This window comes from Emys orbicularis, chromosome 1 (genome assembly GCF_028017835.1).
Source record: "Emys orbicularis isolate rEmyOrb1 chromosome 1, rEmyOrb1.hap1, whole genome shotgun sequence".
Lineage (NCBI taxonomy): Eukaryota > Metazoa > Chordata > Testudines > Emydidae > Emys > Emys orbicularis.
The window spans coordinates 341,939,322-342,048,545 of NC_088683.1; the positions used below are offsets into that span (position 1 = coordinate 341,939,322).

The following is a 109,224-nucleotide window of genomic DNA, read 5'->3' on the forward strand; positions in this document are numbered from 1 at the left end:
TAACAAACATATAGCGGTCTGATGGTCTGTTCACCCACATTTTTAATCCTGCCTCTCAAGCGACAGCTCAGACACACTTCTGAAATCTATTTCTTTTGGCCGGGTGCGTGACCCCATGAAAACCAGTGCTTTTTAAGCCTTGGTTTGACTGTACTGCATCCTCAGGAAAAGCCAACAAAGAAAACCTCCCCAACCAACACTATCAGCTTTCAAACCAGCTGGCCAAATTTTGTATGGTCTTGAGTTGATCCCCAGCTGTCCTGACAGCCTCACAAACCTTGCAATATTGCTCATCCCAGAACGAAGTCATATGAACATCATATTTGTCCCTCCAGGCGAAGTACCGCCCGTAGAGGGGTTTGTTTTGGTCGAGGAATTTCAGGTAGATGGCTAACTTCCTAGGGCTGGGGAAGTCGTCGATGTGGATGAAGGAGTCGGGCGGGATAAAAAGCTCGTAGTTGGACCTGGGAGGGCCCAGCACGATGGGCACAGCGCTGGATTTGAAGGCATTCCGCCACAGCTTCTCGGTGATGTAGTCGGTGTGCTGGGAGTTTTCAAAGGCCAGGTAGAACTTGTACTGGGAGACGGTCCTGACCATGCTGCCCTCCTCCAGCGCCAGGCCTTGTGCCCCATACACGTCGATGGGGACGTACTTCCTCAGCTGGTGGTAGTAGCGCACCCTGGCATGCGCCTCGTTCCAGTTGCTGATGACCCAGGCCACCAGCTTGGTCTTGCGGGGCAGGCTGAAGCGCGGGGACCCCCGCCTGGCACGAAGGTACCCGTAGGGCACGAAGATGTCCGAGTCCACCCGGTAGGACATGGTCCAGTTGAAGATGCCAGCCAGGTCCCTGAGCCCGGGCGAGTGCGAGGGGGACTCGAAGTTCATCCACACCCACCGCTGGGTCGGGGGGCGCTGCGGGGGCCCGGCGGGCAGCTGGCCCAGGCCGTGGAGGACGAAGTCCCGGTGGTGGAAGATCACAGCCTGCGCCTCCTGGTAGCGGCTGCGGTCGGCGCTGGGCCGGCAGCCGCTGATGTTGAAGCGCCGCTGGCAGTCGGCCATGTGGCGGCGATGGCCGAAGGGCTCCCACCACAGCAGCACCGTCACCTCCGGCGGGGGCCGCGTCCGACTCCGGCCGGGCCCCGCGTCCAGCGGGGGCAGCTCCTGCAGGCAGGTGTACAGGACCAGCACGGTGCAGCTCAGCCCGGCCGCCAGCAGTAGCAGCCGCCGCCGCCGCCCGCGGCGCAGTCCCCGGCCCGGGGGCCCAGCGGGGCCCGGCTCCATCGGGGGCAGCCGCCCGCGCTGCCTCTGCTCTGCCTCTGCTCTGGCCGGCGCAGCTGCTGCTGGGGAGCCGGGGATCGAAGCGACGGAGCGAGCATCCTGCAGCCGCCGCAATTCCTCCAGCCCCCAGGTGCGGAATCCGGGGGAGGCTCCGAGCCACGCCCCGCCAGCCACGTTGTCCCCTCTCGTGCCGGCCCGGCGCTATCAGCCCCGCCTAGCCGGGCCCCGGCCCTTGAATAGCCGAGCAGCCCCGGCCAACAGCCCCGTGCCAGCGCATCAGCCACTCCCCAGGGTCCCGCCCCCCCCCCGCGGGACCCACCCCCCACCTGGGCACAAACCCCTCTCCAGGGACCTTCACCCCTTTCCAGAGTAGCACACCCCTTAGGGACACACCCCTCCCTGTGTAGCTACCGCTCCCTGCAGTGCACGTCTCTCTTCTTGCCTCTTCCCTCCTCCCTCGCCTACCCCCCTCCCCGCGCCGGGTTATTTCTCATCCCTTAGCCCCTCCTTGCCTGTAAAGATACCACATCTCTTCCCTTACTTCCGTCCCTCCTCCTTCCCTTGTATGGTTCCCCTAGCAGCCCCACCATCCCTCCCCAAGGTATGTTCCACTCCTAGCTGCTCATCCTTTCTGGGTTGATTTATCTGCAGCAGCATCTTACTGATGTGGCATACCATGGCTGAAGGCAGCATAAAGACAATGAACGTCCTTGTTCACTCTGAATCCTGCAGAGAATAAGGAAACCCACTTCTTCCCTTCCACTGGCTGCATCAGGGGTTGCACTTCAGGAAGGAGACACACCGCCTACCCCACCCCACCCCGTCCACCTCCAAGCATAGGCGTGAGGAGACCGCACAGGGAACAGAATATGAGGACACAGACTGTGAGGACTGTGGGCAGACACAGGGCAGGATGTGGAATGCAGAGGCCACAATAAGCACAGTGAGGAAAGGGCCCAGCGAACACTCAGCGTGAGGGTTGGAGGACTCTTGCTTCTTCATACACTTTCACTTGTTCCTTATACTTCTGACTAGGCTCTCTCCTTCCAAGGGATTTGGAACAGCCTCCATTCTCCAAATACTTTCCCTCCATCTTCTCCTTCAGATCACTCCTTCAAACACACTTTGTTCCCAGAGCCACAGGCCTTGGCCCATCCAAATCCCCTTCTCACATTGCCTCTATGTCTCCTTGTGTTTGAATCAGGTTGTGTATTTTCTGGGTTTGTCTGTAAACCCCGTGGGGCAGGCAGGGACTTCCCCGTTTTAACAAAGTGCTGTGTACAGCTTTGGTGCTTTGTAAACCTGAGAGCTATTTTATGGAAAGGTGAAGTTTCCAAATCTGATACTCTATTTTCATATCCAGTAGATATGTAGGGCCAAGTTCATCTCTCATGTAAATCTACCCACAATCCACGGTGACCCATAATTTAGATGAGAAGCTAGATTTTATTATAAATAATAATAGTAAATAATTTGATAATAGTAGCCTCTAGATGCCAGCCAGATCAGGGCTCCATATGTGCTAGGCACGGTGCAAATATAGAAAATGACAGTTCCTGCCGCAAAGAGCTTAGGAGGATTTATGTCAGGATTATGTTGATCCAGAAAAAGGAAGAAGAGCTTATGTGTGGAGGTGTTCAAAGATTAGTTGGCATCCTAGAGAACCTTCCAATTCCCTGTTCACAGCATTTACAAAAATCTAAGCAACAGTAGCCCTGATATTCACTGTATATTTATAATAGTCTATCTGTGCTGGGTCCTTATTTGCAAAGATTTACACATTCCATATCATATATTCCTAATGTAAAAACAACACATATCTCACCAGACAAATACAAGATCATGTTTATTTTGCTAAATTTGTCACTACTGTGGAAGTGGCTGGGGGTTATTATTTTTGAAGTCTGATGCTTTAGATAGTTATTTCCTTCAGTTGTTGGTATCCAGGTTTTGCTAGTAACTGGAACATGTTAAAAGCAAATGTAGGTCCCAATCCTGCAGTGAGTTTTGCATTCAATCAATGAGGCTTTGGGCAGGCTCACTGGAGGATCAGCACAATAGTTATAAATACTCAGCACAGTTCTCTTATCCAAAGTAAATAACACTTTACCCCTATTCTAATGCAATTGCCCTTCAGCCAGGTGGTTAATGGCAGCAAAAAGGGATGGGTTCAATATATCTAGGGCCCCACTTGAGAAACTGGCTTGAGCCCCCACCCAGAAATCTGGGAAAACCAGACTCCCTCCTTGGGTTACCCACTGGCAAGTACTCCAAAACTGTGTACAAACAGGAAAATCTTTATTATGGGAAAAGGAACATAGTCATAAACTTGGGAAAACCCAGAGTATGTATGTGAATAAAGAGTAAAATATCTCATCCCTGGCCTTCCAGTAACTTTGCCTATATTCTAACTCCTTTCCCATCAACCGGTGAGAATGTTGGTGGTGATCCCTTGACCGCACCACCTCACCCATCCACCAAACCCTGCTCACAGTTTGGATCACATAGGTAACCAGCACCATGAACGGTACGTAGAAGTCAGTGCAGAGCACTGAGCACATGTATTATGTGTTCACTTTGGCTTAACTGGCTTAAAGAGAGGATGACCATCTTCTGCTCTAACAGAAGAGTCCAATTGATATAAAAGGGGCACTTTATTGCTACCGATTCTTTAGTTGAGCCATTTTTGCTTGATAATGAAAACCTGGCCCCATTGAAGTGAGAAAATGCCATTGACGTCAATGGGGCTAGGATGTTGTCCATTATATTTATCATAATGGCTATGATCATAATTCTTATGGCTTTCAGTAGTATAATTTCTAGCAGTGATGTCAGATGCTATGGAAAGTTCAGCTACATAATTTTTTGTTCATGTGGGTGGCTCCACTTGGCACGTCAAGTTTTTATTTTTGTAGCTTGCAGAGGTGGTTCTATGTTAAGCATATTATGATTTGATTATACAAAGCCCAATCCTACACATAGTGAACTCAATCAGTATTTTGTCATTGCTTTAGAATGTATAAAGTACTTTGGGACCCCTCAAAGTGTAAGTTGCTATATGATAAATATTAAGAAATATGAAAATAAATATAATGTAAATTCCAACTCTTGTCTGTGTTCCATGGATATAGGATATTGTTTCTGTCGGAGAATAACAGAGTTCTCACTTTTTGTTTGGGTACAGCAAGTCAGATACTTTATTTTCTCAAGCAATTGCATAGAGGGAGAGAGCTAAACAGGTCTCTCAACAGGTAAACAATTACAGCAAGCATTTATACCTTTTGTTACAGACAATAATGAGCAACAGCTGCATTTTGTTTATACGTAGGTCATTCTGATATCTTGTTTTGCTCACTAATGTAGACTCTTAGTCTACATTCCATATTATCTACACATTATCTACACAAGGTCGCAACAACTTCTCACACAGTTCTTTCCCACTCGCCTCACACATTCCTCGCTTCTACAAATCTCGCGTTATTAGGGTTACAGTTAGCCTGACTCTTGCTAACGAACTGTCATACATTGCATCCCCTTCCTGTCAGTTCTTTCTCTTTTTCCGCATTTCTGTCACTGATTTTGCAAAGCTTCCCCTTTTCATAGCCTTATCTGTTTTAAAGGTAAAACAAATGGTTTGTTTTCTCTTTGGGGATTAGTAGTAACATTTGGCTAATTACTTTTGATTTTTTGCAGTCTCACATTGAGTCTTCAGTAACAAATCTGAAATCTCACCTAAAAAGCCAAATAAACAAGTAGGAAAAACAGCTGCAATACACTTTGAGCCTGATTCTGTCCTTACATTGATGTAAAGCAAGTGCAATGCTATCCAAATGTGTGGAGTTATTCTGGTTTAAACAAGGTCAAAATCAGGCCTCTTGTATTCACATACACCAGTGAAAGCTCTATTATCTTATATGCAGGAGCAAGCTATTATAAATATCTACATCAAGTTGTTATGGTAGCTAAAGATTTGAAAATATAACATGGATATCACATTATTATTTGTCTTCCTATTATGGCAAATAAAAATAAGACCAATCTGAAGTAGAAGACGGGATCTTAAATTGTGTTTTAGTATTATTGCAGTGTAGTAAGAGCACTTCCACAGTAATGTCCTGCTGTTACAAAGACTTACACGTGCTTAGCTTTACATATTGCACATAGTCCATTAGAAATTATATTTCTAATAACAAAATTAGTACAGATGGGGATACGTGTAGCATTAGCTTGGATCTGGCACATATCGAGATAACAGGGAATTAAATCACGGGAAAAGTAGCTAAAAATGCTGTATGAAATGGAAGAATTGACACAGAAATACCCTTGAGTAAATGGGAATTCAAAAGCTTAGTACAGAAAAAATTAAAAGAGGAATGTCAAGAAAATTAATAAAAAAAGAGGGAAAAGATTTTTTGAATTGAGGATAAAGATATATTTCAGGGCCTGGATAGGAAAAATGAAGTGCTTTTTTTTAGAATACTAACTGGCCATTGTGGCTTAAACAAAAACCTTTTGAAATAAATAGACACAAAGATGGACTATGTGTGCACTCACTGTAAGGTGGAAGAAACAGTTGATCACCTTTTATGGGTATGTAAAGGCTTTGATGAATGGGGTAGTATTAGAAAGTGGTTGTTGCATTCCCTGAAGGACACAGGGTAGACTGAGAAAATATAAACTGCTAAGTATTTAGGAATTATAGCTGATGGTGGCTATTGACTATTCAGCCAAATCTGCTTCCCCATTAAAAAAAGAAAAAGGAAGAAAAGTTGTCTGCGCAACTGATTGCTCCTGCTCCAGCATCAGATCCTGCTCCTTCTCCAGCACCAGACCCTGCTCGTGCCTGCTGTACCAACCCCTGTTCCTTAGTTCCTGCTCCACTCTTGACTTGCTTCTGGATCCTGCGTCACCCTCTCTTTGCTCCCAGTTCCTACCGTGCTCCTGCCCCGTGCTTATCCTTGCCTAGCCTCCCATTCCCGCCCTTATGCCTCACTTCAGACCATAGGTTACCAGTCTTGGATCTGACCCCCAGCTTGGACTTCTGACTCCAACTCTGGCTTGACCTTTGGCTCTGGCATTTGGTATCTGACCCCAGCTCTGACTCTCAGCTTCGATTCCTGACTCTGGCTCAACCCCTGGCCCTGACCTGGATGTGTGATTCACGCACTAAACTGCCTATGTCTCAGACCCTAACAACCGCTACCTCTTCCACAAACACCAGAAATTTGAGAGACAGCATAATAATCTCTTTTAAGCACAGTTAATAATTATCATAATAATTAATAATAGTACATTGCAATTTTAAAGTGCCTTGCCTTTGACAGTCTAACAGCATGTTGTAAATGTAGACTAGTTAAGCCTGGGAGGTAGGCATTATAATTCCCACTTTACAGGTGGGGAAACTGAAGCTCAAGAAAATTGAGTGACTTGCCATAGAAAGAATCAATCTCATTGCCAGGGTTATAAGTCAGGAGTTTTTGTCTCTCACTCCTGTGCTCACACCACTTTTTTTTTTAATTCTTCACTTCCTTTATAAAGAAGGAGTACAAAATTTGGACAAATTTCTGCATGTGAGCTCCCCTATACCGGATCCTCTCCTGGAATAAGGGATTTTATTCCAGCAGTGTCACTTGGGCCTGCTTCCCTGCTGCTTGAGTAGGAGGAATGAGGTTATTTTACCTCTGTATCTGGCACTGGTGCCACTGCTGCTGGAACACTGTGTCCATTTCTGGTGCCCACAATTCAAGCAGGCTGTTGATAAATTAGAGAGGGTTCAGAGAAGAGCCACAAGGATGACTAAAGGATTAGAAAACATACCTTATAGTAACAGACTCAACAAGCTCAATCTATTTAGCTTAACCAAGAGAAGGTTAAGGGGTGACTTTATTACAGTCTATAAGTACCTCCATGAGGAACAAATATTTGATAATGGGCTTTTCAATCTAGCAGACAAAGCTATAACACGATCCAATGGCTGGAAGCTGAAACTAGACAAATTCTGACTTGAAATAAGGTGCACATTTTTAACAGTGAGGGTAATTACCCACTGGAACAATTTACCAAGGGCTATGGTGGATTCTCTATCACTGGCAACTTTTAAATCAAGATTGGATGTTTTTGTGAAAGCTATGCTGTAGTTCCAACAGGCACTAATTCAAGGATGTCGTATGGCCTGAGTAACACAGGAGATCAGACTCAGACTCTAAGAGCTGTAACCAGCTCCCTGCACTGCCCCTCCCCCCGCACCTGAGCGGAGCTCAGACAGGGTGAGGAATCTGCCTCTCAGGGTATGTCTACACTGCAATTAAAAACCCGCCTCTGGCCGGTGCCAGTTGACTTGGGCTTATAGGACTCCAACTAAAGGGCTGTTTAATTGCAGTGAAGAGCTTGAATTCGGGCTCCAGCTGGGGCTTGAGGACCCTGCGAGTGCGGGCGGGTGTGCAGAGCGCGGGCTGCAGCCCAAGTCGAATGTCTACAGTGCAATTAACAGCCCCGTAGCCCAAGCTCCGCAAGCCTGAGTCAGCTGGCACAGGCCAGCCCTGGGTTTCTAATTGCAGTGTAGACATACCCTTAATTTCTCTGGGTGGGGAGACTGGAAACTGCAACGCTTTCCTTAGCCATGGTTCTTCTACACAAACATAGGGTCTTATCTGGCAGTCCTGCTCTCTCTTTACTTGGGCAAAACTCCCATCGATGTCAATGGCAAATATGCCCTAATAAGAACTGAGTAATATTGTAAAGCAAAACATGTTTGCTTGTTTTGTATTCCAAATGTTTGCAGTTTCTAACAGCAGCAAATGTTTTTGCCCAAGAGCTGCCCAGCTGGCCTCTTCACCCTCTCTGACTCACTGTCTTCTTTAGCACTTGACGTTTATTTAGGTCTGAATTCTTTCTAAATTCATCAACTGTCTCAAAACTCCAGTTTAAAAAGGCACCGGAAGATGGTGATGTATTTCTAGTCCCAAACTATTGAGCCAGATACTGTAGTGCAATGGGAGACCTTACAGAGTTTGTTTTAAAAACAGAATTGATTATTTTCACAGAATGGCAGGATATCATTTTCCTGCATATAAATATTTCTGGGTCAGATTTTCAAATCCTTTCTCCACAAATAGTATTCAAGGGAGTGTTTGCAGAGTATGGCATTACTCAGTGTGAAAAAGTGGGTCAAATCCAGCACAAAATGAATTATATGCTATTTTCTGGTGTAATGTTTAAACACATATGTAATTTGATTACATACAGTGTATTATTTGGACAATGTAATCTATTTGGTTGAAGGATTAAACAATTCTGAAAAGTAACTGTGGATAAAAGATTAAATCCATGGTCTTTATATGCAGCAAAGGGGGTGTCAATGTGCACCAGTATTCTAGTAGGCAATAGCCCCATGTGCAGGACCGGCTCTAGGCACCAGCAAACCAAGCACGTGCTTGGGGCAGCACAATTCCAGGGGCGGCATTCTGGGAGGCTTTTTTTTTTTCTTTTTGGCAGTTGCACTCTCGGAGGGTTTTAGTTGTTGCTTGGAGCAAAAAACCTAGAGCCGGCCCTGCCCATGTGCATCTGAGTAGCATAGGCACCAACTTTCCCCCCCACCCTGGCCCCGCCCTGATTTCACCCTTTCCCCGCCCCTGCCCCGCCCCAATTCCAATCCCTTCCCCAAAGTCCCTACCCCAACTCTGTCCCCTCCCTGTCCCTATTGGACCCCTTCCCCAAATCCCTGTCCCGGCCCCGCCGCTTCCCCGAGTGCGTCGCCTTCCCCCTCCCTCCCAGCGCTTGCCGCGTGAAACAGCTGTTTCGCGGCGCAAGCGCTGGGAGCTAGGGGGAGAAAGTGGGCACAAGGCGCACTCAGGGGAGGAGGCGGAGGCAGAGCGGAGGCGGAGGTGAGCTGGGCCGGGGAGCTGCCGGTGGGTGCTCCAGCCCCGAAGCACCCACGGAGTCAGCGACTATGCTGAGTAGGGTAGAATTAATCTATGCAGAGGGCTGTGTAAAGTTAATATTGCCAGGTCAGAGTGCAGAAATGCACAGATGTGTTGACCCCACCCTGAACTGCAAACCCTGTCCCAGAATGCCTCTGTGCTTTCTGTTGCAGAAGATGTCCTCAATGGCCACTCCATGTGTTAAGGTCAGAGCCAAAACTGGAGCAAAAACCTTTCATCTCAAGATTCCAAACTGCTCTCAGGTTTTGTGACACACACATAGAGGCACCAGACAGCCACAGTATGACTCTGTGGATGTCTGTTCTTTTATGATACAGTATCCCATCTTGAATCTTTGTTTAGAAGCAGTTCTCGGAACACTTGGCTATGAGACTTCAGTTTATAAATCCAGAGACAAAGAATAATTCTGCACAACCAAGATTTCTCCCCTACTCTAAGGTCCCATATGTGATGAAGCTATTAACTAAGGAAAAATTTTTTAAAGACTAAGACCTGCGATTCTGCAACTGGCTCCACTCAGATGGATCCTTGCATTGGCACAACTGAAGTCAGTGAGTTTCCGTACAAGTGCAAGGATCCACCCTTACAGAACTGCAGGATGGGTAGCTGCAAGTATTATATTAAACTTACTCATAGACTACCCCAACTGCTAAAACCAGACTATGCATAACTCTACTTCTACTCATGATAAGATGCAGGAGGAAATACTTGGAGGAAAAACAAAAAGACAATGACTTTTATGCCTTTAGTTATATAATTCAACACTCTTAATCAGCAACAACAATTTCATAGGGAGGTGTTTCCCTTATTATTTTGTCTTTGATTTCTTGATATGTTGATTTTGGATCTCTTTTGTGTTAGTAGTTAAAATATATTGCATGACTTTGAAAGACAAAAGTCAATATACGAGCATTTGTAAATCTTATCAACACTTACAAAAAATAAGAAGGGTTCTTTGGGTTTTTTAATGCTAGGAATGTTTAGTTTGGAAATGGAGGGAGAGATACAGGAGAGCTATATAACAGAGAAGGCCAGTTGGACAATCCTTTTAACCCTGTCCCAGAATAAAAGATCAAATCAACAGCTGATAAAATTAAAAGACAAACACAATCAATGCAGATAAAGGGAAATATTTTTGTGTGCAAGTACTTTGAACTCACAGTTATGGAATATTATTGAAGCAAACTGTTTAATAAGATTCAAATGAATGATTAGACACATGAATAAGAATAGTGCCTGTGTGTATATTAGCCTAGATAACAGTTCAAGAGAAATCAATCCTCAAGCTTCTAGGGAAAAAATGTTCAGTGGATAGGATCAAGAAGAAATGTGCTCCATGGTTGTACAGTTGTGCAGGTGCAGTATGAGGCTTTTCATCCTCCTCTGAAACTCCTGGTACAAACTACTTTCACAGCTAGGACACCAGACTAGATGGACAAAACTAGACAGAGGGTGAAAGGAAATTGCTGTGTTCCTTGTAGTCAATTTTACACCATCTTCATTGCAGCAAGGTGAGACTTAGGCTTCATAGGGTATGTCTACACTGCGATAAAAGACCCGCGGCATGGCTGACTTGGGCTTGAATGGCTCAGTCTGCAGGGCTGTAAAACTGCAGTGTAGACATTCAGGCTCAGGCTGGAGCCTGGGAGCGGGGAGAGTCTCAGAGCCTGGGCTCCACCATGAGCCCAAATGCCTACACTGTAGTTTTATAGCCCCACAACCTGAGTCAGCTGACCTGGGCTCTGAGACTCAGTGCCACAGGTTTTTTATTGCAGTGTAGGCAATCATAATGCCTAAAGTGACTCCCAGGTCAGGTAGACAGATGTGCTAGCCGTGCTTGAGCTAGCATGCTAAAAATAGCAGTGTGGATGTTGTGGCATGGGTGACTGCATGGGCTAGCTTCCTGAATGCAAGCCTGGCAGCTCCCCTGGGTCCATACTCAGGTGGCGAACTCATGCCACCACCCATGCTGCAATGTCCACACTGCTATTTTTAGGATGCTAGCTCAAGCAGAGCTAGTGTGTGTCTCTCTGTCTGGGCTAGGAAGCTTTCTCCCAGCTTCAGTGTAAATGCACCCTTAGACTTAGGGTGACCATATTTCCCAAAGGGAAAACGGGACACCGCATGGGACTAGCCTGAGGGCCTCCTTCCTCTCCCCGCACCCCCCCGGCATAGGGCTGGCCCAAGCCACTCGCCTGAGCCCTGCCCCCCTTCCCCACATGGGACTGGCCTGATCTGCTTACCTGAGCCCTGTCTGCCCCTCGCCTGAGCCCTGCCTCCCCCCCTGCATGGGGCTGGCATCGCTGCTCGCCCTCCTCTGCACTCCACTGTGACAAAATGGGCATTTGTCCCATTTGTGCTTTCCAACGTGGTCAGTTTGGAAGAGCAAACGGGACAAATGCCCACTTCTGCCAGAAAAGTCGGGACGGCCGCGACAGGGCTTAAAAAAGGGCCTGTCCCGGCCAAAACGATGTATGGTCACCCTACTTAGGCTTCACAGTGCCTAAGTCACTTTTGAAAATGGAATATGATTGAGGCCCTGTGAAGCCTAATCTCATTACAAGTAACTAAAAGTGACTCCTACATGCTTCAATCATTTTTGAAAATGGAACTTGGGCTCCTAAGTTACTTAGGGTACATTACACTGCAATAAAAGACCCGCGGCATGGCTGCAGCTGGCCTGGGCCAGCTGACTGGGGTTCGGGCTGCAGGATTATAAAATTACATTGTCGATGTTTGGGCTTGAGCTGGCGCCTGGGTTCTGGCTATGTGTACACTGCGACAAAAGACCTGCAGCATGGCCACGGCTGCTCTGGGTCAGCTGACTCAGGCTCCCAGGGCTCAGCTGTGGGGCTATAAAATTGCAGTGTAGACGTTCTGTCTCAGGTTGGAGCCTGAGCTTTGAGCCCCCACGAGGGGAAAGGGTGTCAGAATCTGGGCTCCAGCCCGAGCCCAAATGTCTACACTACAATTTTGTAGCCCCACAGCCCAAGCCTAAGTCAGCTCCCTGGGCTCTGAGACTCAGTGCCAAAGGTTTCTTATTACAAAGTAGACGTATCCTTTCACTGCAATGTCAACCCAGAGTTAGTGAGCCTCGAGTATTGTGGACCCTGGGTTTCCAAGCCCAAGACTTGAGCATCCACACTACATCTTGACCCTAGGTTTAGAATTTCTAGATTCGGGCCCCAAACCTGGGTCTCCAGCATCCACACTGCAATATGCAGATCTGAGTCAAACTGCCATATCTCTGGCTTCCTAGAGCCCTCCCCAGCTGTGTCCGCACTAGCCCCTGGCTCATGGTGCAGTGTGGGGAAACTTGACTGTCCATTCTGCATGTTACAGGAAGTTGTTCCAGCCCACCAAGTTTCCAACACATCCTGCCAAGCTGTCTTTCTGGTCTGCACGCTCCCGGTAACCAGAACCAGCAACATGGAGGAGTCATAATTTGAAGACAGCTTTCAGAGTGGTAGCCGTGTTAGTCTGTATCAGCAAAAACAACAAGGAATCCTTGTGGCACCTTAGAGACTAACAAATTTATTAGGGCATAAGCTTTCGTGGGCTAGAACCCACTTCATCAGATGCATGGAGTGGAAAATACAGTAGCAGGTGTAAATACACAAAAAGATGGGAGTTGCCTTACCAAGTGGGAGGTCAGTCTAATGAGACAATTCAATTAACAGTAGGATACCAAGGGAGGAAGAATCACTTTTGTAGTGGTAATGAGAGTGGCCCATTTCAAACAGTTGACAAGAAGGTCTGAGTAACAGTAGGGGGAAATTAGGTTTTGTAATGACCCAGCCACTCCCAGCCTTTACTCAGGCCTAATTTGATGGTGTCCAGTTTGCAAATTAATTCCAGTTCTGCAGTTTCACATTGGAGTCTGTTTTTGAAGTTTTTTTGTTGAAGAATTGCCACTTTTAGGTCTGTTATTGAGTGACCAGGGAGATTGAAGTGTTCTCCTACTGGTTTTTGAATGTTATAATTCTTGATGTCAGATTTGTGTCCATTTATTCTTTTGCATAGAGACTGTCTGGTTTGGCCAATGTACATGGCAGAGGGGCTTTGCTGGCACATGATGGCATATATCACATTGGTAGATGTGCAGGTGAACGAGCCCCTGATGGTGTGGCTGATGTGGTTAGCTCCTATGATGGTGTCCCTTGAATAGATATGTGGACAGAGTTGGCACCGGGGTTTATTGCAGGGTTTGGTTCCTGGGTTGGTGTTTTCATTATGTGGTGTGTAGTTGCTGGTGAGTATTTGCTTCACATTGGGGGGCTGTTTGTAAGCGAGGACTGGCCTGTCTCCCAAGGTCTGTGAGAGTGAGGGATCGTCCTTCAGGATAGGTTGTAGATCCTTGATGATGCGCTGGAGAGGTTTTAGTTGGGGGCTGTAGGTGATGGCTAGTGGCGTTCTGTTACTTTCTTTGTTGAGCCTATCTTGTAGTAGGTGACTTCTGGGTATCCTTCTGGCCCTGTCAATCTGTTTCTTCAGTTCACCAGGTGGCTATTGTAGTTTTAAGAACACTTGATAGAGATCCTGTAGGTGTTTGTCTCTGTCTGAGGGATTGGAGCAAATTTGGTTGTATCTTAGAGCTTGGCTGTAGACAATGGATCGTGTGATGTGGTCTGGATGAAAGCTGGAGGCATGTAGGTAAGTAAAACGGTCAGCAAGTTTCCGGTATAGGGTGGTGTTTATGTGACCATCGCTTATTAGCACCGTAGTGTCTAGGAAGTGGACCTCTTGTGTGGACTGGTCCAGGTTGAGGTTGATGGTGGGGTGGAAATTGTTGAAACCCTGGTGGAATTCCTCAAGGGCCTCCTTCCCATGGGTTCAGATGATGATGTCATCAATGTAGCGCAAGTAGAGTAGGGGCATTAGGGGACAAGCGCTGAGGAAGTGTTGTTCTAAGTCAGCCATAAAAAAGTTGGCATACTGTGGGGCCATGCGGGTACCATTAGCAGTCCTGCTGACTTGAAGATATAAATTGTCCCCAAATCTGAAATGGTTGTGGGTGAGGACAAAGTCACAAAGTTCAGCCACCAGGCCTGAAAACAGGCCTAGCATCCATGAGATGCTGGTGGACATTCCGGCAGTGATTTCTGCCCTACCAAATGTGCCTGAGAGAGGAGGAGGTGGAATAGGACAATACAGACATGAAAGAATGGAACTGGCCGATGCTGCTTGTGACAGACAATGGCAAATTAGAATTTACATTTTTGTTTGTTTATTTGTTTAAAAATTGCAGAGCTCCTTAGCCTTTTTGGGGTGGGAAGAGACAGGGTGTACTACATGAGCCTCTTCTGTACTTTCGGGCATTCCACATTCTTGAGGACATCACAATCCTAGAGGTTCCAGAATGGTAAAGGGAGATTTTATTCCAAGCTGCCAGTGGCGAAGCCAGATGTGTATGCCACAGAGGTTTTCAAATTTATGGTGACAGAGCAACCCATCTGCGAGTGGAGTGGGCTGGTGACTTACAGAGGAGGGCCTAAGAAATATGCTCTGCCCTGAAATTCGACTACCTATCTGGAGTTCCTACTATGGGAAAAGTTTGTGGTTATCAGCACCTGGGATTGGGTCAAAATTTATGGGGGAATCAACAGGATACTGCATTAGCATCCACATGGGTGACTGCCTTCCTACAGGCTCCATTCAGTACCTGATGTAGGCTGGTCTGAATGAATATACCCAGGGACTCCATGCAAACACACACGATAATATGGACTCTCAAAGAACTATTGTTGTTTGCAGTGTTGTTGTAGCCATATTGGGGTTTTAGAGTAGCTCGAAAGCTTGCGTCTTTCACCAACAGAAGTTGGTCCAATCAAAGATATTATCTCACCCACCTTGTCTCTCTCATCTCAAAGAACTACATAGCCATCCTCCTTACTGCCCTGGCACACTTCTGGACTGCATACAACCCCCCCCCCCATACTCTGGACATTGATTTTGTCACCTGTGGACTAAATTTAACTATTGCTTCCCCTGCCCTCCCCCTGTTCTATTTACAACAGTTTGTTCTGTTGTGGCATGCCCGAATTGTACAGCCTGGCATATTAAAGGGGAAGGCAAAAAAGTTCTTACTTTAAACACCTCCAGCCCATCTCTGTAAGAATGTGTACATTTCTAGTAAAAATTTCATTTTAAATGTTTGTTTCACTATTGTTTGTGCTTCCCAGTCTTCATTTTGAGCTCCACATGGTGGTGGTGGTGAAGGTAACGCCAAGATGCTGGAGTGTAATCCACCATTAGTGGATGCATGCTGCTGCCTATGGCTTGCAATAAATTTTGCAATGGGTCATAAACCAGAAATCCCTCTCATCCCTATACAGTATTAATAACAACAAACATGGGATCAGAAACTTACCAGGCTCGGGGCTACTTCTGCCTCTTGTGTTTCTGATGCTGGTTCTGCAGTGGACAGCTCCTCCACGGACAGGTGGGAGGACCAAAAACCTGCTCTGAATAGGGACCCAGAATGTGCTGCAGCTGATCTGGTGGCAGAGCCTCCTTGGGACCAGTGTGAGTACAAGAGTCACTTCGGCAGCCTCATCTGATGCTTGCTGCCTCCCCTCCAGTCCTATATTGGATTCAGGAGTGAGAAGGTCACTGTCCCAGCTGACCAGGCTTTTGTGAAGCGAGGCTGGCTCTGCGCTCGGCACAGTACCCAGCACCCAGTAAAACTCCTCGTAAAAGTTCCCAGAGGTGCAGTTCTCATCTCTGTCTTTCCTGTAGTTGGTCTTGAGCCACTTAATCTGCTCCCTGCACTGGTCATTGGTCCAGTGAATCCCAAATGCTGCCAGCTTCTTTGCTATTAACTGGTATGCGTGGTCATTCCTTTGCTAAAGTCAAAGCGCTTACTTACCTCACACCAGAGATTAACCAAAGTCTGGCTGTGTTCCCATGACCAGTTAGCAACATGCTTGGTGAAGGATTTCTTCGTGTCAGTGGCCATTACAAACGCAGGGGAAGGTTTATTCTGTGTGCAGCTCAGCAGTCAAAACAAAATGGAAGGGTTAAATGCTGAACAGCTGTACTTGAACCATGGGGTTGCTTCAGTTTCCGGGGAGTCGATTGGCCAGTCTTGGGATAGAAAGGACACTATCCCATTGGATTGTGGGATAGCATTGGTGGACTCTCAGGACCTAAGACAGGGGGCCCAGGCTGAGTTGTGTTCACACTGCAAAATGATGGAGTTTGGGCCTGTGCCTCCGTGGGACTCTGTCTCAAACCCTCCACCCCTCAGTGTCCTGGGCCCAAGTTAGACACATCAATGGCTATTAGCCAGGATAGGCAGGGATACTGTCCCTAGCCTCTGTTTGCCAGAAGCTGGGAATGGGCGACAGGGGATGGATTGTGACAGATTTATGTTACCAATCTGCCTGGGGCGTCAGCTGATCAGGCTGAGGCCACAGGATCTTTAGGGGAGGAGATGAAGAGCACACCAAGTGTCTGAAGTTTAAAGCTTTATTAATAAAATAATAAAATAACAGCAGAGAGTGCTGGGGATCCCCCACGTCACTCAGAAGAAGGAAAAAGCAAAGCATTAGTGCCCCAAGCTCTAGCCCACTTTCATACTCACACCCACACTACCCAAGGCTGGCCAAGCCTGGGTGTAACATAAGAAGAAGAGCGGGGAAGGGTAGACGGGAGTTCTTGTCCCGTGAGTGGGTCGTCCAGGGTCCGCTGTGATCTCCAATTTGCTTTTGCTCTCGGGATGTTTTTTAAGTCCTGGGTTCTTTTGGGGGTGTTTTCGTTCAGGGCCCGCTGTGCCTGGTGCTCTTTGTACCAGTCCAGACCGACTCGCTGTGGCCTCCTTGCCTTTCCCAAAACACATCGGCTTCAGAGACTTTGTTTTCCCCCCTGTTGGCCTTCACCGTCTCATTCGCTCTCACTGTTCTCACTGCAATCTCTGCAGCCCTGCTCAACTTAGTTCTCCTCTTCTCACGGCTGGGCAGCTGCAGATTTCTCGTCGAGCCCATGACCTTGGACCGGGGTCAGCGTCTTATCTTCAGATGGAGCTAGCTGAAGTGTCGAGTTAACCCGTTCTCTGCTCTCTTCCTCCCTCCCCCTTTGGCCTTTCGCAACCTGCAAAGGAATCTTCCACTTTACACTCACACACCTTTGACCCTCCCCCGAAATGCCTTGCAATGCTTGCAACAGCGTTAGCAACATACAATTCTAATTTGCCTCCCCATGGGACCCCCTAAGGGAGGGAGTCCTTGGGCCTGTGACAGGATCACCTGTTCCGTTCATTCCCTCTGGGGCACCTGGCATTGGCCACTGTCGGAGGACAGGATACTGGGCTAGATGGACCTTTGGTCTGACCCAGTATGGCCGCTCTTATGTTCTTATGTTAGATAGATTGAGCGTAGATGGAAGGGGGGTTTGGGGTTGAGCCTGAATCTGAGCCTGGGCTTACATTGCAGTGTAGCTACACCCTTTTATGCTTTTGAAAATGTTACCCTAGGTAAATAACCATGCTCTAGGTCAGTGGTTCTCAAACTTTAGCAACCCGAGGATCCCCATTTTGATTTAAAAAAAATTGGGGACCCCTAAGCCCCCCACTCAGCTCTGGGTCCCGCCCCCACTCCACCCCTTCCCCCAAGGCCCCACCACACCTCTTTCCGCCCCCCGTTCACTCCATCCCCCGTCCCTCCATCGCTTGCTCTCCCCCACTCTCACTTTCACCATACTGGGGCAGGGGGTTGGGATGCAGGAGGGGGTGCAGGATATGGGAGGGAGTTTGGGTGCAGGAGGGGCTGTAGGGTGTGGGCTCTGGGAGACAGCTTGGGTGCGGGGTATGGCTGTTAGGGTAAAAAGGAAGACCGTTCATATGGAATTTAGCACTGGTTACTGCAAAACTGAAGACAATAACAACTCTGCTCTACAAAAAGAGGCAAATTCTCATGTCTGGTTCATTATGTTAATTGATGGTTAACAAGAGCAAGAGCATGGCAGCTGCACGAGCCCAGCACCTCTCAGGACCAGGCCACTTGAAAGGTGTGGACTAGCTATCTGCACAGAGTATGAGGAGCCAGGAACTCCTGAGCTCCAGCTCCCTCATCAACCTCGGGGAAGTCACTTAACCCCTACATGCCTCAGTTTCCCCCCCTGTAAAATGAAAATAATACTTGCTTACTTCACAAGTGTGTTGTGAGAATACTTGTGAAGTTCTCTGAAGATGAAAACTCTGGGATAAGGGCTAAAAGTTATTCAACCTGGAGTAAAGCGTGACCACAAGTAGTTGGGAATATGCTGTAACTGTTTCTATCAATAACTAATGGATTTCTCATTAACCATTTCTTTGTCTCTCACTGTAATAATGCCTAAAGGCTGCAGTTAATTGATTTATTATTTCTGGGTTCCCTGGTGCCCTTTTCTATTCTCTTCAACACCTGGTGCCCATTTCTAGTCTCTTTAACACATGAGGATAGATACTGATTCACAATCTTTTAATTTTGGGTCTACAAGATGCTGCCATCAATAAATGAGCCCAGACAAAGGAGGTTAAAACAATTGCCAACTGTTTTATAATCTTGCTGTAGGGATTGGTATCACTTTACAGTAAAATTGCCAAAAAGAGGGCCAAAAATACCATCATTAACTACACTTTACCTTCACTGTTCACATGTGGTAAATGCGTCTTGTATTGTGGAGTTCCTAACTGATGTGCTGTCCAAGATACATGCAGGTTTCCTTTTAGCTCAGACATGGATGTTACAGTAATATCAGGTGACTAAGAAATACAACGTTAAGTAACAATTCAGCAGAGCAGTGAGCCCATCACTTTCCCCAACACTTTAGATGGACAGGCCTACATTTTCAGAAGTGACTAGTGATTTGGAGCGGCCATTTGGAGACACCAAAAAGGGCTCAGATTTTGACAAGGCAGGTGCTCAGCATTTTGTGAAAACCAGACCCCTCTAAGGTGTCTCAAGTTGGGCACCCAAAACCTAGTTGCTTTTGAAAATTCAGGCCACAAGACAAATGCCAAGGAAAGACAATAAAATATAGCAGCAGAAATAAATACAGGAAATTCACTAAAGTCCACATTGTAGGCATCTTTTCTTGATTCTCCCTCTCTTCCAACCTCCTCTTCTCTCTTCTTTTATTCATTTTATTGCTTTTCCCTCATTTCTATTTAATTTTCTTATTTGAATCTTTCCTTCTCCTGAAAAGCAGCATCTCCCTCCCTCTCCTTCTTTGCCTCTCTCCTATTTGCCCCCTGTTCTGTTATCTACCTTGCTTGTTCCCCCTAGGTTGCCTCTGTCCCTCCTCTTCTGCTCTTTCCTACTTTGGCCTCCCTTGTCTCTCTGTTCCTTCTTGCCTCTTCCCTATATTGCATGGTCTCTGGATGGTCCTTCTCTCTCTCCTTCCCCTTGCCCCACTCTTTCCCGTGAATTTTCCATCTCTCTACCACCAGGATATTTGCCTCTTCCCTCACACCTCTGGTTTCCATTCTTTTGCCCCTTCCCTCTTTTTCCTGGGGATCCCCTTATTCCTCCATTAAACTGTACAGGCTCCTTGCCTATGCAGTACCCCTTATTTTTCTCCCTTGCCCCATTACCCTAGTCTGTGTCCAGTTCCTCTCTTCTCTACCCTCGGATCTCACCAGCTTCTCTTTCCCCCCACTCTAGCATTCCTCCAGTCCCTCTCAGGTGAGTAAAGCGTCAGGTGAGAGGGACTGTACAGCTGATGCTGTCATTGCTGTATGTATGTGTGAAGAGGGATGTGTTGGTGAGCATGGGAGCTGAAGCCAGATCACATAGTATTGGGATAACTATGTCAGCTATGGGTGTGATATTTTACTGAAATAGCTATACCAGTATAACTATAGTGTGGACACAGTTATACCAGTATAAAGGTGTCTTATATCACTATTGCTTATTCCCCAGGCCCCTTCCCATATGGGAAAAAGCTCTACTGGGATAAGCATGTTATATGGCTATAACTGCATCCACACTAGGGGAAATGTGCTACTTTAACTATACTGCTACAATTTTTCTATGTAAACAAGGCCTTAGTACAAGATTATTTGCCCAATATGTTAATTTGAGGTAAAAAAACATCAATAAACCTGAGTGGCTGATCTGTACCTGCCAATGCCTGCAAATAGACAGGTTTGGCAATCAAGCCTTTACACATTCAACACCTTCTAGCTGGAGCGCTCTGTCATTAGAGCTGATCAGGTGCCAATACAGATGGCTTTATTATTTTATTGTACAAAATATAATACATGGGCTATATTGTGGTACTTTGAGTTTGCTGGAACAAAATAATCGTAGGCTTGGTAACACATGGAGGTGCCTGCCCTGACCCACGTCTTCCAGAAAGAGAGATGTTGCTTTTCATTGGGGCTATCCTAAGGGAAAAAATATATGGAAACAGAAATTAGTACAGATTTTACTTGGCAGGGGATATTTTTAAACAGCCTTTGCCTCAGAATTCTAGCACATTTTATATTTGTAAGGAAGCAGGACGAGACAAAGAGAGCACAGTGTGTTGAAATCCACTGTGGAGCACTGCACACAGCACAACATGCGACCTTTGAGGGAAGGAGAGTAACAGTGGAGGTTGGGGAGGAAATAAATTGTACATACTGTGTATATCTGTGTGTAAGCCAACAATTTATGGGCCCCCCAAAAATGAGTTATTGGGGGATCGCTAATAGGTTTATCACAGAATCACATGCCCAGGCAGGAGGAGAGAGCTGCTACAGAAGAGCTGAAGCAAGTCCTGCCTGGAGTGCCCACTCCCCAGCCTGGTGAAGAGGAGCCCCACTTAACCACACAGTATGCAGAGAGTATGAACTCTGCATGCTCCCCCTGGCCCTAACAGCACTGTCCTGACAGACCTTATAAACTCTGTATGCCCCTGAGCTTGGCAGCTTTCTCCCCACTACAGAGTCTACAAATTCCTCAGGAAGAGAGCTGCTGGGCATAGTGAGAGTGCTATGCTGATAGCTGGGAGAGGACAGGCCCATTGGACTGAAGAGGCCCCTTGGGGATTGTAAGGGAAAAGAGAAACCTCACCAAGCTGCCCACTACCCTCCCAACATACAAAGAGGGAAATGACTGAGACCTCATCCCAACCTCGTATCTCCCCAACGGGAGATGTGCAGAGGAAGGGGGTTACTGCAGTCCAAGACCTGAAGAAAAATCTGAATCCCATGAAGACAGGAGAGCAAGTGTGACTCAGGATCCACATAGAGCTATTGAGATCCACCCACCAACATGAATAAAAAGTAAGTATTCTGCATCTTCAAGCAAGGTCCTTAGCACATGAGCTTAAGGTGGCTCAACAAAGCAGCACTCAGCAGCTTTCCTATGTAAGGTCTGCAACCTAGTGCCCTGCTACTTGCTGAAGGAAAAGAAGGGGTTGGTTGAAATGTTAAAAAATATTATAAAACAGTGTCATCCTAATGTTGTAAAATGAGGTGTTACAGTTGAAATCTACTGATTACTGTCTCTTACTTCTTATTCCTCCGTGCCTGGAATAGTACTTGGGCTGTGAAAGTAAACTGTTTCTGTTCTGTGATGCTGGCTTCAAGCCTCCCACGGAGAAATTTCTTCTCACACTCCATATTCCTTCCAGAGCCACTGTTAATAATTTATTAGAATAATACCATTAAAACTGATCATTCTAGCTTGGGTTGTTTTACTTTTCACCTAGGCTGCTGTAAAAGAATTAATATAAACCACTTTTAAAATAAATATCTTTGGTCAACGTTATGAACAGAAACAACATAATATACTACAGACGAACACTACACAAAAGATATAGCACACAATTAACTTAATATACTTTATTTTTCTAACATTTTGGATCAACAGTTATTGAATTTAAGGTTTTCATTAACTCCTTTCCCAAACAACACCAAGAGAAGCTCTACAAACTCATCCTCCAAGAACCCACACCAGGGACCTTCTACCAGCCACAGCACTCTTACTAAGGAATATAGGGACTCATAGAAACCATCCTCAAACCACTCACCACACAAAGACCCAGCTTCCCCCAGGACATAATGAACTTCCTCCACAAACGCTGCAACATTAACAACTTCTGTCAATACACCATCCTTGCCACCATAGTTGTCACTTCCCTTTATGTCAACATCCCTCACAAGGTCAACATAGCTATTTGCCTCAAATATTTACAAGACAAGGGACGACTCTGGGCTATCCACCCCAAGCACATCACTAAACTCATCATTGTCATCCATAACAATTTTACATTCAACAACAAACACTTTGTCCAAACCCTGGGAACAGCCAGGGGTACGAGGACAGCTCCCCAATATGCCAACCTCTTCATGGGCCACCTTGAAGAAGAATTTCTGGACAAATGCACTACAAACCAATGATACACCTGAGATACACTGAGGATATTTTCATCCTCTGAAGAGATAACTTAAACTCCCTCATAGATTTCCACCACAACTTCAACAGCCATCACCAGTCCACTAAACTCTCTCTAGAACACTCCCTACCAGCATCAACTTCCTAGACACCACGATCAGCTTCTACAATGGAACCCTACAGATAACTATATACAAGAAACCCACAGATCACCACATCTACCTTCATAGATCCACAAAAAGAACAGGAGTACTTGTGGCACCTTACAGTAACCACCCCAAACACACCAAGAAGTCTGTTATCTACAGCCAGGCACTCAGATACCACAGAATATGTTCTGAGGAGAAAGTCTGGGATATTCTCCTTAAAACACTCAAAACTACCTTCACCAACCATGGACACTCCACCAGAGAAGTAGATTGCATCAGGGAATGGGCCTCCCAAATACCCCAAGAGAATCTGCTCAATACAAAAATAAAATCCCTTCTGACCGCATACCATTAGTTGTCACCTACCACCCCACACTGGAATCCACATGGGGTATAATAAGGCTAAGATTTTGTCATGGGTATTTTTAATAAAAGTCACAGACAGTATGCAGGCAATAAACAATAAATCACGGAAGCCCGAGCCCCCCAACCTGGCGCCGACAGCCTGAGCCCTGCTGTGCAGGGCTGAAGTTACGGAGGTCATGCAAAATCATGGAATCTGTGACCTCCATGACCAACTCATAGTCTTAGTGTATCATCAAACAACTACCAACCCATACTTGATGGGGATCCCATTGTGAAAGACAAACCAACTCAAAGTGGCACCAGACCCTGCCAGAACAACAGATGCAAAACCTGCAGACATATCTCCACTGCTACAATGATCAGCACCCCATACAAAACACCTTTCAAGATCCATGGTCCTACACATGCCTATCACATGTCGTGTCAGGGATGCTAGAAAAAATTGTATAGTGGGGGTGCTGAGAGCCATTGAACCAAACTGTAAATGATGGAAACCACTTCAAGCCAAGGGGTGCAGCAGCACCCCAAGTTCCAGCACCTATGTGTGGCATACCTCATCCAGTGTACTAAATGCCAAAATAGCAACTATGTGGGTGAAACCAGACAATCATTGTGCTCTGGAATGAACTTACACAGGAAAATGTTAAAAGACAACAACAAACCTTTTGTTAAAACACAAAAACGTCCAGTGGGTGAACTCTATATCTGACCTATCAACCCTCATCCTCAAAAGTAACCTGCACAGCACTTTCAAAAGACGAAGCTGGGAGCTCAAATTCATTACTCAACTAGACACCAAAAATTATGGATTGAACAGAGATGCTGGATTTATGGCTTATTACAATAATCTGTAACCCACTAACCCCTATCCTATGACTGCAGAGGTGTTAATGGGCCACTCTAGCTTGAATGGTCCCTTATACTATGGGCTAACTACCTATGCTAAACACTCTATTCCACCTGGCATTTTGCTGTGACTCTGGGAGTTCCTTTTCCAGACCTGAAGAAGAGTTCGGTGCGGCTTGATAGCTTGTCTCTCAGGACAAGTATACACTTAAAATGCTACAACAGTGCATCTGCACTGAATGCAGCTGCGCCACTGTAGCACTTTAATGAAGATGCTCTACACAGACAGGAGAGAGCTCTCCCGTCAGCATAGTTAATCCACCACCCTGAGAGGCGGTAGCTATGTCAGCAGGAGAAGCTCTCCCACCGACATAGTGCTGTCTACACCGAGGGTTAAATCAGTATAACTACGTCGCTCAGGGGAGTGGATTTTTCATACCCCTGAGCGATACAGTTATACCGATATTGGTCTGAAGTGCAGACCAGACCTCACCAACAGAAGTTGGTTCAATATAAGATATTACCTCACCCACCTTGTCTCCCTATTAAGGGTACCTTTCAATTCCAAGTGTGCTGATGATTTATGTTACAATAGAAACAGCCTTTCTATATCTTCTCCCATCTAAAGATAAAGTCTTTTTATCAAAGATGATTGCCCATCCAGCCCCCTGAAAAATCAAGAGCTTCTGCAGGAAATATCAGGATGAGAGTGTGCAGACAGGAACAAGGTTTTTAGACTGACATTAACTCAGGTACAAGCATATTTTAAAATAACAGAAAATTCAACTCTCCTTAAGATTGGAGAGATTTTTTAAAAGAAATAACTCATGTAGAAAGAGTTTTATTAATAGGAATTCAGACTGATTTTACCCTAGTACTGTGACGATATTAAAGAGCATGTTGTAATGATTAAAGAAAAAGCCTTTTGTGATACTATGTGTGAGGAGCAAGACACTATTACAATTAACTGTATAAGCCTATTAAAAGCTAAGGACCCAGTCCCATGTTATACTGTGCATTCATAGTTGAGAACTCTCAGTACTTTCCTGGATCAGATCCTCTAATGGTCTTGTGAGGATTTAAATGCATTTTACTAGCCCCTGCCTGTTGCGGAATCAGACAGATACCTCATTAATGTGTTTGTTCAAACAACCATTTACATAAGGGAAGCGAATGTGTCATATACACTTTATATATGGATTCCATTACAGAATGGATGGATGGACCTGGTAGATATGCTGTAAAAGCAGACTTCCTGGATGAACTAAGTATGTATGATAGATTCATCAAATAATTTTAAAACTAACATTTAAAACAAACAAAAATAACATTGGTTTTAATGTTTGTGCAAATGTTTGATTAAAATGTACTGTAGGTACAATCTTGCACCTGCAGGGAGATGGGCTGAATGACCTAGATGGCCTTTTCCGTCTCTAACATCAATGATTTTATGCTACCTAACATTTCACAGCTAGACAGCAATATTGCTAGATGACAGTGTGATTCTCACAGTCAGATGGAAAACATTCAAAATCTCACTAATGTATAAAAGGCAGGTTAAATGAGGCGTTGAAAAGGATTAAATAAAAATGTGGAAGAACAATAAAGAGGTTTATATTTATTATGTGGTGACTCAAAGTCCTGTAGGTGCAGATTCATTTACCTTCTAGAAACTGCTCTTGCATTCATTGTGAGTTTGGCCAAATCTGCAATTGCCCATTGGGCAGGAAAAAAACAGCCTGAGAGAACAGATTGCAAAAAGGAACTGTTTTAAGCTTCATTTACCAATAATCCTTCACATCAGCTACCAGTCAGATCTGCTGGGTTTAGCTGTAGGAATACATAGTCATGAAACAACTGTAATATAAAGGTTAAACAATAATTAAACAAGCAACAAAAAAATATGCTGAGATGCCTTTCAGTGTTGTCAATGGAGATTTCGAAAGCAATTTAATAATTAAAAGCCAGTTAGTGACATCAGCTAACAAAATGTTCCAAGAATGTTTCAGTGATTTCTGCCAAACACCCTCCTTCCTTATTCCCAATCTGGTATATTAGTATGGATCTTCTTAAACTGCAATGCAATGCGATCCTCTCATGCCTGGAGGGCAAAAACTTGCCTTCCTAGCCCACTCGAAACTCACTCTGACTTCAATAGGAACATTGGGTATGTATGCAAGATGTGCAAGATTCGGATCTTGAGTCTGCAAATTAGTGGTCTCACCCTCTTTGTCCACAGACCATTGTAATGTTGCATAATAATAAGGACTTGGTAGGAGTCAGGAACTCTTGCCCCAAAGCCTCCATTCAGGGTGGAGGAAGTATGGTTGTTCTTCACAGAAAGGGAATTTTGGGTATATTGGGAACACACAAGATTAATGTTTAGCAATCAAACTGTATGGTAGAAGAGTTGAAAACATAGCCTCCCATGTCTTCACTGGAAAAAAGGTTGTGTTTTTATGCTGCGATAGCCATGAATGTAAAATCCTAGTGGTTTTTAATTCAATATAGCTAGTTCCCAAGGGACTTGAGTAGCTATATTAGTATAGCTATAGGTAAAACTACCTATGTCATGTCTCATAGTTTTCTCAGTGTAAAAAACACACCTTTTTTGCAGTGAAGATAAAACCTGAGTTACAGTGAATCTAGAAGAGTGGGAAGATGGAAAATACTTCTTAGACTTACCTCTGAATTTAGCTTTTGGTCACATACAAGCTTGGCAGAATTAGATTTTTTTTTAAATAATTTTGATGGATAATATCAATATTTGTTTTTAACCATGTTTTTATTTTTACTGATTTGAATGTTTACAGTTGCAGGAAATCCTGGGCCCCAAATTTCCTGGTGCCCTACGCAGCTGCGTAGTTTGCATATGGGTAAGGATGGCCCTGACTGTACACTTTGTATTCTGTGTTATAATTGAAAACAATATTATTTGAAAATGAAGAAAAACATCCAAATATATTTATAATAAATTTAAATTGGTATTCGATTATTGTTTAACAGTGTGATTAAAACTGCAATTAATTGTAACTATTTTTTAATCTTGTGATTAATTGCAATTTTTTTTTAATCGTTTGACAGCCCTACTTTATAGGTGTTAAAAGACAAATTGTCAACATCGTATATCAAAATATTCAAAGTACATATTCTTAAATCAAACTCTAATAAGTTCTTTAACACCATTATCTTACTTTGCCTATAGGTAAATTTTGCTTATTATTAATGGAAATATTTTTCATCAGTTTCTGTATGTACAGTGCAATCAACATTTACGGATAAAAATCTAATCCTACAAAACCAAGTCATATATCAAAAGGAAAAGTACAGTATAACAGTAGCATAAGTGAAACCTATCCAGAAAATGACTATTACAGAAGCACCCTCTTTATGTGATATACAATCATTCGACAGGATGCTACAGAAGAAACAGTAGCCTTGTTTGTGCAGGACAATTTTAGTTTCAAATGATGGGATTTGGGAAACTCTGTTAATAGATTCAGGCAGACACAAATCAAGACTGGAGAGATCTTAAAGAATAAAATAGCCACAAGGATATGTTTTTGAACATGTGACTTAAAAACAGACGGATCATATGTTCTTAAAATGATTTTAACTAGGTATAGACTGGAGCATATTAATTGAAGAAAATGATACTCAAGGTATGTTTTGAGACCTGGTATAGGATTTATTTAAACTCACTCTGGGTCTTATCCAGAAAGTACCCTTGGGACCATGCAAGCCCTAAAAAGTTGCTGCAGATCCTGGTTCTGTAGCAGTCTGATTTGCTCAATGGAAAGACTGAAATGTCCTGGAAACCGATACATTAAAAATAACATTTATATCCCAAGTGGCAAGTTGCAGAGCTGACTGGGAAGCAGAGATCTCTTTGCCTCTTGTAGTCTAGGTGTCATATTTTAAAACACTCTTCTGCCCCTTGCGATTACACGTCAAATGGGAATTCAAGAGTAGCATAAACCTCTTGAATGACCACAAGCAAATCAGACAAGTTCCTAAATCCATGGTCTCAGTGGCTGCAATTTAATTTAATAAAATATGGAGTTAGAAATATGCTGAACTCAGTGTTTAAGAAATAAAGGTAAAGAGCTATTTTCTCGTAACAGGTATATTTGCGATAAGAAAATTTGATAAATATCAGATTACTGAACCACATGGTCTTTTCCAGGTTCTACATTGCTATAATGTCAAGCTGATGAATTGCTTGGACTTCTATGTGCTCTGTATGTTCCCCAAGTTTTAGAATGATGAAACAAATAACGGGCCATAAGGATTTCTCCAAGTTCTGTACATTCCCATAAGGATGATAATCAACATCATGGTTTTGCTTTAATGAACTGACCCGGTTTTCAGCATACTCTCTCATCAGCATTTTAAGTTTCATTTCCCAAACAAACACTTCTCATGTTCTGACTATAGAGATTACCTGCAGCTGGATGTTTAATTTGGCATCCATCTCTCCGAAAATAAAGCTCTTCTTCAAGTACTTCCTTAACTCTCTTAGGTGGCTCAACATATACAAATTTCTTCCCTGTTTGCAAAACATATTGCAAAAAATTGGTTACTTTAAAGCCCCAAACTGTTAATGTACATCTTGTTTGATCCTGCTCTATTGGTGTTTTTAATACCCCCTCCCACTTCTCATCATTTAGAGATATCCAGTGGTATGCAGTCAGGCCTAGATATTCCAAGCTTGGGTGGTACTGTGGCTCCCAATATTATGGCCATAGGGGAACTGTTTGCAAACCTTTGCAGGGTTCAGAAAGTGCAAGACTGTGCTTGGATTCACTGAACCACCGTGACATGGCACTACAACTTTTGAGACTATGGTACAGTATATCTACACTGCAAACAGCAGCCTGTGGCAGTGAGCCTTGGAGTCCGGGATCTACACACTCAGGCTCGTGGGGCTCATGCTACAATGCTAAAAACAGCTGTGTAGACATTGCAGCTTGTGCTAGAGCCCCTACCCGGTTGCTCCCCAGGGCCTCCGTGAGCTGCAATTATTTTTAGCACTCGACGATCCAGTCTGTAGACCTGGGCTCTGAGACTTGCTGTCACGGGCTGCCATTTGCAGCGTACATGTACCATGACCCCATGATGTTGTTCCAGCACATGAAGAACCCAGGGGAATGGCAGTGCAGGAGGATGGAGCCCACTGAGATACCCAGCATAAATGGACAGGTCACACCCCTACCCAAGGAAAAGACAGTGTCCTCGGCAGGGTGGGGATGTCTGAGACTCCCTGGGGAAAGCTACTGTTCACTACAGGGTGGGGATGGGGTAGGAAAAGACCCATAGGAGGAAGGGTGAAGGGGCAGCAGAGACTACACAGGAATAGTGTGGTGACCTTCAGGGAGATGTGGGGAGACTCCCCCAAGGAAAGGCACTGCAGGAAAGGATGAGCTGGGAAGGGGGGAGACCACTAGGACAGTGGTCTTCAATCTTTTTTCATGTGCAGACCCCTAAAAAATTTCAAATGGAGGTGCGGACCCCTTTGAAAATCTATTGTCTGTATATATAGTTGAACAGATTCAGTCACTTTTCAGTCTAAGTCTTTCATGGAATCCTTAAACATAGTCTGTGTACCATCAGGGGTTCATGGATCAAAGGTTGAGAACTACTACACCAGGGAAAGGATAGTGATTCCTGGAGAGTGATGGGGTGTTTCAAACACCGTGTTTGGGACCCATGGGGAGGCAGTGTCACCCACAATGAGGACTGGAGATGGGGTGAGACACCCCCCCCCCACAGGAGAGGGCTGGGGTGACACCACCAGAGCCAAGGCTGTGCCAACTACTGGGGAATGGATGGGGAGATGGGACCCCACGGCAGAGCAGTCCCACTTGAAGGGGGATGGATGGTGAGATGGGATTCCGGGGCAGGACAGTGCCCCTGCAGGGGGATGGACGGCAGCCGCATGGGACACCCCAGGGCTGGGGGTGGATGGGAGCTGGGACCCCAGGGCAGGGCAGTGCCCCTGCAGGGGGATAGATGGGAGCTGGGACCCCAGGGCAGGGGTGGATGGGAGCTGGGACCCCAGGGCAGGGCAGGGCAGGGCCCCTTTGCAGGGGGGACGGACGGGGGCCGGGACGCCCCAGGGCTGGGTGGCGGGGCCATGGGACTCCAAGGTCGGGGGGTGGCGGGGCGACCCCATCACTCACAGGGCTGGCCGCAGTGGCCGCTCCCCGCCGGCTCCGCACAGACGCGGTTTCCCGCTTCCCCGGCCGCCGGCTCCTGCTGCTGCTCCCCGGCCGCCTCCCTCATGCCGCCGCCTCTGCCGGCCGCGCCCAACCCGGCTGCGGGACGCGTCGGCCGGTTGCCATAGGAGCTCGGGGCGGGGGAGGGAGGAGCGGCAGCCCCGGGGACAGCAGCGCGGCAGGGCCTGGGGGCGCGGCTCGGGCGCCGCTGGGCCCCTGGGCAGAGGCGCGGGGAGACGGGCCGAGCAGCCCGCAGGGCGCCGCCCGGGTGACTGGGGGAGCGGATGGGGAGGCGAAGGTTCCTGGCCCTGCGCGGGCGGGCGGGCGCCGCTCTCCCCTCGCGGTCTGTTACGGCGTAACCAGCCTGGCTCCCCCGGGGTCTCTCTAAGCGAGGCTGCTACAAGCCAGAGTCACCTCCCCGACCCGGCCCCTGCCCGAGGTAGGTGGGGAAGGGAGGCCAAGAGCGTGGCTCAAGTTCAGCCAGTGGTAAACCAAGCAACGTAACATGAGTCCTGACGCCTGCTCCCCTGCTTCGCCCGCCCCATGGCCACCTGAAGTAGTGACAGGGGCAGCAGGAGCTATGGAAAACACCAGTTCCAGCCTCTTCCTTTGGCTGTTTAGACCAGTGGTTCTCAAACTTTTGTACTGGTGACCCTTTTCACATAGCAAGCCTCTGAGTGCGACACCCCCCCCCCTTATAAATTAAAAACACTTTTAGATATATCTAACACCATTATAAATGCTGGAGGCAAAGCGGGGTTTGGGGTAGAGGCTGACAGCTGGCAACCCGCCATGTAATAACCTCGTGACCCCCTGAGGGGTCGCGACCTCCAGTTTGAGAACCCCTGTTTTAGACTGTACATTCTTCGGGGCAGGGATTGGGTCTTCCCCTGCCTTTGGAAAGTCCCTAGCACATTTGAGGCACTATTGCAATCTAAAGAAATAATAATTTGGGTAAAATAAATTAATTAAACGCATGCCTCCTCCTGGCTACAGCACAGGAACAAATCTACATGGACACACCCCCAGAGCCCCGACCAGGGGTATTCTATCTGCTACCCCAGATCCATAAACCTGGAAACCCTGTACGCCCCATCATATCAGGCATTGGCACTCTTACAGCAGGATTATCTGGCTATTTGGACTCTCTCCTCAGACCCTACGCTACCAGCACTCCCAGCTATCTTCAAGACACCACCGACTTCCTGAGGAAACTACAATGCATTGGTGATCTTCCTGAAAACACCATCCTGGCCACCATGGATGTAGAAGCACTTTACACCAATATTCCACATGAGGATGGACTACAAGCTGTCAGGAACAGTATCCCTGATGAGGCCACAGCATGGCTGGTGGCTGAGCTTTGTGACTTTGTCCTCACCCACAACCATTTCAGATTTGGGGACAACTTATACCTTCAAGTCAGTGGCACTGCTATGGGTACCCACATGGCCCCACAGTATGCCAACATTTTTATGGTTGAATTAGAACAACGCTTCCTCAGCTCTCGTCCCCTAGCGCCCCTCCTCTACTTGCGCTACATTGATGACATCTTCATCATATGGACCCACGGAAAGGAGGCCCTTGAAGAATTCCACCTGGATTTCAACAATTTCCACCCCACCATCAACCTCAGCCTGGACCAGTCCACACAAGAGATCCACTTCCTGGACACTACAGTGCAAATAAGTGATGGTCACATAAACACCACCCTATACCGGAAACCTACTGACCACTATACTTACCTACATGCCTCCAGCTTCCATCCAGGACACATCACATGATCCATTGTCTATAGCCAAGCCCTAAGATACAACCGAATTTGTTCCAATCCCTCAGACAGAGACAAACACCTACAAGATCTTTATCAAGTATTCTTAAAGCTACAATACCCACCTGGGGAAGTGAGGAAACAGATTGACAGAGCGAGACGGGTACCCAGAAATCACCTACTACAGGACAGGCCCAACAAGGAAAATAACAGAACACCACTGGCCATCACGTACAGCCCCCAACTAAAACCTCTCCAGCGCATTATCAACAATCTACAACCCATCCTGGAAAACGATTCCTCACTCTCACAGACCTTGGGAGGCAGGCCAGTCCTCGCTTACAGACAACCCACCAACCTGAAGCAAATACTCACCAGCAACTACACACCACACCACAGAAACACCAACCCAGGAACCAATCTCTGTAGCAAACCTCATTGCCTACTCTGTCCCCATATCTACTCTAGCGACACCATCAGAGGACCCAACCACATCAGCCACACCATCAAGGGCTCATTCACCTGCATGTCTACTAATGTTATATATGCCATCATGTGCTAGCAGTGCCCCTCTGCCATGTACATTGGCCAAACCGGATAGTCCCTACGTAAAAGAATAAATGGACACAAATCGGACATCAGGAATGGTAACATACAAAAGCCAGTAGGTGAACACTTCAACCTCCCTGGACATTCTATAACAGATTTAAAAGTAACTATTCTTGAACAAAAAAACTTCAGAAACAGACTTCAAAGAGAAACAGCAGAACTAAAATTCATTTGCAAATTTAACACCATTAATTTGGGCTTGAATAGGGACTGGGAGTGGCTGGCTCATTACAAAAGCAGCTTTGCCTCTCCTGGAATTGACACCTCCTCATCTATTATTGGGAGTGGACTACATCCACCCTGATCAAATTGGCCCTGTCAACACTGGTTCTCCACCTGTGAGGTCCTCCCTTCTCTTCATATGTCATTATATAATGCCTGCATCTGTAACTTTCACTCCATGCATCTGAAGAAGTGAGGTATTTTACCCACGAAAGCTTATGCCCAAATAAATCTGTTAGTCTTTAAGGTGCCACCGGACTCCTTGTTGTTTTTGTGGATACAGACTAACACGGCTGCCCCCGATACTCCTCCTTTCCTGTCCCACTTTTTAGGTCTTCCACACATTTTATAGGCCAGGTAAAGGTAGTTGGGTAAACTGCCTTTTTTACCAGATTGCACTGTTTGTCCTATTGCTGGGATTGGTTCTAGCTCAAGGCTAGGAACATCCAGTTTCTGTGGCTTATGGCAAACTATGTAATAATTCTTTGCAGCCTTATAAACCGGCTGTGGGTGGCCACTATAATTAAAAGTGGGTGTGGGTTTTTATCTGTTACTGTATCTGAAAGGTTTGTGCAAGTCAGTATATTGGACATGGAGTATGCACATTGCACTAATTAACCTTTTCTTTGCCACATCTCTACATGGTGCTAGTGTTATGGGGGGAGGGATAGCTCAGTGGTTTAAGTACTGGCCTGCTAAACCTAGGGTTGTGAGTTCAATCCTTGAGGGGGCCACTTAGGGATCTGGGGCAAAATCAGTACTTGGTCCTGCTAGTGAAGGCAGGGGGCTGGACTCAATGACCTTTCAAAGTCCCTTCCAGTTCTAGGAGATAGGATATCTCCATTTATTTATTTAAAAGAGAGGACCTACAGAAAATATATCACAGTAACAAAACAAAAAAATGCTATGTAGGTTGGCTGTTGTAGATTTATAGTGTAGGAAGAATGTCTGATTTCAATAATAATAAAGTTTGCAAACTGTATAAGATTAAACATCTTGAAATGTATTCCATTCATAAAAATAAAGCACAGAGCTTTGCCTCTTCTTGTTTAGCGGATGTTTTATTTTTTCTAGATTTGAGGGGGAAAAATGTTGGTATTTATTGTAGTACATAGAGAATGCCACTAGATGGAGGTAGGATTGCAAAGATTGATGATCTGATGCTGGTCCGGTAGAAAATTGTGAGTTTTGCTAGTCACATCAATTGGAGCAGCCTCAAGGAGACCCAGGGTATGTCTACACTACGAGAGTAGTTCGATTTTACTTAAATCGAATATGTGGAATCGATATTACAAAGTCGAAAGTGTGTGTCCAGACTTCGAATTTTGAAGAAGCTGAAATTAAAGCTTGTTTTATGAATACAGTACCTAGTTGTATGGATGCAGAGAACTGGGGCCAGAGTTTGTAATCAGTAAGGAGTCATATATAAGGAATGATGATTTTGAAAACCTGGGCTTCTCTACACTTATCATTTTTAGTTGTGTTTTAACATGTTAACCTGTGCTAACACATTTGTAAATTCTAGTGTAAATCCTAGCCTAGGCTTTGAGTTAAGCTTGATTAGCAGTATATGTCTTTGTCCTGGAACAAATGTTCGTTCAGCATCTAGCATTTACAATCATATTAATAAAAGTATTAAAACACCACTAAAAATGAAAATATAGACAACACCCATGTTACTATCATGTTTGCATCTCTGTTACTCTGTGTGATACTGGTGTAGTTTGGACTCAAGGGTTTCATTCACTTTCTGCAGACATGCTACAAATAGAATTTCCGAACAATGTGATGATTAAAAACCAGGATTGTACTTTGAAATTTCACTTTTCAATTGCAGTTCTGTACATTATAATAGAAGTGCTTAGTAATACTACTTTTGTAATACTTTTCATCTCAAACTAATTTACAAAGGAAGGCAAGTCTCCAAAGTACAGAGAGGTGAAGCGTCTACACCAGGGATCGGCAACCTTTGGCACGCGGCCTGCCAGGGTAAGTACCCTGGCGGGCCAGGCCGGTTTGTTTACCTGCCGCGTCCGCAGGTTCAGCCAATCGCGGCTTCCACTGGTCGCGGTTCGCTGCTCCAGGCCAATGGGGGCAGTGGGAAGCGGCGGCCAGAACATCCCTTGGCCTGCGCCGCTTCCCGCCACCCCCATTCCACCTAACGAAGAGAGGGAAAAGCATCTTCGCAAGCAGGCTGGCTAACCTAGTGAGAAGGGTTTTAAACTAGGTTCACAGGGGGAAGGAGACCAAAGTCCTGAGGTAAGTGGGGAAGTGGGATACCGGAAGAAAGTACAAGCAGGAGAGCGCAAGAGGGGAGGACTCCTGCCTCATGCTGAGAAAGCAGACGATCAGCGAGTTATCTTAAGTGCCTATACACAAATGCAAGAAGCCTGGGAAACAAGCAGGGAGAACTGGAAGTCCTGGCACAGTCAAGGAATTATGATGTGATTGGAATAACAGAGACTTGGTGGGATAACTCACATGACTGGAGTACTGTCATGGATGGATATAAACTGTTCAGGAAGGACAGGCAGGGCAGAAAAGGTCGGGGAGTTGCATTGTATGTAAGAGAGCAGTATGACTGTTCAGAGCTCCCGTATGAAACTGCAGAAAAACCTGAGAGTCTCTGGATTAAGTTTAGAAGTGTGAGCAACAAGGGTGATGTCGTGGTGGGAGTCTGCTATAGACCACCAGACCAGGGGGATGAGGTGGACGAGGCTTTCTTCTGGCAACTAACAGAAGTTACTAGATCACAGGCCCTGGTTCTCATGGGAGACTTCAATCACCCTGATATCTGCTGGAAGAGCAATACAGCGGTGCACAGACAATCCAGGAAGTTTTTGGAAAGTGTAGGGGACAATTTCCTGGTGCAAGTGCTCGAGGACCCAACTAGGGGCAGAGCTCTTCTTGACCTGCTGCTCACAAACAGGGAAGAATTAGTAGGGGAAGCAAAAGTGGAAGGGAACGTGGGAGGCAGTGACCATGAGATGGTCGAGTTCAGGATCCTGACACAAGGAAGAAAGTCGAGCAGCAGAATACGGACCCTGGACTTCAGAAAAGCAGACTTTGACTCCCCCAGGGAACTGATGGGCAGGATCCCCTGGGAGAATAACATGAGGGGGAAAGGAGTCCAGGAGAGTTGGCTGTATTTTAAAGAATCCTTATTGAGGTTGCAAGAACAAAACATCCCAATGTGTAGAAAATAGTAAATATGGCAGGCGACCAACTTGGCTTAACAGTGAAATCCTTGCTAATCTTAAACACAAAAAAGAAGCTTACAAGAAGTGGAAGATTGGACAAATGACCAGGGAGGAGTATAAAAATATTGCTCAGGCATGTGGGAGTGAAATCAGGAAGGCCAAATCACACTTGGGGTATGTCTACACTACGAGAGTAGTTCGATTTTACTTAAATCGAATCTGTGGAATCGATATTACAAAGTCGAACGTGTGTATCCACACTAAGGACAGTAATTCGACTTTGTGAGTCCACACTAATGGGGCAAGCGTCGACATTGGAAGCGGTGCACTGTGGGTAGCTATCCCACAGTTCCCGCAGTCCCCGCTGCCCATTGGAATTCTGGGTCGAGCCCACAATGCCTTCTGGGGAAAAAAATGTGTCGAGGGTGGTTTTGGGTAACTGTCGTCATCCAACCGTCACTCCCGCCATCCCTCCCTGAAAGCGCCGGCGGGCAATCAGTTCGCGCACTTTTCTGGTCAGTGACAGCGCGGACGCCACAGCACTGCGAGCATGGAGCCCGCTGCGACCATCGCTGCAGTTATGGCCGTTGTCAACACCTCGCACCTTATCATCCACCTTTCCCAGAGGCAGATGCTGAGAAATCGGGCGAGGAGGCTACGGCAGCGCGGTGAGGAGCTGAAGTCTGAGAGTGGCACAGACCTGTCACAAAGCACGGGACCCCGCACCAAGGACATCATGGTGGCAATGGGTCATGTTGATGCTGTGGAACGGCGATTCTGGGCCCGGGAAACAAGCACGGACTGGTGGGACCGCATAGTGCTGCAGGTCTGGGATGAATCACAGTGGCTACGAAACTTTCGGATGCGGAAGGGGACTTTCCTGGAACTTTGTGAGTTGCTGTCCCCTGCCCTGAAGCGCAAGGACACCCGGATGCGAGCAGCCTTGAGTGTCCAGAAGCGAGTGGCCATAGCCCTCTGGAAGCTTGCAACGCCAGACAGCTACCGGTCAGTCGCGAACCACTTTGGCGTGGGCAAATCTACCGTGGGGGTTGTTGTTATGCAAGTAGCCAACGCAATCGTTGAGGTACTGCTGTCAAAGGTAGTGACCCTGGGAAACGTGCAGGTCATCATAGATGGCTTCGCCGCGATGGGATTCCCAAACTGCGGTGGGGCTATAGATGGAACTCACATCCCTATCCTGGGACCGGACCACCAGGCCAGCCAGTACATTAACCGAAAGGGCTACTTTTCAATGGTGCTGCAAGCACTGGTGGACCATAGGGGACGTTTTACAAACCTCAACGTCGGATGGCCGGGCAAGGTTCATGACGCTCGTGTTTGCAGGAACTCTGGTCTGTTTAGACGGCTGCAGGAAGGTATTTACTTCCCGGACCACAAAATAACTGTTGGGGATGTGGAGATACCTATACTTGCATCTGAAGTACTTGCATCTGAAGAAGTGAGGTTCTTACCCACGAAAGCTTATGCTCCCAATACTTCTGTTAGTCTTAAAGGTGTCACAGGACCCTCTGTTGCTTTTTACAGATTCAGACTAACACGGCTACCCCTCTGATACGAGATACCTATAGTGATCCTCGGGGACCCAGCCTACCCGCTAATGCCCTGGCTCATGAAGCCCTATACAGGCGCCCTGGACAGTGAAAAAGAACTCTTCAACTACCGTCTGAGCAAGTGCAGAATGGTGGTGGAGTGTGCTTTTGGACGTCTCAAGGGGAGATGGAGAAGCTTACTGACTCGCTCTGATCTCAGCGAAACCAATATCCCCATTGTTATTGCAGCTTGCTGTGTGCTCCACAATCTCTGTGAGAGCAAGGGGGAGACCTTTATGGCGGGGTGGGAGGTTGAGGCAAATAGCCTGGCTGCTGATTACGCCCAGCCAGACAGCCGTGCTATTAGAAGAGCCCAGCGGGACGTGCTGTGCATCCGGGAGGCTTTGAAAGCTAGGTTCCACAGTGAGCAGGGTAACCTGTGACTATTAAGTTTGTTTACAGAGAAGCTGAACCTGCCCCCGTTTCTTTACCCAGTGAATGTTCACTATCCTCTCCAGTTACATACCCCGTTCACCCCCTTCCAACACACGTTTAAAAATAAAATCACTGGAAATTTGTTAATGAACACAGTTGTCTTTATTACTGTTTTCGCGGTAAAGTGTTGAAACTGGGACGCAGACTGTGGTGGGGAGCGGGTGTAGTGTAGTGATGCAAAGGACGCTTCTAAACTCGAGGAATGACAGGCTCCGCACTGGTGGACTGGTTGTTTCAACGGAGCCTGCCACCCCTCCTGTTCGGGACTCTGTGTGTGGGGGCTATGTGACTTTGTGGCAGGGGGAGGACGGTTACAGATCCCCTGCTGCGGGGCTCTGTGATCCAGGATAAGGACCGCTGCATAAGATCTCTAACCGCCCTCCCCCGCCACAAAGTCACATAGCCCCCCACACCCACAGAACATGAAAACCACCTCCCAGACTGACCAGGGTGCCTAGTGACTGCAATGTGTGTGTGACCTGCTGCTGAACCTGCCCCCGTGTCTGTACCCTGGTAAAGGTGACTGTCCTGTCCAATTACCAACCCGCTTCCCCCCCTTCAAACAGACTCTCCTCAAAAAGAACATGATGGAAACAGTAATTAACAGGAACATATTTTTTATTAGCAACTACACAGTTAGGGGATGAAACTGGGACGGGGGCTTGGGTGAGGCGGGAAGGAAAGGACTTATCAAATTTTGGGGAATCACAGCCTTCTGCTCCTTGAGCAGTCTGCAGTGGTGGAGTGAGAGTTTTCACGGACTCTGCCGCCCCTCCTTCTTGGTACTTTTGGTGAGGGGGGTATGGGACTTTGTGGCGGGGGAGGGCGGTTAGAGATAGACTGCAGCGGGGCTCTGTCCTCCTGCCTCCGGTCCTGCAGAACATCCACAAGGCGCCGGAGCGTGTCCGTTTGCTCCCTCATTAGTCCAAGCAGCATTTGAGTCGCCTGCTGGTCTTCCTGCCGCCACCTCTCCTCCCGTTCAATGTGTGCTCGATGGATTTGGGACATATTCTCCCTCCACTGGGTCTGATGGGCTGCCTCGGCTCGGGAGCAGCCCATAAGTTCTGAGAACATGTCGTCCCGTGTCCTTTTCTTTCTACGCCTAATCTGCGCCAGCCTCTGGGAGTGTGATGCCAGGGTAGGTCGGGAGACAGTCGCAGCTGTGGGATGGGAAAAAGGGAGTGAATTCCTCAGAAAGATAAATTTTGTTGTGAACAAAGAACATAGTCTTTCTCTGTGAACAAGACCATGCACAGCACCTATCACATGCGCACTCAGGACAAGGTCGAATTATCGGCCTTCGCATTCAGTGCCTGGGGTCTTGCAGTGCAGATCAGAGAAGCGGGGCAGGACAGCGGAATTTGGGTAGCAGGCTGACATGGTAAGCCGTAGACTTGTGGCTGCTTAAAACTTTAATAATAGCACTGGCCTCCTTTCACGGTCAAAGCAATGCTCCTAGCGTTGGCCAGTTCCTGCTGCCAGCAATCCGGCAAGCATGAACTCTGCCCCTGTCCCACCCCCTCGCGGCTGTCCCAGGGAAAGATCCCTGTATGCTGCCCCTCTCCCGCCTCCACCGCGTGGCTGTAAACCGCCGGTTACAGTTCTGTAAAGGAACAGGCAAGCAGTCCCAATACTAACATTCCCCTACCTAATTCAAAGCAGGTCACCATGAGCGACATCACTCTGATGAGGATTTCAGAGACCGAGAAAGAATGGATGCTTCGGGAAAGCCTGCAAAGACCAGGGCCGTATGCCGCCCTGCTCTGCAAGGCAATGATCCCGGAGTACTTGATGATCTCCTGGCGCGGAAATGTTTCCTACTACGGAGGACACAATAAGGCCGCTCTCCCAAGGAACCTCATGCAAAGGCTTTCCAATTACCTCCAGGAGAGCTTCATGGAGATGTCCCATGAGGATTTCAGCTCTATCCCCGGACATATAGACCGAATTTTACTGTAGCTGCACTGGCAAGGACTAAACAGTAGAGCGCCTAGGGCAAACCAATCATGATAAACCGGACATTGTTAGATTTTTTTGCAGTAGTTGCACTGCCAAGGACTGAAACGTTAAGCGCCTAGGGCAAACAAATCATGAAAAACCCACTGTTAATATGAATGTTCTGTTCAAAATAAATGTTTACATGTTTAAAACACTTACCGACTGATCCTTCCCCTGATTTTGGGTCAGGGTTAACGCCTGGGGACGGTTGGTAGGGGATCTCTGTGAGGGTGATGAAGAGATCCTGGCTGTCTGGGAAATCAGCGTTGTAAGCGCTGTCGACTGCCTCGTCCTCCTCATCTCCTTCCTCATCTTCCCCGTCCGCTAACATCTCCGAGGAAGCGGCCGTCGACAATATCTCATCGTCAGAGTCCACGGTCAGTGGTGGGGTAGTGGTGGCGGCCGCACCTAGGATGGAATGCAGTGCCTCGTAGAAACGGCATGTCTGGGGCTGGGATCCGGAGCGTCCGTTTGCCTCTTTGGTCTTCTGGTACCCTTGTCTCAGCTCCTTGATTTTCACGCGGCACTGCGTTGCATCCTGGCTGTATCTTCTCTCTGACATGGCTTTTGAGATCTTCTCGTAGATCTTTGCATTCCGTCTTTTCGATCGCAGCTCGGAAAGCACGGACTCATCGCCCCACACAGCAATCAGATCCAAGACTTCCCGATCAGTCCATGCTGGGGCCCTCTTTCTATTCTGAGATTGCATGGCCATCTCTGCTGGAGAGCTCTGCATCATTGCCAGTGCTGCTGAGCTCGCCACGATGTCCAAACAGGAAATGAGATTCAAACTGCCCAGACAGGAAAAGGAATTCAAATTTTCCCGGGGCTTTTCCTGTGTGGCTGGTCAGAGCATCCGAGCTCGGACTGCTGTCCAGAGCGTCAACAGAGTGGTGCACTGTGGGATAGCTCCCGGAGCTATTACCGTCAATTTCCATCCACACCTAGCCTAATTCGACATGGCCATGTCGAATTTAGCGCTACTCCCCTCGTTGGGGAGGAGTACAGAAGTCGAATTTAAGAGACCTCTATGTTGAACTAAATAGCTTCGTTGTGTGGACGGGTGCAGGGTTAATTCGATTTAACGCTGCTAAATTCGACATAACCTCCTAGTGTAGACCAGGCCTTGGAGTTGCAGCTAGCAAGAGATGTTAAGAGTAAGAAGGGTTTCTTCAGGTATGTTAGCAACAAGAAGGTGGTCAAGGAAAGTGTGGGCCCCTTACTGAATGAGGGAGGCAACCTAGTGACAGAGGATGTGGAAAAAGCAGCTAATGTACTCAATGCTTTTTTTGCCTCTGTCTTCACGAACAAGGTCAGCTCACAGACTGCTGCACTGGGCAGCACAACATGGGGAGGAGGTGACCAGCTCTCTGTGGAGAAAGAAGTGGTTCAGGACTATTTAGAAAAGCTGGACAGGCACAAGACCATGGGGCTGGATACGCTGCATCCAAGGGTGCTAAAGGAGTTGACAGATGTGATTGCAGAGCCATTGGCCATTATCTTTGAAAACTTATGGCAATCGGGGGAGGTCCCGGATGACTGGAAAAAGGCTAATGTAGTGCCCATCTTTTAAAAAGGGAAGGAAGAGGATCCAGTGAACTACAGGCCAGTCAGCCTCACCTCAGTCCCTGGAAAAATCATGGAGCAGGTCCTCAAGGAATCAATTCTGAAGCACTTAGAGGAGAGGAAAGTGATCAGGAACAGTCAGCATGGATTCACCAAGGGTAAGTCAGGCCTGACTAACTTAATTGCCTTCTATGATGAGATAACTGCCTCTGTGGATGAGGGGAAAGCAGTGGATGTGTTATTCCTTGACTTTAGCAAAGCTTTTGATATGGTCTCCCACAGTATTCTTGCCAGCAAGTTAAAGAAGTATGGGCTGGATGAATGGACTTTAAGGTGGATAGAAAGCTGGCTAAATCATCGGGCTCAACGGGTAGTGATCAATGGTTCCATGTCTAGTTGGCAGCTGGTATCAAGCAGAGTGCCCCAAGGGTCGGTCCTGGGGCTGGTTTTGTTCAATATCTTCATTAAGGATCTGGAGGCCTGCACCCTCAGCATGTTTGCAGATGACACTAAACTGGGAGGAGTGGTAGATATGCTGGAGGGTAGGGATAGGATACAGAGGGACCTAGACAAATTAGAGGATTGGCAGGGCTGGCTCTACTGTTTTTGCCGCCCCAAGCAGCACGCCAAATTGCCGCTGCGGACAACTGAACATAGAAGCTGCCGCCGAATTGCTGCCACCACGGAAACAAGCATGCCGCCCTAAAGGCACACGGACTGCTCCCGCCGTCCGCGGCAGCAATTCGGCACGCTGCTTGGGGCAGCAAAAACACACGGACTGCCGCCCCTTGCAGATAGCCGCCCCAAGTACCTGCTTGGAATGCTGGTGCCTGGAGCCGGCCCTGAGGATTGGGCCAAAAGAAATCTGATGAGGTTCAACAAGGACAAGTGCAGAGTCCTGCACTTAGGACGGAAGAATCCTATGCATTGCTACAGATTAGGGACCGAATGGCTAGGCAGCAGTTCTGCAGAAAAGGACCTAGGGGTTACAGTGGATGAGAAGCTGGATATGAGTTGACAGTGTGCCCTTGTTGCCAAGAAGGCTAACGGCATTTTGGGCTGTATAAGTAGGGGCATTGCCAGCAGATCGAGGGATGTGATCGTTCCCTTCTATTTGACATTGGTGAGGCCTCATCTGGAGTACTGTGTCCAGTTTTGGGTCCCACACTACTACAAGAAGGATGTGGAAAAATTGGAAAGAGTCCAGCGGAGGGCAACAAAAATGATTAGGGGGCTGGAGCACATGACTTATGAGGAGAGGCTGAGGGAACTGGTATTGTTTAGTCTGCAGAAGAGAAGAATGAGGAGGGATTTGATAGCTGCTTTCAACCGCGGGGTTTCAAAGGGGGTTCGAAAGAGGATGGATCTAGACTGTTCTCAGTGGTAGCAGATGACAGAGCAAGGAGTAATGGTCTCAAGTTGCAGTGGGGGAGGTTTAGGTTGGATATTAGGAAAAACTTTTTCACTAGGAGGGTGGTGAAGCACTGGAATGGGTTACCTAGGGAGGTGATGGAATGTCCTTCCTTAGAGGTTTTTAAGGTCAGGCTTGACAAAGCCCTGGCTGGGATGATTTAGTTGGGGATTGGTCCTGCTTTGAGCAGGTGGTTGGACTAGATGACCTCCTGAGGTCCCTTCTAAGCTTGAAATTCTATGATTCCTTGAAAAGTCATAAATTTACACAGATAGCAATGATTTTTGCTTCAAACATAATGTACTTTTTTAACACCTGCTATTGATAAATCAAAGTGGTACACACCCTTCTTTCCACACTCCAGGAAAAATAACTCAGGTTTGAAAAAGTACACTATTGTAGCTAGTTAATAATCCAGATATGTTCATTTTTCAAAGTAAATAGCAACATTGACAAGTTCTATAGGTGCATCTATCCCAATGTAAGCACTGGGGACAGGAGGTGCAACTCTACTTCAATCATAAAACTTTGGCTTGCTTTCAGAAGGGCTGAATCTATTGTTGAAAGAGGGCAGGCCTACTAAGACAGGGAGCTGTTCAAACAGCAGACTAAAATTTCCTGCTGAGCAAAACAAGGATGAGTACTCTATATAGTGCCAAGACTACAGCACACACTAATGCCATCCGGTAGCAAGAGTCACATAGTCAACAAGGCAGTGATCTTAGCTATGTACTGTAGATATGCAGTTGGTCTAGGTTAGAAGTGACCAAAGTGCAGCACATGAAACAAATGTGGTGCAGGAGTCCTGTGACAAGCATTCCACCACTAAGATAAAAAGAGAACTTTGCACACAGGGCCTGAACATCTACGCCACAATTAAACAGTATTACCAGATTTGCCCATTACTTTGGGGTATGCTCATTTATTACAGTTACTTGTCTGGGGTGGGGGAAGGGTTTTGTAATTCTGTCAATATACTGCTTGTGTCACTTGTGTTTTCATACGGAGCTCTACTTCTCCCTTCTGCAAGTTCTCTCCCAATGGAGCTATCCTGCAGGACCTAGGTTCCCCAGCCCCAGAATCAGATCAACACACACACACATATTAACAGAATGCGTCTGAGTGGACCGGGTTAATCCGCACTCCCAAATTGACCCCTTATATGTCCCTGTATTCAGGAAGCTGGGTCGAGCAGAACTTCCAAGCTGTCACCCTTATATGCCCTTGGACTCAGCAGGCTGGGTCGAACAGCACTTCCACTCTGCCACCCTCATATGCCATGGGCACCACACCGGAAAAGAGTTCGCCTGAGCAGGCTGGGTCGAGCAGCACTTTCAAGCTGCCATCCTCCTATGCCACAGGTTCAGCACGTCCCTATCCTCACTTTCACATTACAATTGTTCTGGTAGTAACCTACTGATGAGAAAAGCCCACCGGATTTTTGGGCGCTACAGGGATCTTTAGCTTAGGTAAGAGAAGCGTTGCTGCAGAGCAAATGGGGAAGCCAAAAACACAAAAAGAGAGGGGGGGGGGAGGGAGGGAAGCAACCAGCTTAACCATAAAAGTTATTTATTTCCAGGTAATAACCATACAAGGAGACCCAAACAAACAAAACAGTTCAAATTTAAGCTAGATTTAATATTTATTACAAAAGTCAGGTTTAGAAAACTATCTGATCACACAAGTTAGGGTTAGAAAGTTATACCTAGAGTAGAAAAAAAAAAAACAGAGAGAGAGAGAGAGTTAGGTTCTCACCACTCCGTCGGGGTTCCCAGGTGTGGTGGTAGCTAAGGGTCTGGAGTGCTGGAGACAGGCAGAGCCCCCAGCACGATCAGTCAGGAGAAGATGAAGTCCCAGTGGAACTGATGCAGAGTCTGGATCCAGGCATCAGAACACTTACTTGAGTGTGGATAGGGTGTTTTTGTTGGGAAACAACAATGGTTCAAGGGAGAACACTATATTTGTTTATGGGTAAACTGAGGGCTCAAAGGAATATACCAAAGTTATTTTGTTCAGGCTAGACAACAGGAACTGATCATTCTTGGCTATGGGCGGTATTCCTTCGAGAGAGCTCACAATGCAATTAGGCAGCTTCAGTATTTTGGATACCAATAAAGGATTTATTACTAGAATTGGTCAGATAACTACTGAGCTGGGTGTCTGCAGGTGTGGATTCATTAACCTCTGGAGCAGAAATCCCCCATGATGCAGTGCTTCCCTGCTTTTCTGGTCCCAGAGTTCAGTGTGGTTCTTGCCTTGCAATCTCTGTTCTCCATCCTGTATGCTAATGGAGATGCCTCCCTGTCCCATCTTCGATGCAAATGAGGGTAGGGGAGTTGCCTTAATCCTGTCACCTTTGTCAGGAGGGGTTTAGGTGCGTCTCCCACTGCCTTTTCATTGCTTTTTGTAAGTCTTCTGATCGGTTTTGGCTCAAGCAGAGGTGGGGGGGGGCGGAAATGGGTCCTTCATGAGTCAGACAGGCTGGATACTGTGCCCTGGTTCCCCAAGAGCACAGAGCTGACAGGTAACAACAGTCCCTTAGCCCATGCACCATGACCCTGAGTCAGCTGGCATGGGCCAGCTGCAGGTTTTTAATTGCAGTATAGACATAACTTCAGTGACTACATTTTCAGAATAAAACTTCCCTATGTGCCTATGTTTCTGCCTCTGGGCATGTGCAGTACTGCTTCACTGTCAGCATCCAGATGCTTATCTTCTGCCTAAACTCCAGAGCAATTCATGAAGCAGGACATGCCTGGGGGGGAACCTGATCCAGTAAGTGTGCTCTGCTTCAATACAGATAGAGGAGGAGGAGGTGGTGGTATTCTTCCACTTTGTAACGTTTAGCCTAGTGGTTAGAGCACTCCTTCAGCTGAGAGAGACCCAGATTCAGTTCCTCTCCTCTGCCTGACTGGGGGAGAAGATTTGAACACTCTCTAAGGAGAGTGCTTTAACCACTGAGATACAGAATGTTGTGAGGTGGGGCTCCCTTAATCTTTCTTGTTGAAGCTCTTCTGGTGTGTATAAATATTTAAAGAATCATTGGTCCAGAGAGAGAGAAAGAGAAAGACTCTGTAGCCTGGTGGTTAGAAGACCCAGGGTCCAGTCCCCCTCCTCAAATGACCCTCCTGCATCCTAGGTGCATGCTCTAATCACTGAACTAACCTCCTGCGCTGGCCATTTTGTGTAGAGTGAGACAGGCACCTTACTCATTCTCACAATAAATGAGTTAGGCACCTAAGCCACCTGATTGCAGGAGACAGGTTCCTAGCTGTGGGCCTTGTGTCCCTGCAGCCAAAAGTTATGTGCCTATTTCTGTAAGGAGGTGGGGCTTAGGACACACCCCTCTCATCAGTGTCTCCCATTGGCTAGCTTACCTGGCTCACCAGCCAGTACGCTGACTTTTTGTGGATCACATGCTGGGGAGCCTGTCTCGTCCCATTCATTATTTAGGCACCTAGCTTAGTCTTTGTGGGTCACAGTGTTGTTCCTGTGATTTTTCTAGGCACCGAAAAGGCAAAGCTGAGCATTGCAATTCCCTCTGTGGATCTGGACCTGAGCTGCTTGGAGAGGAAGGTGTTGGCAAAAGGAGAAAATGCTGGAGTCAAGGACTACCCAGTGTTGCCAATGCTTGTGATTTCATTACGAGTCTCATCATGTTTGGTGTATGTCTTAAAGCTCTAGCTCCTGGGCATACATGAGAATCTACTTTAAACTAAAAGCTGAAAGTAAGTTTCTAGCGCTCACGGTTGCAGAGAAAAGCTTTGCCAACGTCACTCAAGTGCACCCCACAAGGTTCAAAAGCCAGAAGATAAACAGTGAGAACTCAAGATGCATTATTTTTAAAATCGCATGATTTTTAATCCAATCCCATGTTTTTTGTGCCTGCCTCGTGATATTTGAGTGCTCCAGGTTGACAATACTGGCCACTCATCAGTTAAAAAGGGGATCAAATACAGAACTGAACTAAGGGAACCGTCCAAAAGTTAGAGAATTTCTGAGAAAAAACACAAAATGAAATGTATGAGACTAGAATGGTGTCCTGACTCCTGTGTTAGAATGAACTGTACAAGACTTCAGCATGGATCAGACATACTACTAAAGTCTCTTCTGCCCTGTAAAATGTTCCAATCAAGTCAGACACAACAGTGTTTTATCTTGACATGTATCAGAGGGGTAGCCGTGTTAGTCTGAATCTGTAAAAAGCAACAGAGGGTCCTGTGGCACCTTTAAGACTAACAGAAGTATTGGGAGCATAAGCTTTCGTGGGTAAGAACCTCACTTCTTCAGATGCAAGTAATGGAAATCTCCAGAGGCAGGTATAAATCAGTATGGAGATAACGAGGTTAGTTCAATCAGGGAGGGTGAGGTGCTCTGCTAGCAGTTGAGGTGTGAACACCAAGGGAGGAGAAACTGCTTCTGTAGTTGGATAGCCATTCACAGTCTTTGTTTAATCCTGATCTGATGGTGTCAAATTTGCAAATGAACTGGAGCTCAGCAGTTTCTCTTTGGAGTCTGGTCCTGAAGTTTTTTTGCTGTAAGATGGCTACCTTAACATCTGCTATTGTGTGGCCAGGGAGGTTGAAGTGTTCTCCTACAGGTTTTTGTATATTGCCATTCCTGATATCCGACTTGTGTCCATTTATCCTCTTGTGTAGTGACTGTCCAGTTTGACCAATGTACATAGCAGAGGGGCATTGCTGGCACATGATGGCATATAGAACATTGGTGGACGTGCAGGTGAAAGAGCCGGTGATGTTGTAGCTGATCTGGTTAGGTCCTGTGATAGTGCTGCTGGTGTAGATATGTGGGCAGAGTTGGCATCGAGGTTTGTTGCATGGGTTGATTCCTGAGTTAGAGTTGTTATGGTGCGGTGCGTGGTTGCTGGTGAAAATATGCTTAAGGTTGGCGGGTTGTCTGTGGGCGAGGACTGGCCTGCCTCCCAAGGTCTGTGAAAGTGAGGGATCATTGTCCATGATCTGTGAAAGTGAGGGATCTTGACATGCTTCAACTTGTAGACAAGTGTGTATTTGGATGCATCTAAACATTATTCCTTAACTAATTTTGACGGAGAGTGTAAACAGGACCCTTAATGATAGTCATCTCCATACGAAAGTACCAGTAAAACTAAACTGGAACTGCTTTTGACACTATCGGAATAATGCTCTTGGTCTATGAACAGACAATTTCATTGATTATTAGGCCTTCAACAAAGATCCACAACACAAACAATATTTAGTGTTAAGTATTTTATTTTAAAATAAGGAAACTATATATTTTTCGTGTCCCTTGTATAAGTTAGTTACATTCAGTCAGCGTTTTCGTGCACTTTTAAAGAAGTTAAAACAAGTGTCTCAAAAGTTTAAAACAAACAGTAACTACCAATTTGTGCATAACCTGCTAGCTTACTTAACAGTTAATGTTCCAGCTTTCTCCTTGACTTGATATTAGTGTTTTGGACTTTAATTACAGTAGATCCTTGCTAATTTGCACTGATTAAGTGGAGACCCACTGCAAATTACTAAATTTACCAAAGCTTTATCCTGCAGAACACCTCAAGTCCCATTCTATATAAGTGATAATATGTCAAAGTCTGAGTAAGTATATGGTCATTTATTTTGCAAAAAATAATGAAATCTTAATCATGAGATCTCCCTCTACAATATCACCCATTAAATCTTTTCTGAGAAGTGGGGAGAAACCACTCATTTTGGGTGCAAGTATAAAGAATGCCGTGTCACAAAGAGGAAGTAAGTGAAATTCACATTCAGAAGTTTAAATAATGAGAATTTTTAAGAATCTGGCACAGAATTTGTGCAACTTTCTACAATTTCAAAAAGGTAGTGATATATGTCAGTTCTTCTAGCAATATCAAATGCAGTTTCATCCAAGTTATTTTTTAGGTTTGGTTTCACGTAACGATTCATCAGCAGAAGTTCAAGTGTTTCTTTACTCCCTCTGTTTCCTGCAGCAAGATGCAATGGTGTCAGCAATCCATTTGTTTGAGCGTTGATATCTGCACCATGCTGAAGTAAAAACGAAGCCACCGTTGTATTGTTCCACTTACATGCACTATGTAGAGGCGTCCAGCCATCCACTGTCAGTGCATGGACATCTGCACCGTGGGCAATCAATTCACGCACAACATCTATATGTCCACTGTAGGCAGCTCGATGGAGGGGAGTGTACTGATCTTCGTCTTGGACGTTAACGGGAGCTAGCTTTTGAGAAAGGAGCCTGTGTACTGTGCTAAGCTATGTAAGAAAGATAGACAGCTTAATGTAACCCTCACCCAATGAGATGCACTGCTTTTATTTCTACAATCTAGAGACAGCCTGGTATGCAGTCAAAGCAAGTTTATAATAGTGGACTCAGGAAGAAGCTTGTACACATCAAACAATTGTAAAATGATACCAATTATTTTACTGCTGCTATTTCTTTTGGAGAACAGACATGAACACACTGGTACATGAATGCACACACACACATGCACGCACACACAAACTGTACTTTTAGACAGCAGTTTATGTAACAAGTGTAATTAAATAAGGTCAATTTATAGTCTGTTGATTTTAGTGCATATAGGATAAAGTACTATTTAACGGGAATGTTTTTGTCAAGAGTAACTAGCTTGCCCTTCAGTCAAAACACAATTCAATTAATCTCCTGTATATACAGCATAGTTTTGAAGAAGAAAAAAAGACCATGTTTGAGGTAAGAATTTTTTGGTTTGTTTTATCTTATGGATAAACAGGAATTGTCCCACTGGATCAGACCAGTAGTCTACTTAGTACAGCATCCTGTTTCTGGCCCCAGTTCAGGCAAGCACGTGCTTAAAGATACTTGCATCAGTCCCACTGACTTCAAGCAACCCCATCTCCAATTATGGAATAACTTGCCCCAAGTTATTACTAACTCCCTTCATGTAGTGCTTATTTTATGCCCTAAAGCACGAGATGTTATATTCCTTATTTTAAAAAGTTGTCTTCTACAGCAGAACTGTTGATGGTCTTATCTATATAGCTGGATTCAAATTCAAATCTTTCATTGAATCCTACTCAACTCTTGGCCACAATCATAACCTGTAGAACTCTGCCACACGATAACTATATGCACAAAGTTACTTCTGGTAGTATTTAACCAACTTTACAGTTGGTAGAATACTATTTGTTAATGCACACATACCACATACAATGACAAAATCCCTCAAAAAATTATTCTCCAATTTATTGGAAGTAGTTAACCAGCTTCAGCTGACACACTGCGAACATATCGTTTGCAAGAGATGGACCTCATTTCGGCATTCAAAATTAGTGTACTTTGTTTTAATATGACATGCATTAAAGCAATACAATAGGATTAAGAGTGTACCTGTTGGGCTCATAATTTGTATTAAAATATCCAGAATACTCTTTCAGTTCACAGTATTTTCAGATCAGTGTTAGTATTTGAGCTCTTGGTACAAATCAAGGCCTTGATCCTGCAAGCTGAGCTGCATGGAGAGACACCTGAACTTATCTGGAGCCTTGCTGACTTGAAAGGGAGGCCACCCCTGTGGATCTGCTTGCAGGACCTGGCCCCAAATGTTCTAGGTCCAATTAGCTGGGCTCCCAGTATGCTTTGCAAAAATATAACAATTACGGCTAGATTTTTGTTTTTTAAGCATAATCTGGGTAGATACCAATTTAAGGTGATACAGTCAAAAATATATATATAGTGGATGAACTCCTTCTTACCCGATTTTTTTCAGCTGCCCAAAGCAGCAGTTTTTCTGGATTGTTTTTCATTTTTTTTTCTTGCATTTGGTACCACTCCTCACTTTTTTCCTCCTCTTCATCTTCCTCATCAGACTCTCCTGACCAAAGACTCTGAGTTCCTATAGGAATTAGATGTCTGTGTGTTTCCAACAATTCAAGTTGGTTAAAGTTCTCAGAAAATTCCAGTAATTCTTCTCTATCATCTTTTCTATCGTCAATATTTTTCTCATCTGATTTTCTGCTTTCATTCATTTTTAGTTAGCATCTGTAAATGTCAACTGTACAGAGTTAAATATTTTTTCTTCTGGTGCTGTCTTGCTTCTTTTCTGAGTCATTCAGCATTACCTCCTGCCAAACACACATACATAAATAATTAACAAAAGCTAAAACAAGGGTTGTGCCAATACCAGCAACACAATGAACCAATTTTCAAGAACCAATTTTAAGAATGCCAGTTTATGTACATTTTACCAAACTGGCTATGTAAACAGGAACTGTGTTAGCTGCAGTTAACGTATTTCCTATCAAAACCCCCCAGAAATAGAGTGCTTGTACACAGTAATTATAACATCTGCAAAAGTATATGGCGCAGTACTCAATGTGCATTTTGCATAATGTGAGTGGAATACCCTGCAGCAGCCAAATGGTTAACAGTGTTTAGAAATTTTATGTCTATTTTCAACATTAGTTTTTGCTTCTGTTTTACTTTTGAGTTGTAACAATAATGACTTATCTATACATTTCATCCAAAAGCCTGGGATAGCTTCAGGGTGCAGATAAGGTGAGAAAGAAGGAGAACACTGGGCATTTCCTCTGTAAAGCACCACAGCTAGGAGAGAAACCCATGACGGGCAGAAAGGTAGCCCTGTGCTCAGCAGGACAGGATTCTTCTCTGTCAGTGATACTGTGGGAACTGTCTGAGCATGCAATCCTCAAAAGCATGCACTCAATTTAATGCATCAGCTCCCCTGCCCCCACCCAAGAATGAGTTTATCCATCTTTAAAATTCAAAGAGAAGGGATGGAAGCCAAGGTCAGCCTCCTGCCCACTGTTGCCAGCTTCCTTTTGTCCCTTTCCTCTACCTATTCCCCGAGTCACCTGTCCCTTCTGGCTCCTGCTGCCAGGATGCAGCTGGTGCACAGCAGACGGGCTAGTTAGCATTGTACTTAGCAGGGTAGCTGGTCTGATACCACTTCCCCAAACAACGTACTCTCGTTCCACATCCCACTTTGTTCCGATGATGCAAAACATGTCTCAGGTGACTGGTAACCTGAGCTGGACTCTAGCCAGGTCACTGTGGCATTCACAGTGCCATGAGATTTGTAATGACCTAGAGTAGCCAAGAGCTCAGGATTACATGCCACCCCACAGCCAACACCTCCAGCCCCCCCCCCCCCCGCACTCTCCTGGGGCAGCAGGTGCAATACTGATGCCAGGGAACGAGTGCCACTTCTGGCAGCACTGAGCGCTCCTGCTAAGGGAAGGCCCCCGGCCAGGCACTGGCACCGATCCACTCGGGCGCTGCTGAGCTTCCGAGCTGTAATTGGGTCCCGCCCTGAGCTGCTACGGGGGCAAAAATACCTGCCCAGCCTCATGCCCACCACGGATTTCAGGGGCGGGGCCGGCTGGCGACGGTGGCACGGGACTCAGTACCACCGCCCCCTCCACATGAAAGCACACAGACGGAGCCCAGTATAACACTTCCGGTCCGCAGCTCCTCCCGGAAGTGGCCGTGACGCTGCCTGTGAGCGGGAGCTGGTGGGCAGTTATCGCGAGAGGACACTACTCAATCTATCCCCGCCCCTTCAGCGCTATGGAAACTGAAAGCGCGGCGAGGCTCGGCTGCTGACGCGGTAGGGCTGCCGGGTGAGGACCGCGCGGCGAAGCGGGGCTGAGCCGGGGCAGCGGTGCCGGGGCTCAGGGGAGACGGGCCGGGCCCGGCCCCGGCCCCAGTGCAGCCCCCCGAACCGCTCTGCGCCGCGGGTGGGTGGTTGTTCCCTCCGCGCCCGTGCAAGGCTCCGGGGCCCGGGGGGGAAGCCGCGCGGCGCGGTGTTTAGCTGCAAGCTTTGGCCTGCCGGGCAGGTGTGAGCGCCGCCCACTTGAGTCACGTGCCCGGATTGAACTGGGACCCGCCAGAGCTCAAGAGCCCCGTTGCTGGGGCTGTACCAGCCGATCCCGGGGGTCGGCACATGGGGGCTGTAACGCACGCCAGCGGGTTACACAAGCACCCGGATCCCCAGCGTCCAATGCTCCCTCTTGAGGGGGGTGGAATGGTTGCTCCCTCATTTACTGGCATCTCTGGTCCATTGGCGTCTCTCTGCCACTCCGATCAAGATACAGCATCGCACGCGTCCTTCCTCGCTGTGGGCTGTGCGTCTGTCCGCTCCAATGCGTGTTTGCCCGCAGGCCGCCTGCCAGCATGGCCCCCTCGTGCGGGGAAGTTTGGCTGCCTGCTGATTAAGGGAGTCCTGTCTCATTGCTGTTCAGGTGCCGCGTCGTTACTTGAATTGCAAAGGATAGCTCTTCCAAAGCCCTGTTTCTGGGACAGCTTCTGTGCTATATACTTTGAAATGCCACTTTGGTGTGCAAGGGGCAGAAATAGAGATTCCTTTTCATAGAATATCAGGGTTGGAAGGGACCTCAGGAGGTCATCTAGTCCAACCGCCTGCTCAAAGCAGGACCAATCCCCACACAGATTTTTGCCCCAGATCCCTAAATGTCCCCCTCAAGGATTGAACTCACAACCCTGGGTTTAGCAGGCCAATGCTCAAACCACTGAGCTATTCCTTTTACCCCATATACTTGATTACTTTGTGCAGCAGTGAAATGAAATGGATAAACAATTTTTTAATTTTATATATAGAGATATACCTATCTCATAGAACTGGAAGGGACCCCAAAAGGTCATCAAGTCCATGAGATTCTAGCAGGACTATTTTGCCCCAAATCCCTAGGTGGCCCCCTCAAGGACTGAACTCACTAACCCTGGGTTTAGCAGGCCAATGCTCAAACCACTGAGCTATCACTCCCCCCAAAAACAAAAAAGTGTCATTTTCTTAAATACATCTGACTTTTTGTATTTTTAAAAAAGGAGCAGTACAACTATCAGTGCAAAACTGGGTAGGTGGCATGAACTCAGTTTATTATGCGCTTAATTGTAATCCATTTGTATTCGTGTCTTTTAGACACTATTCTGTGTATTCAAAGCTAGAACTGAATTTTCCACCTTGTACTGACCCATCAAGCTCTGTCCAGAACTGCTCAGTGAGGAGTCCTAGCCACCTGGAGCCATTGTGAGCGCAGAGATGAGTCGCATCAACTCAGGGTAAGCTCCTGTTTTTTTCAGACCCATAACCTCCCTATGCAAACATTGCACATGTTTCTGTTCCATCTGAAAGGAAACAGTCAACTGGCAAGCTATTCAGTTTTTTAAAAAATGAATTCAATATAGTTTCAAGTACTTGATCTGCCCGTTTCTCTCAGCCAATATTTGTGGTTTTATGAAGAAAATATTTTTTTTCTTTAGGATTAGAAGATCCTTCAAAGGGATCCACGTTGGTGCAGCCCTGCACCTGCATGGATCCATTTGCAGGATCTAGCCCATAACCTCTTTTATTTACCGTAATTTTAGGTGGTGTTTGAAACAGAAGTAGGTTAAACATTTTGAGACAGACTTGATTTTTAAGATGATGGTGTGCTGTTAACTCTACAAAATACAATGTTTTCTGTGCCAGACTGTTTGTGCATTTGGTGATTTTTGGCAAAACAGTTTATTGTATGATAGACTGTTGAAATATCTGAATTCATAGTACAGTTTTCTATTTTTATTTTTTTTAATTCGATTTAGGGATGATGAAGATACCTTCAAAATCTTGGTTGCCACTGACATTCACCTTGGGTACTTGGAGAAGGATCCTGTGCGTGGAAATGATACTTTTGTAACTTTTGATGAAATTTTGAGACATGCTCAACAAAAAGAAGTAAGCAGCCTTTTGGAAAATAAAGTTATGAGACTGGACTTTGGATGCATTCCAGAAAGTATTAGGAAGGTTGGCCCCAATCCTGTATCTGGATCTTGTGGAGCCCTTTGAAGATTGAAAGATTGCGGCCTTTGTTCTGAAGTAATTATAAGAAGGTTGCTCAATCTAAAGAGGGGTTTGAGCAAGAGTAGAAATGTAGCTGATGTTCAGTTCTTAGCAGCTAATATGGTACCTTAAATGTAATAATGGAAGTACTGGACAGTTTTCTTTTCAGGGACTCTGGTAGGACTGAACTGTTTATTTTGGAAATTGAGTACATGATATTGGAATGAGCTCCATGAAGACAGACCCACATTGGTTTCAGCGGAGGTTGTTTGCAGGGGAGCTCATTGCAGGATTAAAAGTCAATGGAATTTAGGCTCTGGTGCCTCGTAAAATGGGAGTTAGGCTTACCCTCTATTCTTATGAGTGTAATAATCCCCAGATATATCCAAATGTATATTTGTAATCCTGACGGAGCTGTTTTGTTGAGTGTCCATTCATGTAACATGTATTCAGAAATTCAGATTGGTTGGGCATCCTTATCAAAATAATGCAAAGTGAATTAATAATGATTTCCTAGGGCTAGAGACAATAAATTTCCAGCTTCTCCCCTGTGAAATACTTAAACATTAAAAAAACTGGGGTGGAACACCTGTAAAATATTGTTGGCACCTTCCTTGTCATTGATTTTAAGAATTCTGTAGTGCTGCTTTGCAAAGTGTTGTATGCTTTTGTTGTTGTGGTGGTTTAGGGTTTTGTAAATTCAGATTGTCTTTTAATTTTTCTGAATATTGTTAGATAATTTAACTATAAGCCTTTTTTGGTTTTATTTGTTTTACAATCTATAAATATGATATTAATTTAGAAGACCTGGTAAGAAATTTCATACACTTCAACATAAAATCAGTGTTTTACAAGAGCATGTAGGGAATTGCTTTTAAGATAATACAGAATGCCACTTGACTATAACAAAGCTCTTGATCTGTGCAGGTGGATTTTATTTTATTAGGTGGAGATCTTTTTCATGAAAATAAACCATCCAGAAAAACATTACACAACTGCATTGAATTATTAAGAAAATACTGCATGGGTGATCATCCTGTACAATTTGAAATTTTGAGTGACCAGTCAGTCAATTTTGGTTTTAGCAAGTAAGTATATTTTACTGTGATGAAATAACTACAGTATGTTGTGCAATTTGCTGGTTAGGTACAGTAAGCTGCCACTGCAGTAGATTTAAGAGTCTGATCCTGTAAGCGGCTTATGGGCAGACCTCTGCAAGTCAGTGGATTTCTGTGAACTTTCAGTAGTCCACTGTGTGGAGCAGGTTGCAGGATCCTCGGTCCATTTTCTGAGAAAATATTCTTATGAACTTTGTCACCATCTTTGGATGACTTTTCTAGGTGTATTGCATATCATATACATTCTGATATACGTAAGCCCAGTATTGGAAATATGATGTCCGTATACTCATTTGAATAGTCATTGAATACAATAGCACTGGTTGTATGAACTAAAATTATTTGTAGGATTAGGCCCCCATAATCCTATCTAGGCTTTTGAGCTTTTAGAACTGAAAGATTTTAACATAAATTAAACTGCTCAAACTTTTGAAAACAAAATTCAGCTTTGGACAGAGACAAGGCATGAATGTTGAAAAGGATATATTTTTTTTTTTTTTTAATGGAGAATGTATGAGACAATTTTTCAACCTTAAATATAACAAAGTGTGTACCAGGTGAACACAGTGATGCAGTACAATGCAAACTCCCATCTGTATCCAAAGTCTTGTTTATCCAAAATTATGTAATGCCTTTCCTCCCCCACACTCTTGCCTGCTGTCTGTCTGTCTTAGCTATGTCTATGGCCTCCATCTGAAGAATTTGAGCACCTCACAGTTATTGTATTTATCCTCACAACACTCTTGTGAGGTAAAGCAGTGCTATTATCCCCATTTCACAGGTAGGAAACTGGCACAGAGGCCCAAATCCTCAAAGGCATTTAGGCTCCACGATTTCAATGGAAGTTAAGGACCTGAATACCTTTTGAGGATCTGGGCCTAAGTGACTTGTCAACATCACCCAGGAAGTCTGTGGTGGAGCAGGAACCTGAACTCAGGTCTCCTAAGTCCCAAACTGGTGCCTTTAACCACTGCCCTTCCTCTTTAGTCCCATTTAATTTAGATAAAGTGAAACCTCATTTAATAATCACCTGCTTCAGAGTGCTGCTGAATGTTTTTTTTATTAATGTTCATAAAATGCTTTAATATGCAATTGAAGTTTCTGTATAAGTTGTTGTTTTGATCAGAAAAATTGTATCATGAATGTTGTGTTTGCAAAGAGCTTGTAAACAAATGTAAACTTTTTTCCTATTCAGATTTCCATGGGTGAACTACCAGGATGGGAATCTCAACATTTCTATTCCAGTTTTTAGTATTCATGGCAATCATGATGATCCCACAGGGGTAATTATTATAGTGATGACAAAAATTATACCATCGCACAAATACAAGTATTTTTTTTCCTTTGGGAACAGGTTACTAATATCACTCATCCCATTTCACTTTTAAATTTCCTTTTTAATTAACTGGGTGCATTTTCTTTTGTTTTGCTCATGTCAGACTCAAACTGACATGTTAGGCTCTACATTCAATTATTAGGAGGGATGGGAAGAGAGGATATGGGACCATATGATCTGCCTATCTAATACCTTATTTTAGGGATTTCTAGAGCTAGAGATGGGATAAAGACTTGTCGCCCCCCAAAATACAAGAGAAATTGAAAGGGTTTTCAGAATATTAGGTGTAGAAAAGTTCAACATTTTTTTTTTTTTTATGTAAGAAAATGTCTTTTAATATCTTGAGTTTTAATTTCAGTCCTTTTCCATGCATTTAGATTATTTGTTAGCTGTATTTTTTAAATTGATTTACAGCTTTAGTTACTTCTTCTGGTCTGTATGAAGGAAGCCATCATAATGTTGGTCAAATATTTTTAATTGTTGCTTAAAATTAAAAAAAAAACAGCCAAGTTATTAAAGTTTTAAAAAGCGCATAAGGCTCATGTTTTCAAACTACTGTTCATAAAGGTTTTCATTATGCATTTGACATGTGGATCTGTAATATAGGATTATTACTATTATTCACAACCTACAAAAAAAATGAGCTATTTAATAACAGCAAAAATGTAACTTGGTAGTTCATACTGAGCAATCAATTTAGCTAAGCCAGATCTCATTCAGACTTCCTTTTTACACTACTTAATAAACTATTACTATTTGTCTTGCATTGCTGAACAAATTTAGAAGTTGAATTTAAGTACAAATCCATTATCTTTCTGTTCCTTAATATTTTCAATAGGCAGATGCATTGTGTGCATTGGATATTTTAAGCAGTGCAGGATTGCTGAATCATTTTGGACGCTCATCATCTGTAGAGAAGATAGACATTAGTCCCATTTTACTCCACAAGGGAAGCACAAAAATTGCTCTATATGGATTAGGTAAGCTTCCTTTCTGTTCAGCTAGATATTTCAGAAGCATGTCTAGACCCTTCTTTATATCACAGAGCTCTATTTCCTTCCTTACTGAGGTTTATATTCTAACTTCATATAGAAGTAGTGAGCCAGGTAAAGAATCTTAGAATCAATATTTCTGGGGAAAGGTGTTAGACATAGCTCAAAAGCATGTGTGCACATACTGCATCTCTTATCCTGAGATGAACTTGCAAAAGTAGTATGTGACCTCCTGACCATGAGGTTCTATTTTTTTGAAATTCTCTCTTAACAGGCTTTATCATTGGCTTGTAGTTTGTTCACAGTACAGTATGTTTACTCACTGAGTGGAGCAGCCATGATCACTTTCTTACCCTACATTCTTTTCACAGGCTGCTTGTAAAGAGGCAAATTTGATTTTTAGTTTGTCGTGGTTTATAAAACCCTTAATAGTGCATATTCCATCTATACTTTTATGACTTCCTGTGAGTCCTGTTGAGGTTTGTATCTGTGCTCTTGACAGCAGCTATCTTTTAGGGATTCCACTATTGTCAGGAGTCAGCAAGTTTGATATGGTGTATGTAGGATATACTTGTTTATTAGAATGGAATCTCTTGTTGTTGAATGAAACCCATTCCTCCCCATTTTTACCCCGACAACTCAACATTTTTGGGTTTTTTTTAATAGTACTTGTTGTGCTTATCTGAAATAGTGTTTTTGGCACAGACGCCTTTCTTGTCCTGTCCACCTAAGTTGCTGCATAAATAGCATCTGTCTCCATCAATTCCTCACCACTTTTGAGAAACACCTGAAAGTTTTTCTCTTTCAGAGGTGTTTTATGATAGATTTCAGCCTCAATATGTAGGACCCTTTTTCCTTCCTCTCATGTAGTGCTCTCTCTTTATTTCCTGGGTTTTTGTTTAGATGGTAGTTTTCTTCACATGTAATACAATTATTTTTAAAACACTATGATATCATTGTGTAGTATCCATAACATGTTGGTATAAGACTCTTTTTAAAAAAAATTTGCACATCCTGCCACTTGTACCTCTTGTTTAATATTATAAGAGTTGATTTTTTTTCCAAGTTATGATAGTGGAAAATGGAAATTTGATTATAAGTGTTGCTGGCAAAATAAGGTCCTAATTATAAGCAGAATTCACTGCAGATCAGGGTCTTTATATAGAGAGGTATTTAATAAGTGTGGTGCTGCTTGAAATCTAGTGAAGCTAATGCTTTATATCACACACAACATATAAAGGTGTTAACAAAAAAAATTAACTTTTAAGTAGATGTGTTTGCCAACAGTATTATTGATTAGCAATAATCTTTTTCTTATGTGCAAGTTAAAAGAAAAAAACCCAGCAACTTTTCTTCCTTGGTGAAGAAGTACTTGAGTTCCTTGTAGAAATGATTATTACTTTTAAGGATTTTATTGAAGTGCCTTACTTGGTTTTTGTGGAGGAGATTTAGATGCAAAAATTTTAATTATTTTGTTCTTTCCCCCCCAAAATTACATGTATATGTCTTACAAAACTTTTGAAAATGTGCAATGCCTACTCCTGGGGGAATTCTGCGCCACTGTGCAATGCAGAATTTAATGTTTTTTGTGCAGAATTTCCTTTCCCCCCCACAGAAATAGGCTGCAGTGCTGCTGGGTGCCACTAGGGGCCACTGGACCCAGCGGAGCCCAGCTTGCGCATAGAAGACACGGCCAGGGGGAGGGAGCTAGAGGGTTCCTGGCAGCTGCAGTTCCCAGCAGTGAGGGAAGAAGACGGCGGCGCACAGTAAACTCCACACAAGCCAGCATCAGGCTGTTTCTCCCTCTGGATCCCTGGGTTTCTGAGGAGTAGGGGGGTGGGTGTCAGGGCGAGGGGGCCCCACAGCTGGGCTCTGATAGGAAGGGGTGTGGGTGTCTGGCCCCCGGCTGGGCTCTGCAGGGGGTGGGGAGGGGCCAGAGAAACAGGAACTGGGTTGTCATAGGGGTTTCTTTCAATTCTGTTACTCTTGGGAGAATTTTTGTGTGTGTCTGTATTGTTACAGACATACTTGCTGACAAGTATTTTGAAATAAATTACCAAAATAACTGAAACTGACATGATTACATAGTGTTATTTTGACAAATAAAACTTGCAGAATTTTAAAATATTGTGTGCAGAGTTTTTAATTTTTTTTTGCTGCAGAATTGCCCCAGGAGTAAATTCCAAGCAGCCCTCAAGTACTGTATGTGGATTTATTGTTTCCATGATGTAAGGCATAATCTTTAAAATACACACATCAAATGAAAAACATAAAAGCTTTATTTTGGTAAATTATTTTAGGGCTTGATTCTGCTAGGTGCTGAGTGCCTCCAGCACCTATTCAAGTCAATTGGAACTGAGGTTACTCACTCCTGGCTACATTTGGCATTGAGAGCACTGCACCTTTCAGGATCAAACCCATGAAGAAAATAGGTTGGTTTAATAGATGGCCATTGTTTGCAAACAGAGCAGTTTTTTGAGTCTACTTCACTGCTTCCCCGCATGTAGTCAATTTTTGTTTAGCCTTTTCACATACAACCAAAAGGGAGAGAAGTGTGTGTGTGTGTATATATATATATATATATATATATATATATAAAAAGAGGGCTGTCACGCAATGAAACAGATTAGTCGTGTGATGAAACAATAATAGAATACCATTTATTTAAATATTTTTGGATGTTTTCTACATTTTCAAATATATTGATTTAAATTACATCACAGTATGCAAAGTGTACAGTGCTCACTTTATATTTATTTTTTATTACAAATATTTGCACACTGTAAAAAACAAAAGAAATAGTATTTTTCAATTCACCTGATACAAGTACTGTAGTGCAATCTCTTTATAATGAAAGTTGAACTTACAAATGTAGAATTATGTACAAAAAATAACTGCATTCAAAAACAAAACAATGTAAAACTTTAGAACCTACAAGTCTACTCAGTCTTCAGTCAATCACTCAGACAAATAAGTTTGGTTACAATTTGCAGGAGATAATGCTGCCCACGTCTTGTTTACAATGTCACCTGAAAGTGAGAACAGGCATTCACATGGCACTGTTGTAGCTGGCATCGCAAGATATTTATGTGCCAGATGCGCTAAACATATGTCCCTTCATGCTTCAGCCACCATTACAGAGGACATGCGTCCATGTTGATGACAGGTTCTGCTCGATAACCATCCAAAGCAGAGTGGACCAATGCATGTTCATTTTCATCATCTGAGTCAGCTACCACCAGCAGAAGGTTGACTTTTCTATTTTGGTGGTTCGGGTTCTGTAGTTTTCGCATCAGAGTGTTGCTCTTTTTAGACATGTGAAGGCATTCTCCACACCTCGTCCCTCTCAGATTTTGGAAGGCACTTGAGATTCTTAAATCTTGGGTCGAGTGCTGTATCTATCTTTAGAAATGTCACATTGGTACGTTTTGTCAAAGCTGCTGTGAAATGTTTGTTTTAAGAATACTGTGCTGGGTCATCATCCGAGACTGCTATAACATGAAATATGTGGCAGAATGCGGGTAAACCAGAGCAGGGGACATACAGTTCTCCTCCAAGGAGTTCAGTTACTAATTTAATTAACATTTTTTTAACAAGTGTCATCAGCATGGAAGCATGTCCTCTGGAATGGTGGCTGAAGCATGAAGAGGCATATGAATGTTTAGCATATCTGGCACGTAAATACCTTGCAATGCCGTCTACAAAAGTGCCATGCAAATGCCTGTTCTCACTTTCTGGTGACATAAATAAGAGGGCAGCATTAGCTCCTGTAAACGTAAGCAAACTTGTTTGTCTTAGCAATTGTCTGAACAAGAAGTAGGACTGAGTGGACTTGTAGGCTCTGAAGTTTTACATTTTGTTTTTGAGTGCAGTTATGTAACCAAAAAAAAAAAAATCTACATTTGTAAATTGCACTTTCACGACAAAGAGATTGCACTACAGTACTCGTATGAGGTGAATTGAAAAAACTATTTCTTTTGTTTTTACAGTGCCAATATTTGTAATCAAAAATAATATACACTTTGATTTCAATTACAACACAGCATACAATATACATGAAAATGTAGAAAAACATCCAAAATATTTAATAAATTTCAATTGGTAGTCTATTGTTTAACAGTATGATTAATCGCGATTAATTTTTTAAATCAAGTTACCGGTAATCACATGAGTTAACTGTGTGATTAATCAACAGCCCTAAAATATAAATATATATAAAAAAAATAAACTTGATTGTAAAACCTGATAATTGGCAGGGGGACTCAAGGGCAGGAGTAATACCTGCTGGAATTAATTTCAACTTTTTTTTTAAAGGACTAGATTTCAGGTTGATGAGTTTCCATTTTAGAGACAGAGTATGTTAAATATTAAAATTACCTTGATCAAATCCGTGTTAGTGCCTCAAGGTTCTTTAACAATCAAAAGATAAGGTGTAGTCTTGCCACACAACTTCACTTTCCATGTTTTTGCTGATAAAACATAATTTATTGTACAGTAACATTGATTAACATTTTGCCATGGACATTCCAGGATCTATACCAGATGAGAGGCTATATCGAATGTTTGTCAATAAGCAGGTAACCATGCTGAGACCAAAGGAAGATGAGGATAATTGGTTTAATTTGTTTGTAATTCATCAGAACAGGTAACAGTATTGACTGGATTGTGATTTTTCTTTTTTTTTTTTTTTCCTATGTAGATGTACGGTTTTGTGCAACTTTCTCGCTCAGGGGTGTGAGAAAACACCCCGCTGAGCACAGCAAGTTTCAGCGCTGTAAAGCACCAGTGTAGACCGTGCACCAGCGCTGGGAGCTGCGCCCCTCGTGGAGGTGGTTTTTTTTAGAGTGCTGGGAGAGCTCTCTCTCTCCCAGCGCTCTGCCATGACCACACAAGCCATGTTAAAGCGCTGCCACTGTAGACTAGCCCTAAGACTGATGGATATTAGGTGCATCAAGAAAGTGGAATATGTCAATTCTTTCTGTAACAACCCTGTCCAGCTGATCTGATTACAGAAAAGACATGGAAAGAAGGGTGGAGTAAAGGAGTTCACACTTGGCGGAAAGGGTGACCTCTGAATAAAGAGGTTGAAAACAGCACAGCTTCAGCAATTGGGTTTCCGGAGAGGGTGCAGTTTGTCACAAAACAACTGTGAATTGTCTACTCTGTACTAGTTCAGTGTGTGTGAGGAGAAATATGAGTCTATAAATTTGCATGTTATAACTGGAATAACAAGTCAGCCACTGATTGATTGTAGTACAGATCGGCACAAAAACTATAAGCAAGTTGGGTTTGCAAGTCCCACGTTTTCCTTTGCACTTTCCAACATTTTAAAAATCTACCTTGTCAAGAGTATTGTACATGCTTGTACTGTTTCGCATATGTTATTTTCCCAGAAGTGTTAGCAGGCAAAGAGTGAAAATCACAATATTGTCATCAGTTTTGCTCTGCATCTGTTCAGGAAAGAGTTTGTGAAGGTGTCACAGATACTTCCAGGAAAAAGATGGGGAGGCAAAAGTCTGGGAATGTTGTAGACAGAGCACCATCAGATAGTGCTCATTACTGACCTCATCAAGCTGGCTGAAGGAGCAGCAATAACTGGGTAGAAGGGGTCAGTTGTGGGTCCCCATTTTAGAGGGAAAAAAAGTAAAGGGGAGTGGGAAGTGAGGATTAAATATTTAGGATTAACCCTAAAAAGAGAGAAGTGGAGGAATTTTTTTCTTTAAACAGAGGCTGTAACAAAAAGGCTTGAGAGATGGGAAAGAGGTTCATGTGGAGGAAAAGTGAGCATGCAAGCCAAGTGAAAGGAGAAAGGAATTGCGGGGTGGGGAAGAGCCCACATCAAAGCCAGGGGGGGAGGGAGAAAATAGAAGTAAATAAGCTTAATGTTAGAACAGAAATGGTATTTGAGTTTTTTAGCTACCTTCTTACTTGTGAGGAAAAATAACCTCTATTAAAAACCAAGCGAAATAGTATTTCTCTTAACTCAGCATTTGAATAATAACTCATATCTGTGCAAGTAATAAAAAGCAGGAATATTTATTGTCCATGTGCATGTGAAATATATGCATTGCCAAATATTGTAAAAATCCAAACCAAATTTAACTGTAATATTGGTTATTATTTAAATTAGTGCTTTACAACTGTTCTCTCTCCCTACCCTCCACTCCCCCAAAACAGCCAAAATTGTACTTTGTTCTAATTCTCTTCCTTTTCTTTGAAACAGGAGTAAACATGGAGCCACCAATTACATTCCAGAGCAGTTTTTAGATGACTTTATTGACCTTGTTATTTGGGGTCACGAACATGAATGTAAAATAGCTCCAACCCGAAATGAACAGCAACTTTTCTATGTATCTCAGCCTGGAAGTTCAGTGGTTACTTCTCTGTCGCCAGGGGAAGCTATAAAAAAGTATGTGTTTTCTTGAGTTTTGTTCTAATATTTTTCTCGCATGCTGTGTTGAGCAGGACATCTCCTACACCAGGGATGCGGACCTTGGGATGGGGCCAGAAATGAGGAGTTCAGGGTGCGTGAGGGGGCTCCAGGCTGGGGCAGGGGGCTGGGGTGCGGGAGAGGGATCAGGGGTTGGGGCACGGGAGGGGGGCAGGGGTGCAGGCTCTGGGCCGTGCTTACCTGAAGCAGCTCCTGGAAGCAGTGGCATGTCCCCGCTCCGGCTCCTATGCGGAGGTGAGGCCAGGCTGTTCTGTGCGCTGCCCCGTCCGCAGGTGCCGCCCCTGCAGCTCCCATTAGCCACAGTTCCCGGCCAATGGGAGCTGCGGGGGTGGTGCTTAGGGTGGAGGCAGCGCACGCAGCCCCCTGGCTGCTCCTAAGCTTAGGAGCCGGAAGGGGGAGATGCTGCTGCTTCTGGGAGCCTCGTTGCGCACGTGAGGAGCAGCCTCTGACCCCGCTCCCGGGCTGGAGCGTCAGAGCAGGGCAAGCCACAGACCCCGCTCCCCAGCAGGAGCTCAAGGGCTGGATGTGGCCCGTGGGCCGTAGTTTGCCCATCCCTGTCCTACACAGAAGATAAATTTATTGAAATATGAGGGAATGGATTGGGATATAGTGTAGTTCTGTCTCACAATTTATTACATAGTGTAATCAGCCAAAGGGTTAAAATCAGTATTTTATGATAACTTAGCCTTGGCTTCTTTAAGCTAAATTCAGCCTTGTAAGTAGGTACAACTCTGTTCACTTAGGTGGCGTTAGCCTGGAAAAATGAAGGGGCTCCTTGCATCCTGTCTACTTCCACACATGCACACGCTCTCATATAATGACTAGGTGCAGAATGAAGGAGAGTTTTGATCTGAATTCTGTGACTTATCTGTCCTCATTTCCAAAATTATTTATCTAATTCCAGGCACATTGGTTTGCTGCACATTAAAGGCAAAAAAATGAATATGGAGAAGATTCCTCTTGAAACAGTACGAAGTTTCTACATAGAGGACATTGTTCTTGCTGATCATACAGACATTTTTAACCCAGACAATCCAAAAGTAACACAAGCAGTACAAGCATTCTGTATAGAAAAGGTAACTGCCTTGTACTTGAACTGTAGGAAGAGAATGTGATCTTGTGGTTAGCATAGGACTGGAAATTGAAACACCTTCATTTTCTCCCCATGTATGCCGCCGACATGCTGATGCCTGGGGAAAGTCTCTTCATTACTCTGTCTCTCAATACTGGCCACCCCCTCCCTTCCTTAGAATCGCCTGTCAAGTGAAGGATCACCGTTGTATCTAATACAGAAGTATTCACATATTATAGAACTTCATAATATTTAATATGACACTGAACTACCTAATGAAAACCTGAGAAGGCTTGTTAGCTACTAGCAGGAAACTTAATTCTAATACCGCAGTCTTTTTTTGTTGAGATCGAGTCTTTGTGTTTCACACACTTTTGGCCAAATTCTGCCATCTCTTATGCATATGTGCATAAGCTCTTTATTACTTAGACACTTTTTTCCCCCAACGCATTTAGTTTTAGACAATGGCTGGAAAGGTCCAAGTAGCTACAACCAGAGAAAGTAATAGGTGCTGAAGAGTCACTTTTATATCTACCCCTTTACTGCTTGTGCTTCTCAGGTTGAAACACTGCTGGATAATGCGGAAAGAGAGCGTCTGGGAAATCCACGCCAGCCAGAAAAACCTCTCATAAGATTACGAGTAAGACTTAGTTGCTTTATTCTAAAACTCTTGTTGACTTGATTGCTTTATGCTACATGTTCTTTACAAGTTTTATATTTAATAATTTATCTGCTCATACACAATTTAAATTTTGTTGTTTTGTTTTAAATCCCACCCTCACTGTACATGTACCATGAGCCTTTGTGGCATGACCAGTACTTTCCAGCAGGCGATTGTATGGGATTCCCTTCAGTGCCTGCCACTGCTCCTCCTTTATTGGTTGGTGGGATAGAACGTGTTATCAGATATTAAAGAATGTGATGTTATTCTTTACAGAGGCATACATGCCACCTTTGCAGCACTCCCAGACATAGGAGTCAGAGACTGGATTGGTAATTAAGTGTATGGTGTTAACATTAGCATTAGCACCTGACTGGCTCATTGTTCAGACTTTTATTTAAAAAATAATAAAAGAGAGCGAGAAAGAAACTGATGCATCTTAGACTATTTGAAGCGCTTGGTTTCCTTGCCTCTATCCCAAATTTCATCTTTTGACATTCTCATTTTAGGTTGATTACAGTGGAGGTTTTGAACCGTTCAGTATTCACCGTTTCAGTCAGAAGTTCATGGAAAGGACAGCTAACCCAAAGGACATTATACACTTTTTCAGACATCGTGAACAAAAAGAGAAAAATGGTAAAAACAAAATTTGTCAGTTAAAAGTAACGTGGGAATTTTATTTAACCAATATTTTTAGGGGTTCGCTACCTGTGTAAAATATGTAATTAACAGAGACAGTATTATTATTGGCTTTACCATTAGCACCTAGAACCTTAGTCAAGGACCAAGACCCTAACAATAGAAATCTGCAAGGACCCCTCCAAATCCATACAATTTTTGCAGGAGTATGTGTTCTTTTTGTTGTTGTTTTAAATCTTGGTGTTCAGACAGCACCCTCTCTCAACAGTTTACAGACTGTGACTTCATGGCCTCAGAGTACCTTTCTGAACTGTGTGTTTAATGCTGTGCATAAAACTGCATCACAGTTGGGTTCTCAAAAAGTGGACAAATGAAGAGGTCGAGTAGCAGTTCTTATATGATTTAAAAGCATCCATGGGGCTATGAAAACTTTGGAGAGTTGGGTTTTTCAGTGATTTCTTTCCTTGAGACATGTCAGCACATTTACCCATTTGACAAGGAGTTTGTCCTGACTTCAGAACATCTGAGCACCATTGGGGGTCGGAAATAGCCTTATTATCCACATACAAACTTCCCTTACCCTTTATAAGTCAGTGCTCACATGGAGGATATCAGAACTTTTTCTCTCTTCCCTTCCTGGCTGCATCCATTTACTTAGTACATTCATGCTTAGGACATATTCATCTAAAAGTTGTAGGAAAAATTTGCTGAGGTATATTTGACTTCTCTGAAAACCCAATAGCTAAATCTTTGCCTAAAATCCCAATCTGAAATGGTGCCATGTTTTTCTTTTTGGATTTAGTAAGAATCAGAATGCTTGATGCGGAATAGTGTGATCTATTTACCTTGATCCGTTACCAGATTATCCTATTCCAGGTGCCTTCTATCAGAGTGTTCCTGCTATTAAAATAACAGGCACTTGTCATGGTGAAAATCCTACTATGCCCAGAATTTTTAATAACTGATTAATAGTTGTTGACAATTTTGTCCTAATAATGAATCCCTAATAGTCACTAATGAAGATGTGGTTTGCATAAGAACATGCTGTGTTGATCTAATGGACTTCTAATGTAGTACATTAGTGCTTTATAAGTAATTTAATTCCATTGACAGGTGTGTATACAGCGGCACTTGAATTAAGTTGAAAACATTATGCTTCACGATTAGTAAACACACTTAAAAAGCTCTTAACTAAATTTGAATTAGGTTGCTGTTCTTCTGGGTGGGATTGTTTGATTTAATTGAGCACAGAATTTATTTAGAAATCTTTACCTTATTAGTCCTTTGAAACTACAAAATAGCTACTATAAGCTTGATCACTTTGGACTTTTCACTTGTCTGCTTAATAAGCAGCTCTGCTTTGAAAAGTGAACGTAAAAATGGCATTATGGGATTCTGTGTTTGTGTCTCAGTGGCTTCTTTGCTTAATGCCTTTTAACACAAGGTTGGTGACTAGTAGAATTAAGACAATTCATGACTCAGTACAGAATGAGGCTCTTGACTTTGCATGTATAACAGATCTGATTGGAAGACACTACAGGTTCACTGTTGTCTCCAGATGGATATATGGTTCAGCAGAAGGTGAAGGGATACAGCTGGAGTTTTTACATCTGACCTCAAATGTAGATTTCCCATTACAAGGCTAGATCTGATGAGTGTATTCACACTGTGTGGGAGTGCCAGAATGGGGATAGGATTGGACCAGTGTTGTAGTGTTTTCCAATGGAAAAGACCTGTTTGGGCTTATCAGATTACTCAGCTATAGTGGTGCTGAAGTAAGTGAGGTTGGTTTAGTCCATGGTGTCTGTAGATGTTGATTCTTCTAGATCAGCTCAGAATTTTAGATTATAACTTCTGTGTGATGTTGATATAGCTGACTATATTTTTGCACAGAGCCTAGTACAATGAGATTCTCGACGGGGGTAATTTTTGGGCATTACTGCAGTAATAAGATCTTGGTTGGTTCCACTAGTAAAACTGAGCACACTCTCTGGATCTTGTGTTTGGCTTGGAATTGGAAGTTAGACAGATGGATATTCCGGATTTGTTGAGTGACCATTGTCCTTTTGGTTTGAAGTTAGTATGAACCTATCCTTCAGGGACCTGTTTTTGAAGGTCTTCCCTAAGTCTGATGGAACAAGTGAACTTCCAGGGCAGCTTTGATAGAGAATATTGATTAGCCAACTGATTGCTCTATCAGTGCTTTGGTGGGACTTGATAATGTTTATTGTTCCACTATTGATCAGGTGGCTCCGAATGCCCCCTTGGAGAAGGAAGGCAACACAGGTCACCATGGTTTACAGGTGGTGTCTTGTGTAGAATATTCATATTGCTTTGTGGATGAAATTGCTGTCTGGTGAAGGCCAGCAGAGAGATACTGGCTCTACTGTTGGTGGAATTTGCCAGTACTGTGTTTTTCTATGCAGGAGTTGTGTACCCTCTGCTCAAGAAACCAAGTCTTGACTTGGGGCATGGATGAATGCTAGCCGGCTGCCACTTGATCTGGGTAAGACAGAGATAATATACATGACTTGTGGGAAGTAGTCTAAAGAGTTTGCAAAGAATAATTTGGCACCTTTCACTGAAGGATTGTAACTACCATTTGCAATACAGGTGCATATTTAAATATATTACTAGGTCCTGGACTTCTGGATCCTCAGGGAGTGATTGTGGCCAAGGTTACTTTTTCCTTCTATGTCTGGCAGGAAGTGTGTGACCTTTTCTCTTTGATATGGACCTTGCCAATTATCCTTTCATCGAATCATAGAAGATTAGGATTGGAAGAGACCTCAGGAGGTCATCTAGTCCAATCCCCTGCTCAAAGCAGTACCAGCACCAACTAAATCATCCCAGCCAGGGCTTTGTCAAGCCGGGCCTTAAAAACCTTTAAGGATGGAGATTCCACCACCTCCCTAGGTAACCCATTCCAGTGCTTCACCACCCTCCTAGTGAAATAGTGTTTCCTAATATCCAACCTAGACCTCCCCCACTGCAACTTGAGACCATTACTCCTTGTTCTGTCATCTGCCACCACTGAGAACAGCCGAGCTCCATCCTCTTTGGAACCTCTCTTCAGGTAGTTAAAGGCTGCTATCAAATCCCCCCTCACTCTTCTCTTCTGCAGACTAAACAAGCCCAGTTCCCTCAGCCTCTCCTCGTAAGTCATGTTCTCCCCTCCCCCCCCTGATCATTTTCGTTGCCCTCCACTGGACTCTCTCCAATTTGTCCATATCCTTTCTGCAGTGGACACAATACTCCAGATGTGGCCTCACTAGTGCCGAATAGAGGGGAATAATCACTTCCCTCCATCTGCTGGCAATGCTCCTACTAATGCAGCCCAATATGCGTTAGCCTTCTTGGCAACAAGACTCATTTCCAGCTTCTCATCCACTGTAATCCCGGGGTCCTTTTCTGCAGAACTGTTGCTTAGCCAGTCAGTCTCCAGCCTGTAGCAATGCATGGGATTCTTCCGTCCTAAGTGCAGGACTCTGCACTTGTCCTTGTTGAACCTCATCAGATTTCTTTTGGCCCAATCCTCCAATTTGTCTAGGTCGCTATGGACCCTATCCCTACCCTCCAGTGTATCTACCTCTTCCCCCAGCTTAGTGTCATCTGCGAACTTGCTGAGGGTGCAATCCATCTCATCATCCAGATCATTAAGAAAGATGTTGAACAAAACCGGCCCCAGGACGAACCCCTGAGGCACTCCGCTTAATACCAGCTGCCAACTAGACATCAAGTTGTTGATCACTACCCGTTGAGCCCAACAATCTAGCCAGCTTTCTATCTACCTTATAGTCCATTAATCCAATTCATACTTCTTTAACTTGCTGGCAAGAATACTGTGGGAGACCGTATCAAAAGCTTTGCTAAAGTCAAGCTATATCACGTCCACTGCCTTCCCCATATCCACAGAGCCAGTTATCTCATCACAGAAGGCAATCAGGTTGGTCAGGCATGACTTGCCCTTCGTGAATCCATGTTGACTATTCCTGATCACCTTCCTGTCTGCCAAGTGCTTCAAAATGGTTTCCTTGAGGGCCTGCTTCATGATTTTTCCAGGGACTGAGGTGAGGCTGACCGGTCTGTAGTTCCCTGGGTTCTCCTTCTTCCCTTTTATAAATATGGACACTATATTTGTCTTTTTCCAATTGTCCAGGACCTCCCCCGATCGCCATGAGGTTTCAAAGATAATGGCCAGTGACTCTGCAATCACATCAGCCAATTCCCTCAGCACCCTTGGATGCATTAGATCTGGACCCAGGGACTTGTGCATGTTCAGCTTTTCTAAATAGTCCTTAACCCAGGGGTGGGCAAACTTTTTGGCCCAAGGGCCACATCTGGGTATGGAAATTCTATGGTGGGCCATGAATGCTCACGGTTCCTTGCCAGTGGGAGCTGCGGGGGTGGTGCTTGGGGCAGGGGCATCGTGCAGAGCCCTCTGGCTGCTGCTCTGCATAGGAGCCGGAGGGGGGACATGCCGCTGCTTCTGGGAGCCGTGCAGAGCCCCAGCACATGCGGAGCAGGGCAAGCCCCAGACCCTGCTCCCTGTCAGGAGCTCAAGGGACGGATTAAAATATCTGAAGGGCCGGATGCGGCCCCCAGGCCGTAGTTTGCCCACCCCTACCTTAACCTGTTTTTTCACCACTGAGGGCTGCTCACCTCCTCCCCATACTGTGCTGCCCAGTGCAGCAGTGTGGGAGCTGACCTTGTTTGTGAAGACCGAGGCAAAAAAAGAATTGAGTACTTCAGCTTTTTCCACATCATCTGTCACTAGGTTGCCTCCCCATTCATTAAGGGTCCCACACGTTCCTGACCTTTTTCTTGTTGCTAACATACTGTAAAAACCCTTTTTGTTACCCTTCACATCCCTTGCTAGCTGCAACTCCTGTTGTGTTTTGGCCTTCCTGATTACACCCCTCCGTGCTTGAGCAATATTTTTATACTCCTCCCTAGTCATCTGTCCAAGTTTCCACTTCTTGTAAATTTCCTTTTTGTGTTTAAGCTCGATGAAGATTTCATTGTTATGCCAAGCTGGTCGCCTGCCATGTTTGCTATTCTTTCTGCACATCGGGATGGTTTGTTCCTGCGCCCTCAATAAGTCTTCTTTAAAATACAGCCAGCTTTCCTTGATTCCTTTCCCCCTCATATTTGCCTCCCAGGGGATCCTGCCCATCAGATCCCTAACGGAGTCAAAGTCTGCTTTTCTGAAGTCCAGGGTCCATATTTCTTTCATATTTTCATCGGATTATTGTAATGTGTTCTAATCTTCAGAAACTCAAGCTAATGAAGAATGTGGTGACCCATTTATTATGCAGAGCTTCACAATGGGATCATGTTACACCAGTGCTCTGGTATCTGACTGGCTATCAGTAAGTTTCTAAGTGCAGTACAAAGCATTGTTTTTAACCTGTAGGGCCTTAACTGCAAGCTTAGGACCTGCCTGCTTGAGACACCATCTCTCTCTCCATGTCCTCCTGCTGCATTTGAAATTGGCAAAGACATTTGAGCGTTAGCTCCTTCAGTGTAAGAGAGGGTGCTGCTGACATGGCGTTCTCCATGAAGGGCCTTTGATTTTGAAATTTGCTCTCCTTTTGATCTGTCAGAGCCCAGTTTATGTTGCTCAGTCCCTGTCTTCTTCCAGGCATTTAGGAGGCATTATTATGCCTTTTACAGATGGAATTCTATTTGGGCATATTTGTATATTTATTATTGGAGTAGAATGAGTAGTCAGGGTATTTATTGTGGAAAATTTAAGTTATAGAAGAACTCCTAGACTGGTGGCCAGTGCTGTTGCAAGAGTCTTATTTTCAACAATTTTCAATTTTTATTACCTTTTGTATTATAATAAATCAGGGTTATGTTAGTAGCTTTAAACACCTAAATTGATGTGTGAAGACAAATCTATTAAAATAAGAACCCATTTATCTCTTTTCTAGAAGATGAGATTAATTTTGGAAAGCTCATTAGAAGACCTGCTTCGGAGGGGACAACCCTGAGAGTGGAAGACCTTGTGAAGCAATATTTCCAGACAGCAGAGAAGGTAACTTTATTGTTGTGTCTTTAAGTCCTTGGTGCATTTATGAAATCACACGTTTGATTGCTATGGTGATAGAGTTTTTTCCCTATGGAGGTTTGACAGGGCTCTGTCCTTGGTGCCCCTTCTTGTCTCTCTCTACATCTTATCTTTGGGTAATCTCACCTGCAAACACAAATTCAGTTACCCTCTCTGTACTGACAACTCTCTTGTCTCTTTCTGTCCAAACTGAAATGTCTGCATCTCTCTGGCATCTCCTCCTCATGGATGTCTGGCCATCAGCTCAAGCTCAACGTGGCTTAAACTGAGCTCCTAAACTCTCCCTCCCGCCCCTCAACTTCCTTTCTTGATCACTGTGGACAGTGCCAGCATCCTGCGTGTCACTCAGGCCCATAACCTGGGTGTCCTGTTTGACTCGGCTCTCACTCTCTACGTGCTCACATACAGGCTTAGCATCTCTAAGATATAAGCTTTCTAATCCATCCACACAGCTAAAATTCTTGTCCAGGCTCTCATCATCAATATCTTTCTCTTTGGTCTTGACAAATGCAGTCTTGTCTCCCTCATTCAGAATGATGCTACTGAGATCATTTTCCAAGCCTGTTGCTTTGACCATGTCGCCCCTCTTTTTGCATCCCTCCACTGGCTCCCCCCTTCTCTGTTGCATCAAGCATAAGCTGCTTGTCTTTTTTTCAAGGCCCTTCATGGTCTATCCCCATCCTGCCTATCATCTCTTATTGGCTACTGAGATGTTAATTCTCTCGCTTCAGATCAGCCCGTGGCGCCAACCTCCATCTCCCACTTCGTGCTTTCTCTCACGCTGCCTCACGCTTGGGAGGAGCTCCCAATAAATATCCACAAAACTAACGACTTATCCTCCTTCAAAAACCTCCTCAAAATTCTCCTTTCCCAGGATGCCAACAAAAAACTTGACAACGGTTAGTCCCTGTGCTGAGCCTATCATGCTGACCAGTATTGGCTCATTGTTTCTTTGTATTCTGTCTATATCCATTTCTTGTCTTATACTTAGATTGTAAGCTCTTTGGGGCAGGGACTGTCTTTTTTTGTTAGTTGGTTTGTAGGTCCCTAATATATTCATATTTTCTCTCTCTCTCTCTCTCTCCCCCCTGCCTGCCTGCCTCTCTCTCTCTCTCTCTCTCTTTGTCACCTAAGCCACTTGAAATGAGTATAAATAGTAGGGCTGTCGCGTGATTTAACAAAATTAATTGCGTGATTAAACAATAATAGAATACCATCTATTTAAATATTTTTGGATGTTTTCTACATTTTCAAATATATTGATTTCAATTACAACACAGAATACAAAGTCTACACTGCTCACTTTATATTTAGTTTTGTTTACAAGTATTTGCACTGTAAAAAAAACAAAAGAAATAATATTTTTCAATTCACCTAATACAAGTACTGCAGTGCAATCTCTTTATCTTGAAAGTTGCACTTACAAATGTAGAATTGTGTAAAACAAAACAAAAAAACCTGCATTCAAAAATAAAACTGTGTAAAATTTTAGACCCTACAAGTCCACTCAGTCCTACTTCTTGTTCAGCCAATCGCTCAAACAAGTTTGTTTACATTTGCAGGAGATAATGCTGCCTGCTTCTTGTTTACAATGTCACCTGAAAGTGAGAATAGGCATTCGCATGGCACTGTTGTAGCCGGCATCGCAAGATATTTACGTGCCAGATGCGCTAAAGATTCATATGTCCCTTCATGCTTCAGCCACCATTCCAGGGGACATGCGTCCATGCTGATGATGGGTTCAGCTCGATAACAATCCAAAGCAGTGCGGATCGACGCTTGTTCATTTTCTTTATCTGAGTCAGATGCCACAAGCAGATGGTTGATTTTCTTTTTTGTTGGTTCTGTAGTTTCCGCATCAGAGTGTTGCTCTTTTAAGACTTCCAAAAGCATGCTCCACACCTCATAGCTCTCATATTTTGGATGGCACTTCAGATTCTTAAACCTTGGGGTGAGTGCTGTAGCTATCTTTAGAAATCTCACATTGGTACCTTCTCTGCGTTTTGTGAAATCTGCAGTGAAAGTGTTCAAAAAATGAACAACATGTGCTGGGTCATGTTCCGAGACTGCTATAACATGAAATATATGGCAGAATGTGGGTAAAACAGAGCAGGGGACATACAGTTCTCCCCCAAGGAGTTCAGTCACAAATTTAATTAACACATTATTTTTTTTAACAAGTGTCATCAGCATGGAAGCATGTCCTCTGGAATGGTGGCCGAAGGGGCATATGAATATTTTAGCATATCTGGCACATAAATACCTTGCAATGCTGTCTACAAAAGTGCCATGCAAATGCCTGTTCTCACTTTCTGGTGACGTAAATAAGAAGAGGGCAGCATTATCTCCTGTAAATGTAAACAAACTTGTTTGACTTAGCAATTGTCTGAACAAGAAGTAGGACTGAGTGGACTTGTAGGCTCTGAAGTTTTACATTGTTTTGTTTTTGAGTGCAGTTATGTAACAAAAAAAATCTACATTTGTAAGTTGCACTTTCACGACAAAGAGATTGCACTATAGTGAGGTGAATTGAAAAAATTCTATTTCTTTTATCTTTTTTACAGTGCAAATATTTGTAATCAAAAATAATATACACTTTGATTTCCGTTACAACACAGAATACAATATATATGAAAATGTAGAAAAAAATCCAAAATATTTAATAAATTTCAATTGGTATTCTGTTGTTTAACAGTGTGATTAAAACCGCGATTAATCGCAATTAATTTTTTTAATTGCAATTAATTTTTTTGAGTTAATCGCGTGTGTTAACTGCGATGAATCGACAGCCCTAATAATATCCATTTCGTATTGAACATTTTTTGAACTAACTAAATGTTGATAATGTACTCTAAATTAAGCACAATCAAGCTAATCACTACCAGATTTTGAGGAAAAATAACATGGTTAATAAAGCAGCTTTTATTCCCCTCACTCAGGTCTAAACTATAAGTTGCATTAGGTCATAAACTCTTACTAAGATGCTAATGCTTTACATTTTCTTTTTCCAGATGACATTCATGTGTATAAAACTTAGGAAAATAGTTCCACTGACGTGAATAAGAGTAAGAGTTGGCAGGATTAGGCCCATATGTCCTGATTCTATGAAATGCTGAGGAGTTTGAAGGACTTGGGTCTTTAGAGACTCCCAGTGGTGTTAATTCAAGTAGCCACAGGGTACTCTCTCAGAACTTTATGAGATGAAAGGGAAAGAAAAAAGATGCAGTTTTCTGCATTTATCACAGTGTTGGAAGTTTTTTAATGTCCTGTTATAACAGCTTGCTATTGCATTAGTTTTCTTTAATTACAGTAATAGCTTTTCCATTTTGTGACAGAATTCCTGTTAATACGTTTATATAAGAATTTACTGACTGTCAAAAATACTTCCTTAAAAAAAAGACAGTTTTAAGTGTAATGCTGATGCATTTGCTTCATGGGGAATAAAGCTAACAGTTAATTTTAATAGCTATATAGGATTTTTTTTTTCAAGTGTATTTAATTTAATTTTTCTCAGTAGAAAAGGCTCCGCTGCTTCTGACATAATTCTTTTTATAAAATAGCACCTTAAGGGACAGCTGGAAGATTTGAAAATAAATTAAGCATACATAATGTTCCTGAGTAAGAGTGTTAGTGCTGCATTATCACAGACTAAAGAGAGCATGCTACTCAAATGTCAGTATCCTTGCTTGGTTGAATAACAGCTTCCGGTTAATGGAAACATATTGCCAGGAACCAATCCGTACCATTAATATTAATGGGATTCGGATATTAACCACAGGTATGCCACTTAGTAGCAACGTTTTTAGAGGAGAGGTCCATCCTATAATGAACTTTCAGGCTTTGAGCATGTGCAGCTAAACGCTTCTGCTGTGTGCCATGGCTTCCAAAGACATGGACCTATCTCTCATCAGTAAAGTTTGTGTGCTGGAGGCCCTACCCAAGCCCTGTGCTAAGCAAGTAAGAGTGGCTGAAAGGGTTTGATGTCTCCAAAGTCCATTGATTCTTGCATTCAGAACAGCCATAACATTTTACAGGGGAACAACACATACCGAGGCTGCAAGTGTCAATGCGATGGAAAGGAGGCAGATGTTGGTGAAGCCCTGGTTTCAGCACAAGCTTGGACAAGATGCTCGACTCTCCAGGCTGATGCTGAAGCAGAAAGTGAGTCAACTGGCGGCAGAGAAGGAGTTCAACCCTTCAGACGGCTCAGTTGGTGGAAAGCCCAGCACAGCATGGTTTAAGTGTAAGGAGCATGGCGGGAAACAAGATGATTACCTTCTGGCAGCTACTGAATGGTGGACAGACACCTTACCCAGCATTCTCGAGCAGTTTCAGACACATGGCATCTTTAATGCTGACGAGTCTGGTCTCTTTTACCAGGGCATTCCCGACAGAGGCCTTGGCCTTCTGAAAGAAGGGTTTGCAGGAGGGGAAATAAGCTGTAGATCATATCATATTGCTGTGTTATTCAAACATGGATGGGACAGAGAAACGGCCTCTAATGGTGATCAGAAAGAGCAAGTGCCCCCATGGTTTCTCTAAGGACTGCTCAGAGCTGCCTGTGATCTACAGGAACTCAGCCAATGCATGGATGGATGACAAGTTTGCTCTTTGAAGAGTGGCTTAAGAACGGAACAGGGAGCTGTGGCTACAAGATCGACACACGTGCCTCTTAAATTTATGGAGATATCCTATTTCCTAGAACTGGAAGGGACCTTGAAAGGTCATCGAGTCCAGCCCCCTGCCTTCACTAGCAGGACCAAGTACTGATTTTGCCCCAGATCCCTAAGTGGCCCCCTCAAGGATTGAACTCACAACCCTGGGTTTAGCCAGCCAATGCTCAAACCACTGAGCTATCCCTCCCCCCCGATTGACATTGCCCAGCTCATTGAGCTAATGTAGAGCTATTGCACTTTGTGTTAAAATTCTTGCTCCAATGCAGCCTCAGTCATGCAGCCAATGGACTGTGCACGTCATTGCTTCTCTAATGTTGACCCAAATCTACGAGGGCTGGATGTTGTCAAACTGATGAATGCACTTCATCTTGCTAAGGAGTCCTGGGCTGCTGTTCTCCCATCGCCTGTTCTAAAGTGCTTCAGAAAGGTTGTTTGCAATAACAACAGAAAATGATGGCTTGTGTACATCGATGTGCTGGTCAGTGTTTCTCTTCCTGAAAATTCTAACAGCAGAGGAGTTTGAGGCCATTGTTGAGTTTGACAGTTGTTTAGAGATGGAAGGTGAGCTTTCTGGTGCTGAACTTCTGGAAGCTGTAGTGGTTGTAAAGTGTCAACAGGCCGATAAGGCACAAGAGAATAGTGAATCATATGATGAATCTGAAGATGCAATGGATGTTTTTCACAGGCTATGCCAGAGTTGTGGCTTTGAGAACCGTTATGAGGCTGCATGCAACATGGAGAAGGATTTACGGGTGGAGATAGCAAACTAGGATGGGACAACTTTTGTTCTTAAAACCTTTTTTGGTAAAAATCTTGTGCTACTTTAATTTGTGACACAGAGCACTCACTGTAGGAACAGTACTGTTCAGCATACAGAGACATTATAATAAGTGTTTCATACGTTTTTGTTGTTTTTTTAAAAAAATGCTTTTTCTTTATCATTGTGACACTTAGCAAGTGGAGGTTTCGTAAGTTTTCTGTATGTGGTGTTGGTACACTATACAGAGTTCTCCTTTACTGAGTATCAATGTTTGGTTTTCTTTTTTTAGTACTGAAAGATAATAAATGGTTTCACAGTTACTGTTCTGTACAATGTATTACTGTTCCTTGCTTGTTTTTCTGTGTATACCTCCTGAAAACAGTGTCTTCCGCATATTGGCAACTTCTGGATAATAGCAACTTTTTTCTGGGAGCCAAGAGGTTGCTGTGAAGTGAAATCTACTGTACCTATAATATACAAAATAAATCAGTTTCTTTCTGATTTCCCAGCACCTAGTCCAATGTTTCAGTGGTTAAATTTTTTCTTTTCATGTTATACGGACACAAGAGTGCTGCTAAAATATTATTTTGGTAACAGACACTACTTCACACATTCGAGGTACAAAAACAAATGTAAATTCAGTTTACTTCATTTTAGTCCTGAAAGAAATCCAGTAAGATTAGCATTATCACTTCCTCCATTTAAATGATTCACTTGTGAGATGTATTTTACTCTTTTCTTCCATCACTAATCAGGGCCGGCTCCAGCTTTTTTGCCGCCCCAAGCGGCGAAGAAAAAAAAAAAAAAAAAAAAGATAAAGTCGTGATCGGCGGCAATTCGGCGGCCGGCCCTTCCCTCCGAGAGGGATCGAGGGACTCGCCGGCAAATTGCTGCCGAAGACCCGGACGTGCTGCCCCTTTCCATTGGCTGCCCCAAGCACCTGCTTCCTGCGCTGGTGCCTGGAGCCGTCCCTGTCACTAATCATCATGCTTTTTAGCTTAATTGATCCTTCATTTGTTTTACATAACACATGAATCCTTTAATGCTAAAGGTTCTTGACTAGAAAGAATCACCTGTTAGCTTTTCCTGATGTTATCCAATTCTTTGACTAATCGCTTAAAATATTTTTGTGTATTTCTCTTTTCTGAAGAATAATATGACTGTAATACTCTGTTTGGGATAAATATTGCTCTTTGAGGGAAGTTTTTTGTTTTTGTTTTTTTTAACCTTCTCCCCCCTCCCTCCCTTTCTGTCTCCTAAAGAAAGTACAGCTTTCACTCTTGACTGAAAGAGGAATGGGTGAAGCAGTGCAGGAATTTGTTGACAAAGAAGAGAAAGATGCTATAGAAGAGTTGGTGAAATTTCAATTAGAAAAAACTCAAAGGTTTCTTAAGGAACGTCACACCGATGCAGAGGAGGCAAAAATAGATGAGGAGGTTAGTACTGGATTACGCTCAGTCCTTCTGATTAGGAGCAGCCTAGTTTGTAGCTCAAGATTGTCGTTTATTGACAGCTTTGTGAGTGTTTTGAAGCTTGCACAACACCTGCCTCTAGCCAGTCCCCTCAGTGCTTCACATTCATGAACACACACAAAAAGTAAATATATAGCTTAAAAGCTACTTAATCTCTTTTTAAAATTGTATCTTGTAGTTTGATATGTTGCTTCCTACTCCATCTTAGTGGAATATTTTAATTGTTCATAATAGGATCTTATGTGTACACAATCTGTCAGTTTTGAAGGATATGTGGCCTACAACTTAAGCTCTGCACAAACTGACTGACATAACAAACATATTGGCAAGTATTGGTGGATGCAAATGTTTAGTTTGCCTTTAAGACTTGGGACCAAATGGACCACTGTTGTTTATCAATAGTCTTTGGATTGCACTTGCTCATGCCATTGGTTAAAACAGTAGCAGCTTGATGCCTAATTTGAATTTAAACTTTTTACTGTAAACAGAGCAGTGGGTCTAGATTCATATTTTGTGATGCCAGTTTTCTCTTTCCATTTCTTCCTTTCTCTCTTTCACCTCCTACTTATCTTCACTTTTATTTTTCCTCTTTATTCCTGACCTCTACCCATGCTTTCTCTGGGGTCTACTGTATTTCTTCATATCCCACTACCTCTCGTTGCTCTATTGCCCATTCTCTGTCACTTTTACACTTTGCACCTGTTGTGACAGTTGAGCTTACAGACTTACTTCTTACAGTTGAGTTCACAATTCAAATATGTAAAAGTTCATAAGATGTTACAATAAGATATAAGAATAAATGTTGATAGGAAAAGGTAGGAAAGGAAGACAGAATAACTGAATTAGCCTTAACAAAAAGGCTAAGTTGATATAATTTAAAGACTGTTCAAATTATGCTTGCTAACAACAGGAGATGTGGAGCCAGAAGTTAATGAGCCAAAACTGGTATGCCACATATTAGCCCTAATTAGTAGATAAAATAACAGGGGGGTGGGCAATTCTACCCTTTTTGGATCCTTAAACGAAAGAGATTTTGTGGGGAATGAAAAAAGAAAAAGAAAAACAGGAGGGAAAAACAAACAGAAGCTACTGCAACTGAGTTTCACCAGCATGGCTGCTACCCCCTCTGTTTTCTGGGACCCCATGCTTTCGTTATCATGATCCTGAAAGGTGTCCTGACCAAAACAGGACAAAGAAAGAGGGACTCAGATGACATCACCACCACTACCAGCTCCAGCTGAAAGCCAAACACCATGTGGGATAACAATTATTATCATCTTTAACATTCTAAAAGACTGTCAAACAATGGGGCTTTTTTCTTTCTAAAAACAGTCTACAGCTAAAGGGGAAATAGAACAAGAGATGCTGTTAAAATGGAAGCCTTATTTAATACTTTAAATTTCAGTTGCTTTAACTGCTTTCCCTTCTTTTTTGTGTCTTTAATAAAAAGGTAAAAGGATTTTTAATAAGTGTGATTTCCATGGTGCTAAACAAGCTGAGGTCTCTGTATATTAAGCCCCAGACCTTGTTTAACATTGTTTAATGTTAGATAGTGACTGTGTTATGTTAATGCCTTTTGCCGGTATATTCCATCTAAAGTAATGCATCTCCTTTCCTTTCTACCCCATATCAAGCACGTTTTCAGCCAGTGCTGAGCTTTACTGCATTGGCTCACATCCCATGAAATGTGAGATTCATGGGCTGCAGTGTTGGCCTCCCTTCCTCCTATGGCCTTTGAACATGTTGTTGGGCATCCTTTGTTCTCATGCTAGTTCAGATCTAATGTGAGAATAGCACCAGCCCCATGATTTTTCTGCAGATGCATGTTGCTGGTATGCTCTAATATCTAATGGTGCCAGTAAGCAGTAGTGGTGCTGCAGACCTACTTCGAGCCCTGAATCTCTGGTGGTGATTTCTTTTTACTAGGAGTGGACTAGATCAAACTATTCTACATTACTTAATGATTTTTTACTTTGCTTCTAAAAAAGAGGTCTCTCTATATCTCTTGTGTATTCTGGACTCATCCTGTTACAAACATATCTCAAATGTATTGTTTGTACCTGCTAATGTAATTGTTGCTCTTTACAGTCAGCAAAGCCTTCCTGGCAAAGTGTTAAATAGTGATGCCATTCTATTTCTGTTCAAAACAAATCCAGTAAAAGAACAGACATTCGGTTGATTTCTCTAAAAATCTAAGTTCACCTCACCTCCAAGCTATTAAAACAGGAACACTTTTCTTGGAATTTTTGTGTCTTCAGCTATTGTACAGTCCAGACTATTAATTTGGTCTTATATTTTATATTACTGTGATCTAGGTGCGAAAATTTAGGGAGACCAGAAAAGAGAATATTGAAGAGGAAGAGGAAGAAGTTCGTGAGGTAATTCCCCTAAAACACAAATGTAGGGTGTAAAATATGTGTCGGTATTGATGTTGCATAAGTGGAGCACTGTCGTCTTCTATTAGTGTATAATAGAATAAATAATAGATACATTCTGTACCACCCAGGCCTAATTGTTCAAGTAGGATGAGAGAATTCTATGGCAAGTTGTATTGATTTCTGTGAAAGAGAGAGATTCCACAAGGTCTTGTGTTGGATGCAGAATTGCAAATCACCTGAAAATATCCTTGTGTGTGATACGCCCTCAAAGTCACAGCATGCTTCTGGTTTAAAACTCGAACAAAAACCATTCTGAATCTGGATGTCCAGTTTACAGTTCTCTTTAGATTACAAATTTTGTTGTTTTTCTCTACATTATAAAGTCACTACAATTTATTTTAAAAAGGTAAAAATCCCAGATTATATCACTATTCATCTGAGCGAAAACAAACAGTTCCCTTGTAGAAGACACAAGAATGTGTCAGTAAATTGCATAATAACTAAGCAACTATCAATAATTATGCAAATTGTAAAGACATTCAAACATAAATATCCACTTTGCTATGTATAATTTTCTTATGTGGACTTTCTTCCTGGTACATAATTGTGGAATATAATCCCATGCATAAAACCTATATTAAGACTCCTCATAAGTGAAGTCCCAAAATCTATTAAATCAGTGGTTCTCGAACTTTTGGACTGGTGACCCCTTTCACATAGCAAGCTTCTGAGTGCGACCTCCTCCCCCTCCCCCTTATAAATTAAAAACACTTTTTAACACCATCATAAATGCTGGAGGCAACGTGGGGTTTGGGGTGGAGGCTGACAGCTCCGACCCTCCTGGAATAACCTTGCGACCCCCTGAGGGGTCCCGACGTCTAGCTTGAGAACCCCATATTAAATTGACCTTTATGTAAGTGGTTTTGCAATTACTAGGGATTTTTTGTTTGACAAAAGGATATTTTCTGTTTTGTCTTTTGGCTGCACTTTAGTGCTGTATACCTAGGGAGACATATTGAAGCACAGAATGTACAGTATTCAAAAGTCCAGAGTGAAGTATTTAAGAGTCCATTTATGCAGGGTATATCTATGAGACACAGAGCACAAAAGGAATGGCCTAACTGGAGCCACTGCCCAGTCATCCATATGTCTGGTATCATTTGGGAGACAGCTCCACCAAAAAAACCAACCTCGGATCCATACGATTTAGACAAGCAATTGCAAATTTCCAACCCAAAGTTAGCAGTGCCTGAGCAGTCCCAGAAGCAGTGAATTAATGTCCCTGTTGATGAATTACATGTCAGGCAGACAGCCGAATCTAATGTTCACAGTGTTGGTAGCCTGGTTGGTCCCAGAATATTAATAATTTAAAAAAAGAACAGGTAGATTTCCTGATTATTTTTTTTTCTTTCAGTGTGTGAGAGCATGTGATGGGTTTAGGTTGGGTTTTTCTGAGGTGGTCCATTCTGGAGTATGGGAGGTGAAGGGGAGAGTTCCTCAATTTTTCTCCAGTCCTTCTGCAGAGATGTTCAGAATCTAATGTCCATTTATCTATAAGAAGGAAAATAATGTCTACTTGAGCAATGTATATTCGGGTTCACCACCATAGAATTAGATGCAATTGGCAACCTCTGGGCTTGTCAAAATCAGCACTTGGTTTGCAGCAAGCTGGGGTGTAAATCTCCACACTAGGCTGTCGTGCACTAAAAGTTCCCTAGTGTGTGCTTTGATCTATCCTGCTTTGAAACAGTAATGAAGGGCACTAAGAGTTCCCCAGTGCAAGGCAGTAGGGTCCACACAGATACTTAGTGTGTGGCAGGCTAGTGTGGGGTAGATTTACACCCCAGCTTGCCGTGAACTAAAGCTTTTGTGTAGACAAGTCCTTTCAATGAGCAGTGCTGAACTCTAGTTGTAAAGGTGTGTTACAGTTAGTGAGGTGAAAACTACAAATACTACCTAGTCAGGATGACCTTTTACCTCATATGGTTCAAATTTATAGTGTAGATGGGAAGTTAGCTATGTCCTTACACCCTGGACTATCTCTGGATCAAATTTTCAAAACTGCCTAAATGACTTAGGCTCCTAAGTCCCATTGAAAGTCAGTAAGGGACTGAAAGGGTATGTCTACACTTACTTCCTGGTTCGGCGGCAGGCAATCGATCTTCTGGGATCGATCCCGGAAGTGCTCGCCGCCGACGCCGGTACTCCAGCTCGGCGAGAGGAGTACGCGGCATCGACGGGGGAGCCTGCCTGCCGCGTCTGGACCCGCGGTAAGTTCGGACTAAGGTACTTCGAATTCAGCTACGTTATTAACGTAGCTGAATTTGCGTACCTTAGTCCGAAGTGGGGGGTTAGTGTGGACCAGGCCAAAGTCCCTTAATTATAAGAACAACAATAATAGCACCTATGTCTTCTGTATGTTTAAACTATGATTTAAGTTCATGTCTAAACTACAAATGGGAATATGGACTAGGGGATCACTGTGCAGATAGGATCTATTGGAAATCTAGAAATGCCAAATTCACTTCCAGCCTGGTTCTTCTCATTTAATGACTTCAGTGGATTTACGTTGGTGTAAGTGAAAGGAGAATTGAACCCTTAATCTTTTTAAGAAAAAAGGAAAAAAAAAAAAAAAAAGAAATGTTAACAGTCCACTCATTCATAAAGCCCATTAATCTTTATACCAGATGGCAGTTCCCTTTCTTTGTATCTTTACCTCACTTCTCCTCCAAACTGTTTTTTCTCTCATTTGTTTTTTAAATCACAGTCCTTGGGTTGTAGAAACTGCTCAGTTGTTCAGATACTTTCCGCCTTTTCTTTTATTAAGCCTTAATGACCCATCTTTCAGAAGCAGTTTTTGCTAAGTTAATGGAAGAATATGCATATTGCCTCTTGGAGAAAGCTGTTTTCTCTATTGTAGGTTGGCTGACTTGTTAGTCCATTTCACAATTTGTTATAACACAGTCGTTTTTTCAGACTTCTTTGAATGGGAGTGAAGCATTTTATAAACAATCTTGACTTAGTGTACAAATTGGGACTGCATCAAAATGACTAGAAAAGAGACATCTATTTTCTGGCTGACTTACATTACCATTGAAGTTGACCCTAAATCTGAGTTCTTATAAACACGTCACCACTATGGTTTCAACTGTGGTGCATTTTACTGTTAAAATTAAATATTCTGTATCATTTCTTTCAGGCTATGACCAGGGCTAGAGCTCACAGATCTCATGAGGCTGCTCTTGCCTCTGGTTCTAGTGATGATGATCTTATGGATATGGGAATGTCAGAACAAAAAAACAATGATGATTCAGATGCTGGCACCTCTGTATCATTCAGCAGAGGAAGAGGTCGAGGAAGGGGTCAGGCAAGAGGTGGAAGAGGGCAAATCTCAACATCAAGAGGAGCCTCTCGAAGAGGAAGAGGTCTGTAGTTTCTTACATTCCTTGTATTGCAATTATTAGCAATTTCCCCGTGGTTTATTTATTTATTTATTTTTTAAAGGCCTTTTCTGTAATGCTCCCATGAAATGCCCTATTGGCTTGTTGTTTAATCAGATTCCTGATGATGTAATCTTTTTATTGCCAGCATTTTTGGCATCAGTTGCTGCAGTAACTTGCCACCTTACAAAGATTAAGTTGAAATATTCAGGTTTTGACAAGAGGAAAAAATACCATGCTCCTATGCTGCAGTAGTTATAGCAGTCTCCTGGGGAAGCCCTATGCACAGAGGTGTATGTCTATTCTTTTGTATTAATATTAGGCAATACCTCTGCTGGCTAGTGTTTGTATTATGATAGCTTCCAACGTGAGCTAGGTGCTGTCCATGTGTAGAAAGTAGTCTCTTCCCCAAGGGCTTGTGAAACAAGTAGTCCTTCCTAAGGCTTAGAAAACTTGTCTTAATCGGGGGAATGGGGAGGACTTTTTTTTAAACCAAAAATACCAAACCACCTCCTGGTCTGGTTGTAATTGATTGTGCCCTTTTAATGAGTTACACTCCTTGTTGTTAAGGCCTTTAGTAATTTTTTTTTAAAGTATCCAATTCTGCAGATGGATCAGCTAGCCAAGACTCCCATTGACTTCAATGGGCTCAGCATGTTTGTAGGGGGACTAGCAGATCTGACAGCAAGGTCAGGGCCTATGAATTCAAATTAAGACTGGGCACTTCAAAAATAAATTGGTTATGGAAACCACTAATGGGAAAATGTGCCTAATGTACTGTCAAGAAAGGGAATAAGTTTTTGGCCATGGGGTAGATATTATGTCAGAAGCTAAATCATGCTCCCATTTTTATCCACTTTCTAGTCTGAAGAGTATGAACTGTGATAAAGATGAGTGTTTTTTATTAAATTTCTTATTCAGCCCTCAAATATTCTTGTTGATTGCAGTGATTGATACCAATAATGTGTTGTATATGTTCTGTAGGCTCTTCCTTATAAACCATTAAAGAAGAAACGAAAATGGGCTGTAAATATTACTGAATTGGTATTCCACTGAAAAAAGCAGTGTAGCTGGGGGTAGCATTGATGTGGCTCAGGCTAGCCACCTAAGTACATGCACAGAGTTTCTGGGGGGGGTTGTACTCAGGCAGCTAGCCCAAGCTGCCACCAATGCTATCCCCTCAGTACAAACCCGCCTGGACACCCTGGGTATGTATTCAGGTAGCTAGCCAGAGCTGCTACTTGTGCTATCGCCAGCTACACTGATATTTTCTGCTCTCTAGTTCATGCAGAGCTAGTGAGTGTCTGTCTTCCTGATCTGGGAAGCACTTTCTTGGCTACAGTGTAGACATACCCTTAGTTGTGGTTCTTTTGATGCTTGTTTTTTAGAATTTCATAATTAACAGAAAAAATGCAAAGAGGGCTAAATATTGATTTTTGTGTGTGTGTGTGTGTGTGTGTGTGTATTATCCCTACAGGAAACACTACCCAAGAACAGTCTAATAGCAGTAGAAGTTACAAGCCTGTGTCTACTCCTACCAAGAATATGTCTATCATAGATGGTATGTTCAGAATAGTGTGTTGTTTTCATATGCCCTCTAAAATTGCTGTCACTTTGCAGAATGCCATAATGAAGTTAAGAAGTTTATGATGCAACCTTTATTTCCAGTAGATAAAATTCAACCATCACATGGAGCTTCGTTTGGCTGTTATTAAGTAGGGAGGGGAACTGTTAGTGAGGCTTAGTCCAGCTGACTTCTTTTCCTACCGCATCTCTTACCTATCATTTTAAGAAGATTAATTAATGGGGTTAATTGGTCTGCCTCTCTCTACTTTAACAGCTGATGAGTTCAGGTTGTTTCAAGAACTTCCCCCTTCAGATGCAAAATGCATCCAGAAGAGTGTCTTTGTTGAAGTCTCACAAATTGTGTGGCCCAAACTGATTGGCTAGTTCTGGATTTGTGATGAAGCCTTCTCTTAGAGAAGGGGACATGGCTGGCATGGGGTTAGAGGTGTTTATTCAGGTCATAGTGAGTGAAACGAAAGACTTGAGAGAGAGTGAGCATAACACAAGTAATTTTGGAATCCAGAAATACAATTACCATTAGTACCAGTGAGCGCAAATAAGTAACACAGTTAAGTACTAACAGTAAGCAACAGCTTTTGCACCACAAGAATTTTTTGTAGAGCTCATGACAGATAAAGTGGTATGTTTAGAGACCTTGGGCCAGATCCTGCTCTCTGTTACATCAGTGTAAATCTGGAGTGACTCGATAAAAGAAAATATTAAACTTAGATTTACCCAGTGTCATTCAGCTCATCACTGGGACACTTAGAAATGAAGTTCTATAAAACACATTTTTCAGTTGCAGTTAAAATTTTCTGTCTCGGGATCTCTGAAATTATTACACTGGGTTAGTAATCTTCAAAATCTCGTCATTAAAAAGTTTGGGTTCCTATAAAAAGACCAATTTAAAATTGCAGACTGTTTGGCTTCTTTATGCAGATGTTAGTTTTTAAAGTCATCTTTTAAAATACACTGGACCCTCACTAGAATGCGGGATTTGGGATCCATGCGTGGTACCACGTTAACGCAGGGACCCTATTATAGCAGGGGCTGCGTTAAAATGAATTGCAATTAAAGTAATTACATTTGGGATCCATGGCCGCGACCGCGTTATATGCGAATTCGCGCTATATAGATGCGCGTTCTAGCGAGGGTCCGGTGTACATTAGTGCCTGTCCTTATAAAACTTATTGCACAACCTCTGCATTTTGGAAGTATATTGGATTTATATTGTATTTTTTTACATATATTAATAAAAACATTATTTTCAGTTTTCCCTTGTACTGCCCCTCTTGTGCTCACTCTATTATAAGTATTCAGTTGGAGTATATCATGTGGAACAGAAAAATTAATACCAGACATTCTGACCTATTATTACCTTCGTGCACATGAATGCAAATGAACCACTGTAGTCTCCAAAATTACCACTTTCAAAGTCTCTTTTAATTCAAGAATGTTTAACTCAATGATATTTGAAGATTAGCTGTGAAAAGAAGTGGCTGATAATTCATTAAAATATCCAAGTAACCTTTGTCTCATCTGCATCACTGCCCAAATAAAGGCTCGTTTCATTGTTTGAGCATCACTCAGAAATGAACTGCATTTTATAGGATTAGTTTAGCACAAAGTGAACCTATTCGTTTTATTTGAAGTTACTACTGATTTCCATTTTTAATTTAAAACAGGACCACAGCACAAGTGGGAGTTTTTATGAAGTCCTTTAGAATTGGCACAGTCTTCAATATTGTATGGTATTATATTTAATAACAGCTGTGCCCCCAATCCTGCCAGCTGATCCATAGGGCTGGGTCCTAATATCTACATAGAGTCCTAATGAAGTCAGCGGGGCTCTCCATTATCATGGGCTTGCATGAGTGCATCACACTGTAGGATCAAGGCCTATATTTCTTCTGAATCGCTGTCACAACTTGTGCATGTTTGAGTAATTTAATCTAAAACTAATGTTTTTAGGAAGTATTTTTTAAAAACTCCTATTTTGCAGACATATTAGACTACTTTTCATTGGCCAGGCAGTGCATGCTGAAAATCTTTTAATAAACATCTAAATTTCTTGTGAAAGTTATACATGCTCTTGAGTAAAAAATGACTGATTTTTGAAGTTGGTCATGTCAAAAATGGAAAATTTTAATTCTTCCCAGACTTGAAGTGATCTGTGCTTTTCATATTTATAAAACTATTTTAAATGTGGTTTTTCTATTGTGATTTTAATGTGGACCTTTAATTAGTGAATTAATGCTCATTGGTGCCTCACCAGAATAAGTGGTGAAAATGTAAGCTCTCTTCTCCGACAGTGATAGAAAACTCTAACTTTTAATAACAAGACATTTTCATGTCTGTCTGGTTTTTACTTTAGATAATTGGAACACCTGTAGAGGTCTGGCTCTGAGGAGGTCAAATTAAATTGTTAAATTAGAAATACAGTAGGAGAACCAGCTGAGGATAAAATGTCCTGCTGGCATGTATTGCTTAAGTACAGGCCATTTTAATTCTGGTGTATCTCACTGTGGCAAATGGTTTTCAGGGAGCCACTGGAATACCAGGCCTTACTGGAGATTTAGCTTATCAACACTGCACAGAAATTGAGAAACTTGCTTTTGCCACAGAGCCAAAGTGTTGTCCAAAAACACAAATGACTTTTCTTGATGGAGCCAGTGTATTCAAATCGAGTTTAAAAGGCTGATTTGTGGCAACTTTTGAGAATTTAAAACTGTAATGGATGCACTTAAAGGTAGTTGTTTCTTGATTTGAAAATGAATCTGTCTATGAGTTGGAAATCCAAGCATGCACTTTGGCTAATAAGTTTTTCATGTAGCAGTGCCGAATCCCTTCAAAACCTGACTACTGTACCAGTGAGGCACTGCTCGCAGATATCTGTAAAAGAACACAGCTGTTTTCTCTGTTTGCAGTTTAAACAAGGCCAGGTTTATCATATCCAATGTAAAAGGTAGCAAGGCAAATTAACCACAGTTCAGTGAAAGTGACTAAGAAGAAGTCATTTGTTTTATGAGATAGTTTTTGTATTTGTTTGATAAATAGAAGAATGGTTCTCTTCTTTACTGAAAAGAAACCTCATACAATAAGTACCATTAAGAAATCAACATTTTCTTGCAATTAACACATCACAGTATCAGAGATACTGCAGGTCTTGCCTATTCTAAGTACCGTATTGGAAGACACTGCAGCATCTGTTTATCTAGGCTCTTTCCGCATGAGCACCTTGTTGTCTCAGTTACCACACTGGGTGGGGCAGAGGGAAACAAATGATTGTTTCAGTTTTGTTGACTTGTGCTACAAGAATTAGAATAAAACTCTTCATTACTGAAAACTTGACTTAAAATAAAGCAAAAATATATTATCCAGAAAAATTGGACTTCTCAAATTGTAATAGCAGCAAAGAGTCCTCTCGCACCTTATAGACTAACAGACGTATTGGAGCATGAGGTTTCGTGGGTGAATACCCACTTCTTCGGATGCATGTGAAATTTGTAATGTTAATAAATGTTAATTTGTAATGTTAATAAATTGTAATGTTAATATTAAGCTATATGAACTAAATGTTAATTTAATTTGTATTTGTGAATGTTTTATCTAACCAGTAGGATTATATTTTCCCCAGCTAGAATAGGAAACTATGGGTTTTGCCTCCACTAACTATCTTGGGAAAAGCACAACTCTATTTTGTCTGGTATGTTGTGGGAGAAATCATAAAAAGTAAACTATAGTAAGTCTGTGTACCAGGCCTTTTTATTTATACTTTGTAGTAAAATACATTTCAGTCAAAATGTGAAGGTGAGACCCTTGTGTGATATGATGTGATCAGATAATGAAATGTGGTTATTTCAAGTGCCTTCCATATGATATGTTCTCATCTGTTTTATTTTAGCCTTTAAAGCTGCCCGACAACAGCCCTCTCGGAATTCATCTGCTAAGAATTACTCAGAGGTGAGAAGCTATTTTGCATATGTGTAAAGTTGTAATACTACTGTGTTGTGTATAGCACTCTGAGGCCATGTCTATATTACAAGCTTATGTAGTCTCAAGTTACATCGGCATACAGCCACTGCAGTTAGTACATCACTTGTGTGCATGCTTACTTGGCTCCTTGTGTCGGCGGTGCACGTACTGACCAGGAGTGCTTGTATCGATGCAGAATGCAGTGCACTATGGGTAGGTATCCCACTGTGCAACTTAGCAGTGCACTGTGTTTTAGGAAGTTTTGGCAAGGCATGATGGAGCTCAGACAAGTCACGCATGGGTAACTGGGAGCATGGAGTCAACTTCCTAGTTTGGAACGGTCATAGAATCATAGAATATCAGGGTTGGAAGGGACCTCAGGAGGTCATCTAGTCCAACCCCCTGCTCAAAGCAGGACCAATTCCCAACTAAATCATCCCAGCCAGGGCTTTGTCAAGCCGGGCCTTAAAAACCTCCAAGGACGGAGACTCCACCACCTCCCTAGGTAATGCATTCCAGTGCTTCACCACCCTCCTAGTGAAATAGTGTTTCCTAATATCCAACCTAGACCTCCCCCACTGCAACTTGAGACCATTGCTCCTTGTTCTGTCATCTGCCACCACTGAGAACAGCCGAGCTCCATCCTCTTTGGAACCCCCCCTCAGGTAGTTGAAAGCAGCTATCAAATCCCCCCTCACTCTTCTCTTCTGGAGACTAAACAATCCCAGTTCCCTCAGCCTCTCCTCATAAGTCATGTGCTCCAGACCCCTAATAATTTTTGTTGCCCTCCGCTGGACTTTTTCCAATTTTTCCACATCCTTCTTGTAGTGTGGGGCCCAAAACTGGACACAGTACTCCAGATGAGGCCTCACCAATGTCGAATAAAGGGGAACGATCAAGTTCCTCGATCTGCTGGCAATGCCCCTACTTATACAGCCCAAAATGCCGTTAGCCTTCTTGGCAACAAGAGCACACTGTTGACTCATATCCAGCTTCTCGTCCACTGTGACCCCTAGGTCCTTTTCTGCAGAACTGCTACCTAGCCATTCGGTCCCTAGTCTGTAGCAGTGCATGGGATTCTTCCGTCCTAAGTGCAGGACTCTGCACTTGTCCTTGTTGAACCTCATCAGGTTTTTTTTGGCCCAATCCTCTAATTTGTCTAGGTCCCTCTGTATCCGATCCCTACCCTCTAGTGTATCTACCACGCCTCCCAGTTTAGTGTCATCTGCAAACTTGCTGAGAGTGCAGTCCACACCATCCTCCAGATCATTAATAAAGATATTAAACAAAACCGGCCCCAGGACCGACCTTTGGGGCACTCCGCTTGAAACCGGCTGACAACTAGACATGGAGCCATTGATCACTACACGTTGAGCCCGACGATCTAGCCAGCTTTCTATCCACCTTACAGTCCATTCATCCAGCCCATACTTCTTTAACTTGGCGGCAAGAATACTGTGGGAGACCGTATCAAAAGCTTTGCTAAAGTCAAGGAATAACACATCCACTGCTTTCCCCTCATCCACAGAGGCAGTTATCTCATCATAGAAGGCAATTAAGTTAGTCAGGCACGACTTCCCCTTGGTGAATCCATGCTGACTGTTCCTGATCACTTTCCTCTCCTCTAAGTGTTTCATAATTGATTCCTTGAGGACCTGCTCCATGATTTTTCCAGGGACTGAGGTGAGGCTGACTGGCCTGTAGTTCCCCGGATCCTCCTTCTTCCCTTTTTTAAAGATGGGCACTACATTAGCCTTTTTCCAGTCATCCGGGACCTCCCCCGATCGCCATGAGTTTTCAAAAATAATGGCTAATGGCTCTGCAATCTCATCCGCCAACTCCTTTAGCACCCTCGGATGCAGTGCATCCGGCCCCATGGACTTGTGCACGTCCAGTTTTTCTAAATAGTCCCGAACCACTTCTTTCTCCACAGAGGGCTGGTCACCTTCTCCCCATACTGTGCTGCCCAGTGCAGCAGTCTGGGAGCTGACCTTGTTCGTGAAGACAGAGGCAAAAAAATCATTGAGTACATTAGCTTTTTCCACATCCTCGGTCACTAGGTTGCCTCCCTCATTCAGTAAGGGGCCCACACTTTCCTTGACTTTCTTCTTGTTGCTAACATACCTGAAGAAACCCTTCTTGTTACTCTTAACATCTCTTGCTAGCTGCAACTCCAAGTGTGATTTGGCCTTCCTGATTTCACTCCTGCATGCCTGAGCAATATTTTTATACTCCTCCCTGGTCATTTGTCCAATCTTCCACTTCTTGTAAGCTTCTTTTTTTTGGGTCTCTATCCCAAAATGTCATCTGTATCCCACAAACCCATGCAGCCTTCCTCGTTGTCTGCCATCTCCAACAGAAGCATGGAGCTGCGAGATCTGTGCTGTTGTCATGAGCGTTGCAAGCAGGATGCACGATCGTGCAGTATCTGCAGAGCCACAAGAAGAGCTGCAAGGAATGAGACTATTTCTTGGAGGACAGATTGCTGTGGGACATAGTGAGAACCAGTTCCATGTTGTTGGTGGCTTTCACGGAGCAGCTACAGATGGTGGAGCGCTGCTTCCGGGCAGAAGAAACAAGCACTGACTGGTGGGATCGCATCGTAATGCAGGCTTGGAATGATGAGCAGTGGCTGCAGAACTTTCAGATGTGCAAGGCCATATTCCTGGATCTGTGTGCTGAGCTCTTCTCAGCCCTCGAGCACAGGAACACCAAAATGAGAGCTGCACTGACAGTGGAGAAGCAAGTTCTGATCACACTGTGGAAACCCAGCAATGTCAGATTGCTACCAGTCAGTCAGGAATCAATTTGGAGTCAGGAAACCCACTGCTGGGGCCATATTCCTGGAAGTGTGCAGGGCCATTAATCACCCCCTGCTGTGCAGGACTGTGACTCTCGGCAATGTGCAGTACATAGTGCATGGATTTGCAGCAATCTGGTTCAGGTGTTCTGCGGGTATGGAGGGGGAAACCCTGAAAGCTGCAATGGTAGCAGCTGCAGATAAAACACAGAGTTATCGTCCGTGTATTCACTACGGAAGGTGAAACATAAGATTCTGAACTCACTCCCCTTGCACCTCTAAAGTTTTAAGCACTACATTCTCACTTCTGCTTGGGATTGCTTGTGCACAGCACCTGCCACGGTGAGCATGGCTTGCCAAGATTGGGGAAATGCTGAGTTTCATGATTCTAGTAGTATATGCAATGTCACTGAATACTGGCACCGTTTTCCATAGGCGGTAGTGATTTGAGCTGATATCTCACTCCTGAGGGTAGCACAGGGAGAGAGAGCACAGCTGCTGCAGGCATCCTGAAGCTGCCTGGGACCGTATGCTGCTAGCTTGTGTACTGCAATGGTGCCTGCAGAAATTATTGCCGAGTGGTGTGGGAAAGTGTCCTACCGTGGAGGAAGAATTAAGGCAGCCATCCCTAGAAATCTTTTGAAAGAGGACTGGAGAGTGCCTCCATGAAAATTTCATTGAGATCTCTCTGGAGGATTCACAGGACACGCCTGTGTACATAAACAGACTGTTTTGTGTGCCCTTTCCTCCCGCCCGCCCCCCCCCCCCCAAACTCTAAAGAGTTTGTTGTACCCTCTGTTGGTTGTACCATGACTTCTTCTAACACAAGTAAATTAAGGATAAGTCAAAAGATGTGTCCTGCTACTTTTGTGGTGCATCCCTGTAATTTAAAATTAAACTACACATTTACCCGACGTTGCTTCCCCGTGCTCGACTGGCTGGACTGTGGTGGAGTCAAAAACAGGTCTTGGTTGGCTGCAAAGCTGGATTCCCCGGGTTGCCTCTCCCCCCATGCTCTTCCTCCGAACAGCAGGGACTTATGACTCTGGCTTCTCAGATGTATCCCCAGTGTTGGGAGGAGGGGGGATGCTTCGGTATGGCATGTAGCTTTTTGTAAAAGCAGCAGGTCTATTGTTGGTCTCCCTGGCCTTCTGGTACACTTGCCGGAGCTCTTTGGCTTTCATGCAGTACTGCTGCTAGTCCCTGTCGTACCCCTTCTGCATCCCCCCAAGCAATCTGCTTGTAGATGTCAATGTTTCTGCAGCTGGTTCGTAGATGTGCCTCCACAGCCTCTTCTCCCTCCCCAGGAGATCCAATGTCTCCTGTCCACTTTAGGCTGGAGTGTCTCTGTAGCATGTAGCTCGTATGGTCAGCTGGGCAGCTGCACTCAACAATGGAGAGCTTCTAGGTGTGCTCGCCACGCCAGGCAATCAGGAAAAGGAATTTCAAAAATTCATGGGGCTTCAAAGGGGAAGCAGGCCTTCTGGCCTCCATAACCCCAGGAGGGCAGAGTTCACAATGGTGACCAGAGTGGTCAATGTAGGGCATTGTGGGACAGCTGCTGGAGGACAGTTGGTTGACATAAATAACTGTGACAAAGTTCCTCCTCTATCTTGGTGGGTCCTGCGCTTATTGGCGGATTTTCTTGCCTCAGAGATTCACCATGTGGGTTGGGGAACAGCCCAGAGACCTTCCTCTCTGGGAGAACCCACAGTCCAGGTAAATTGGGAGGTTTGGGGGGAACCCGGGCCCGCCCTCTACTCCGGGTTCCAGTCCAGGGCCCTGTGGACTGCAGCTGTCTATAGTGCCTCTTGTAACAGCTGCATGACAGCTACAACTCCCTGGGCTACTTCCCCATGGCCTCCTCCAAACACCTTCCTTATTCTCACCACAGGACCTTCCTCCTGGTTTGTGATAACGCTTGTGCTCCTCAGTCCTCCAGCAGCACGCCCTCTGACTCTCAGCTCCTTGCACCTCTTGCTCCCAGCTCCTCACACTCCCACCACAAACTGAAGTGAGCTCCTTTTTAAAACCTAGGTGCCCTGATTAGCCTGCCTTAATTGATTCTAGAAGCTTCTTCTTAATTGGCTCCAGGTGTCCTAATTAGCCTGCGTGCCTTAACTGGTTCTAGCAGGTTCCTGATTACTCTAGTGCAGCCCCTGCTCTGGTCACTCAGGGAACAGAAAACTACTCATCCAGTGACCAGTATATTTGCCCTCTACCAGACTCCTGTACCCCACTGGTCTGGGTCTGTCACATAACCCAGTGTCTACACTCACCCTGCATTGATCTAAGTACATTGACCGTGACTCTGTGCCACTCGGGGAGGTGGTATTAAGTTGATGTAATGGAGCACTTACATTGGTAGGAGCCAAACTTAAGCGTAGACATATACAAAGCTACATCGACCTGTGTAGTGTAGACCAGCCCTGATTAACTGCCCTTTTCAAAATAAAGGCAAAATATACTAATTAAGGCCAAAATTTATTTCTTTACTACACCATGTATAGCCAATGTGTGAGATTCCCAGAAGGCCAGCAGGACAAATATTGTGGTTGAACTGATTTGAGAACTTGAAAAGAAAATAGGTCAATTTGCAAGTCAATAATTTGGACAACTTGATAACAGTTGTAAGCCTAGAGAGAGTCTGAATCCCAGTCTGCCAGTCACCTTGCAGACTATACGATCCAAGCCAGTAAAGCACTTAAGCACATGGTTAAAGTTAAGGATGTGAGTAGTCCCTATGAAGTTTTTTTTTGTTTTATCCAGGTTAAATTGTTTGAAGTGTAGACACTCCAGAAAACACTAAACAAAGAGCAAAATAACTAGTGCTCTGTAGTTATCACTACATGTTTCATCCCAAAAGAGTACGTAATGTGCTACCTTCTGTAAAATATTATTGTTTTTTCCAGGACATTATAGATGATGACTCTGATGTAGAAGAAGTTTCTTTTACTGCTGCTTCCAAAGTTACTCAAAGGTTGGTACAGTTATTTCAAAAAGGGCAAAGAGCCATTTGAGGATCTGTAAGCCCCTCTGGAGTGGTATACATGAGTTGGGCCATAGCACTATATTCCTCTGATTGTCAGTAAAGAGTTACATTAGCTGAAACTCACTTTTAAAAATTCAAAATTTAATATATAATTAAAAATTTGCTCAACTGTTTTAAATAGAAAAATTAGCTTCTGTGATGTAAGAGAATTTCATAGTGGTTGAGCGAGGGTCCTCCCCACCCCCTTTTTCTTTTTGAGACATTCAGCAACTAGTATGAGAAAATGCAGTTGAAGGACTTGAAAGTGCATGTTGCCATGATGAGAACGGACCATGTGTATGTTTTACCATATTTTAAAGTATATTAATTACTAGCCAGATTTTCAGAAGTATTCAGTTCCCCCACCCCACCCTTGCTCACATATAGGCATCTGGCCAGACTTTTTTAAAAGGCCTTGGTACACAGTAGCTCCTGTTGTTTTCATTGGGAGTTGCTGAATACTTTCGAAAATCTGGTCACTTTGTTTAGGGATGCACCTGGGAGTGTGTGTCTTCTGAAAATATAATCCCTATTGCTAATAACCAGCAGACAACTGATTGTCATGTAAAGAACATCACTTCTGAATTTCTTCACTAAAACCTCATTTGTTACATGTTTTCAGAACTAATGCATACACTTAGCAGCAACCTGAGAACTCTGTGACCTGGATTAACAGGATAATGGGATCTACAAACAATATTTTTATTTAGGTTTGGTCCGGCCAAACAGAAAACTTAGAATGTCTGGTTCTGGTGCCGTGCTCTGTGATGATAATTAAGGTTTTCCTGTTATAACCGTTAAGGTTGTCAAGCATGTCTACATCCAGCAAAAGGAGCTCACAAAGCCAAATAACTAGAGGGGTTGACTTTGAATCAGATGAGGTACAGTATGGTCTTCTCTTGTCATAATTCTCACAACTTCATATTATCACTTTTCAAAATATTAAACTGATTAAAGGTATATAATAATTTCAAAAAAGGAGGGATACAAATGAGGGAGCTAGTTAAACAGAAATTGAAAGGAAAAGTTACAAGGGTAAAATGCCTGCAAACTGCATGGAAACTAGTTAAAGATGCATAGTAGAGGCTCAAACGACGTGTATGCCCCAAATAAAAAAAGATACAGAAAAAAACAGAAATAAACATCACCACGACTAAACAGCAAAGTAAAAAACATGATTAGAAGCAAAAAGGCAGCCTTTAAAAATTCATAAAAGTCATATCCTGCAGAAAGGTATCTGGGGGGGTATAGTGGATCACAAGCTAAATATGAGTAAACAATATAACACTATTGCACTACAGTTCTGGGATGTAGCAGTAGGAGTGTGGTAAGCAAAACACATGAAGTACTTCTTCCACTCTACTCCACACTGATAAAGCCTCAGCTGGAGTATTGTGTCCAGTTCAGGGAGCAACATTTCAAGAAAGATGTGGACAAATTGGAGAAAGTGCAGAGGAGAGCAACAAAAATGATTGAAGTCTAGAAAACATGACCTATGAGGGAAGATTGAAAAAATTGGGTTGGTTTAGTCTGGAGAAGAGAAGACTGAGAGGGAACACGATAACCATTTTCAAATACATAAAATGTTATTACAAGGAAGAGGATGAAAAATTGTTCTCCTTATCCTCTGATGATAGGGCAAGAAGCAATGGGCTTAAACTGCAATAAGAGAGGTTTGAGTTGGAAACCTTCCTAACTGTCAAGGTAGTTAAGCGCTGGAAAAAATTGCCTAGGGAGGTTATGGAATCTCCATTACTGGAGGTTTTTAAGAACAGGTTAGACAAACACCTGTCAGGAATTGTCTAGTTATTACTGAGTTGTGCCTTGAGTGCAGGGGACTGGACTAGATAACCTATTGAGGTCCCTTCCAGTCCTACACTTACGATTCTATGAAATATGAAATTGCACACCTACTAACTGGGGTATGTAATCTATCACTTAAATCAGCCTCTGTGTCAGAAGGCTGGAGAATAGCTAATGTAATGGTGATTTAAAAAAAAAAAAGGCTTACTGGTCTATAATTGCTAAGATTGCCTCTGCAGTCTTACTTCAGTACCAGGCAAACTGGTTGAGACTATGGTAAAGAACTTTGCCAAACAGTTGTGCAGTGCTGTATGATAAGGGGGACAGAATTCTTCCCTGACCCCTGCAGATATATTGTGTCTATGTTCTCTTTTACAGATATCAGGAATATATATAGTGCGAGAGAGAGAGATGTCTTTCCTGTTTTACTAGGGCATATTTGGAAATGACTGATTCTAATCTCAGAATATCTATTCCAATCAGATTAAAAACTAGCCTGATTACTGCTCTCTTTATGATGTTATTGTATTTACAGTTTATATCAATAAATAATATCCTCCTTCATATTGAAAATAATAGAACAAAAAGAAAGAAACTAACAGAAACAGGCAAAGTGGAAAATATGGAGTAAGATGGCAGGCCTTCTGATTTAGCCAACTCTCATGTTAATTCTGCCTTTGTAATTCAAAATGCCTTGAAAGCTTTTAAAATGAACTTTTACATTGCAGGATGAATTTGACCCCTTCAAGAGCACTGCTACTTCCAGAAGAAAGCACAGATGATTCTGGATTCATTATATAAAATCACACTGCACAAATGCCCAGGTCTTGTGATGGAATCCGAAAACAATATGCAAGGTTTTAGATAGTGTTTTACTCTAAGCTATTTTTTGCCTTAATGTTTCAATTCTTTTGTGAAAGATTAACTCTCAGTGGTACTGTGTATGCAATATAACTTGACGCATATGTTGGGTTACTAGATGCAAATACCAGTGCCTAATAGTAAAAACTTTGAGAAATATTCCGTAGGATAATTTGAAATTTTTCCCTTCTGTAAAACTTCTAAAAGGTTGTTTTCATCTCTGGGGACGTATATAAAAGAATTCTTCCTTCTATAAAATTTCTCACTCGGTTTTAAATTTTATAGAGGAATAAATTAAAGCAATATGCATGGATGGATACAGTTAACGTATTTTTCAGGCCTAACGAACATTGCATTTATCTGCAGTTTGGTATGGTTAGCAGAAAAATTCAAGGACCCAAAGATGCAACTTTCAATATTAAAACTATTAATGCCCGGAAAGGGTCTGCTGTTACTGTCTTTTATAAAATGTCAGAAATGTACAGAAGTGACATTCTGCCTGCAATTCTAGAAAATGGCTTTAGGTTAAGTTGATTTGCATATTTCTATCACTCAAGTGAGACTTCTAGGATAGAACCCTGCAGCTGTGCAAGTAAAACTCTCAGAAGTTGGCATGAGTCTTACCTGCATAAAAAATATGGAATTGGGCCAGTAATGGATGAGACACTGCCTCTGTTTATTTGTGCAAATGACACGTTTCATGTTGTTTTTTCTATTTTCAGTATTCCCACTGAAACAGCACTAATTCAGTAATGCATTCAATAATGCTTGAATGATTTGTTTCCAAAGTGAGAACAGAAAAACATACTCAAAATAGGAATTACAGCAGTTACTATTTTAAAAAGTCAAGATTTCCCCACGCTTGGTGCCAACTGAGAAACCACAGCTATACCCTTCAGTAGTTTCATCCTGAGAGCTAGGACAGTTTGGAGCTTAGCTGCAAGACCTCTCGGTGGGCTGTGTGGCCCGTTTGGTCTCCCTGACTGACTGCCTCTGGGATGTTGAAGAAGCACTACGCTACATACAACAGTTGGGTGGGAAAGTGCAGAAGCATGAACTATTCCTGGAGCAAGATGGAGTTTGGCAGCTGTGTGGCCATGGTTCTGGCCTATCATGGCCACCCCTGGGTCTGCATTCACTTTTGCCGTTGTGAACCCAAATGAGCCATAGAGGCTCTGAGAACTCTGTGGAAGTTGTCAGATCCAGGACTTGTCCCTCAAGGTATTAAATAATTGGTTGTAGTTTTGAAAGCAATCTGTTCCCTTATGGTATCAGAACATGCTTATTCTGGCAATGTTTGCAGTGGCCTGACTCTTCTCCTGCCTCTTCACCAATGGCTATTTTTGCTATGCATAGACTTGTTGCTATAAGCTTCTCTTTAAAGGGGACTGTTTGTTTTGTGCTAGAAGCCAAAAATATGCCAGACTGCCATCAATCTCACTAATAAGAAAAGTTACCTTATGTAGTTCCTGTCATAAAAACCCCATATAATATTATGTGAACAATGGTTGTAAGTTGTATGGCACTATTTTGCATTGAATCTGAAGGATTTAAATGTAAAATCGTAGCTTTTTTTATATGTTGCTAGCTAAATAAAATTTTGTACTGAAAATAAATTTAAGAGCCTCCTAAATTATTTAAAAAAAAATCTTCATCATAGTGCTTGTTTGAGGGGAGCTTTTTTTAATGTCCCAGTCACACAGGTTATCAAGGAGCCAATCCTGCATTTTCTTTTTAGATATTTTGTCCATTTTCTGTGTGAAATCAAATGTTTCCCATGTCTTTTCCTATTATCCCTTTTACATGGTCTCCCATTTAGCTCTCAGATTTATAGTCCAGTTGTGTGCACTATTTCTAGATTAATTGCCACAGTTCTCAAATATCACTATAAAACTCAAAGGTATTACACTTTTTACACTACAGAGAGGTAAAATAACCTCCTTTATATATAACATAACTAGTTTTATATTTAAACATTACTTCTAGAACTATTAATGTTGAGGATGGTACAGTATGCTCTGGCCTGGTAATAATAGAATCATAGAACTGGATGGGACCTCGAGAGGTCATCTAGTCCAGTCCCCTGCACTCATGGCAGGACTAAGTATTATCTAGACCATCCCTGACAGGTGTTTGTCCAACCTGCTCTTAAAAATCCCCAATGATGGAGATTCCACAACCTCCCTAGGCAATTTCTTCCGGTGCTTAACCACTCTGATAGGAAGTTTTTCCTAATGTCCAATCTAAACCGCCCTTGCTGCACTTTAAGCCCATTGCTTCTTGTCCTATCCTCAGAGGTTAAGAACAATAATTTTTCTCCCTCCTCCTTGTAACAATCTTTTATGTTCTTGAAAACTGTTATCATGTCCCCTCTCAATCTTCTCTTCTCCAGACTAAACAAACCCAATTTTTTCAATCTTCTCTCATAGGTCATGTTTTCTAGACCTTTAATCATTTTTGTTGCTCTTCTCTGGACTTTCTCCAATTTGTCCATCTTTCCTGAAATGTGGCGCCCACGACTGGACACAATACTCCAGTTGAGGCCTAATCAGCGTGGAGTAGAGCAGAAGAATTACTTCTTGTGTCTTGCTTACAGTACTCCTGCAAATACATCCCAGAATGATGTTTGCATTTTTTGCAACAGCGTTACACTGTTGACTCCTTCCTAGGCAGGCATTACACATTTCGTATGTGTGCAGCTGATTGTTCCTTCCTGAGTGGAGTACTTTGTATTTGTCCTTATTGAATTTCATCCTATTTACTTCAGACCCTTTCTCCAGATCATTTTTAATTTTGATCCTGTTCTCCAGTGCACTTGCAACCCCTCCCAGCCTGGTTTCATCCATAAATTTTGTAAGTGTACTCTCTGTCATTATCTAAATTATTGATGAAGATATTGAACAGAACCGAAACCCAGAACTGATCCTTGTGGGACCCCACTTGTTATGTCCTTCCTGTTTGACTGTGAACTTCTGACAACTACTCTCTGGGAACGGTTTTCCAACCAGTTATGCACCCACCTTATAGTAGCTCCTCTGTTGTATTTCCCTAGTTTGTTTATGAGAAGGTCATGTGAGACGGTATCAAAAACCTTACTAAAGACAAGATATACCACATCTGCAGCTTCCCCCCCATCTACAAGGCTTGTTACCCTGTCAAAGAAAGCTATTAGGTTGTTTTATCACAATTTGTTTTTGACAAATCCATGCGGACTTATTTATCACCTTATTATCTTCTAGGTGTTTGCAAATTGATTGCTTAATTATTTGCTCCATTATCATTCTGGGTACTGAAGTTAAGCTGACTGGTCTTTAATTCCATGGGTTCTCCTTATTTCTTTTTTTATAGATTGGCACTATATTTTCCCTTTTCCAGTCCTCTGGAATCTCTCCTGTTTTTCATGACTTCTCAAAGATAATCCCTAATGGCTCAGATATCTCCTCAGTCAGCTCCTTGAGTATTTTAGGATGTATTTGTGACGGGTTGGGTCACAGAAACTCCCTCAGACTGTCACTAGATGTGCTGGGATACCACTGAGAACAAACCCCCTGTCAGAAAAGGCTTTCCTCCACTCCTGCTGACACACCAGTCATCTCCAGCACAGACCAAGAGGTTGGGCCATGCCCCCCTGCAGTTCCCAGAAAATAAGATTCACTTAGCCCAGAGGCTCCTCAGTTAACAGGGACTTTCCCAGCACCCAGTATTCAGTCTTTCTGGGAGCCTAAACCCCAAATAAATCCAGTTTACTCTGTATAAAGCTTATACAGGGTAAACTCATAAATTGTCCGCCCTCTATAACACTGATAGATATGCACAGCTATTTGCTCCCCTAGGTATCAATCACTTACTCTGGGTTAAACAAAAGTGATTTTATTAAGTAGAAAAAGTAGGATTTAAGTGGTTCCAAGTAATAACAGACAGAACAAAGTAAGTTACCAAGCAAAATAAAACACACACAAGTCTAAGCCTAATACAGTAAGAAACTGATTACAGATGAAATCTCACCCTCAGAGATGTTCCAATAAGCTTCTTTCAAAGACTGGACTCCTTCCTAGTCTGGGCCCAATCCTTTTCCCGGTACAGTCCTTGTTAGCTCCAGCTCAGGTGGTAACTAGGGGATTTCTTAATGACTGGCCCCCTTTGTTCTTTTCCACCCCCTTTTATAGCTTTGGCACAAGGCAGGAATCCTTTGTCTCTCTCTCTGGGTTCCCACCCCTCTGTCTAAATGGAAAAGCACCAGGTTAAAGTTGGATTCCAGTTCAGGTGACATGATCACATGTCCTGTGAGCCCCCCAACATTCCTCCAGGACTGGCCCGCAAGTATGCATTGGAGATTTACAGGTAAACAGAGCCATCTACAGACCATTGTCCTAGATAATGGGAACCATCAAGAGTCTAAACCACCATTAATGGCCCACACTTTGTATAATTACAATAGGACCTCAGAGTTATGCTACATATTCCTAGTTTCAGATACAAGAATGATACATTCATACAAATAGGATGAACACACTCAGTAGATTATAAGTTTTGTAATGATACCTTACAAGAGACCTTTTGCATAAAGCATATTCCAGTTACATCATATTCACACTTACAAACATTTTTATAAAGCATTGCGGAGTGCAACATCACAGTATTTCATCAGGCTCTGGTGACTTGAAGACATCTAACTTGTCTAAGTAATTTTTAATTTGTTCTTTCCCCGTTTTAGCCTCTGATCTTATCTCATTTTCACTGGCATTTACTATGTTAGACATCTGATCACTACTAACCTTTTTGGTGAAAACTGAAACAAAAAAAACAAACAAACAAACAAAAAAAAGGCATTTAACACTTCTGCCATTTCCACATTTTCTGTTTTTGCTCTCCCTCTCCCACCGAGTTATGGGCCTACCCTGTCCTTGGTCTTCCTCTTGTTTCTAATGTATTCGTAGAATGTTTTCTTGTTACCCTTTGTCTCTAGCTAGTTTAATCTCATTCTGTGCCTTGGCCTTTCTAATTTTGTCCCTACATACATGTTATTTGTCCTTCTTTCCACTTTTTGTAGGACTCTTTGATTTTTAGATCATTGAAGATCTCCTGGTTAAGCCAAGGTGATCTCGTGCCATACTTCCTATCTTTCCTACGCAGTGGGATAGTTTGCTCTTGTACCCTTAATAATGTCTGAAAAACTGCCAACTCTCTTGAACTGTTTTCCCCCTTAGACTTGCTTCCCATGGGAACTGATCTACCAACTCCCTGAGTTTGCTAAAGTCTAGACTTCTTGAAATCTGTTGTTATTGTATTGTTTTCCCTCCTACCATTCCTTAGAATCATGAACTCTACCATTTCATGATCACTTTCTGCTATGCTGCCTTCCACTTTCTAATTCTCATAGACTCATAGACTTTAAGGTCAGAAGGGACCAATATGATCATCTAGTCTGACCTCCGGCATGATGCAGGCGACAAAAGCTGACCCACCCACTCCTGGAATAATTCTCTGCCTTGACTCAGCTGTTGAAGTCCCCAAATCATGATTTGAAGACTTCAAGTCGCAGAGAATCCTCCAGCCAGCGACCCCTGCCCCATGCTGCGGAGGAAGGCGAAAAACCTCCAGGGCCTTTGCCAATCTACCCTGGAGGAAAATTCCTTCCCGACCCCAAATATGGCGATCAGCAGAACCCCGAGCATGCGGGGAAGATTCTCCAGCCAGACCCGCATTGACCATTGATACTAATTACCTGCGATGGCACATTATTGACCTATTGACTAAAATCACGTTATCCCATCAAACCATCCCCTCCATAAACTTATCAAGCTTAATCTTAAAGCCAGAGAGATCTTTCGCCCCCACCGTTTCCCTCGGAAGGCTGTTCCAGAACTTCACCCCTCTGACGGTTAGAAACCGTCGTCTAATTTCAAGCCTAAACTTCCCGACGGCCAGTTTATATCCATTCGTTCTCGTGTCTACATTAGTACTGAGCTGAAATAATTCCTCTCCCTCCCTGGTATTTATCCCTCTGATATATTTAAAGAGAGCAATCATATCCCCTCTCAGCCTTCTTTTGGTTAGGGTAAACAAACCAAGCTCCTCGAGTCTCCTTTCATACGACAGGTTTTCCATTCCTCGGATCATCCTAGTGGCCCTTCTCTGCTCCCGTTCCAGTTTGAGTTCATCCTTTTTAAACATGGGAGACCAGAACTGCACACAGTACTCCAAATGAGGTCTCACCAGTGCCTTGTATAACGGAAGCAGCACCTCCTTATCCCTACTAGAAATACCTCGCCTAATGCATCCCAAGACCGCATTAGCTTTTTTCACTGCCACGTCACATTGCCGACTCATAGTCATCCTGCGATCAACCAGGACTCAGAGGTCCTTCTCCTCCTCCGTTACTTCCAACCGATGAGTCCCCAGCTTATAACTAAAATTCTTGTTAGTCATCCCTAAATGCATCACCTTACACTTCTCACTATTAAATTTCATCCTATTACTATTACTCCACTTTACAAGGTCATCCAAGTCTCCCTGCAGGATATCCCGATCTTTCTCCGAATTGGCAATACCTCCCAACTTTGTGTCATCCGCAAACTTTATCAGCCCACTTCTACATTCGGTTCCGAGGTCAGTAATAAATAGATTAAATAAAATCGGACCCAAAACCGAACCTTGAGGAACTCCACTGGTCACCTCCCTCCAACCTGACAGTTCACCTTTCAGTACGACCCGCTGCAGTCTCCCCTTTAACCAGTTCTTTATCCACCTCTGGATTTTCATATCGATCCCCATTTTTTCCAATTTAACCAATAATTCCTCATGAGGTACCGTATCAAACGCTTTACTGAAATCGAGGTATATTAGATCCACCACATTTCCTTTATCTAAAAAATCTGTTACTTTCTCAAAGAAGGAGATCAGGTTGGTTTGGCACGATCTGCCTTTCGTAAAGCCATGTTGTAATTTGTCCCAATTGCCATTGACCTCAAGGTCCTTAACTACTTTCTCCTTCAAAATTTTTTCCAATACCTTGCATATTACAGATGTTAAACTAACAGGTCTGTAGTTACCCGGGTCACTTTTTCTCCCCTTCTTGAAAATAGGAACCACATTAGCTATTCTCCAGTCCAACGGTACCACCCCCGAGTTTACAGATTCATTAAAAATTATCGCTAACGGGCTTGCAATTTCTCGCGCCAGTTCCTTTAATATTCTCGGATGAAGATCATCCGGTCCGCCCGATTTAGTCCCGTTAAGCTGTTCGAGTTTGGCTTCTACCTCGGATACGGTAATGTCAGCCCCCCCTTCTTTATTCCCCTCTGTCACGCTGCCTCTATTCCTAAGCCCTTCATTAGCCTCATTAAAGACCGATGCAAAATATTCGTTTAGATATTGTGCCATGCCTAGATTATCCTTAATCTCCACTCCATCTACAGTCTTCAGCGGTCCCACTTCTTCTTTCTTTGTTTTCTTCCTATTTATATGGCTATAAAACCTCTTGCTATTGGTTTTAATTCCCCTCGCAAGGTCCAACTCTACACGGCTTTTGGCCTTTCTCACTCCATCTCTACATGCTCTGACCTCAATAAGGTAGGTTTCTTTGTCGATCCCTCCCGTCTTCCACTCTTTGTACGCTTTCTGTTTTTTCTTAATCACCCCTCTGAGACGCTCGCTCATCCAGCTCGGTCTAAATCTCGTGCCTACGAACCGTTTTCCCTTTCTCGGGATACAGGCCTCCGACAGCTCCTGTAACTTTAACTTGAAATAATCCCAGGCGCCTTCCGCCTTTAGATCCATAAATATGTTAGTCCAGTCCACTTCCGTAACTAGTCGCCTTAATTTATTAAAGTTAGCCCTTTTGAAATCGTAAACCCTAGTCTCCGATTTAATTCCGTTAATCCTTCCATTTACTTTAAACCGAATTAGCTCATGATCACTCGAACCAAGGTTGTCCCCTACAACCATTTCCTCAACGAGGTCTTCACTACTCACCAAAACCAAATCTAAAATGGCATCCCCCCTCGTCGGTTCAGCAACTACTTGATGAAGGAATTCATCAGCTAGCACGTCTAGGAAAATCTGAGCCCTATTATTGTTACTAGCATTTGTTCCCCAATCTATATCCGGGAAGTTAAAGTCTCCCATGATTACACAGTTCCTATTAGTATTTACTTCCCTAAAAACATTAAATAGTTCTCTGTCCATATCCAGGGTAGATCCCGGCGGTCTATAGCACACCCCAAGCACTATCCCAGGGGAGGCTCTAGTAGTTTTTTTACCCAATGTGAGTGTTGCCCAGACAGACTCTGTCTTATCCATTCTATCACTTATTATTTCTTTACAGTTTACCTCATTATTGACATACAGTGCTACTCCCCCACCTTTACCTTTGTTCCGGTCGTTCCTAAACAGCACATACCCTTCCATACCTGTACTCCAGTCATGACTACCGTTCCACCACGTTTCGGTTATTCCTACAATATCCGGTTTCATTTCTCGGACCAGGAGCTCCAATTCCTCCATTTTGTTACCTAGGCTTCTCGCATTGGTGTATAAACATCTTAATTTATGCTGTTTAGCCTCTCTCACACTCGTTGTCCAATTTGGTACGGACACCGTATTGCCAGTATGACCTATTAGTCTAGTATCTATCCTCAATTCTCAATCAGTTCCTCAAAATCAAATTTAAACAGCCTTTCCCCTAATAGCTTTCTTCACCTTCTGAAATAAAATATGGTCTCCAATACATTCTACGAACTTGCTGTGTTATTTTCCCAACAGATGTCTGGATAGTTGAAGTCCCCCATCACCACCAAGTCCTGTGCTTTGGATGATTTTGTTAGTTATTTAGGAAAAGCCTCATCCACCTCTTCTTCCTAGTTAGATGGTCTGTTTTTTACCCCTTTTATCATTGGCCAGAGAATTTCAACAAGTCTGTCTCCTATTTACAGCTCAACCTCAGTCCAAGTGTATACATTTTTTAATATATAAGGCAACACGTCCTCCCTTTTCCCCCTGCTTATCCTTCCTGAGCAAGCTGTACCCTTCTATACCAATATTCCAGTCATGCGTATTATCCCACCAACAATCTGTGACGCTAACTATATCATAGTTGTGTTTATTAACTAGCATTTCAAGTTCTTCCTGATTATTCCCCATACTTTTCACATTAGTATACAGACATCTAAGATACAGATTTGATTTCCTCTCTATGTTCTCTCTTGTCTTTCCCTTATCCCTGCAATAATGGCCCATACTCCCCCAAAATTCCAACCCTTCTCCCAGGTCTCCATGTTTTTGACTTACCTG

General features: G+C 43.4%; 4 protein-coding genes across 5 annotated transcripts; 1 reads left to right on the forward strand and 3 right to left on the reverse strand.

The window, feature by feature from the left end:
- Positions 1–202: 202 nt before the first annotated feature.
- Positions 203–1,282, reverse strand: FUT4 (fucosyltransferase 4). The gene has a single exon (XM_065423117.1). It carries the CDS (start codon positions 1,280–1,282, stop codon positions 203–205), a length of 1,080 nt encoding a protein of 359 aa, XP_065279189.1.
- Positions 1,283–20,582: 19,300 nt separating this feature from the next.
- Positions 20,583–30,229, reverse strand: C1H11orf97 (chromosome 1 C11orf97 homolog). The gene is made up of 4 exons (XM_065397619.1): positions 30,127–30,229; positions 28,389–28,493; positions 21,699–21,824; positions 20,583–20,587 (listed from the first exon to the last, which is right to left on the reverse strand). The coding sequence occupies exons 1-4, from the start codon at positions 30,227–30,229 to the stop codon at positions 20,583–20,585; spliced, it is 339 nt and encodes a 112-aa protein (XP_065253691.1).
- Positions 30,230–48,256: 18,027 nt separating this feature from the next.
- On the reverse strand, positions 48,257–52,458 carry ANKRD49 (ankyrin repeat domain 49). 2 transcript variants are annotated; one of them, XM_065416758.1, is made up of 3 exons: positions 52,343–52,458; positions 50,721–51,089; positions 48,257–49,238 (listed from the first exon to the last, which is right to left on the reverse strand). In XM_065416758.1, exons 2-3 carry the CDS (start codon positions 50,991–50,993, stop codon positions 48,777–48,779), a joined length of 735 nt encoding a protein of 244 aa, XP_065272830.1. In that variant the 5' UTR covers positions 50,994–51,089; positions 52,343–52,458; the 3' UTR covers positions 48,257–48,776. The 2 variants fall into 2 exon arrangements, with proteins under 2 accessions (XP_065272830.1, XP_065272822.1); XM_065416750.1 differs by having other exon boundaries at positions 52,323–52,458.
- Positions 52,459–52,537: 79 nt separating this feature from the next.
- MRE11 (MRE11 homolog, double strand break repair nuclease) lies at positions 52,538–99,880 on the forward strand. The gene is made up of 20 exons (XM_065409791.1): positions 52,538–52,607; positions 53,927–54,066; positions 54,589–54,721; positions 55,754–55,914; positions 57,140–57,227; positions 58,119–58,260; positions 62,803–62,917; positions 64,496–64,681; positions 65,628–65,799; positions 66,355–66,435; positions 66,966–67,092; positions 73,035–73,138; positions 79,870–80,043; positions 82,395–82,457; positions 85,657–85,882; positions 87,375–87,458; positions 91,368–91,426; positions 97,151–97,218; positions 98,072–98,150; positions 99,801–99,880. Exons 2-20 carry the CDS (start codon positions 54,047–54,049, stop codon positions 99,852–99,854), a joined length of 2,136 nt encoding a protein of 711 aa, XP_065265863.1. The 5' UTR covers positions 52,538–52,607; positions 53,927–54,046; the 3' UTR covers positions 99,855–99,880.
- The last annotated feature ends 9,344 nt before the right edge of the window (positions 99,881–109,224 follow it).

Bases quoted from the DNA above. Each gene is read 5' to 3' on its own strand.
- FUT4 (XM_065423117.1), bottom strand. From the start codon at position 1,282: ATGGAGCCGGGCCCCGCTGGGCCCCCGGGCCGGGGACTGCGCCGCGGG.
- C1H11orf97 (XM_065397619.1), bottom strand. From the start codon at position 30,229: ATGAGGGAGGCGGCCGGGGAGCAGCAGCAGGAGCCGGCGGCCGGGGAA. The intron at 28,494-30,126 runs GTGAGTGATGGG...TTTTGCAAACAG, and splicing joins CGGCCACTGCGGCCAGCCCT to GGAAGAAATTTGTATATGTT. The intron at 21,825-28,388 runs GTAATCTCTATA...AATTATTAACAG, and splicing joins AATTAAACATCCAGCTGCAG to TGGCTCTGGAAGGAATATGG.
- ANKRD49 (XM_065416758.1), bottom strand. From the start codon at position 50,993: ATGAATGAAAGCAGAAAATCAGATGAGAAAAATATTGACGATAGAAAA. The intron at 49,239-50,720 runs GTAAGAAGGAGT...TTTCTTACATAG, and splicing joins GGGCAGCTGAAAAAAATCGG to CTTAGCACAGTACACAGGCT.
- MRE11 (XM_065409791.1), top strand. From the start codon at position 54,047: ATGAGTCGCATCAACTCAGG. The intron at 54,067-54,588 runs GTAAGCTCCTGT...AATTCGATTTAG, and splicing joins ATGAGTCGCATCAACTCAGG to GGATGATGAAGATACCTTCA. The intron at 67,093-73,034 runs GTAAAAACAAAA...TCTCTTTTCTAG, and splicing joins TGAACAAAAAGAGAAAAATG to AAGATGAGATTAATTTTGGA.